Source organism: Oncorhynchus masou, unplaced genomic scaffold, assembly GCF_036934945.1.
Source record: "Oncorhynchus masou masou isolate Uvic2021 unplaced genomic scaffold, UVic_Omas_1.1 unplaced_scaffold_1437, whole genome shotgun sequence".
In the NCBI taxonomy this organism is placed as follows: Eukaryota; Metazoa; Chordata; class Actinopteri; order Salmoniformes; family Salmonidae; genus Oncorhynchus; species Oncorhynchus masou.
This window is the reverse complement of record NW_027004335.1, coordinates 2,350-146,235: the sequence shown is the minus strand read 5'-3', so window position 1 is coordinate 146,235 and position 143,886 is coordinate 2,350. Positions and strand designations below refer to the sequence as shown.

The 143,886-nt window shown below is 43.7% G+C and overlaps 5 protein-coding genes and 1 long non-coding RNA gene across 7 annotated transcripts in view; all 6 read right to left on the bottom strand.

Moving 5' to 3' along the window:
- Positions 1 to 32,457: 32,457 nt before the first annotated feature.
- LOC135530842 (zinc finger protein 883-like) lies at positions 32,458 to 40,277 on the bottom strand. Its single transcript, XM_064959016.1, has 4 exons — positions 40,173 to 40,277; positions 38,954 to 38,977; positions 37,041 to 37,258; positions 32,458 to 36,590 (listed from the first exon to the last, which is right to left on the bottom strand). Exons 3-4 carry the CDS (start codon positions 37,237 to 37,239, stop codon positions 34,984 to 34,986), a joined length of 1,806 nt encoding a protein of 601 aa, XP_064815088.1. The 5' UTR covers positions 37,240 to 37,258; positions 38,954 to 38,977; positions 40,173 to 40,277; the 3' UTR covers positions 32,458 to 34,983.
- A 7,097-nt stretch (positions 40,278 to 47,374) lies between these two features.
- Positions 47,375 to 54,760, bottom strand: LOC135530843 (gastrula zinc finger protein XlCGF26.1-like). Its single transcript, XM_064959017.1, has 3 exons — positions 54,650 to 54,760; positions 51,405 to 51,621; positions 47,375 to 49,559 (listed from the first exon to the last, which is right to left on the bottom strand). Exons 2-3 carry the CDS (start codon positions 51,601 to 51,603, stop codon positions 48,151 to 48,153), a joined length of 1,608 nt encoding a protein of 535 aa, XP_064815089.1. The 5' UTR covers positions 51,604 to 51,621; positions 54,650 to 54,760; the 3' UTR covers positions 47,375 to 48,150.
- Positions 54,761 to 58,110: 3,350 nt separating this feature from the next.
- On the bottom strand, positions 58,111 to 73,856 carry LOC135530840 (zinc finger protein 271-like). Its single transcript, XM_064959014.1, has 3 exons — positions 73,756 to 73,856; positions 63,210 to 63,424; positions 58,111 to 62,791 (listed from the first exon to the last, which is right to left on the bottom strand). The coding sequence occupies exons 2-3, from the start codon at positions 63,406 to 63,408 to the stop codon at positions 60,912 to 60,914; spliced, it is 2,079 nt and encodes a 692-aa protein (XP_064815086.1). The 5' UTR covers positions 63,409 to 63,424; positions 73,756 to 73,856; the 3' UTR covers positions 58,111 to 60,911.
- Positions 73,857 to 83,779: 9,923 nt separating this feature from the next.
- Positions 83,780 to 101,657, bottom strand: LOC135530837 (zinc finger protein 345-like). 2 transcript variants are annotated; one of them, XM_064959012.1, is made up of 4 exons: positions 101,569 to 101,657; positions 92,178 to 92,394; positions 90,239 to 91,750; positions 83,780 to 84,484 (listed from the first exon to the last, which is right to left on the bottom strand). In XM_064959012.1, the coding sequence occupies exons 2-4, from the start codon at positions 92,374 to 92,376 to the stop codon at positions 84,381 to 84,383; spliced, it is 1,815 nt and encodes a 604-aa protein (XP_064815084.1). In that variant the 5' UTR covers positions 92,377 to 92,394; positions 101,569 to 101,657; the 3' UTR covers positions 83,780 to 84,380. The 2 variants fall into 2 exon arrangements, with proteins under 2 accessions (XP_064815084.1, XP_064815083.1); XM_064959011.1 differs by having other exon boundaries at positions 84,392 to 91,750.
- A 4,486-nt stretch (positions 101,658 to 106,143) lies between these two features.
- LOC135530838 (oocyte zinc finger protein XlCOF20-like) lies at positions 106,144 to 133,020 on the bottom strand. The gene is made up of 3 exons (XM_064959013.1): positions 132,918 to 133,020; positions 110,849 to 111,059; positions 106,144 to 108,817 (listed from the first exon to the last, which is right to left on the bottom strand). Exons 2-3 carry the CDS (start codon positions 111,039 to 111,041, stop codon positions 107,964 to 107,966), a joined length of 1,047 nt encoding a protein of 348 aa, XP_064815085.1. The 5' UTR covers positions 111,042 to 111,059; positions 132,918 to 133,020; the 3' UTR covers positions 106,144 to 107,963.
- Positions 133,021 to 138,783: 5,763 nt separating this feature from the next.
- LOC135530839 (uncharacterized) overlaps positions 138,784 to 143,886 on the bottom strand; it is a 7,033-nt gene continuing 1,930 nt past the window's right edge. The window contains exons 2-3 of the long non-coding RNA XR_010453909.1: positions 139,796 to 140,004; positions 138,784 to 139,327 (exon numbers count right to left, since the gene is read on the bottom strand). This is a non-coding gene — a long non-coding RNA (uncharacterized LOC135530839). The remainder of the gene's footprint in view (positions 139,328 to 139,795; positions 140,005 to 143,886) is intronic.

Here is a 143,886-nt window from a genome sequence, read left to right as displayed (position 1 = left end):
TTGGTGTAGTGCAGCAGAGATGGTTGTCAGTTTGGCCGGGTGGCCAGCTCTAGGAAGAGTCTTGATGGTTCCAAACTTCTTCCATTTAAGAATGATGAGGCCACTGTGTTCTTGGGGACCTTCAATGCTGCAGAAATGTTTTGGTACCCTTCCCCAGATGTATGTCTCGACAGAATCCTGTCTCGGAGCTCTATGGACAATTCCTTCGACCTCATGGCTTGTTTTTTGCTCTCATGCACTTGTCAACTGTGGGACCTTATATAGACAGGTGTGTGCCTTTCCAAATCATGTCCAATCAATCAACAGGTGGACTCCATGTTGTCAAAACATCTCAAGGATTAATATGTCTGTAAATAAGCAATTTCTGTATTTTATTTTTTTAATACATTTGCAAAAATGTCTAAAAACCTATTCTCGCTTTGTCGTTATGGGGTATTGTGTGTAGATAAAGAATGCTACATCACCCAAAGGACATCCAGCCAACTTCACACAACTGTGGGAGGCATTGGAGTCAACATGGCTCCGCATCCCTATAGAATGCTTTCGACACCTTTGTAGTGTCCATTCCCCGACAAATTGAGGCTGTTCTGTGGGGCAAAACGGGGTGTAAAACTCAATATTAGGAAGGTGTTCCTAATGTTCTGTACACTCAGTGTACATACGGTGTCATTTCATGGGGCTCTGAATAATACAGTGTTGCTGGACTAATTGCTGTTGTTTTTAACATCATTTTAACATTATGTCCTATAAAGCTGCAAAAAAAGTTTATCCCCGGGACTTTTATTTTGAAATCAAATTCCGAAAACCTGAAGACTTAATGTGGATCGGATACAGCTAGTGTGTTGTTGCCATGACCCCCTAACCCTGCTGACTGGTCTGGATTAATGGAGCACTGCAATACATGTTTGTGAGTGTCATATCAGCCGTTGTAGTTGTGAGTGTCATATCAGCTGTTGTAGTTGTGTCATATCAGCTGTTGTAGTTGTGTCATATCAGCTGTTGTAGTTGTGTCATATCAGCTGTTGTAGTTGTGAGTGTCATATCAGCTGTTGTAGTTGTGAGTGTCATATCAGCTGTTGTAGTTGTGTCATATCAGCTGTTGTAGTTGCGAGTGTCATATCAGCTGTTGTAGTTGTGTCATATCAGCTGTTGTAGTTGTGTCATATCAGCTGTTGTAGTTGTGAGTGTCATATCAGCTGTTGTAGTTGTGAGTGTCATATCAGCTGTTGTAGTTGTGAGTGTCATATCAGCTGTTGTAGTTGTGTCATATCAACTGTTGTAGTTGTGTCATATCAGCTGTTGTAGTTGTGTCATATCAGCTGTTGTAGTTGTGTCATATCAGCTGTTGTAGTTGTGAGTGTCATATCAGCTGTTGTAGTTGTGAGTGTCATATCAGCTGTTGTAGTTGTGTCATATCAGCTGTTGTAGTTGTGTCATATCAGCTGTTGTAGTTGTGTCATATCAGCTGTTGTAGTTGTGAGTGTCATATCAGCTGTTGTAGTTGTGAGTGTCATATCAGCTGTTGTAGTTGTGTCATATCAACTGTTGTAGTTGTGTCATATCAGCTGTTGTAGTTGTGAGTGTCATATCAGCTGTTGTAGTTGTGAGTGTCATATCAGCTGTTGTAGTTGTGTCATATCAGCTGTTGTAGTTGCGAGTGTCATATCAGCTGTTGTAGTTGTGTCATATCAGCTGTTGTAGTTGTGTCATATCAGCTGTTGTAGTTGTGAGTGTCATATCAGCTGTTGTAGTTGTGAGTGTCATATCAGCTGTTGTAGTTGTGAGTGTCATATCAGCTGTTGTAGTTGTGTCATATCAGCTGTTGTAGTTGTGTCATATCAGCTGTTGTAGTTGTGAGTGTCATATCAGCTGTTGTAGTTGTGAGTGTCATATCAGCTGTTGTAGTTGTGTCATATCAACTGTTGTAGTTGTGTCATATCAGCTGTTGTAGTTGTGAGTGTCATATCAGCTGTTGTAGTTGTGAGTGTCATATCAGCTGTTGTAGTTGTGTCATATCAGCTGTTGTAGTTGCGAGTGTCATATCAGCTGTTGTAGTTGTGTCATATCAGCTGTTGTAGTTGTGTCATATCAGCTGTTGTAGTTGTGAGTGTCATATCAGCTGTTGTAGTTGTGAGTGTCATATCAGCTGTTGTAGTTGTGAGTGTCATATCAGCTGTTGTAGTTGTGTCATATCAACTGTTGTAGTTGTGTCATATCAGCTGTTGTAGTTGTGTCATATCAGCTGTTGTAGTTGTGTCATATCAGCTGTTGTAGTTGTGAGTGTCATATCAGCTGTTGTAGTTGTGAGTGTCATATCAGCTGTTGTAGTTGTGTCATATCAACTGTTGTAGTTGTGTCATATCAGCTGTTGTAGTTGTGTCATATCAGCTGTTGTAGTTGTGTCATATCAGCTGTTGTAGTTGTGAGTGTCATATCAGCTGTTGTAGTTGTGAGTGTCATATCAGCTGTTGTAGTTGTGTCATATCAACTGTTGTAGTTGTGTCATATCAGCTGTTGTAGTTGTGTCATATCAGCTGTTGTAGTTGTGTCATATCAGCTGTTGTAGTTGTGTCATATCAGCTGTTGTAGTTGTGAGTGTCATATCAGCTGTTGTAGTTGTGTCATATCAGCTGTTGTAGTTGTGTCATATCAGCTGTTGTAGTTGTGTCATAACAGCTGTTGTAGTTGTGAGTGTCATATCAGTTGTTGTAGTTGTGTCATATCAGCTGTTGTAGTTGTGTCATATCAGCTGTTGTAGTTGTGAGTGTCATATCAGCTGTTGTAGTTGTGTCATATCAGCTGTTGTAGTTGTGTCATATCAGCTGTTGTAGTTGTGAGTGTCATATCAGCTGTTGTAGTTGTGAGTGTCATATCAGCTGTTGTAGTTGTGTCATATCAGCTGTTGTAGTTGTGTCATATCAGCTGTTGTAGTTGTGTCATATCAGCTGTTGTAGTTGTGAGTGTCATATCAGCTGTTGTAGTTGTGAGTGTCATATCAGCTGTTGTAGTTGTGTCATATCAACTGTTGTAGTTGTGTCATATCAGCTGTTGTAGTTGTGTCATATCAGCTGTTGTAGTTGTGTCATATCAGCTGTTGTAGTTGTGTCATATCAGCTGTTGTAGTTGTGTCATATCAGCTGTTGTAGTTGTGTCATATCAGCTGTTGTAGTTGTGTCATATCAGCTGTTGTAGTTGTGTCATATCAGCTGTTGTAGTTGTGTCATATCAGCTGTTGTAGTTGTGTCATATCAGCTGTTGTAGTTGTGTCATATCAGCTGTTGTAGTTGTGTCATATCAGCTGTTGTAGTTGTGTCATATCAGCTGTTGTAGTTGTGAGTGTCATATCAGCTGTTGTAGTTGTGAGTGTCATATCAGCTGTTGTAGTTGTGTCATATCAACTGTTGTAGTTGTGTCATATCAGCTGTTGTAGTTGTGAGTGTCATATCAGCTGTTGTAGTTGTGAGTGTCATATCAGCTGTTGTAGTTGTGTCATATCAGCTGTTGTAGTTGTAGTTCATATCAGCTGTTGTAGTTGTCATATCAGCTGTTGTAGTTGTGTCATATCAGCTGTTGTAGTTGTGTCATATCAGCTGTTGTAGTTGTGAGTGTCATATCAGCTGTTGTAGTTGTGAGTGTCATATCAGCTGTTGTAGTTGTGTCATATCAGCTGTTGTAGTTGTGTCATATCAGCTGTTGTAGTTGTGTCATATCAGCTGTTGTAGTTGTGTCATATCAGCTGTTGTAGTTGTGTCATATCAGCTGTTGTAGTTGTGTCATATCAGCTGTTGTAGTTGTGTCATATCAGCTGTTGTAGTTGTGTCATATCAGCTGTTGAAGTTGTGTCATATCAGCTGTTGTAGTTGTCATATCAGCTGTTGTAGTTGTGAGTGTCATATCAGCTGTTGTAGTTGTGTCATATCAGCTGTTGTAGTTGTGTCATATCAACTGTTGTAGTTGTGAGTGTCATATCAGCTGTTGTAGTTGTGAGTGTCATATCAGCTGTTGTAGTTGTGTCATATCAGCTGTTGTAGTTGCTGTTGTGTCATATCAGCTGTTGTAGTTGTGTCATATCAGCTGTTGTTTTTGTGTGATATCAGCTGTTGTAGTTGTGTGTGTCATATGAGCTGTTGTTGTTGTGAGTGTAATTTCAGCTGTTGTAGTTGTGTCATATCAGCTGTTGTAGTTGTGTCATATCAGCTGTTGTAGTTGTGTCATATCAGCTGTTGTAGTTGTGTGTCATATCAGCTGTTGTAGTTGTGAGTGTCATATCAGCTGTTGTAGTTGTGTCATATCAACTGTTGTAGTTGTGTCATATCAGCTGTTGTAGTTGTGAGTGTCATATCAGCTGTTGTAGTTGTGAGTGTCATATCAGCTGTTGTAGTTGTGTCATATCAGCTGTTGTAGTTGCGAGTGTCATATCAGCTGTTGTAGTTGTGTCATATCAGCTGTTGTAGTTGTGTCATATCAGCTGTTGTAGTTGTGAGTGTCATATCAGCTGTTGTAGTTGTGAGTGTCATATCAGCTGTTGTAGTTGTGAGTGTCATATCAGCTGTTGTAGTTGTGTCATATCAGCTGTTGTAGTTGTGTCATATCAGCTGTTGTAGTTGTGAGTGTCATATCAGCTGTTGTAGTTGTGAGTGTCATATCAGCTGTTGTAGTTGTGTCATATCAACTGTTGTAGTTGTGTCATATCAGCTGTTGTAGTTGTGAGTGTCATATCAGCTGTTGTAGTTGTGAGTGTCATATCAGCTGTTGTAGTTGTGTCATATCAGCTGTTGTAGTTGCGAGTGTCATATCAGCTGTTGTAGTTGTGTCATATCAGCTGTTGTAGTTGTGTCATATCAGCTGTTGTAGTTGTGAGTGTCATATCAGCTGTTGTAGTTGTGAGTGTCATATCAGCTGTTGTAGTTGTGAGTGTCATATCAGCTGTTGTAGTTGTGTCATATCAACTGTTGTAGTTGTGTCATATCAGCTGTTGTAGTTGTGTCATATCAGCTGTTGTAGTTGTGTCATATCAGCTGTTGTAGTTGTGAGTGTCATATCAGCTGTTGTAGTTGTGAGTGTCATATCAGCTGTTGTAGTTGTGTCATATCAACTGTTGTAGTTGTGTCATATCAGCTGTTGTAGTTGTGTCATATCAGCTGTTGTAGTTGTGTCATATCAGCTGTTGTAGTTGTGAGTGTCATATCAGCTGTTGTAGTTGTGAGTGTCATATCAGCTGTTGTAGTTGTGTCATATCAACTGTTGTAGTTGTGTCATATCAGCTGTTGTAGTTGTGTCATATCAGCTGTTGTAGTTGTGTCATATCAGCTGTTGTAGTTGTGTCATATCAGCTGTTGTAGTTGTGAGTCTCATATCAGCTGTTGTAGTTGTGTCATATCAGCTGTTGTAGTTGTGTCATATCAGCTGTTGTAGTTGTGTCATAACAGCTGTTGTAGTTGTGAGTGTCATATCAGTTGTTGTAGTTGTGTCATATCAGCTGTTGTAGTTGTGTCATATCAGCTGTTGTAGTTGTGAGTGTCATATCAGCTGTTGTAGTTGTGTCATATCAGCTGTTGTAGTTGTGTCATATCAGCTGTTGTAGTTGTGAGTGTCATATCAGCTGTTGTAGTTGTGAGTGTCATATCAGCTGTTGTAGTTGTGTCATATCAGCTGTTGTAGTTGTGTCATATCAGCTGTTGTAGTTGTGTCATATCAGCTGTTGTAGTTGTGAGTGTCATATCAGCTGTTGTAGTTGTGAGTGTCATATCAGCTGTTGTAGTTGTGTCATATCAACTGTTGTAGTTGTGTCATATCAGCTGTTGTAGTTGTGTCATATCAGCTGTTGTAGTTGTGTCATATCAGCTGTTGTAGTTGTGTCATATCAGCTGTTGTAGTTGTGTCATATCAGCTGTTGTAGTTGTGTCATATCAGCTGTTGTAGTTGTGTCATATCAGCTGTTGTAGTTGTGTCATATCAGCTGTTGTAGTTGTGTCATATCAACTGTTGTAGTTGAGTCATATCAGCTGTTGTAGTTGTGTCATATCAGCTGTTGTAGTTGTGTCATATCAGCTGTTGTAGTTGTGTCATATCAGCTGTTGTAGTTGTGTCATATCAGCTGTTGTAGTTGTGAGTGTCATATCAGCTGTTGTAGTTGTGTCATATCAACTGTTGTAGTTGTGTCATATCAGCTGTTGTAGTTGTGAGTGTCATATCAGCTGTTGTAGTTGTGAGTGTCATATCAGCTGTTGTAGTTGTGTCATATCAGCTGTTGTAGTTGCGAGTGTCATATCAGCTGTTGTAGTTGTGTCATATCAGCTGTTGTAGTTGTGTCATATCAGCTGTTGTAGTTGTGAGTGTCATATCAGCTGTTGTAGTTGTGAGTGTCATATCAGCTGTTGTAGTTGTGAGTGTCATATCAGCTGTTGTAGTTGTGTCATATCAGCTGTTGTAGTTGTGTCATATCAGCTGTTGTAGTTGTGAGTGTCATATCAGCTGTTGTAGTTGTGTCATATCAACTGTTGTAGTTGTGTCATATCAGCTGTTGTAGTTGTGTCATATCAGCTGTTGTAGTTGTGAGTGTCATATCAGCTGTTGTAGTTGTGTCATATCAGCTGTTGTAGTTGTGTCATATCAGCTGTTGTAGTTGTGTCATATCAGCTGTTGTAGTTGTGTCATATCAGCTGTTGTAGTTGTGTCATATCAGCTGTTGTAGTTGTGAGTGTCATATCAGCTGTTGTAGTTGTGAGTGTCATATCAGCTGTTGTAGTTGTGTCAGTGTCATATCAGCTGTTGTAGTTGTGTCATATCAGCTGTTGTAGTTGTGTCATATCAGCTGTTGTAGTTGTGTCATATCAGCTGTTGTAGTTGTGTCATATCAGCTGTTGTAGTTGTGAGTGTCATATCAGCTGTTGTAGTTGTGAGTGTCATATCAGCTGTTGTAGTTGTGTCATATCAACTGTTGTAGTTGTGTCATATCAGCTGTTGTAGTTGTGTCATATCAGCTGTTGTAGTTGTGTCATATCAGCTGTTGTAGTTGTGAGTGTCATATCAGCTGTTGTAGTTGTGAGTGTCATATCAGCTGTTGTAGTTGTGTCATATCAACTGTTGTAGTTGTGTCATATCAGCTGTTGTAGTTGTGTCATATCAGCTGTTGTAGTTGTGTCATATCAGCTGTTGTAGTTGTGTCATATCAGCTGTTGTAGTTGTGAGTGTCATATCAGCTGTTGTAGTTGTGTCATATCAGCTGTTGTAGTTGTGTCATAACAGCTGTTGTAGTTGTGAGTGTCATATCAGTTGTTGTAGTTGTGTCATATCAGCTGTTGTAGTTGTGTCATATCAGCTGTTGTAGTTGTGAGTGTCATATCAGCTGTTGTAGTTGTGTCATATCAGCTGTTGTAGTTGTGTCATATCAGCTGTTGTAGTTGTGAGTGTCATATCAGCTGTTGTAGTTGTGAGTGTCATATCAGCTGTTGTAGTTGTGTCATATCAGCTGTTGTAGTTGTGTCATATCAGCTGTTGTAGTTGTGTCATATCAGCTGTTGTAGTTGTGAGTGTCATATCAGCTGTTGTAGTTGTGTCATATCAACTGTTGTAGTTGTGTCATATCAGCTGTTGTAGTTGTGTCATATCAGCTGTTGTAGTTGTGTCATATCAGCTGTTGTAGTTGTGTCATATCAGCTGTTGTAGTTGTGTCATATCAGCTGTTGTAGTTGTGTCATATCAGCTGTTGTAGTTGTGTCATATCAGCTGTTGTAGTTGTGTCATATCAGCTGTTGTAGTTGTGTCATATCAACTGTTGTAGTTGAGTCATATCAGCTGTTGTAGTTGTGTCATATCAGCTGTTGTAGTTGTGAGTGTCATATCAGCTGTTGTAGTTGTGTCATATCAGCTGTTGTAGTTGTGTCATATCAACTGTTGTAGTTGTGTCATATCAGCTGTTGTAGTTGTGTCATATCAGCTGTTGTAGTTGTGAGTGTCATATCAGCTGTTGTAGTTGTGAGTGTCATATCAGCTGTTGTAGTTGTGAGTGTCATATCAGCTGTTGTAGTTGTGTCATATCAACTGTTGTAGTTGTGTCATATCAGCTGTTGTAGTTGTGTCATATCAGCTGTTGTAGTTGTGTCATATCAGCTGTTGTAGTTGTGAGTGTCATATCAGCTGTTGTAGTTGTGAGTGTCATATCAGCTGTTGTAGTTGTGTCATATCAACTGTTGTAGTTGTGTCATATCAGCTGTTGTAGTTGTGTCATATCAGCTGTTGTAGTTGTGTCATATCAGCTGTTGTAGTTGTGAGTGTCATATCAGCTGTTGTAGTTGTGAGTGTCATATCAGCTGTTGTAGTTGTGTCATATCAACTGTTGTAGTTGTGTCATATCAGCTGTTGTAGTTGTGTCATATCAGCTGTTGTAGTTGTGTCATATCAGCTGTTGTAGTTGTGTCATATCAGCTGTTGTAGTTGTGAGTGTCATATCAGCTGTTGTAGTTGTGTCATATCAGCTGTTGTAGTTGTGTCATATCAGCTGTTGTAGTTGTGTCATAACAGCTGTTGTAGTTGTGAGTGTCATATCAGTTGTTGTAGTTGTGTCATATCAGCTGTTGTAGTTGTGTCATATCAGCTGTTGTAGTTGTGAGTGTCATATCAGCTGTTGTAGTTGTGTCATATCAGCTGTTGTAGTTGTGTCATATCAGCTGTTGTAGTTGTGAGTGTCATATCAGCTGTTGTAGTTGTGAGTGTCATATCAGCTGTTGTAGTTGTGTCATATCAGCTGTTGTAGTTGTGTCATATCAGCTGTTGTAGTTGTGTCATATCAGCTGTTGTAGTTGTGAGTGTCATATCAGCTGTTGTAGTTGTGAGTGTCATATCAGCTGTTGTAGTTGTGTCATATCAACTGTTGTAGTTGTGTCATATCAGCTGTTGTAGTTGTGTCATATCAGCTGTTGTAGTTGTGTCATATCAGCTGTTGTAGTTGTGTCATATCAGCTGTTGTAGTTGTGTCATATCAGCTGTTGTAGTTGTGTCATATCAGCTGTTGTAGTTGTGTCATATCAGCTGTTGTAGTTGTGTCATATCAGCTGTTGTAGTTGTGTCATATCAGCTGTTGTAGTTGTGTCATATCAGCTGTTGTAGTTGTGTCATATCAGCTGTTGTAGTTGTGTCATATCAGCTGTTGTAGTTGTGAGTGTCATATCAGCTGTTGTAGTTGTGAGTGTCATATCAGCTGTTGTAGTTGTGTCATATCAACTGTTGTAGTTGTGTCATATCAGCTGTTGTAGTTGTGAGTGTCATATCAGCTGTTGTAGTTGTGAGTGTCATATCAGCTGTTGTAGTTGTGTCATATCAGCTGTTGTAGTTGCGAGTGTCATATCAGCTGTTGTAGTTGTGTCATATCAGCTGTTGTAGTTGTGTCATATCAGCTGTTGTAGTTGTGAGTGTCATATCAGCTGTTGTAGTTGTGAGTGTCATATCAGCTGTTGTAGTTGTGTCATATCAGCTGTTGTAGTTGTGTCATATCAGCTGTTGTAGTTGTGTCATATCAGCTGTTGTAGTTGTGAGTGTCATATCAGCTGTTGTAGTTGTGAGTGTCATATCAGCTGTTGTAGTTGTGTCATATCAACTGTTGTAGTTGTGTCATATCAGCTGTTGTAGTTGTGAGTGTCATATCAGCTGTTGTAGTTGTGAGTGTCATATCAGCTGTTGTAGTTGTGTCATATCAGCTGTTGTAGTTGCGAGTGTCATATCAGCTGTTGTAGTTGTGTCATATCAGCTGTTGTAGTTGTGTCATATCAGCTGTTGTAGTTGTGAGTGTCATATCAGCTGTTGTAGTTGTGAGTGTCATATCAGCTGTTGTAGTTGTGAGTGTCATATCAGCTGTTGTAGTTGTGTCATATCAGCTGTTGTAGTTGTGTCATATCAGCTGTTGTAGTTGTGAGTGTCATATCAGCTGTTGTAGTTGTGAGTGTCATATCAGCTGTTGTAGTTGTGTCATATCAACTGTTGTAGTTGTGTCATATCAGCTGTTGTAGTTGTGAGTGTCATATCAGCTGTTGTAGTTGTGAGTGTCATATCAGCTGTTGTAGTTGTGTCATATCAGCTGTTGTAGTTGCGAGTGTCATATCAGCTGTTGTAGTTGTGTCATATCAGCTGTTGTAGTTGTGTCATATCAGCTGTTGTAGTTGTGAGTGTCATATCAGCTGTTGTAGTTGTGAGTGTCATATCAGCTGTTGTAGTTGTGAGTGTCATATCAGCTGTTGTAGTTGTGTCATATCAACTGTTGTAGTTGTGTCATATCAGCTGTTGTAGTTGTGTCATATCAGCTGTTGTAGTTGTGTCATATCAGCTGTTGTAGTTGTGAGTGTCATATCAGCTGTTGTAGTTGTGAGTGTCATATCAGCTGTTGTAGTTGTGTCATATCAACTGTTGTAGTTGTGTCATATCAGCTGTTGTAGTTGTGTCATATCAGCTGTTGTAGTTGTGTCATATCAGCTGTTGTAGTTGTGAGTGTCATATCAGCTGTTGTAGTTGTGAGTGTCATATCAGCTGTTGTAGTTGTGTCATATCAACTGTTGTAGTTGTGTCATATCAGCTGTTGTAGTTGTGTCATATCAGCTGTTGTAGTTGTGTCATATCAGCTGTTGTAGTTGTGTCATATCAGCTGTTGTAGTTGTGAGTGTCATATCAGCTGTTGTAGTTGTGTCATATCAGCTGTTGTAGTTGTGTCATATCAGCTGTTGTAGTTGTGTCATAACAGCTGTTGTAGTTGTGAGTGTCATATCAGTTGTTGTAGTTGTGTCATATCAGCTGTTGTAGTTGTGTCATATCAGCTGTTGTAGTTGTGAGTGTCATATCAGCTGTTGTAGTTGTGTCATATCAGCTGTTGTAGTTGTGTCATATCAGCTGTTGTAGTTGTGAGTGTCATATCAGCTGTTGTAGTTGTGAGTGTCATATCAGCTGTTGTAGTTGTGTCATATCAGCTGTTGTAGTTGTGTCATATCAGCTGTTGTAGTTGTGTCATATCAGCTGTTGTAGTTGTGAGTGTCATATCAGCTGTTGTAGTTGTGAGTGTCATATCAGCTGTTGTAGTTGTGTCATATCAACTGTTGTAGTTGTGTCATATCAGCTGTTGTAGTTGTGTCATATCAGCTGTTGTAGTTGTGTCATATCAGCTGTTGTAGTTGTGTCATATCAGCTGTTGTAGTTGTGTCATATCAGCTGTTGTAGTTGTGTCATATCAGCTGTTGTAGTTGTGTCATATCAGCTGTTGTAGTTGTGTCATATCAGCTGTTGTAGTTGTGAGTGTCATATCAGCTGTTGTAGTTGTGAGTGTCATATCAGCTGTTGTAGTTGTGTCATATCAACTGTTGTAGTTGTGTCATATCAGCTGTTGTAGTTGTGAGTGTCATATCAGCTGTTGTAGTTGTGAGTGTCATATCAGCTGTTGTAGTTGTGTCATATCAGCTGTTGTAGTTGCGAGTGTCATATCAGCTGTTGTAGTTGTGTCATATCAGCTGTTGTAGTTGTGTCATATCAGCTGTTGTAGTTGTGAGTGTCATATCAGCTGTTGTAGTTGTGAGTGTCATATCAGCTGTTGTAGTTGTGAGTGTCATATCAGCTGTTGTAGTTGTGTCATATCAGCTGTTGTAGTTGTGTCATATCAGCTGTTGTAGTTGTGAGTGTCATATCAGCTGTTGTAGTTGTGAGTGTCATATCAGCTGTTGTAGTTGTGTCATATCAGCTGTTGTAGTTGTGTCATATCAGCTGTTGTAGTTGTGTCATATCAGCTGTTGTAGTTGTGAGTGTCATATCAGCTGTTGTAGTTGTGAGTGTCATATCAGCTGTTGTAGTTGTGTCATATCAACTGTTGTAGTTGTGTCATATCAGCTGTTGTAGTTGTGAGTGTCATATCAGCTGTTGTAGTTGTGAGTGTCATATCAGCTGTTGTAGTTGTGTCATATCAGCTGTTGTAGTTGCGAGTGTCATATCAGCTGTTGTAGTTGTGTCATATCAGCTGTTGTAGTTGTGTCATATCAGCTGTTGTAGTTGTGAGTGTCATATCAGCTGTTGTAGTTGTGAGTGTCATATCAGCTGTTGTAGTTGTGAGTGTCATATCAGCTGTTGTAGTTGTGTCATATCAGCTGTTGTAGTTGTGTCATATCAGCTGTTGTAGTTGTGAGTGTCATATCAGCTGTTGTAGTTGTGAGTGTCATATCAGCTGTTGTAGTTGTGTCATATCAACTGTTGTAGTTGTGTCATATCAGCTGTTGTAGTTGTGAGTGTCATATCAGCTGTTGTAGTTGTGAGTGTCATATCAGCTGTTGTAGTTGTGTCATATCAGCTGTTGTAGTTGCGAGTGTCATATCAGCTGTTGTAGTTGTGTCATATCAGCTGTTGTAGTTGTGTCATATCAGCTGTTGTAGTTGTGAGTGTCATATCAGCTGTTGTAGTTGTGAGTGTCATATCAGCTGTTGTAGTTGTGAGTGTCATATCAGCTGTTGTAGTTGTGTCATATCAACTGTTGTAGTTGTGTCATATCAGCTGTTGTAGTTGTGTCATATCAGCTGTTGTAGTTGTGTCATATCAGCTGTTGTAGTTGTGAGTGTCATATCAGCTGTTGTAGTTGTGAGTGTCATATCAGCTGTTGTAGTTGTGTCATATCAACTGTTGTAGTTGTGTCATATCAGCTGTTGTAGTTGTGTCATATCAGCTGTTGTAGTTGTGTCATATCAGCTGTTGTAGTTGTGAGTGTCATATCAGCTGTTGTAGTTGTGAGTGTCATATCAGCTGTTGTAGTTGTGTCATATCAACTGTTGTAGTTGTGTCATATCAGCTGTTGTAGTTGTGTCATATCAGCTGTTGTAGTTGTGTCATATCAGCTGTTGTAGTTGTGTCATATCAGCTGTTGTAGTTGTGAGTCTCATATCAGCTGTTGTAGTTGTGTCATATCAGCTGTTGTAGTTGTGTCATATCAGCTGTTGTAGTTGTGTCATAACAGCTGTTGTAGTTGTGAGTGTCATATCAGTTGTTGTAGTTGTGTCATATCAGCTGTTGTAGTTGTGTCATATCAGCTGTTGTAGTTGTGAGTGTCATATCAGCTGTTGTAGTTGTGTCATATCAGCTGTTGTAGTTGTGTCATATCAGCTGTTGTAGTTGTGAGTGTCATATCAGCTGTTGTAGTTGTGAGTGTCATATCAGCTGTTGTAGTTGTGTCATATCAGCTGTTGTAGTTGTGTCATATCAGCTGTTGTAGTTGTGTCATATCAGCTGTTGTAGTTGTGAGTGTCATATCAGCTGTTGTAGTTGTGAGTGTCATATCAGCTGTTGTAGTTGTGTCATATCAACTGTTGTAGTTGTGTCATATCAGCTGTTGTAGTTGTGTCATATCAGCTGTTGTAGTTGTGTCATATCAGCTGTTGTAGTTGTGTCATATCAGCTGTTGTAGTTGTGTCATATCAGCTGTTGTAGTTGTGTCATATCAGCTGTTGTAGTTGTGTCATATCAGCTGTTGTAGTTGTGTCATATCAGCTGTTGTAGTTGTGTCATATCAACTGTTGTAGTTGAGTCATATCAGCTGTTGTAGTTGTGTCATATCAGCTGTTGTAGTTGTGTCATATCAGCTGTTGTAGTTGTGTCATATCAGCTGTTGTAGTTGTGTCATATCAGCTGTTGTAGTTGTGAGTGTCATATCAGCTGTTGTAGTTGTGTCATATCAACTGTTGTAGTTGTGTCATATCAGCTGTTGTAGTTGTGTCATATCAGCTGTTGTAGTTGTGAGTGTCATATCAGCTGTTGTAGTTGTGTCATATCAGCTGTTGTAGTTGTGAGTGTCATATCAGCTGTTGTAGTTGTGTCATATCAGCTGTTGTAGTTGTGTCATATCAGCTGTTGTAGTTGTGTCATATCAGCTGTCATATCAGCTGTTGTAGTTGTGAGTGTCATATCAGTTGTGAGTGTCTGTTGTAGTTGTGAGTGTCATATCAGCTGTTGTAGTTGTGTCATATCAGCTGTTGTAGTTGTGTCATATCAGCTGTTGTAGTTGTGAGTGTCATATCAGCTGTTGTAGTTGTGTCATATCAACTGTTGTAGTTGTGTCATATCAGCTGTTGTAGTTGTGAGTGTCATATCAGCTGTTGTAGTTGTGAGTGTCATATCAGCTGTTGTAGTTGTGTCATATCAGCTGTTGTAGTTGCGAGTGTCATATCAGCTGTTGTAGTTGTGTCATATCAGCTGTTGTAGTTGTGTCATATCAGCTGTTGTAGTTGTGAGTGTCATATCAGCTGTTGTAGTTGTGAGTGTCATATCAGCTGTTGTAGTTGTGAGTGTCATATCAGCTGTTGTAGTTGTGTCATATCAACTGTTGTAGTTGTGTCATATCAGCTGTTGTAGTTGTGTCATATCAGCTGTTGTAGTTGTGTCATATCAGCTGTTGTAGTTGTGAGTGTCATATCAGCTGTTGTAGTTGTGAGTGTCATATCAGCTGTTGTAGTTGTGTCATATCAACTGTTGTAGTTGTGTCATATCAGCTGTTGTAGTTGTGTCATATCAGCTGTTGTAGTTGTGTCATATCAGCTGTTGTAGTTGTGAGTGTCATATCAGCTGTTGTAGTTGTGAGTGTCATATCAGCTGTTGTAGTTGTGTCATATCAACTGTTGTAGTTGTGTCATATCAGCTGTTGTAGTTGTGTCATATCAGCTGTTGTAGTTGTGTCATATCAGCTGTTGTAGTTGTGTCATATCAGCTGTTGTAGTTGTGAGTGTCATATCAGCTGTTGTAGTTGTGTCATATCAGCTGTTGTAGTTGTGTCATAACAGCTGTTGTAGTTGTGAGTGTCATATCAGTTGTTGTAGTTGTGTCATATCAGCTGTTGTAGTTGTGTCATATCAGCTGTTGTAGTTGTGAGTGTCATATCAGCTGTTGTAGTTGTGTCATATCAGCTGTTGTAGTTGTGTCATATCAGCTGTTGTAGTTGTGAGTGTCATATCAGCTGTTGTAGTTGTGAGTGTCATATCAGCTGTTGTAGTTGTGTCATATCAGCTGTTGTAGTTGTGTCATATCAGCTGTTGTAGTTGTGTCATATCAGCTGTTGTAGTTGTGAGTGTCATATCAGCTGTTGTAGTTGTGTCATATCAACTGTTGTAGTTGTGTCATATCAGCTGTTGTAGTTGTGTCATATCAGCTGTTGTAGTTGTGTCATATCAGCTGTTGTAGTTGTGTCATATCAGCTGTTGTAGTTGTGTCATATCAGCTGTTGTAGTTGTGTCATATCAGCTGTTGTAGTTGTGTCATATCAGCTGTTGTAGTTGTGTCATATCAGCTGTTGTAGTTGTGTCATATCAACTGTTGTAGTTGAGTCATATCAGCTGTTGTAGTTGTGTCATATCAGCTGTTGTAGTTGTGAGTGTCATATCAGCTGTTGTAGTTGTGTCATATCAGCTGTTGTAGTTGTGTCATATCAACTGTTGTAGTTGTGTCATATCAGCTGTTGTAGTTGTGTCATATCAGCTGTTGTAGTTGTGAGTGTCATATCAGCTGTTGTAGTTGTGAGTGTCATATCAGCTGTTGTAGTTGTGAGTGTCATATCAGCTGTTGTAGTTGTGTCATATCAACTGTTGTAGTTGTGTCATATCAGCTGTTGTAGTTGTGTCATATCAGCTGTTGTAGTTGTGTCATATCAGCTGTTGTAGTTGTGAGTGTCATATCAGCTGTTGTAGTTGTGAGTGTCATATCAGCTGTTGTAGTTGTGTCATATCAACTGTTGTAGTTGTGTCATATCAGCTGTTGTAGTTGTGTCATATCAGCTGTTGTAGTTGTGTCATATCAGCTGTTGTAGTTGTGAGTGTCATATCAGCTGTTGTAGTTGTGAGTGTCATATCAGCTGTTGTAGTTGTGTCATATCAACTGTTGTAGTTGTGTCATATCAGCTGTTGTAGTTGTGTCATATCAGCTGTTGTAGTTGTGTCATATCAGCTGTTGTAGTTGTGTCATATCAGCTGTTGTAGTTGTGAGTGTCATATCAGCTGTTGTAGTTGTGTCATATCAGCTGTTGTAGTTGTGTCATATCAGCTGTTGTAGTTGTGTCATAACAGCTGTTGTAGTTGTGAGTGTCATATCAGTTGTTGTAGTTGTGTCATATCAGCTGTTGTAGTTGTGTCATATCAGCTGTTGTAGTTGTGAGTGTCATATCAGCTGTTGTAGTTGTGTCATATCAGCTGTTGTAGTTGTGTCATATCAGCTGTTGTAGTTGTGAGTGTCATATCAGCTGTTGTAGTTGTGAGTGTCATATCAGCTGTTGTAGTTGTGTCATATCAGCTGTTGTAGTTGTGTCATATCAGCTGTTGTAGTTGTGTCATATCAGCTGTTGTAGTTGTGAGTGTCATATCAGCTGTTGTAGTTGTGAGTGTCATATCAGCTGTTGTAGTTGTGTCATATCAACTGTTGTAGTTGTGTCATATCAGCTGTTGTAGTTGTGTCATATCAGCTGTTGTAGTTGTGTCATATCAGCTGTTGTAGTTGTGTCATATCAGCTGTTGTAGTTGTGTCATATCAGCTGTTGTAGTTGTGTCATATCAGCTGTTGTAGTTGTGTCATATCAGCTGTTGTAGTTGTGTCATATCAGCTGTTGTAGTTGTGTCATATCAGCTGTTGTAGTTGTGTCATATCAGCTGTTGTAGTTGTGTCATATCAGCTGTTGTAGTTGTGTCATATCAGCTGTTGTAGTTGTGAGTGTCATATCAGCTGTTGTAGTTGTGAGTGTCATATCAGCTGTTGTAGTTGTGTCATATCAACTGTTGTAGTTGTGTCATATCAGCTGTTGTAGTTGTGAGTGTCATATCAGCTGTTGTAGTTGTGAGTGTCATATCAGCTGTTGTAGTTGTGTCATATCAGCTGTTGTAGTTGTGTCATATCAGCTGTTGTAGTTGTGTCATATCAGCTGTTGTAGTTGTGTGTCATATCAGCTGTTGTAGTTGTGTCATATCAGCTGTTGTAGTTGTGTCATATCAGCTGTTGTAGTTGTGAGTGTCATATCAGCTGTTGTAGTTGTGAGTGTCATATCAGCTGTTGTAGTTGTGTCATATCAGCTGTTGTAGTTGTGTCATATCAGCTGTTGTAGTTGTGTCATATCAGCTGTTGTAGTTGTGAGTGTCATATCAGCTGTTGTAGTTGTGTCATATCAACTGTTGTCATATCAGCTGTTGTAGTTGTGAGTGTCATATCAGCTGTTGTAGTTGTGAGTGTCATATCAGCTGTTGTAGTTGTGTCATATCAGCTGTTGTAGTTGTGAGTGTCATATCAGCTGTTGTAGTTGTGTCATATCAGCTGTTGTAGTTGTGTCATATCAGCTGTTGTAGTTGTGAGTGTCATATCAGCTGTTGTAGTTGTGAGTGTCATATCAGCTGTTGTAGTTGTGAGTGTCATATCAGCTGTTGTAGTTGTGTCATATCAGCTGTTGTAGTTGTGTCATATCAGCTGTTGTAGTTGTGAGTGTCATATCAGCTGTTGTAGTTGTGAGTGTCATATCAGCTGTTGTAGTTGTGTCATATCAACTGTTGTAGTTGTGTCATATCAGCTGTTGTAGTTGTGAGTGTCATATCAGCTGTTGTAGTTGTGAGTGTCATATCAGCTGTTGTAGTTGTGTCATATCAGCTGTTGTAGTTGTGAGTGTCATATCAGCTGTTGTAGTGTCATATCAGCTGTTGTAGTTGTGTCATATCAGCTGTTGTAGTTGTGTCATATCAGCTGTTGTAGTTGTGAGTGTCATATCAGCTGTTGTAGTTGTGAGTGTCATATCAGCTGTTGTAGTTGTGAGTGTCATATCAGCTGTTGTAGTTGTGTCATATCAACTGTTGTAGTTGTGTCATATCAGCTGTTGTAGTTGTGTCATATCAGCTGTTGTAGTTGTGTCATATCAGCTGTTGTAGTTGTGAGTGTCATATCAGCTGTTGTAGTTGTGAGTGTCATATCAGCTGTTGTAGTTGTGTCATATCAACTGTTGTAGTTGTGTCATATCAGCTGTTGTAGTTGTGTCATATCAGCTGTTGTAGTTGTGTCATATCAGCTGTTGTAGTTGTGAGTGTCATATCAGCTGTTGTAGTTGTGAGTGTCATATCAGCTGTTGTAGTTGTGTCATATCAACTGTTGTAGTTGTGTCATATCAGCTGTTGTAGTTGTGTCATATCAGCTGTTGTAGTTGTGTCATATCAGCTGTTGTAGTTGTGTCATATCAGCTGTTGTAGTTGTGAGTGTCATATCAGCTGTTGTAGTTGTGTCATATCAGCTGTTGTAGTTGTGTCATATCAGCTGTTGTAGTTGTGTCATAACAGCTGTTGTAGTTGTGAGTGTCATATCAGTTGTTGTAGTTGTGTCATATCAGCTGTTGTAGTTGTGTCATATCAGCTGTTGTAGTTGTGAGTGTCATATCAGCTGTTGTAGTTGTGTCATATCAGCTGTTGTAGTTGTGTCATATCAGCTGTTGTAGTTGTGAGTGTCATATCAGCTGTTGTAGTTGTGAGTGTCATATCAGCTGTTGTAGTTGTGTCATATCAGCTGTTGTAGTTGTGTCATATCAGCTGTTGTAGTTGTGTCATATCAGCTGTTGTAGTTGTGAGTGTCATATCAGCTGTTGTAGTTGTGAGTGTCATATCAGCTGTTGTAGTTGTGTCATATCAACTGTTGTAGTTGTGTCATATCAGCTGTTGTAGTTGTGTCATATCAGCTGTTGTAGTTGTGTCATATCAGCTGTTGTAGTTGTGTCATATCAGCTGTTGTAGTTGTGTCATATCAGCTGTTGTAGTTGTGTCATATCAGCTGTTGTAGTTGTGTCATATCAGCTGTTGTAGTTGTGTCATATCAGCTGTTGTAGTTGTGAGTGTCATATCAGCTGTTGTAGTTGTGAGTGTCATATCAGCTGTTGTAGTTGTGTCATATCAACTGTTGTAGTTGTGTCATATCAGCTGTTGTAGTTGTGAGTGTCATATCAGCTGTTGTAGTTGTGAGTGTCATATCAGCTGTTGTAGTTGTGTCATATCAGCTGTTGTAGTTGCGAGTGTCATATCAGCTGTTGTAGTTGTGTCATATCAGCTGTTGTAGTTGTGTCATATCAGCTGTTGTAGTTGTGAGTGTCATATCAGCTGTTGTAGTTGTGAGTGTCATATCAGCTGTTGTAGTTGTGAGTGTCATATCAGCTGTTGTAGTTGTGTCATATCAGCTGTTGTAGTTGTGTCATATCAGCTGTTGTAGTTGTGAGTGTCATATCAGCTGTTGTAGTTGTGTCATATCAACTGTTGTAGTTGTGTCATATCAGCTGTTGTAGTTGTGAGTGTCATATCAGCTGTTGTAGTTGTGAGTGTCATATCAGCTGTTGTAGTTGTGTCATATCAGCTGTTGTAGTTGCGAGTGTCATATCAGCTGTTGTAGTTGTGTCATATCAGCTGTTGTAGTTGTGTCATATCAGCTGTTGTAGTTGTGAGTGTCATATCAGCTGTTGTAGTTGTGAGTGTCATATCAGCTGTTGTAGTTGTGAGTGTCATATCAGCTGTTGTAGTTGTGTCATATCAACTGTTGTAGTTGTGTCATATCAGCTGTTGTAGTTGTGTCATATCAGCTGTTGTAGTTGTGTCATATCAGCTGTTGTAGTTGTGAGTGTCATATCAGCTGTTGTAGTTGTGAGTGTCATATCAGCTGTTGTAGTTGTGTCATATCAACTGTTGTAGTTGTGTCATATCAGCTGTTGTAGTTGTGTCATATCAGCTGTTGTAGTTGTGTCATATCAGCTGTTGTAGTTGTGAGTGTCATATCAGCTGTTGTAGTTGTGAGTGTCATATCAGCTGTTGTAGTTGTGTCATATCAACTGTTGTAGTTGTGTCATATCAGCTGTTGTAGTTGTGTCATATCAGCTGTTGTAGTTGTGTCATATCAGCTGTTGTAGTTGTGTCATATCAGCTGTTGTAGTTGTGAGTGTCATATCAGCTGTTGTAGTTGTGTCATATCAGCTGTTGTAGTTGTGTCATAACAGCTGTTGTAGTTGTGTCATATCAGTTGTTGTAGTTGTGTCATATCAGCTGTTGTAGTTGTGTCATATCAGCTGTTGTAGTTGTGAGTGTCATATCAGCTGTTGTAGTTGTGTCATATCAGCTGTTGTAGTTGTGTCATATCAGCTGTTGTAGTTGTGAGTGTCATATCAGCTGTTGTAGTTGTGAGTGTCATATCAGCTGTTGTAGTTGTGTCATATCAGCTGTTGTAGTTGTGTCATATCAGCTGTTGTAGTTGTGTCATATCAGCTGTTGTAGTTGTGAGTGTCATATCAGCTGTTGTAGTTGTGTCATATCAACTGTTGTAGTTGTGTCATATCAGCTGTTGTAGTTGTGTCATATCAGCTGTTGTAGTTGTGTCATATCAGCTGTTGTAGTTGTGTCATATCAGCTGTTGTAGTTGTGTCATATCAGCTGTTGTAGTTGTGTCATATCAGCTGTTGTAGTTGTGTCATATCAGCTGTTGTAGTTGTGTCATATCAGCTGTTGTAGTTGTGTCATATCAACTGTTGTAGTTGAGTCATATCAGCTGTTGTAGTTGTGTCATATCAGCTGTTGTAGTTGTGAGTGTCATATCAGCTGTTGTAGTTGTGTCATATCAGCTGTTGTAGTTGTGTCATATCAACTGTTGTAGTTGTGTCATATCAGCTGTTGTAGTTGTGTCATATCAGCTGTTGTAGTTGTGAGTGTCATATCAGCTGTTGTAGTTGTGAGTGTCATATCAGCTGTTGTAGTTGTGAGTGTCATATCAGCTGTTGTAGTTGTGTCATATCAACTGTTGTAGTTGTGTCATATCAGCTGTTGTAGTTGTGTCATATCAGCTGTTGTAGTTGTGTCATATCAGCTGTTGTAGTTGTGAGTGTCATATCAGCTGTTGTAGTTGTGAGTGTCATATCAGCTGTTGTAGTTGTGTCATATCAGCTGTTGTAGTTGCGAGTGTCATATCAGCTGTTGTAGTTGTGTCATATCAGCTGTTGTAGTTGTGTCATATCAGCTGTTGTAGTTGTGAGTGTCATATCAGCTGTTGTAGTTGTGAGTGTCATATCAGCTGTTGTAGTTGTGTCATATCAGCTGTTGTAGTTGTGTCATATCAGCTGTTGTAGTTGTGTCATATCAGCTGTTGTAGTTGTGAGTGTCATATCAGCTGTTGTAGTTGTGAGTGTCATATCAGCTGTTGTAGTTGTGTCATATCAACTGTTGTAGTTGTGTCATATCAGCTGTTGTAGTTGTGAGTGTCATATCAGCTGTTGTAGTTGTGAGTGTCATATCAGCTGTTGTAGTTGTGTCATATCAGCTGTTGTAGTTGCGAGTGTCATATCAGCTGTTGTAGTTGTGTCATATCAGCTGTTGTAGTTGTGTCATATCAGCTGTTGTAGTTGTGAGTGTCATATCAGCTGTTGTAGTTGTGAGTGTCATATCAGCTGTTGTAGTTGTGAGTGTCATATCAGCTGTTGTAGTTGTGTCATATCAGCTGTTGTAGTTGTGTCATATCAGCTGTTGTAGTTGTGAGTGTCATATCAGCTGTTGTAGTTGTGAGTGTCATATCAGCTGTTGTAGTTGTGTATCAACTGTTGTATATCAACTGTTGTAGTTGTGTCATATCAGCTGTTGTAGTTGTGAGTGTCATATCAGCTGTTGTAGTTGTGAGTGTCATATCAGCTGTTGTAGTTGTGTCATATCAGCTGTTGTAGTTGTGTGTCATATCAGCTGTTGTAGTTGTGTCATATCAGCTGTTGTAGTTGTGTCATATCAGCTGTTGTAGTTGTGAGTGTCATATCAGCTGTTGTAGTTGTGAGTGTCATATCAGCTGTTGTAGTTGTGAGTGTCATATCAGCTGTTGTAGTTGTGTCATATCAACTGTTGTAGTTGTGTCATATCAGCTGTTGTAGTTGTGTCATATCAGCTGTTGTAGTTGTGTCATATCAGCTGTTGTAGTTGTGAGTGTCATATCAGCTGTTGTAGTTGTGTGTGTCATATCAGCTGTTGTAGTTGTGTCATATCAGCTGTTGTAGTTGTGTCATATCAGCTGTTGTAGTTGTGTCATATCAGCTGTTGTAGTTGTGTCATATCAGCTGTTGTAGTTGTGAGTGTCATATCAGCTGTTGTAGTTGTGAGTGTCATATCAGCTGTTGTAGTTGTGTCATATCAACTGTTGTAGTTGTGTCATATCAGCTGTTGTAGTTGTGTCATATCAGCTGTTGTAGTTGTGTCATATCAGCTGTTGTAGTTGTGTCATATCAGCTGTTGTAGTTGTGAGTGTCATATCAGCTGTTGTAGTTGTGTCATATCAGCTGTTGTAGTTGTGTCATATCAGCTGTTGTAGTTGTGTCATAACAGCTGTTGTAGTTGTGAGTGTCATATCAGTTGTTGTAGTTGTGTCATATCAGCTGTTGTAGTTGTGTCATATCAGCTGTTGTAGTTGTGAGTGTCATATCAGCTGTTGTAGTTGTGTCATATCAGCTGTTGTAGTTGTGTCATATCAGCTGTTGTAGTTGTGAGTGTCATATCAGCTGTTGTAGTTGTGAGTGTCATATCAGCTGTTGTAGTTGTGTCATATCAGCTGTTGTAGTTGTGTCATATCAGCTGTTGTAGTTGTGTCATATCAGCTGTTGTAGTTGTGAGTGTCATATCAGCTGTTGTAGTTGTGAGTGTCATATCAGCTGTTGTAGTTGTGTCATATCAACTGTTGTAGTTGTGTCATATCAGCTGTTGTAGTTGTGTCATATCAGCTGTTGTAGTTGTGTCATATCAGCTGTTGTAGTTGTGTCATATCAGCTGTTGTAGTTGTGTCATATCAGCTGTTGTAGTTGTGTCATATCAGCTGTTGTAGTTGTGTCATATCAGCTGTTGTAGTTGTGTCATATCAGCTGTTGTAGTTGTGAGTGTCATATCAGCTGTTGTAGTTGTGAGTGTCATATCAGCTGTTGTAGTTGTGTCATATCAACTGTTGTAGTTGTGTCATATCAGCTGTTGTAGTTGTGAGTGTCATATCAGCTGTTGTAGTTGTGAGTGTCATATCAGCTGTTGTAGTTGTGTCATATCAGCTGTTGTAGTTGTGTCATATCAGTTGTTGTAGTTGTGTCATATCAGCTGTTGTAGTTGTGTCATATCAGCTGTTGTAGTTGTGAGTGTCATATCAGCTGTTGTAGTTGTGAGTGTCATATCAGCTGTTGTAGTTGTGAGTGTCATATCAGCTGTTGTAGTTGTGTCATATCAGCTGTTGTAGTTGTGTCATATCAGCTGTTGTAGTTGTGAGTGTCATATCAGCTGTTGTAGTTGTGTCATATCAACTGTTGTAGTTGTGTCATATCAGCTGTTGTAGTTGTGAGTGTCATATCAGCTGTTGTAGTTGTGAGTGTCATATCAGCTGTTGTAGTTGTGTCATATCAGCTGTTGTAGTTGTGTCATATCAGCTGTTGTAGTTGTGTCATATCAGCTGTTGTAGTTGTGTCATATCAGCTGTTGTAGTTGTGAGTGTCATATCAGCTGTTGTAGTTGTGAGTGTCATATCAGCTGTTGTAGTTGTGAGTGTCATATCAGCTGTTGTAGTTGTGTCATATCAACTGTTGTAGTTGTGTCATATCAGCTGTTGTAGTTGTGTCATATCAGCTGTTGTAGTTGTGTCATATCAGCTGTTGTAGTTGTGAGTGTCATATCAGCTGTTGTAGTTGTGAGTGTCATATCAGCTGTTGTAGTTGTGTCATATCAACTGTTGTAGTTGTGTCATATCAGCTGTTGTAGTTGTGTCATATCAGCTGTTGTAGTTGTGTCATATCAGCTGTTGTAGTTGTGAGTGTCATATCAGCTGTTGTAGTTGTGTGTCATATCAGCTGTTGTAGTTGTGTCATATCAGCTGTTGTAGTTGTGTCATATCAGCTGTTGTAGTTGTCAGCTGTTGTAGTTGTGTCATATCAGCTGTTGTAGTTGTGTCATATCAGCTGTTGTAGTTGTGAGTCATATCAGCTGTTGTAGTTGTGTTGTAGTTGTGTCATATCAGCTGTTGTAGTTGTTGTAGTTGTCATATCAGCTGTTGTAGTTGTGTCATATCAGTGTTGTGTCATATCAGCTGTTGTAGTTGTGTCATATCAGCTGTTGTAGTTGTGTCATATCAGCTGTTGTAGTTGTGTCATATCAGCTGTTGTAGTTGTGAGTGTCATATCAGCTGTTGTAGTTGTGTCATATCAGCTGTTGTAGTTGTGTCATATCAGCTGTTGTAGTTGTGTCATATCAGCTGTTGTAGTTGTGAGTGTCATATCAGCTGTTGTAGTTGTGTCATATCAACTGTTGTAGTTGTGTCATATCAGCTGTTGTAGTTGTGTCATATCAGCTGTTGTAGTTGTGTCATATCAGCTGTTGTAGTTGTGTCATATCAGCTGTTGTAGTTGTGTCATATCAGCTGTTGTAGTTGTGTCATATCAGCTGTTGTAGTTGTGTCATATCAGCTGTTGTAGTTGTGTCATATCAGCTGTTGTAGTTGTGTCATATCAACTGTTGTAGTTGAGTCATATCAGCTGTTGTAGTTGTGTCATATCAGCTGTTGTAGTGTCATATCAGCTGTTGTAGTTGTGTCATATCAGCTGTTGTAGTTGTGTCATATCAGCTGTTGTAGTTGTGATATCAGCTGTTGTAGTTGTGATATCAGCTGTTGTAGTTGTGTCATATCAGCTGTTGTAGTTGTGTCATATCAGCTGTTGTAGTTGTGTCATATCAGCTGTTGTAGTTGTGTCATATCAGCTGTTGTAGTTGTGTCATATCAGCTGTTGTAGTTGTGTGTCATATCAGCTGTTGTAGTTGTGTCATATCAGCTGTTGTAGTTGTGTCATATCAGCTGTTGTAGTTGTGTCATATCAGCTGTTGTAGTTGTGTCATATCAGCTGTTGTAGTTGTCATATCAGCTGTTGTAGTATGTCATATCAGCTGTTGTAGTTGTGTCATATCAGCTGTTGTAGTTGTGTCATATCAGCTGTTGTAGTTGTGTCATATCAGCTGTTGTAGTTGTGAGTGTCATATCAGCTGTTGTAGTTGTGTCATATCAGCTGTTGTAGTTGTGTCATATCAGTTGTAGTGTCATATCAGCTGTTGTAGTTGTGTCATATCAGCTGTTGTAGTTGTGTCATATCAGCTGTTGTAGTTGTGTCATATCAGCTGTTGTAGTTGTGTCATATCAGCTGTTGTAGTTGTGTCATATCAGCTGTTGTAGTTGTGTCATATCAGCTGTTGTAGTTGTGTCATATCAGCTGTTGTAGTTGTGTCATATCAGCTGTTGTAGTTGTGTCATATCAGCTGTTGTAGTTGTGTCATATCAGCTGTTGTAGTTGTGTCATATCAGCTGTTGTAGTTGTTGTGTCATATCAGCTGTTGTAGTTGTGTCATATCAGCTGTTGTAGTTGTGTCATATCAGCTGTTGTAGTTGTGTCATATCAGCTGTTGTAGTTGTGTCATATCAGCTGTTGTAGTTGTGTGTCATATCAGCTGTTGTAGTTGTGTCATATCAGCTGTTGTAGTTGTGTCATATCAGCTGTTGTAGTTGTGTCATATCAGCTGTTGTAGTTGTGAGTGTCATATCAGCTGTTGTAGTTGTGAGTGTCATATCAGCTGTTGTAGTTGTGTCATATCAGCTGTTGTAGTTGTGTCATATCAGCTGTTGTAGTTGTGTCATATCAGCTGTTGTAGTTGTGTCATATCAGCTGTTGTAGTTGTGTGTCATATCAGCTGTTGTAGTTGTGTCATATCAGCTGTTGTAGTTGTGAGTGTCATATCAGCTGTTGTAGTTGTGAGTGTCATATCAGCTGTTGTAGTTGTGTCATATCAGCTGTTGTAGTTGTGTCATATCAGCTGTTGTAGTTGTGTCATATCAGCTGTTGTAGTTGTGTCATATCAGCTGTTGTAGTTGTGTGTCATATCAGCTGTTGTAGTTGTGAGTGTCATATCAGCTGTTGTAGTTGTGTCATATCAGCTGTTGTAGTTGTGTCATATCAGCTGTTGTAGTTGTGTCATATCAGCTGTTGTAGTTGTGAGTGTCATATCAGCTGTTGTAGTTGTGAGTGTCATATCAGCTGTTGTAGTTGTGTCATATCAACTGTTGTAGTTGTGTCATATCAGCTGTTGTAGTTGTGAGTGTCATATCAGCTGTTGTAGTTGTGAGTGTCATATCAGCTGTTGTAGTTGTGTCATCATCAGCTGTTGTAGTTGTGTCATATCAGCTGTTGTAGTTGTGTCATATCAGCTGTTGTAGTTGTGTCATATCAGCTGTTGTAGTTGTGTCATATCAGCTGTTGTAGTTGTGTGTCATATCAGCTGTTGTAGTTGTGAGTGTCATATCAGCTGTTGTAGTTGTGAGTGTCATATCAGCTGTTGTAGTTGTGTCATATCAGCTGTTGTAGTTGTGTCATATCAGCTGTTGTAGTTGTGTCATATCAGCTGTTGTAGTTGTGTCATCAGCTGTTGTAGTTGTGAGTGTCATATCAGCTGTTGTAGTTGTGTCATATCAACTGTTGTAGTTGTGTCATATCAGCTGTTGTAGTTGTGAGTGTCATATCAGCTGTTGTAGTTGTGAGTGTCATATCAGCTGTTGTAGTTGTGTCATATCAGCTGTTGTAGTTGTGTCATATCAGCTGTTGTAGTTGTGTCATTGTGAGTGTCATATCAGCTTGTAGTTGTGTCATATCAGCTGTTGTAGTTGTGTCATATCAGCTGTTGTAGTTGTGTGTCATATCAGCTGTTGTAGTTGTGAGTGTCATATCAGCTGTTGTAGTTGTGTCATATCAACTGTTGTAGTTGTGTCATATCAGCTGTTGTAGTTGTGTCATATCAGCTGTTGTAGTTGTGTCATATCAGCTGTTGTAGTTGTGTCATATCAGCTGTTGTAGTTGTGTCATATCAGCTGTTGTAGTTGTGTGTCATATCAGCTGTTGTAGTTGTGTCATATCAGCTGTTGTAGTTGTGTCATATCAGCTGTTGTAGTTGTGTCATATCAGCTGTTGTAGTTGTGTCATATCAGCTGTTGTAGTTGTGTCATATCAGCTGTTGTAGTTGTGAGTGTCATATCAGCTGTTGTAGTTGTGTCATATCAGCTGTTGTATATCAGCTGTTGTAGTTGTGTCATATCAGCTGTTGTAGTTGTGTCATATCAGCTGTTGTAGTTGTGTCATATCAGCTGTTGTAGTTGTGTCATATCAGCTGTTGTAGTTGTGTCATATCAGCTGTCATATCAGCTGTTGTAGTTGTGTCATATCAGCTGTTGTAGTTGTGTCATATCAGCTGTTGTAGTTGTGTCATATCAGCTGTTGTAGTTGTGTCATATCAGCTGTTGTAGTTGTATCAGCTGTTGTAGTTGTGTCATATCAGCTGTTGTAGTTGTGAGTGTCATATCAGCTGTTGTAGTTGTGTCATATCAGCTGTTGTAGTTGTGTCATATCAGCTGTTGTAGTTGAGTGTCATATCAGCTGTTGTAGTTGTGTCATATCAGCTGTTGTAGTTGTGTCATATCAGCTGTTGTAGTTGTGTCATATCAGCTGTTGTAGTTGTGTGTCATATCAGCTGTTGTAGTTGTGTGCTGTTGTAGTTGTGTCATATCAGCTGTTGTAGTTGTGTCATATCAGCTGTTGTAGTTGTGTCATATCAGCTGTTGTAGTTGTGTCATATCAGTGTTGTAGTTGTGTCATATCAGCTGTTGTAGTTGTGTCATATCAGCTGTTGTAGTTGTGTCATATCAGCTGTTGTAGTTGTGTCATATCAGCTGTTGTAGTTGTGTCATATCAGCTGTTGTAGTTGTGTGTCATATCAGCTGTTGTAGTTGTGAGTGTCATATCAGCTGTTGTAGTTGTGATATCAGCTGTTGTCATATCAGCTGTTGTAGTTGTGTCATATCAGTGTTGTAGTTGTGAGTGTCATATCAGCTGTTGTAGCTGTTGTAGTTGTGTCATATCAGCTGTTGTAGTGTCATATCAGCTGTTGTAGTTGTGTCATATCAGCTGTTTGTAGTTGTGTCATATCAGCTGTTGTAGTTGTGTCATATCAGCTGTTGTAGTTGTGAGTGTCATATCAGCTGTTGTAGTTGTCATATCAGCTGTTGTAGTTGTTGTAGTTGTCATATCAGCTGTTGTAGTTGTGAGTGTCATATCAGCTGTTGTAGTTGTGTCATATCAGCTGTTGTAGTTGTGTCATATCAGCTGTTGTAGTTGTGTCATATCAGCTGTTGTAGTTGTGTCATATCAGCTGTTGTAGTTGTGAGTGTCATATCAGCTGTTGTAGTTGTGAGTGTCATATCAGCTGTTGTAGTTGTGAGTGTCATATCAGCTGTTGTAGTTGTGTCATATCAACTGTTGTAGTTGTGTCATATCAGCTGTTGTAGTTGTGTCATATCAGCTGTTGTAGTTGTGTCATATCAGCTGTTGTAGTTGTGAGTGTCATATCAGCTGTTGTAGTTGTGAGTGTCATATCAGCTGTTGTAGTTGTGTCATATCAACTGTTGTGTCATATCAGCTGTTGTTGTGTCATATCAGCTGTTGTAGTTGTGTCATATCAGCTGTTGTAGTTGTGCTGTTGTAGTGTCATATCAGCTGTTGTAGTTGTGAGTGTCATATCAGCTGTTGTAGTTGTGTCATATCAACTGTTGTAGTTGTGTCATATCAGCTGTTGTAGTTGTGTCATATCAGCTGTTGTAGTTGTGTCATATCAGCTGTTGTAGTTGTGTCATATCAGCTGTTGTAGTTGTGAGTGTCATATCAGCTGTTGTAGTTGTGTCATATCAGCTGTTGTAGTTGTGTCATAACAGCTGTTGTAGTTGTGTCATATCAGCTGTTGTAGTTGTGTCATATCAGCTGTTGTAGTTGTGTCATATCAGCTGTTGTAGTTGTGTCATATCAGCTGTTGTAGTTGTGTCATATCAGCTGTTGTAGTTGTGTCATATCAGCTGTTGTAGTTGTGAGTGTCATATCAGCTGTTGTAGTTGTGAGTGTCATATCAGCTGTTGTAGTTGTGTCATATCAGCTGTTGTAGTTGTGCTGTTGTAGTTGTGTCATATCAGCTGTTGTAGTTGTGTCATATCAGCTGTTGTAGTTGTAGTTGTGTCATATCAGCTGTTGTTGTTGTAGTTGTGTCATATCAGCTGTTGTAGTTGTGTCATATCAGCTGTTGTAGTTGTGTCATATCAGCTGTTGTATTGTGTCATCAGCTGTTGTAGTTGTGTCATATCAGCTGTTGTAGTTGTGTCATATCAGCTGTTGTAGTTGTGTCATATCAGCTGTTGTAGTTGTGTCATATCAGCTGTTGTAGTTGTGTCATATCAGCTGTTGTAGTTGTGTCAGTTGTCATATCAGCTGTTGTAGTTGTGTCATATCAGCTGTTGTAGTTGTGAGTGTCATATCAGCTGTTGTAGTTGTGTTGTAGTTGTATCAACTGTTGTAGTTGTGTCATATCAGCTGTTGTAGTTGTGTCATATCAGCTGTTGTAGTTGTGAGTGTCATATCAGCTGTTGTAGTTGTGAGTGTCATATCAGCTGTTGTAGTTGTGAGTGTCATATCAGCTGTTGTAGTTGTGTCATATCAACTGTTGTAGTTGTGTCATATCAGCTGTTGTAGTTGTGTCATATCAGCTGTTGTAGTTGTGTCATATCAGCTGTTGTAGTTGTGAGTGTCATATCAGCTGTTGTAGTTGTGAGTGTCATATCAGCTGTTGTAGTTGTGCATATTTTGGCCATCTGACAGATACATCTTTTTTTTTTAGTCTGTGGCTGAAAATAGGGAGTTTTTGCCCAGTCCCAAGTATGGGTAACTACATAGTTGTGCTGTGTTCTTTTTGAAGAATCTCAAATATAAGATATATGTTGATTTGTTTAACACTTCTTTGGTTACTACATGATTCCATATGCGCTATTTCATAGTTTTGGTGTCTTCATTATTATTATAAAATGTAGAAAATAGTAAAAATAAAGAAAAACCCTGGAATGAGTAGGTGTGTCCAAACTTTTGACTGGTACTGTATGTATATATATATTTTTTTTTTTATATATTTTTTTATTGTTGGCTGTTTTGCATGTTATTTTGGCATTAATTCATGTCACATTTCAATTTGCAAACAAATAAAATAAAACATTGAGATAATAAAGCCACATACAAACTTGGTCTCTTTTTTTGCTTTCTTGAGTCAGGCAACTCCAAAATGCAGGTGTTTCAGCTCAGTGCCTTCAGTGGTGGTGGGACAGCCAGCGGAAAATACGAAGCATAGGTGTTTGGTAATGTTCTCTAGTTGCTCCGTGATTGGCTCAGTGTTCTGTCACTCATGGGGACACTACATCACCACAAAATCTACGGGTAGAGCTCGAAAATTTGATTTTGATCTAACTTTATTAAACGTTGATCTAACTGTATTAAGCGTTGATCTAACTTTATTAAACGAGCACCACTCTTTATTCATCAGTCATTCACCAGAGTAGCCTCTTCTCTGGGCAGATGAACGAGTACAGAAGAGACTGTGTGTAAAGTAGATAAACCTACACAGGCCTGCAGTGTGATGTTATATTATTCCAACAATTAATGTCTGGCATCTTTTATTCTTGTGATTTATCATCACCATGATACAATACTGACTTTTCATGGATAAAGACAATCTACCAACATCATCCACCTTCAATGAAGAAGAAGATAACAGTTTGTTAGCATTTATTATTTAATTAATGGATACTTTACATTGTTCTAAAACAGGGGTTAGGAACCAGTTCAGGGAACAGAAAAGAAAACCGGAATTTCAAGGAACAGAACAAGAACTGACAACGAAAGGGATCTATACTGTTCCGGAACAGAACCAGAACTGACAACGAAAGGGATCTATACTGTTCCGGAACAGAACCAGAACTGACAACGAAAGGGATCTATACTGTTCCGGAACAGAACCAGAACTGACAACGAAAGGGATCTATACTGTTCCAGAACAGTGATTTTGAAAAGCATGGGAACTGGTTAATAATGTTATTTTACATTCCAGGCATTTCTTTCCAGTCCCTATACACTCAGAAACATATTCCAGTGTCCGCCTGCTGAAAATCTTTGCCAGTGTGTGCAGTCTACGTTCCCCCTCCCCTCCCACTGAAGCATGCATAGTCTACTGTAGCTACGGACATTGCAGGGGTGATTCAGACATTACGGAGAGAGAGGTTTAATTAGAGAACATTGATGAACTATTTCAACGCTAGTTAAGGATACTAAGGATGCTATAGTTATCACGTTTAGGAGGCATTGTCTGTACTGTAATGGAACTGAGTGTCATGATTAAGGGATAGTTCTGGTCCAACGTTAGTTAAAGCCAACTCTCTGAAGTTCAAAGACATTCAAAGTTTCATCATAGAAGCCACTCCTCTGTAGGTATACTTCCGTGGGCAGCCGAGTGGTTAGAGCGTTGGACTAGTAACCAGAAGGTTGCAAGTTCAAACCCCCGAGCTGACAAGGTACAAATCTGTCATTCTGCCCCTGAACAGGCAATTAACCCACTGTTCCTAAATTGTTCTTAACTGACTTGCCTAGTTAAATAAAGGTAAAATAAAAATAAAATAATTCAGATAATACATGTCATAACAGATAATACATGTTATAACAGATAATACATGTCATAACAGATAATATATGTCATAACAACAAGATGCCCAGCGCGTCATGGCAACAAGATGCCCAGCGCGTCATGTCAACAAGAAGCCCAGCGCGTCATGGCAACAAGATGCCCAGCGCGTCATGGCAACAAGATGCCCAGCACGTCATGGCAACAAGATGCCCAGCGCGTCATGGCAACAAGATGCCCAGCGCGTCATGTCAACAAGAAGCCCAGCGCGTCATGGCAACAAGATGCCCAGCGCGTCATGGCAACAAGATGCCCAGCGCGTCATGGCAACAAGATGCCCAGCGCGTCATGGCAACAAGATGCCCAGCGCGTCAGGGTTCGAACCGGTTCAGAACTTTACTTTGCTGGAATGGAACAAAAAAACAACAACGGTTCTGTTCAGAACAAAATGATTAGGAATTACTTACAGGTTCCATCATGACACAACAAGAGACTTGATGTCAATAGAAACCAGCCCTTCTACTGAGTTTAATCATGTATAAAAACTATCCACTACTGGAGTCTATGGACTTATTTTGTATTCAATAGAATAGCCCATAGGGGCCATGGTCAAATGCAGTGCACCACAGAATAGGTCCCATAGTCAAAAGTAGTGCACTACAGAATAGGGCCCATGGTCGAAAGTAGTGCACTACAGGGTGAATAGCGCACCATTTGGGACATTCAGCCCACAGTATATACTACATATCGACTCAGCCCCCAGTATATACTATATATAGACTCAGCCCCAGTATATACTATATATAGATTCAGCCCCAGTATATACTATATATAGACTCAGCCCCCAGTATATACTATATATAGACTCAGCCCCCAGTATATACTATATATAGACTCAGCCCCCAGTATATACTATATATAGACTCAGCCCCCAGTATATACTATATATAGACTCAGCCCCCAGTATATACTATATATAGACTCAGCCCCCAGTATATACTATATATAGACTCAGCCCCAGTATATACTATATATAGACTCAGCCCCCAGTATATACTATATATAGACTCAGCCCCCAGTATATACTATATATAGACTCAGCCCCCAGTATATACTATATATAGACTCAGCCCCCAGTATATACTATATATAGACTCAGCCCCCAGTATATAGTATATATAGACTCAGCCCCCAGTATATAGTATATATAGACTCAGCCCCCAGTATATACTATATATAGACTCAGCCCCCAGTATATACTATATATAGACTCAGCCCCCAGTATATACTATATATAGACTCAGCCCCAGTATATACTATATGTAGAGTCAGCCCCAGTATTCAGCTCAAGTCAAATATAGATTATGCTACTGTCAACTGTTCTACATTTAAATGTTAGTCGTGTACATGGGCATACGTACCTTTAAAGGGACATTTCAAAAACATTCTACTACATATTCATAATCTCAAGCACCAACCCAACATCAGCAGATGTGAAAATGGAGCGTTTCTCTGTCTGGTAGTAGATAAAGGAAGATACGTTTGTAGTGGCAACCGATGTAGTGTGACACCTGCTCGTCCAACATCTCATTCCAAAAATCATGGTCAAATGTAGTGCACTATATCCAGGTCGTATAATTCCATCCAGGTCAGGAGGAGGTCAGGAGGAGGAGTCAACCAATGAATTATAGTCCTGAGCTAACATTCCATAACTGCAGGAAGCAGTAAATCACCAACCTTGGCTTTGTACCTGTTCAGACTGTACACACTGCAGTACATTAGGAGGTGGTATCTTGTTCAGACTGTACACACTGCAGCACATTAGGAGGTGGTATCTTGTTCAGACTGTACACACTGCAGCACATTAGGAGGTGGTATCTTGTTCAGACTGTACACACTGCAGTACATTAGGAGGTGGTATCTTGTTCAGACTGTACACACTGCAGTACATTAGGAGGTGGTATCTTGTTCAGACTGTACACACTGCAGTACATTAGGAGGTGGTATCTTGTTCAGACTGTACACACTGCAGCACATTAGGAGGTGGTATCTTGTTCAGACTGTACACACTGCAGCACATTAGGAGGTGGTATCTTGTTCAGACTGTACACACTGCAGCACATTAGGAGGTGGGATCTTGTTCAGACTGTACACACTGCAGTACATTAGGAGGTGCTATCTTGTTCAGACTGTACACACTGCAGCACATTAGGGGGAGGGATCTTGTTCAGACTGTACACACTGCAGCACATTAGGAGGTGGTATCTTGTTCAGACTGTACACACTGCAGCACATTAGGAGGTGGTATCTTGTTCAGATGATACACACTGCAGTACATTAGGGGGAGGGATCTTGTTCAGACTGTACACACTGCAGTACATTAGGAGGTGGTATCTTGTTCAGACTGTACACACTGCAGCACATTAGGAGGTGGTATCTTGTTCAGACTGTACACACTGCAGCACATTAGGAGGAGGTATCTTGTTCAGACTGTACACACTGCAGCACATTAGGAGGTGGTATCTTGTTCAGACTGTACACACTGCAGTACATTAGGAGGTGGTATCTTGTTCAGAAATAATTCATTAAATAAATAATGCTTGGGTCAAGGCCAGGAACACAGGCTTAGACCCGGACTGGCAACCTGGTTTACAATGAGACATGTATTGTTAATGTAAACCAATCAGGCTACTACAGCAACCACTATAGTTGTTAACGATCTTGTCTTGATCTCATGTAAAAGGCTTTAGGCCTGGGAATAGCACTATTACAGCAACCACTATAGTTGTTAACGATCTTGTCTCGATCTCATGTAAAGGCTTTAGGCCTGGGAATAGCACTATTACAGCAACCACTATAGTTGTTAACGATCTTGTCTCGATCTCATGTAAAAGGCTTTAGGCCTGGGAATAGCACTATTACAGCAACCACTATAGTTGTTAACGATCTTGTCTCGATCTCATGTAAAGGCTTTAGGCCTGGGAATAGCATTACTACAGCAACCACTATAGTTGTTAACGATCTTGTCTCGATCTCATGTGAAGGCTTTAGGCCTGGGAATAGCACTATTACAGCAACCACTATAGTTGTTAACGATCTTGTCTCGATCTCATGTAAAAGGCTTTAGGCCTGGGAATAGCACTACTACAGCAACCACTATAGTTGTTAACAATCTGGTCTCGATCTCATCTCAATAGGGATGATACTATTACGTTACGGAATTACCTCGACTGCTGACCTGGCTGTGACAAGACTACAGTCTGATTTTACAGTTGTGCAGGAAAACCCTTACTGATTTTTAAAACTCAAATGGTGCTGCCCATGACCATGCTGTCACAGAAGATGCAATTGCAAGGATAGGTGTGAATTTCAATAACTATAGAGTTGCTTATCTATTCTCACTTCACCTTTATTTCACGTCGCTCTCCTCTCACTCAACTTCTTTCTTTTCTTCCTCCTCCTCTTCCTCCTCCTCCTCCTCCTTGACAATCACATTGAAAGCACAGGCAGGCTTCCCTCCAATGTGTATTTTCTCATGACTTTTAAGACTTCTTAGCTGAGTGAAACCACCCCCACAATGAGAGCAGTGGTAAAGCTTCTCGCCTGTATGTACTCTCTGATGTTTCTTAAGGTTTCCTGGCTGACTGAAACTCTTACCGCAAAGAGAGCAGTGGTAAGGCTTCTCCCCTGTATGTATTCTCTGATGTTTCTTAAGGTTTCCTGGCTGACTGAAACTCTTACCACATAGAGAGCAGTGGTAAGGCTTCTCCCCTGTATGTATTCTCTGGTGTTCCTTAAGGCTTCCTGAATAATTAAAGCTCTTCTCACATTGGGTGCAGTGATAAGGCTTCTTTCCACTATGTACTTTGCCATGTCTCTTAAGATTTACCTTCTCACTGAAACCCCTCCCACATTGGGAGCAGTGGTAAGGTTTCTCTCCTGTGTGTACTCTTTGATGATTCTTTAGATTACTTGAGGAACGGAAACTCTTCCCACATTGATGGCATGGGTAACGACCACGATCAGGCAGTCTTGGTGTATCTGGGTCAACGACACTACTATTGTCTTCCTCTTCCTCAACTTCTCGCTTTTCCTCCTCTTTGATTTCCCTCTCAACCTCCTCCTCTTTGACAATCACATTTAACGCACAAACAGGCTTCCCTCCATTGTATATTCTCTGATGACTTTTAAGACGTAGTAGCTGAGTGAATCCCTCCCCACACTCAGAGCAATGGTAAGGCTTTTCTCCAGTGTGTACTTTTTGATGATTCTGTAGATTACTTGAGGAACGGAAACTCTTCCCACATTGATGGCAGGGGTAAAGACTACAACCAGGCAATGTTGATGTATCTGGGTCAACTATACCACTATTGTCCTCCTCTTCCTCAACTTCTCGCTTTTCCTCCTCTTTGATTTCCCTCTCAACCTCCTCCTCTTTGACAATCACATTTAAAACACAGACAGGCTTCCCTCCAATGTGTATCCTCTGATGACGTTTAAGACGCCTGAGCTGAGTGAATCCCTCGCCACACTGAGAACAGTGGTAAGGCTTCTCTCCACTGTGTGATCTCTGGTGACTCTTTAGGTCTCCTGCGAAACGAAAATTCTTTCCACACTGTGAGCAGTGGTAAGGTTTCTCCCCTGTATGAATTCTCTGGTGTTTCTTAAGGCTTCCTGGCTGACTGAAATGCTTCCTACAAAGAGCACAGTGGTAAGGTTTCTCCCCTGTATGTACTCTTTGGTGTTCCTTAAGGCTTCCAGAATGATTGAAGCTCTTCCCACATTGGGTGCAGTGGTAAGGCTTCTCTCCACTATGTACTCTCTCGTGTCTCTTGAGGTTTACTTTCTCACTGAAACTCTTTCCACATGCAGAGCAGTGGAAAGGTTTTTCTCCAGTGTGTACTCTTTGATGATTCTTTAGAATAGTTGAGGAACTGAAACTCTTCTCACATTGAGGGCACGAATAACTCCCATGTCCAGGTAGTCTTGATGCTGTGGAACTGGGCTTGTTGACTGAGTCTGAGTTGGGGATCTCTCCTGTAAGAATATGAACACATATATGGTCAGAAACTGACAAAGAAACAAAGGCTTTAAGCTTACCAACGCAGGATTCAACATTAATTTGGATTAACAGAGTATTGAGATAAATACTTTGCAAGGGGCTTGTTGCATTGCATCGCACATAGAAAATGGCATTGTGAAATTACAATGCATTGCCAAATGGTCGGTAGACACTCGCCTTCCCTCTTACACATACAGAAGCCTGAGGGGTATAATACAAAGCAGAATCAATGAGTTAGCCAGCTAACTTGCCTAAATATTCAGAAATATAGATTTCTTTTTAAAGATTAACTTGAAATTGGCATGCTCTAATTGACTTAACAACCAAAAACATATCTAAGATTACATTTCTTAATGAACCAGAAAATCAATGGTTATTTTGGGTTGTTTACCTCTGAACCAAAGAGGATGTTAGCCTGAATTTACCTGAGTCAACAGAGGCCCTGTCCTCCTCTCTCTCTTCCTCCTCCCCCTCATTGATTTCTCTCTCCTCCTCCTCGTCTTTGACAATCACATTGAGTTCCACTGTTTGACTGCAGTCCCCCAGCTTCACTGACAGCAACTCTGGACTCTGCTGTGAGCTTCTCTGGGCTGGAACACCACAACCAGAACCCGGTTCAGACATGGTCGGGCTAGAGGTGGATCTAAAAGAGGAGACCGAAAGAGTTCAGGATGATTTTCACAAACCTTGATCGTGGTATAGCTCCAGAAAAGACAGCAAACATGTATCTAAGCTAGCAAAACACACATCCCGTCAAGCAGAAAACCCTTTTTTTCATCAAATAAACATAGGATTGACGGCAACAGCAAGTCAGATTAGGCCATAAGTGAATAAAAACACTGGCTGTCGAGTACAAGCACATTCAGTTCAAATTCATTACTAATATATGATACATTGATACATACAGTGATTGAAATTACCACCCCGTCCTCAGTAGCCTATTCAAACATTCGCCTTTAGGCTATTAGGCAACACAAGCATTTGCTTGTGTTAGGAACTGCCCCTAATTCTAGGTAACAGAGTGATGTAGACACAGAGATGTCACTTTAAAATGTATGAAAAACCAATGAATACAAAGTTAAACAAACCCTACAACTCCATGCACAAGGACTCATTTGAACAATTTCCACAGAAAATTCTACAAAGTTTGGTAACAAGGACAGCACCAAACAGCAAAAACTGTCAATCTGCACTGTGTTTGTATAATTTTCAGTGGAAATTGTTAAAAGTTGTTTAGAATTGTTTTTTTGTGTGTATTTTACCCCCTTTCTGTCCCCAATTTCGTGATATCCAATTACGATTCAATTACGGGGAAAAGAGACGCTCCTGGGGGTGTAAACTCAGTGGACTTGGAGACTAGAAGTGTTCCTGGGGGTGTAAACTCAGTGGATTTGGAAACTAGAAGTGTTCCTGGGGGTGTAAACTCAGTGGATTTGGGGACTAGAAGTGTTCCTGGGGGTGTAAACTCAGTGGATTTGGGGACTAGAAGTATTCCTGGGGGTGTAAACTCAGTGGACTTGGAAACTAGAAGTGTTCCTGGGGGTGTAAACTCAGTGGATTTGGAAACTAGAAGTGTTCCTGGGGGTGTAAACTCAGTGGATTTGGAAACTAGAAGTGTTCCTGGGGGTGTAAACTCAGTGGATTTGGAAACTAGAAGTGTTCCTGGGGGTGTAAACTCAGTGGATTTGGAAACTAGAAGTGTTCCTGGGGGTGTAAACTCAGTGGATTTGGAAACTAGAAGTATTCCTGGGGGTGTAAACTCAGTGGACTTGGAGACTAGAAGTGTTCCTGGGGGTGTAAACTCAGTGGATTTGGAAACTAGAAGTGTTCCTGGGGGTGTAAACTCAGTGGACTTGGAGACTAGAAGTGTTCCTGGGGGTGTAAACTCAGTGGATTTGGAAACTAGAAGTGTTCCTGGGGGTGTAAACTCAGTGGATTTGGAAACTAGAAGTGTTCCTGGGGGTGTAAACTCAGTGGATTTGGAAACTAGAAGTGTTCCTGGGGGTGTAAACTCAGTGGATTTGGAAACAAGAAGTGTTCCTGGGGGTGTAAACTCAGTGGATTTGGAAACTAGAAGTGTTCCTGGGGGTGTAAACTCAGTGGACTTGGAGACTAGACGTTTTCCTGGGTAGAATGGACCTGTTACTGCAGCACAATGTACAGATAATTGTGTAAGGTGCAATAAATGATAGGAGGACACAAATTGTTGACCATTTAGACTTGAAAAAAATAACAAATAAATAACAATATTTTATAACAATATTTTAGTTATTCTTTGTATGATAACTAGTATAAAATATATTGATAATTGTGGACAATAATTAATAGGTCTACTCACAGAACACATTGTTGAGCATTTAGTCTGGAAAAAATAAACAAATAAATCACATAATATCTTACAGAAATACTTTAATTTACAAAGTATAAGCAGAGAGGAAGTGGGGGACCCAACGCGGCTGCAAATCTGTATCCCTCCAGTAGGTGGCGTTTTTCTTGTTGTTTTGCCCACCAAGCAGGGAGTTTTTGTATGGAGGTCAATGAGTGTGTCACTTTTGGTCAACAAAAAAAGTAATGGCTCATTTCCTACACAAGGTTTACTTGATCGAATAGAAATTGTGTCATCCTTAAGTCGTTACGAATGTACTGATATAAGTAGGACACGTGACATGCGTGGGGGTGGGGGGGACAAACTACCTGCCCTCCAGGGCAAGTCCCGCACCCGATGTCACAGGAAGGCCAAAAAGATCATCAAGGACAACAACCACCCAAGCCACTGCCTGTTCACCCCGCTACCATCCAGAAGGCATGTTTAATATAATATTTAATATGACACACATACATTATTTATTAATTTCGGTTGCATATCCTGACGCGAAGTTTGTTCTATATAAAGTATTTGACAGGATTTTGGTGGCTCGTGAGTTGTGTGTGCCACCGGAAGTATTTGACTCCAGGCACACAATTAAGGAAATTAGAAGGGGGGGGGGGGGGGGGATTTCGGCAGGCAAGAAAATGTAGAAGTGCGTGCGTGCGCGTTCACGCAGTAGGGGGGGGCTGAATTCTGGCAGGGGGTGATTTTCGGGGCACACCCTGTAAACGTTAGTTTAGCAACGTTTAGTCCTGCTAATTTCGCTAGCTGGTTACCTAAATAGCTAAACCAAATATTTGTTTTATTTATTTAACTAGGCAAATCAGTTAACAACAAATTCTTATTTGCAATGACGGCCTACCAAAAGGCCTGTGACTAAACAAGGAGCAGCCGGTTAGCTAATTCCTCCGTACAGTCATTGTACTGAAGATGAGTCGGCAGCTGGCTAACTATGAAATAAAAGACACACTTCAACCGTGACCCTGAAATAAAGTTAGCATGTTTGCTAGCTAGCTACACAAACGGGTCGGACGGGAGATGTGTTGCTAACTGGCTAACAGCTAACTAGCTGGGGGAACAACAAAACCAGGCCGCGGAAACCAGTGCGGTTTCATCCTGGAATGCGTTGGTTTACAGACCGTGTTACAAGCATCATTAAAACAAATAATAACAATTAGCAATAGGTTACCTGGAACGGATTTCCTGTAGCGAATTTCTTGGCTGAAAATAATTGGAAATGGTGAGGTCTCGTTGAGCAAGCGGGAAAAATGTATCCACTTTCCGAGTGAGTTTGGTCTGGATTATGAGATGCTGCAGGAAATGTTCGTGAGCGTCGTATCAGCGTAGTCATTGTGCATGTTTTACAGGCCTCCGACGGAAAGAAGTCAGGCAAAACAAACGAAAATAGATATTTCAACCAAAACAAGACAGCTGTCATTACAGTCTATCTGCAGTGTGATGTTATATTATTTCAACAGTGTACAGCATCTGTTATCCTTTATTATCCCCATGTCACTATCAAATCCATTGTACGGGTCACACATGGTTAGCAGATGTTAATGCGAGTGTAGCGAAAGGCTTGTCTTCTCGTTCCGAGATTGCAGTAATATCTAACAAGTAATCTAAAAAAATCCACAACAACTATCCAATACACACAAATCTAAAGGGATTGAATAAGAATATGTACCTATAAATATATGGATGAGATGACCGAGAGGCATATGCAATACATTGTATAAAATACAGTATATATACACACACATATGAGATGAGTAATGTAAGATATGTAAACATTAAAGTGGCATTATTTAAAGTGACTATACTGACATCAATAAAGACAATCTACCAACATAATACAGGATTTCGCGACATTCTTTTCTGATTTCTACTTCCAAAAATGCTTGATTTTGTGGAAGCTTTTCAGAAATTCTGTGATACATTTTGCAATGTTTTTTTTTTCTCACGTTAATTTCATATAAAGCGATAAAGTCATATGTGATCCGTTTTATATAGATTATAAGCAGAATACATCATACTAAAACAATTAGAGACATTTAAAGTGCTCAAATTTTCCTGAACAAATAGCTCTTTTTCTGAACAAAAAAATGGGATGGAAGCAGCTCCAACATAAGAAAAGTGCATTTCCCCATAAAAAAAGAGATTAAACTAGGACAAAAGAAACACCTGGGGTCCAATCTGCAATTAAGACATATCTCAAGTTCATCTTCCATGAAAACAATTAGATACAACTGTGCTTTTTTGAACACAAACACAGGTCTTTTTCTGAACATAATGAGAGGTGGGGGGGGAGGGGAGGGGGGGGGTGACCAAGGCCTGGTTCCTCTCTAAGTTTCTTCCTAAGTTTTGGCCTTTCTAGGGAGTTTTTCCTAGCCACCATGCTTCTACACCTGCATTGCTTGCTGTTTGGGGTTTTAGGCTGGGTTTCTGTACAGCACTTTGGATGACTTTGCACTTGTCTGCCATGATGTTCAGCTGAATCTGCAGCAACTGAACCGGCTCGTGGTCTTGTAGCATCTCGTGGAGTTTCTCTACAAACTGCGGTGCACTTTGGCCACACACCTTTGAATGACACAGAATTTTAAAAAAGAGGAACATCGGAAATATGACTATGAAATATGAAATGACATTACGGCATAATTACAATGTTATGACAATGACTTAAGCAATTGCATGTAGATTTAAATCATACCTGTATTTCCATCTGTATTTGTATTTATTTAACGAGGCAAGTCAGTTGAGAACAAATTCTTATTGACAGTGACGGCCTACCTACTTATATACAGTGACGGCCTACCTACTTATATACAGTGACGGCCTACCTACTTATATACAGTGACGGCCTACCTACTTATTGACAGTGACGGCCTACCTACTTATTTACAGTGACGGCCTACCTACTTATTGACAGTGACGGCCTACCTACTTATTGACAGTGACGGCCTACCTACTTATATACAGTGACGGCCTACCTACTTATTTACAGTGACGTCCTACCTACTTATATACAGTGACGGCCTACCTACTTATTGACAGTGACGGCCTACCTACTTATTTACAGTGACGTCCTACCTACTTATATACAGTGACGGCCTACCTACTTATATACAGTGACGGCCTACCTACTTATATACAGTGACGGCCTACCTACTTATATACAGTGACGGCCTACCTACTTATATACAGTGACGGCCTACCTACTTATTTACAGTGACGGCCTACCTACTTATTGACAGTGACGGCCTACCTACTTATATACAGTGACGGCCTACCAAAAGGCCTCCTGCGGGGACGGGGGATTAAAAATACAGGACAAACATCACGACAAGAGAGACAACACTACATGAAGAGATCTAAGACAACAGCATGGCAGCAACACATGACAACACTACATGAAGAGATCTAAGACAACAACAGCATGGCAGCAACACATGACAACACTACATGAAGAGATCTAAGACAACAACAGCATGGCAGCAACACATGACAACACTACATGAAGAGATCTAAGACAACAACAGCATGGCAGCAACACATGACAACACAGCATGGACCCATTGTAGAGGCCATACTGCTCTGAGTGGTACTGCACTGACGAGAATCATGAGTTCCAGCGTGTTGCACATGGAATGGGAGCCATAGTTGCTCTCTTCCGTCCTGCCAGTTGGTTAGCGAGGAAGGTAAGGTATTTTCTTTTGCGTGCCCCTGTCTGGTAAAATATCTGCGAAAAAAACTTAGCATGAATGTGTTCAGCTGATTAAAAGGTTTGTGGAAAGCACTGCCTATCAGATTCATGATGCGAGCCATGCATGTTATGTGCAGGGAGTTGGGGGAACAATGGCTGAAGTGCAGCTTTTTGTAGGCTTTCTTCATGTACGCAGCATTTCTCTCTCTCTCCGTGTCAAAGACAAAGACGTCATCATTGGAGATACTGTAGTCTTGTAGACATTTCACCACCGCCATGGAAACGGTTGAATGGTTTCCACTGCTCCAGAAACACTGTCTCTGCAAGGTAGCCAATCATTCTCCCCGAGGTGTCCTTTTCAAGTGGCGCCATGACGATATTTAGTACACATCTTCCTTCAACATCTGGGGTTTCATCAAAGATGATAGCCACTGACACTTCCCTGCAAGATGCTGCTCGAGGTAGCCAATCATTCTTCCCGAGGTGTCCTTTTCAAATGGCGCCATGATGTTTAGTACACATCTTCCTTCAACATCTGTGGTTTCATCAAAGATGATAGCCACTGACACTTCCCTGCCAGATGTTGCTCGAGGTAGCCAATCATTTTCCCCGAGGAATCCTTTTCAAGTGGCGCCATGCATGACGATGTTTAGTACACATCTTCCTTCAACATCTGGGGTTTCATCAAAGATGATAGCCACTGACACTTCCCTGCAAGATGCTGCTCGAGGTAGCCAATTATTCTCCCCGAGGTGTCCTTTTCAAGTGGCGCCATGATGTTTAGTACACATCTTCCTTCAACATCTGGGGTTTCATCAAAGATGATAGCCACTGACACTTCCCTGCAAGATGCTGCTCGAGGTAGCCAATCATTCTCCCCGAGGTGTCCTTTTCAAGTGGCGCCATGACGATATTTAGTACACATCTTCCTTTAACATCTGGGGTTTCATCAAAGATGATAGCCACTGACACTTCCCTGCAAGATGTTGCTCGAGTTCTTCCTTCATAGACGTCTCCCGAGTACTTTTCCTGAAGCTGTTGGTATCCAGGGACGGCACCTCCATTGATGACTTTCTCCTTCAGAAACTGCCTCATTGAGGGGTGATCAACTTTTGGAAAGGGGCATGTTGACTGCTGTGCAAGTGTGTACCCAATCTTCACAAATCTGAAAAACAACAATTGCACCAATGAATTAGATGAAATATATATCCATGTATCACAATCCACTCTCACATCTCTCCTCTCCATCAGGCTTGGGGCTTGCTATCAACACAAGATGCACCTCCCATTCCCACTCACATTCTTTCTCAAACAAAACAAATAGATTCAAAGCTCATCAATCGCTTTCAATTTGAGCATCGATTTTTGTTGTCTTAAAAATGCTTGATTGTGATTTTTTCTGAAAGGGTCGCAAGGGAGATGAAGAACAGAAAACGTTAAAAAAATAGAGTATTGTGGTTGATAAGTACTTTTAAAATGGTATTACCATTTATTTTTAAATCCAGAAAGCTTGTGCTTTCGTCATACGTGTTAAGTTGAATACGGAAAAGCTGACAAATTGCACTCAGTGCTTTGAGCAGCGCTCTCCATAGACACACTGGGGAGAGCAGAGTGCCGACCACCCTACTAAAGCCAAGAGTAGACTGGGGAGAGCAGAGTGCCGACCACCCTACTAAAGCCAAGAGTAGACTGGGGAGAGCAGAGTGCCGACCACCCTACTAAAGCCAAGAGTAGACTGGGGAGAGCAGAGTGCCGACCACCCTACTAAAGCCAAGAGTAGACTGGGGAGAGCAGAGTGCCGACCACCCTACTAAAGCCAAGAGTAGACTGGGGAGAGCAGAGTGCAGACCACCCAACTAAAGCCAAGGTTAGACTGGTAGAGCAGAGAGCCAACCACCCTACTAAAGCCACGAGTAGACTGGGGAGAGCAGAGTGCCGACCACCCTACTGAAGCCAAGAGTAGACTGGGGAGAGCAGAGTGCCGACCACCCTACTGAAGCCAAGAGTAGACTGGGGAGAGCAGAGTGCCGACCACCCTACTAAAGCCAAGAGTAGACTGGGGAGAGCAGAGTGCCGACCACCCTACTAAAGCCAAGAGTAGACTGGGGAGAGCAGAGTGCCGACCACCCTACTGAAGCCAAGAGTAGACTGGGGAGAGCAGAGTGCCGACCACCCTACTAAAGCCAAGAGTAGACTGGGGAGAGCAGAGTGCCGACCACCCTACTAAAGCCAAGGTTAGACTGGTAGAGCAGAGAGCCGACCACCCTACTAAAGCCAAGAGTAGACTGGGGAGAGCAGAGTGCCGACCACCCTACTAAAGCCAAGAGTAGACTGGGGAGAGCAGAGTGCCGACCACCCTACTAAAGCCAAGAGTAGACTGAGGAGAGCAGAGTGCCGACCACCCTACTAAAGCCAAGAGTAGACTGGGGAGAGCAGAGTGCCGACCACCCTACTAAAGCCAAGAGTAGACTGGGGAGAGCAGAGTGCAGACCACCCAACTAAAGCCAAGGTTAGACTGGTAGAGCAGAGAGCCAACCACCCTACTAAAGCCACGAGTAGACTGGGGAGAGCAGAGTGCCGACCACACTACTGAAGCCAAGAGTAGACTGGGGAGAGCAGAGTGCCGACCACCCTACTAAAGCCAAGAGTAGACTGGGGAGAGCAGAGTGCCGACCACCCTACTGAAGCCAAGAGTAGACTGGGGAGAGCAGAGTGCCGACCACCCTACTAAAGCCAAGAGTAGACTGGGGAGAGCAGAGTGCCGACCACCCTACTAAAGCCAAGAGTAGACTGGGGAGAGCAGAGTGCCGACCACCCTACTGAAGCCAAGAGTAGACTGGGGAGAGCAGAGTGCCGACCACCCTACTAAAGCCAAGGTTAGACTGGGGAGAGCAGAGTGCCGACCACCCTACTAAAGCCAAGAGTAGACTGGGGAGAGCAGAGTGCCGACCACCCTACTAAAGCCAAGGTTAGACTGGTAGAGCAGAGAGCCGACCACCCTACTAAAGCCAAGAGTAGACTGGGGAGAGCAGAGTGCCGACCACCCTACTAAAGCCAAGAGTAGACTGGGGAGAGCAGAGTGCCGACCACCCTACTAAAGCCAAGAGTAGACTGAGGAGAGCAGAGTGCCGACCACCCTACTAAAGCTAAGAGTAGACTGGGGAGAGCAGAGTGCCGACCACCCTACTAAAGCCAAGAGTAGACTGGGGAGAGCAGAGTGCCGACCACCCTACTGAAGCCAAGAGTAGACTGGGGAGAGCAGAGTGCCGACCACCCTACTAAAGCCAAGAGTAGACTGGGGAGAGCAGAGTGCCGACCACCCTACTAAAGCCAAGAGTAGACTGGGGAGAGCAGAGTGCCGACCACCCTACTAAAGCCAAGAGTAGACTGGGGAGAGCAGAGTGCCGACCACCCTACTAAAGCCAAGAGTAGACTGGGGAGAGCAGAGTGCCGACCACCCTACTAAAGCCAAGAGTAGCGGAGTAAAGGTTGGAGTAAAACGCCACTCACCTGGATTCTTTCAGCGCTTGCCACAGTCTTCCCTGCTACCACTTCAGTCATGGTGATCTGCCGCTGCTGTGGGAAGTGTTCTGACATTCTCATATACTTTGCTGATTCGAAGTGACTGTTGATTGTCGACCTTCTCTTGTGTTCCAAGCGCAATGTTACATGGAGGGCAAAACAATTTCCCAACCACTTTCGCGCACAACATGTGGAACGTGTTTCGCACAGTCTTTCAGCTGTTATTTTTGTTGGCCAATGAGATTGTTTTAAATTATTTTGTGAATGATCGCATTTTTCTCTCATGCCATGCGGTCAAAACTCAACAACGCGAGCCACTATGGGCAATAGGCAATGTGCTTTTATCGAAACAAAAGACAGGCTAGTTCTTTAACGCTTTATGCTCTAAAATTCATTCTCTGTACATCATTCACAACACTGTAGGCTACTTCAAAATAACAATGTACATAACCCAAGATCTAAGACTTGAAGAATTATATATTTTTTTAAATCATGTTGAGAAATGTAAAAAGAGGGTGAGCATAAATATAGAATACTGTCATTATGGCTGCGTTTACACAGGCTGCCCAATTGAGGTTTTTTTCTTCATTCATTGGTCTTTTGACCAATCACATGACATTTTTTTCACATCAGATCTTGGCTGTCTGTGTAAACTCAGCCTATGATCCTAAATTGAATCAGTTTTTTGATCTAACTTCATAAAACGAGCACCACTCTTTATTCATCACAAATATTCTCCGTTGTAGCCTCCTCTCTGGGAAGCTGAACAAGTAGAGCAGAGATTGTGTGTAAAGTAGATAATCCACTCTCCATTCATCAAACATTCACCAGAGTAGCCTCTTATGTTTAAGCAATAAGGCCAGAGGGGGTGTGGTATATGGCCAATATACCACTGCTAAGGGCTGTTCTTATGCACGACTGAAAGCGGACTGCCTGGATACATTGGCCATATACCACAAACCCCCGAGGTGCCTTATTGCTATTATAAACTGGTTACCAATGTAATTAGAGCAGTAAAAATGCATGTTATGTCATACTGTCTGATATACCAACGGCTGTCAGCCAATCAGCATTCAGGGCTCAAACCAGACAGTTTCTAATATTCCAACAATGCAGTGAGTGTCTGGCATCTTTTATTCTTGTGATTTATCATCACCATGATACAATACTGACTTTTCATGGATAAAGACAATCTACCAACATCATCCACCTTTAATGAAGAAGAAGATAACAGTTTGTTAGCATTTATTATTTAATTAATGGATACTTTACAATATTCTAAACCAGGGGTTGGAACCAGTTCAGGGAACAGAAAAGAAAACCAGAATTTCAAGGAACAGAACCAGAACTGACAACGAAAGGGATCTATACTGTTCCGGAACAGAACAATATTCTAAAAAACACCGGTTCCATCCAGATCATGACATAACAATACATTTTATGTCAATACAAACCAGCCCTTCTACTGAGTTTAATCAGGTATAAAAATATCCACAACGGAATTCTACTGGAGTCTATGAGAGATAGATGGAATAGTGCCCCATTTGGGACATTGAGCCCCAGTATATACTATATATAGATTCAGCCCCAGTATATGCTATATATAGACTCAGCCCCAGTATATACTATATATAGACTCAGACCCAATATATACTATAAACAGACTCAGCCCCAGTAAACAGTCCTATATAGACTCAGCCCCAGTATACAGGCCTATATAGACTCAGCCCCAGTATATACTATATATATATATATATATATATAGACTCAGCCCCAGTGTAGACAAATATAGACTCAGCCCCAGCATGGCCTATTTGTGAACTTCCAATACACTCATAGAAGTAAAAGAAGATAGCCCTAAATGGTGCAGTCCATGACACCATTGCAAGGATAGGTGTGAATATCAATACCTATAGGTAGCTTATGTATCCTCACTTCACATTTATTTCACATCACTCTCCTCTCCCTCAAATTCTTTCTCTTCTTGGACAATCACATTGAAAGCACAGGCAGGCTTCCCTCCAATGGATATTCTCTCATGACTTTTTAGACTTCTTAGCTGAGTGAATCCCTCGCCACACTGAGAGCAGTGGTAAGGCTTCTCTCCACTGTGTGATCTCTGATGATTCTTTAGGTCTCCAGCAAAACGGAAATTATTTCCGCACAGTGAGCAGTGGAAAGGTTTCTCCCCTGTGTGAATTCTCTGATGATTTGTAAGGCTTCCTGAATGATTGAAGCTCTTCCCACATGTGGTGCAGTGGTAAGGCTTCTCTCCACTATGCACTCTTTCGTGTCTCTTAAGGTTTACTTTCTCACTGAAACTCCTCCCACATTGGGAGCAGAGAAAAGGTTTCTCTCCAGTGTGTACTCTTTGATGATTCTTAAGATTACTTGAGGTACTGAAACTCTTTCCACATTGAGGACAGATGTAACGATCAGGCAGTCTTGATATATCTGGGTCAACTATACCACTGTTGTTGTTGTCCTCTTCAACTTCTCTCATTTCCTTCTCATCATTCTCCTCTTTGACAATCACATTGAAAGTACAGGCAGGTGTCTCTCCAAAATGTATTTTCTGATGGCTTTTAAGACTTTTTAGTTGAGGGAATCCCTCCCCACACTGAGAGCAGTGGTAAGGCTTCTCTCCACAGTGTGCTCTCTGATGATTCTTTAGGTTTCCAGCGAAACCAAAACTATTTCCACACAGAAAGCAACGGTAAGGCTTCTCCCCTGTATGTATTCTCTGATGTTTCCTAAGATTTCCTGGCTGACTAAAACTCTTCTGACAAAGAGAGCAGAGATAAGGCTTCTCCCCTGTATGTACTCTTTGATGTTCCTTAAGACTTCCCGAACGATTGAAGCTTTTCCCACACTGGGTGCAGTGGTAAGGCTTCTCCCCACTATGTACCTTCTCATGTCCCGTGAGGTTGAATTTTTCACGGAACCTCTTCCCACATGTGGCACATTGAAATGGTTTCTCTCGAGTGTGTACTCTTTGATGATTCTTTAGATTACCTGAGGAACGGAAACTCTTCCCACACTGATGACAGGGGAATCGACAAAGACCAGATAGTCTTGATGTATCTGGGTCAACTACACCACTAGGTTCCTGCTCTTCCTTAACTTCTCTCTTTACCGTCTCATAGATTTCCTTTTCATCCTCCTCCTCTTTGACAATCACATTGAAAGTACTGGCAGACTTCTCTCCACTGTGCGATCTCTGATGAGTCTTCAGGTCTCCTGCTCGACTGAAACACTTCCCACATTGAGGACAGGGGTAACTCCCACAACCAGGCAGTCTTGATGCTGTGGAACTGGGCTCCTTGACTGAGTCTGGGTTGGGGATCTCTCCTGTAAGAATATGAACAGATATAGGGTAAGCAACAGACAGAGGAACAACGTATTTTAGCTTAACCTCTATGAGATATGTGGGACTGGCGTCCCACCTCGCCAACAGCCAGTGAAAGTGAAGGGCTCCAAATTCAAATCAACAAAAATCTCATAATTAAAATTCCTCAAACATAGAAGTATCAAACACCATTTTAAAGATAACATTCTCGTTAATCCAGCCACAGTGACTGATTTCAAAAATGCTTTACAGCGAAAGCACCACAAACGATTATGTTAGGTCATCACCAAGTCACATAAAAATCCAGCCATGTTTCCAGCCAAAGATAGCAGTCACAAAAAGCAGAAATATAGATAAAATTAATCACTAACCTTTGATGATCTTCATCAGATGACACTCATAGGACTTCATGTTACACAATACATGTATGTTTTGTTCGCGAAAGTGCATATTTATATTAAAAAATCTCATTTTACATTGGCGCGGTACGTTCAATAGTTCTAAAACATGCATTGATTTTGCAGAGAGCCACATCAAGTTACAGAAATACTCATCATAAATGTTGACGAAAATTCAAGTGTTACATGTGAAATTAGAGATATACTTCTCCTTAATGAAACCGCTGTGTCAGATGGAAAAAGCACAATAATACGCAATAATCTGAGTACAGCGCTCAGACAACAAAACAAGCCATACAGATATCCGCCATGTTGTGGACTCAACAGAAGTCAGAAATAGCATTATAAATATTCACTTACCTTTGATGATCTTCAACAGAATGCACTCCCAGGAATCCCAATTGCACCATAAATGTTTGATTTGTTCGATAATGTCCATCATTTATGTCCAAATAGCGTCTTTTGTTGGTAAACAAATCCAAACGCGTATTCAGGTCCAGCCGAACGTCGGATGAAAAGTTCAAAAAGTTATATTACAGGTCGTAGAAACACGCCAAACTAAGTATAGAATCAATTGTTAGGATGTTTTTAACATAAATGTTCAATAATGTTCCAACTGGAGAATTCCTTTGTCTGTAGAAAAGCAATGGAAAGGGCACTCAAGGCACTCTGCCAGACCACTGACTCAAACAGCTCCTATGAGCCCCTCCTTTATAGTAGAATCCTCAAACAAGTTTCTAAATACGGTTGACATCTAGTGGAAGCCTTAGGAAGTGCAATATAACCAATATCCCACTGTTTCTACAGTAAGGACTGAGTTTTAAAAAAACTACAAGCCTCAGATTTCCCACTTCCTGGTTGGATTTTTCTCAGGTTTTCGCCTAACATGTTATATGAGTTATGTTATACTCACAGACATCATTCAAACAGTTTTAGAAACATCAGAGTGTTTTCTATCCAATACGAGTAATGATATGCATATATTAGCATCTGGGACAGAGTAGCAGGCAGTTTACTCTGGGCACCTTATTCATCCAAGCTACTCAAAACTGCCCCCATGTGTCACCAGGAAGTTAATGCAGGATTCCACATTTATTAGGATCAACAGTGGATTAAAATAAATACTTTGGAAGGGGCTTGTTGCATTGCACATAGATAATGCCTCCATTGTCAAATTACAATGCATTGCGCTATGGTCGGTAGACATTTTTTTTGGGGGGGGGGGGCACTCGCCTTCCTTCTTACACATACATCATTCAAACAGTTTTAGAAGGGTTATACTACAAAGCAGAATCAATGAGTTAGCCAGCTAACTTTCCTAAATATTCAGAATTAACATTTTATTCAACAACCAAAAACACATGTTTACATTTCTTAATGAACCAGAAAATCAATGGTTATTTTGGGTTGTTTACCTCTGAACCAAAGAGGATGTTAGCCTGAATTTACCTGAGTCAACAGAGGCCCTGTCCTCCTCTCGCTCTTCCTCCTCCCCCTCATTGATTTCTCTCTCCTCGCCCTCCTCCTTGACAATCGCATTGAGTTCCACTGTTTGACTGCAGTACCCCAGCTTCACTGACAGCAACTCTGGACCCTGCTGTGAGCTTCTCTGGGCTGGAACACCACAACCAGAACCTGGTTCAGACATGGTAGGCTAGAGGTGGATCTAAAAGAGGAGACCAAAAGAGTTCAGGGTGATTTTCACAAATCTTGATCGTGGTATAGCTCCAGAAAAGACAAACATGTATCTTAGCTAGCTAAACACACATCACGTCCAGCAGGAAACTGTTTTTGCCATAAAAAAAATATAGGATTGACGGCAACAGCCAGTCAGAAATTAGGCAATAAATGAAGAAAGACACTGGCTGTTGAGTACAAACTTAAACAAGCAATGAATACAAACCCTACAACTCCATGCACAAGGACTCATTTTAACAATTTACACAGAAAATTGGACAGCACCAAACAGCAAAAACTGTCAATCTGCACTGTGTTTGTATAATTTTCAGTGGAAATTGTTAAAAGTTGTTTAGAATTGTTTTTTTGTGTGTATTTTACCCCCTTTCTGTCCCCAATTTCGTGATATCCAATTACGATTCAATTACGGGGAAAAGAGACGCTCCTGGGGGTGTAAACTCAGTGGATTTGGAAACTAGAAGTGTCCCTGGGGGTGTAAACTCAGTGGATTTGGAAACTAGAAGTGTCCCTGGGGGTGTAAACTCAGTGGATTTGGAAACTAGAAGTGTTCCTGGGGGTGTAAACTCAGTGGATTTGGAAACTAGAAGTGTTCCTGGGGGTGTAAACTCAGTGGACTTGGAAACTAGAAGTGTTCCTGGGGGTGTAAACTCAGTGGATTTGGAAACTAGAAGTATTCCTGGGGGTGTAAACTCAGTTGACTTGGAAACTAGAAGTGTTCCTGGGGGTGTAAACTCAGTTGACTTGGAAACTAGAAGTGTTCCTGGGGGTGTAAACTCAGTTGACTTGGAAACTAGAAGTGTTCCTGGGGTGTAAACTCAGTGGACTTGGAAACTAGAAGTGTTCCTGGGGGTGTAAACTCAGTTGACTTGGAAACTAGAAGTGTTCCTGGGGGTGTAAACTCAGTTATATTGATAATTGTGGACAATAATTAATAGGTCTACTCACAGAACACATTGTTGACCATTTAGTCTGGAAAAAATAAACAAATAAATCACATAATATCTTATAGAAATACTTTTATTTACAAAGTATAACCAGAGAGGAAGAGGAAGAGAGAGGCTCAACTCGGCTGAAAATCTGTCTCCCTCCAGCAGGTGCCGTTTTCTCATTGTTTCGCCCACCAAGCAGGGAGTTTTTGTTTGGAGGTAAATGAGTTTCGATTTTGGTCAACACAAAAGTTATGGCTTATTTGCTACACAAGGTTTACTTGATCGAATAGAAGTTTTGTCATCCTTAAGTCGTTACAAGTGTACTGATATAAGTAGGACATGTGACATGCGTGACACACAACTTTTAGAAAAAACATTGGAGTCTCGAGATAACCATGCATATTCATGGCATGACGCTACGGCTCTCCAGAGGGTGGTGTGGTTGCACAAGGCATCCCCGGGGGGGGGGGCGACCTGCCCTCCAGGGCACGTCCAGCACCCGATGTCACAGGAAGGCCAAAAAGATCATCGAGGACAACAACCACCCAAGCCACTGCCTGTTCACCCCGCTACCATCCAGAAGGCGAGGTCAGTGCAGGTGCATCAAAGTTGGGACCGAGAGACTGAAAAAAATAGCTTCTATCTCAAGGCCATCAGACTGTTAAACAGCCATCGCTAGCACAGAGAGGCTGCTACCTACATACATCCATTTATCTCAAGGCCATCAGACTGTTAAACAGCCATCGCTAACTCAGAGAGGCTGCTACCGACATAGACTTTTCCATATCTTTACATGTAATGATATTCTTATTCCATTCCTTTACATAGATTTTAGATGTGTGTGTATTGGGTAGTTGTTGTGGAATTGTTAGATTACTTGTTAGATATTACCGCTCGGTCGGAACTACAAGCACAAGCATTTCGCTACACTCGCATTAACATCTGCTGACCATGTGTATGTGACCAATAACATTTGATTTGATCCATCTCTCTCCATTGAATACAGGCGGTTGGCGTCAACAACCTTCATCAAATATTTTTTTTAAAGGATTACAATAATGAGATGTATCAACCAATTCAAAGAAAGGATAGGGGGGAGCTAGACAGCCCACCGTGCAGGTTTGTGGACAACCACTCCCATTATTAGGGCGGAGAGACATGCATCTTGTCAGTATATCCATGACGGGACTCTTATTCTGAAGGATTCCAAAAGATCCTTGACCCGGAAGTACTTCCTTATTCTTGTCTGTTTCACAACTGTGTTTTATTTTCTTTGGTCGATATTCATTCTTACTTTGCTTGGAAAAGTGTTACGCCTCTATCACACCAACAGTATCGTTGTATTTTGGTGCACCAGAAGTACATTCATTCATTTCCAATGGGACACTGTGTTTGCTTTTCAGCATTGCGTTGCAGAGGCAATGCATTCGTTGAATTGATCGAACGTATGTATAAAAGTGTATGACTGGACGGCTTGACAGAAATGGTAGCTGACGGTTGAACTGTTACTACATAGCATTTTGCGCAAAATCACTGTAGATGTGTTTGAAGCATTGGGATTCGACGTTTGCATAAACTGGTAGCTGGTGTTGTGCCGAAAATCTCCCCCCTTCGCATGTACGCGCACGGATTTCGGCAGGCAAGAAAATGTAGAAGAGCGTGCGTGCGCGTTCTCGCATTAGGGGGGGCTGAATTCTGGCAGGAGTTTGATTTTCGGTTAGTTTAGTCCTGCTAATTTTGCTAGCTGGTTACCTAAGTAGCAAAACCAAATATTTGTTTTATTTATTTAACTAGGCAAATCAGTTAACAAATTCTTATTTGCAACAACAATGAAATGGAAGTCACACTTCAACAGTGACCCTGAAGTAAAGTTAGCATGTTAGCTAGCTAGCTACACAAACGGGTTTTGACGGGAGATGTGTTGCTAACTGGCTAACAGCTAACTAGCTGGGGGAACAACAAAACCAGGCCGCGGAAACCAGTGCGGTTTCATCCTGGAATGCGTTGGTTTACAGACCGTGTTACAAGCATCATTAAAACAAATAATAACAATTAGCAATAGGTTACCTGGAACGGATTTCCTGTAGCGAATTTCTTGGCTGAAAATAATTGGAAATGTTGAGGTCTCGTAGAGCAAGCGGGAAAAACGTATCCACTTTCCGAGTGAGTTTGGTCTGGATTATGAGATGCTGCAGGAAATGTTCGTGAGCGTCGTATCAGCGTAGTCATTGTGCATGTTTTACAGGCCTCCGACGGAAAGAAGTCAGGCAAAACAAACGAAAATAGATATTTCAACCAAAACAAGACAGCTGTCATTACATTCTATCTGCAGTGTGATGTTATATTATTACAACAGTGTACAGCATCTGTTATCCTTTATTATCCCCATGTCACTATCAAATCCATTGTTCGGGTCACACGTGGTTAGCAGATGTTAATGCGAGTGTAGCGAAATGCTTGTCTTCTCGTTCCGACAGTGCAGTAATATATAACAAGTAATCTAATAAAAATATGTACATATAAATATATGGATGAGATGACCGAGAGGCATAGGCACGATGCAATACATTGTATAAAATACAGTATATATACACACACATGAGATGATTAATGTAAGATTTGTAAACATTAAAGTGGCATTATTTAAAGTGACTATACTGACATCAATAAAGACAATCTACCAACATAATACAGCATTTCCCGTCATTCTTTTCTGATTTCTACTTGATTTTGTGGAAGCTTTTCGGAAATTCTGTTATACATTTTGCAATGATTTTTTTCCGTCCTGCAATGTTGACTGTTGTGCAAGTGTGTACTCAATCTTCACAAATCCCAATCTTCACAAATCTGAAAAATAACAATTGCACCAATTAATTAGATAAAATGAATCCACCCACACACCTCTCCATCAGGCGTGGGGCTTGCTATCAACACAAGATGCACCTCCCATTCCGCTCATCAATCGCTTTCAATTTGAGCATCGATTTGTCTTAAAAATGCTTGATTGTGATTTTTTCTGAAAGGGTCGCAAGGGAGATGAAGAAAAGAAAACGTAAAAAATTGAGTATTGTGGTTGATAAGTACTTTTAAAACCCAGAAAGCTTGTGCTTTCATCATACGTGTTAAGTTGAATACCGCAAAGCTGACAAATTGCACTCAGCGATTTGAGCAGCGCTCTCCATAGACACACTGGGGAGAGCAGAGTGCCGACCACCCTACTAAAGCCAAGAGTAGACTGGGGAGAGCAGAGTGCCGACCACCCTACAAAAGCCAAGAGTGGCGGAGTAAAAACGCCACTCACCTTGATTCTTTCAGCGCTTGCCACAGTCTTCCCTGCTACCACTTCAGTCATGGTGATCTGCCACTGCTGTGGGAAGTGTTCTGATTTTCATATACTTTGCTGATTCGACGTGACTTGATTGTCGACCTTCTCTTGTGTTCCAAGCGCAACGTTACATGGAGTGCAAAACAATTTCCCAACCACTCTCCATTCAATACAAACATTCACCAGAGTATTATGTTTAAGCAATAAGGCCAGAAGGGGTGTGGTATATGGCCAATATACCACTGCTAAGGGCTGTTCTTATGCACGACTGAAAGCGGACTGCCTGGATACATTGGCCATATACCACAAACCCCCGAGGTGCCTTATTGCTATTATAAACTGGTTACCAATGTAATTAGAGCAGTAAAAATACATGTTTTGTCATACTGTCTGATATAACGACGGCTGTCAGCCAATCAGCATTCAGGGCTCAAACCAGACAGTTTATAATATTCCAACAATGCAGTGAGTGTCTGGCATCTTTTATTCTTGTGATTTATCCTCACCATGATACAATACTGACTTTTCATGGATAAAGACAATCTACCAACATCATCCACCTTTAATGAAGAAGAAGATAACAGTTTGTTAGCATTTATTATTTAATTAATGGATACTTTACAATATTCTAAACCAGGGGTTGGAACCAGTTCAGGGAACAGAAAAGAAAACCGGAATTTCAAGGAACAGAACCAGAACTGACAACGAAAGGGATCTATACTGTTCCGGAACAGAACAATATTCTAAAAAACACCGGTTCCATCCAGATCATGACATAACAATACATTTTATGTCAATACAAACCAGCCCTTCTACTGAGTTTAATCAGGTATAAAAAATATCCACAACTGAATTCTACTGGAGTCTATGGACTTATTTTGTATTCAACAGAATAGCCCATAGGGCCCATGGACAAATGCAGTGCACTACAGAATAGGGCCAATGGTCGAAAGTAATGCACTACAGGGTGAATAGCGCACCATTTGGGACATTGAGCCCCAGTATATACTACATATCGACTCAGCCCCCAGTATATACTATATATAGACTCAGCCCCCAGTATATACTATATATAGACTCAGCCCCCAGTATATACTATATATAGACTCAGCCCCCAGTATATACTACATATAGACTCAGCCCCCAGTATATACTACATATAGACTCAGCCCCCAGTATATACTATATATAGACTCAGCCCACATTATATACTATATATAGACTCAGCCCCCAGTATATACTACATATAGACTCAGCCCCCAGTATATACTATATATAGACTCAGCCCCCAGTATATACTATATATAGACTCAGCCCCCAGTATATACTACATATAGACTCAGCCCCCAGTATATACTACATATAGACTCAGCCCCCAGTATATACTATATAGTATATACTATATATAGACTCAGCCCCCAGTATATACTATATATAGACTCAGCCCCAGTATATACTATATATAGAGTCAGCCCCCAGTATATACTATATAGTATATACTATATATAGAATATACTATATAGTATATACTATATATAGACTCAGCCCCCAGTATATACTATATATAGACTCAGCCCCCAGTATATACTATATATAGACTCAGCCCCCAGTATATACTATATATAGACTCAGCCCCCAGTATATACTACATATAGACTCAGCCCCCAGTATATACTACATATAGACTCAGCCCCCAGTATATACTATATAGTATATACTATATATAGACTCAGCCCCCAGTATATACTATATATAGACTCAGCCCCAGTATATACTATATATAGAGTCAGCCCCCAGTATATACTATATAGTATATACTATATATAGACTCAGCCCCCAGTATATACTATATATAGACTCAGCCCCCAGTATATACTATATATAGACTCAGCCCCCAGTATATACTATATAGTATATACTATATATAGACTCAGCCCCCAGTATATACTATATATAGACTCAGCCCCCAGTATATACTATATATAGACTCAGCCCCCAGTATATACTATATATAGACTCAGCCCCCAGTATATACTATATATAGACTCAGCCCCCAGTATATACTACATATAGACTCAGCCCCCAGTATATACTATATATAGACTCAGCCCCCAGTATATACTATATATAGACTCAGCCCCCAGTATATACTATATATAGACTCAGCCCCCAGTATATACTATATATAGACTCAGCCCCCAGTATATACTATATATAGACTCAGCCCCCAGTATATACTATATATAGACTCAGCCCCCAGTATATACTATATATAGACTCAGCCCCCAGTATATACTATATATAGACTCAGCCCCCAGTATATACTATATATAGACTCAGCCCCAGTATATACTATATATAGACTCAGCCCCCAGTATACACTATATCTATAGACTCAGCCCCCAGTATATACTATATCTATAGACTCAGCCCCCAGTATACAGGCCTCTATAGACTCAGCCCCCAGTATACAGGCCTCTATAGACTCAGCCCCCAGTATACAGGCCTCTATAGACTCAGCCCTCAGTATACAGGCCTCTATAGACTCAGCCCCCAGTATACAGGCCTCTATAGACTCAGCCCCCAGTATACAGGCCTCTATAGACTCAGCCCCCAGTATACAGGCCTCTATAGACTCAGCCCCCAGTATACAAGCCTCTATAGACTAAGCTACTGTTTTACATGTTAGTCATGTACATACGTTACTTTAACAGGAAATAATGTATTTAAAAAAAAACATACTACATATTCATCATCTCAAACACCACCCCAACATCAACATTGGTTGATGACGTCATCAACCAATTAGTAGGTCATTAGTAAACAATTCTGCCTGATAATTGGTTAAAATCACACTGATGTCATTGGAAACACACACACTCCTCTATATATTTTACCGCAAAACATAACAATGTGCCATTTTCACAAATGTTCGATGTTGGGGGTGGTGCTTGAGATTAGTCATCTATGTAATGGTGAAATGTCCCTTTAACATGATACTGTGGTAGTTCGGGTTAGATATGGTTGTTTATTGTGTCATCTGTGCATTCAAAAGAAGGACGGTAGTGCCTTAGACCGCGGTGACCCTTGGGAGGCCAGACGTTGTGTTTTTACCATCACTAGACTAATAAGGCTGGGACATCAGTTTGTCAATGTTCATGCTGTCATGATCATGCTGTTTAATTAATCAGCTTCTGGATATTACACACCTGTCAGGTGGATGGATTATCTTCACAAAAGAAAAAAATGCTCAATAACAAGGACGTAAACAAATTTGCGCACAAAATAAGCTTTTTTTGTGTGAATGGAAAACGTTTTGTTCAATATATCGATCTCATGTAAAGGCTTTAGGCCTGGGAATAGCACTATTACAGCAACCACTATAGTTGTTAACGATCTTGTCTCGATCTCATGTAAAAGGCTTTGGGCCTGGGAATAGCACTATTACAGCAACCACTATAGTTGTTAACGATCTTGTCTCGATCTCATGTAAAAGGCTTTAGGCCTGGGAATAGCACTATTACAGCAACCACTATAGTTGTTAACGATCTTGTCTCGATCTCATGTAAAGGCTTTAGGCCTGGGAATAGCACTACTACAGCAACCACTATAGTTGTTAACGATCTTGTCTCGATCTCATGTAAAGGCTTTAGGCCTGGGAATAGCACTACTACAGCAACCACTATAGTTGTTAACGATCTTGTCTCGATCTCATGTAAAAGGCTTTAGGCCTGGGAATAGCACTATTACAGCAACCACTATAGTTGAGATCGAGACAAGATCGTTAACATGTAAAAGGCTTTAGGCCTGGGAATAGCACTATTACAGCAACCACTATAGTTGTTAACGATCTTGTCTCGATCTCATGTGAAGGCTTTAGGCCTGGGAATAGCACTATTACAGCAACCACTATAGTTGTTAACGATCTTGTCTCGATCTCATGTGAAGGCTTTAGGCCTGGGAATAGCACTATTACAGCAACCACTATAGTTGTTAACGATCTGGTCTCGATCTCATCTCAATAGGGATGATACTATTACGTTACGGAATTACCTCGACTGCTGACCTGGCTGTGACAAGACTACAGTCTGATTTTACAGTTGTGCAGGAAAAACCCCTTACTGATTTTTAAAACTCAAACCCGTTCACGGGGTTAGTTAACTCTAGAGACTCCATCGGTGTCTACAGAGTTCGGTCGATCAGCATTTGGTTTCCTTGTGCCTTGCGTGTGTCGAATAATCTACAATGCACTTTAAAAAAAAAATCAGAGGAATTGGTGCCTCTAGGGCATTTCAGACAGTTGTTATGGGAACCTTGTTGCTAAAGAATGTCTGTTTTTTTATGATTGTGTTTTACTTTGTGTCATGTTGTGTATAACACCGTGTATATTGGGTTTATGAATGGGTAGTTGCATGTGTTTATTGTATATTAATGGGTAGTTGAATGTGTTTATTGTATAATAATGAGTAGTCGAATGTATTTATTGTATATTAATGGGTAGTTGAATGGGTAGTTGAATGTGTTTATTGTATATTAATGGGTAGTTGAATGTGTTTATTGTATATTAATGGGTAGTTGAATGGGTAGTTGAATGTGTTTATTGTATATTTATGGGTAGTTGAATGTGTTTATTGTATATTAATGGGTAGTTGAATGTGTTTATTGTGTATTCATGTGCATATGAATTGGTAGTTTAATGTGTATTCATGTGTATATGAATTGGCAGTTTAATGTGTATCGTGGTGCTATACAGGCCTCATCTGGAAAAGAGACCTCGGGTCTCAGTATTGACTCCCTGTCAAAATAAAGGTCAGATTTATACACTCTCTAGCACATTAGGCGGTGGTGGTATTCAAGTTGAGTTCATTTGTGAACTTCCAATACACTCATAGAAGTAAAAGAAGATGATGAAGATCGCCCTAAATGGTGCAGTCCATGACACCATTGCAAGGATAGGTGTGAATATCAATACCTATAGTTAGCTTATGTATCCTCACTTCACGTTTATTTCACATCACTCTCCACTCCCTCAACTTCTTTCTCTTCTTGGACAATCACATTGAAAGCACAGGCAGGCTTCCCTCCAATGGATATTCTCTCATGACTTCTTAGACTTCTTAGCTGACTGAATCCCTCTCCACACCGAGAACATTGGTAAGGCTTCTCACCACTGTGTGATCTCTGATGATTCTTTAGGTCTCCAGCAAAACGGAAATTATTTCCGCAAAGTGAGCAGTGGTAGGGTTTCTCCCCTGTATGAATTCTCTGATGATCTCTAAGGCTTCCTGAATGATTGAAGCTCTTCCCACACGTGGTGCAGTGGTAAGGCTTCTCTCCACTATGCACTCTTTCGTGTCTCTTAAGGTTTACTTTCTCACTGAAACTCCTCCCACATTGGGAGCAGAGGAAAGGTTTCTCTCCAGTGTGTACTCTTTGATGATTCTTAAGATTACTTGAGGAACTGAAAATCTTTCCACATTGAGGACAGGGGTAACGACCCCGATCAGGCAATCTAGATGCATCTGGGTCAACTAAACCACTGTTGTTGTTGTCCTCTTCAGCTTCTCTCACTTTCTTCTCATCAATTTTCTTCCCATCATCCTCTTCTTTGACAATCACATTGAAAGTACAGTCACGATCCTCCTCTTTGACAATCACATTGAAAGTTGAGGGAGACGACTCTCCAATATGCATTTTCTGATGGCTTTTAAGACTTTTTAATTGAGGGAATCCCTCCCCACACTGAGAGCAGCGGTAAGGCTTCTCTCCACAGTGTGATCTCTGATGATTCTTTAGGTTTCCAGCAAAACAAAAACTATTTCCACACAGAGAGCAACGGTAAGGCTTCTCCCCTGTATGTATTCTCTGATGTTTCTTAAGGTTTCCTGGCTGACTAAAACTCTTCTGACAAAGAGAGCAGTGGTAAGGCTTCTCCCCTGTATGTACTCTTTGATGTTCCTTAAGACTTCCCGAACGATTGAAGCTTTTCCCACACTGGGTGCAGTGATACGGCTTCTCCCCACTATGTACCTTCTCATGTCTCGTGAGGTTGAATTTTTCACGGAAACTCTTCCCACATGTGGCACAGTGAAATGGTTTCTCTCGAGTGTGTACTCTTTGATGATTCTTTAGTTTACCTGAGGAACGGAAACTCTTCCCACACTGATGACAGGGGAATCGACCACGACCAGATAGTCTTGATGTATCTGGGTCAACTACACCACTAGGTTCCTGCTCTTCCTTAACTTCTCTCTTTACCGTCTCATCGATTTCCTTTTCATCCTCCTCCTCTTTGACAATCACATTGAAAGTACTGGCAGACTTCTCTCCACTGTGCGATTTCTGATGAGTCTTCAGGTCTCCTGCTCGACTGAAACACTTCCCACAAAGAGAGCAGTGGTGAGGCTTCTCTCCACTGTGCGATTTCTGATGAGTCTTCAGGTCTCCTGCTCGACTGAAACCCTTTCCACATTGAGAGCAGTGGTAAGGTTTCTCTCCATTGTGAACTCTTTGATGATTCTTTAGATTACCTGAGGAACTGAAACTCTTTCCACATTGAGGACAAGGGTAACGACCACGAAGTCTTGATGTATCTGGGTCAACTATACCACTAGTTTCCTTCTCTTCCTCAACTCCTCTCTTTTCCTTCTCATCCTCCTCCTCTTTGACAATCACATTGAGAGTACAGTCACCGTCCTCCTCTTTGACAATCACATTGAGAGTACAGGTAGGCTTCTCTCCACTGTGGGATCTCTGATGAGTCTTCAGGTCTCCTGCTCGACTGAAACACTTCCCACATTGAGGACAGGGGTAACTCCCACAACCAGGCAGACTTGAAGCTGTGGAACTGGGCTCGTTGACTGAGTCTGGGTTGGGGATCTCTCCTGTAAGAATATGAACAGATATGGGGTAAGAAACGGACAGAGGAACAAAGTATTTTATCTTAATGCAGGATTTAACATTAATTAGGATTAACAGTGTATTGAAATAAATACTTTTGCAAGGGGCTTGTTGCATTACACATAAATAATGCCGCCATTGTCAAATTACAATGCATTGCGCAATGGTCGGTAGCCCTTTTTTGGAGGCACTCGCCTTCCCTCTTACACATACAGAAGCCTGAGGGTTATACTACAAAAAGCAGAGTCAATGAGTTAGCCAGCTAACTTGCCTAAATATTCTGAATTAACATTTTATTCAACACCCAAAAACACATGTTTACATTTCTTAATGAACCAGAAAATCAATGGTTATTTTGGGTTGTTTACCTCTGAACCAAAGAGGATGTTAGCCTGAATTTACCTGAGTCAAAAGAGGCCCTGTCCTCCTCTCGCTCTTCCTCCTCCCGCTCATTGATTTCTCTCTCCTCGCCCTCCTCCTTGACAATCACATTGAGTTCCACTGTTTGACTGCAGTACCCCAGCTTCACTGACAGCAACTTTGGACCCTGCTGTGAGCTTCTCTGGGCTGGAACACCACAACCAGAACCTGGTTCAGACATGGTAGGCTGGATAGATCTAAAGGAGGAGACCGAAAGGGTGATTTTCACAAACCTAGATCGTGGTATAGCTCCAGAAAAGACAACAAAAAATGTATCTAAGCGGGCCTCCCGGGTGGCGCAGTGGTTAAGGGCGCTGTACTGCAGCGCCAGCTGTGCCACCAGAGACTCTGGGTTCGCGCCCAGGCTCTGTCGTATCCGGCTACGTCCAGGAGGTTCGTGGAGCGACGCAAAATTGGCCTAGCGTCGTCCGGGTTATCCTTGTCTCATCGCGCAATAGCGACTCCTGTGGCGAACTCTAACTATGAAATAACTCATATGGAAACATGTAGTAACCAAAGAAAGTGTCAAACAAATAAAAAAATATATTTTATATTTCAGATTCTTCAAAGTAGCCACCCTTTGTCTTGATGACAGCTTTGCACGCTCTTGGCATTCTCTCAACCAGCTTCATGAGGTAGTCACCTGGAATGCATTTCAATTAACATGTGTGCCTTGTTAAAAGTTAATTTGTGGAATTTATTTCCTTCTTAATGCGTTTGAGCCAATCAGTTGTGTTGTGACAAGGTAGGGGTGGTATACAGACGATAGCCCTGTTTGGTAAAAGACCAAGTCCATATTATGGCAAGAACAGCTCAAATAAGCAAAGAGAAACGACAGTCATGAAGGTCAGTCAATACGGAAAATTTCAAGACCTGAAAGTTTCTTCAAGTGCAGTCACAAAAACCATCAGGCGCAATGATGAAACTGGCTCTCATGAGGAACGCCACAGGAAAGGAAGACCCAGAGTTTCCCCTGTTGCAGAGGACAAGTTCATTAGAGTTAACTGCACCTCAGATTGCAGCCCAAATAAATGCTTCACCGAGTTCAAGTAACAGACACATCTCAACATCAACTGTTCAGAGGAGACTGCGTGAAATCAGGCCTTCGTGGTCGAATTGTTGCAAAGAAACCACTACTAAAAGGACACCAATAAGAAGAAGAGACTTGCTTGGGCCAAGAAACATGAGCAATGGACATTAGACCGGTGGAAATCTGTCCTTTGTTCTGATGAGTCCAAATTCTTGGTTCCAACCACCGTGTCTTTGACACGCAGAGTAGGTGAACGGATGATCTCCGCATGTGTGGTTCCCACTGTGAAGCATGGAGGAGGAGGTGTGATGGTGCTTTGCTGGTGACACTGTCTGTGATTTATTTAGAATTCAACGCACATTTAACCAGCATGCAGCATTCTGCAGCGACATGCCATCCCATCTGATTTGGGCTTAGTCCCACTATCATTTGTTTTTCAACAGGACAATGACCCAACACACCTCCAGGCTGTGTAAGGGCTATTTGACCAAAAAGGAAAATGATGGAGTGCTGCATCAGATGCCCTGGCTTCCACAATCACCCAACTGGGATGGTTTGGGATGAGCTGGACTGCAGAGGGAAGGAAAAGCAGCCAACAAGTGCTCAGCATATGTGGGAACTCCTTGAAGACCATTGGAAAAGCATTTGTTGAACACTTTTTGAGTTACTACATGATTCCATGTGCCATTTTATAGTTTTGATGTCTTAGGCGTAGGTCTGTGTCAACCTTTGAAGGAGGAGGTCTGTGTAAACCGTTGAAGGAGTAGGCCTGTGTAAACCGTTGAAGGAGTAGGTCAGTGTAAACCGTTGAAGGAGTAGGTCTGTGTAAACCGTTGAAGGAGTAGGTCTGTGTCAACCGTTGAAGGAGTAGGTCTGTGTCAACCGTTGAAGGAGTAGGTCTGTGTAAACCGTTGAAGCAGTAGGTCTGTGTCAACCGTTGAAGGAGTAGGTCTGTGTAAACCGTTGAAGCAGTAGGTCTGTGTAAACCGTTAAAGGAGTAGGTCTGTGTCAACCGTTGAAGGAGTAGGTCTGTGTAAACCGTTGAAGGAGTAGGTCTGTGTAAACCGTTGAAGGAGGAGGTCTGTGTAAACCGTTGAAGGAGTAGGTCTGTGTCAACCGTTGAAGGAGTAGGTCTGTGTAAACCGTTGAAGGAGTAGGTCTGTGCAAACCGTTGAAGCAGTAGGTCTGTGTAAACCGTTGAAGGAGTAGGTCTGTGTCAACCGTTGAAGGAGTAGGTCTGTGTAAACCGTTGAAGGAGTAGGTCTGTGTAAACCGTTGAAGGAGTAGGTCTGTGTCAACCGTTGAAGGAGTAGGTCTGTGTCAACCGTTGAAGGAGTAGGTCTGTGTCAACCGTTGAAGGAGTAGGTCTGTGTCAACCGTTGAAGGAGTAGGTCTGTGTAAACCGTTGAAGCAGTAGGTCTGTGTCAACCGTTGAAGGAGTAGGTCTGTGTAAACCGTTGAAGCAGTAGGTCTGTGTAAACCGTTAAAGGAGTAGGTCTGTGTCAACCGTTGAAGGAGTAGGTCTGTGTAAACCGTTGAAGGAGTAGGTCTGTGTAAACCGTTGAAGGAGTAGGTCTGTGTAAACCGTTGAAGGAGTAGGTCTGTGTAAACCGTTGAAGGAGTAGGTCTGTGTAAACCGTTGAAGGAGTAGGTCTGTGTCAACCGTTGAAGGAGTAGGTCTGTGTAAACCGTTGAAGGAGTAGGTCTGTGCAAACCGTTGAAGCAGTAGGTCTGTGTAAACCGTTGAAGGAGTAGGTCTGTGTAAACCGTTGAAGGAGTAGGTCTGTGTAAACCGTTGAAGGAGTAGGTCTGTGTAAACCGTTGAAGGAGTAGGTCTGTGTCAACCGTTGAAGGAGTAGGTCTGTGTCAACCGTTGAAGGAGTAGGTCTGTGTCAACCGTTGAAGGAGTAGGTCTGTGTCAACCGTTGAAGGAGTAGGTCTGTGTCAACCGTTGAAGGAGTAGGTCTGTGTCAACCGTTGAAGGAGTAGGTCTGTGTAAACCGTTGAAGGAGTAGGTCTGTGTCAACCGTTGAAGGAGTAGGTCTGTGTCAACCGTTGAAGGAGTAGGTCTGTGTCAACCGTTGAAGGAGTAGGTCTGTGTAAACCGTTGAAGGAGTAGGTCTGTGTAAACCGTTGAAGGAGTAGGTCTGTGTCAACCGTTGAAGGAGTAGGTCTGTGTCAACCGTTGAAGGAGTAGGTCTGTGTCAACCGTTGAAGGAGTAGGTCTGTGTCAACCGTTGAAGGAGTAGGTCTGTGTAAACCGTTGAAGGAGTAGGTCTGTGTCAACCGTTAAAGGAGTAGGTCTGTGGCAACCGTTGAAGGAGTAGGTCTGTGGCAACCGTTGAAGGAGTAGGTCTGTGTAAACCGTTGAAGGAGGAGGTCTGTGTAAACCGTTGAAGGAGGAGGTCTGTGTAAACCGTTGAAGGAGGAGGTCTGTGTCAACCGTTGAAGGAGGAGGTCTGTGTCAACCGTTGAAGGAGGAGGTCTGTGTAAACCGTTGAAGGAGGAGGCCTGTGTAAACTTTTGACTGGTTCTGTATACTGCTGTTCCTCTTTATTATCTATCCTGATTGCCTCGTCACTTGTATCCCTAACTACATGCATATATTACCTCGACTACCTCAATATTAATCTAATTATGGCATATTATCCAATAGTCATGTAAACACCTTACTCTGCTTATCTTAAAAATCGGTATACGGTCAAAAATGAAAGCATGCATCAACGCCGATTAAAACAAGGTTTTCTGAGCAACCTTTCAGACTATAGGACATGTAGCATAAAATCTGAATTCCAGCAGATTGTATTTGAAATCGAAATTCCAGCTAATTGTATTTGAAATTGAAATTCCAGCTAATTGTATTTGAAATTGAAATTCCAGCTAATTGTATTTGAAATCGAAATTCCCGCTAATTGTATTTGAAATTGAAATTCCAGCTAATTGTATTTGAAATTGAAATTCCAGCTAATTGTATTTGATCTGCACATGTGCTGGCAACAGCCTCCCTGTTAAGTGCAAAGTGAAGTGAGTTCAGAACAACTGAATGTACTACTATCTTATAACATTTTGTTTGTGAAAACTATTTCTATGTCCGAACTCGGAATCAAATGTGCTTTAAAAAAAATAAAAAAAATAACATGATCTCTGTGGTAGAACATTTATTTTGAGTAGTAATCTTCTGCATTTATCAGAGAGCCATCGGGTAGCCGGATTTCAGATTTTTCCATGGAAACTGGATTATTATTAGAGAAACCGTTCTTCTTGCAAAGCACGTTTTAATCAGACTATTATATTAATGTGACTATCCATGTAACCATGTAACCTCACACAGACAGACTTGGTAACGCTACGCCTTGTATTTTATTGCTTAACTATTCTCATTTTCCTTTTTAACTCTGCATTGTTGGGAAAGGGCTCGTCAGTCAGCATTTCACTGTAAAGTCTACACCTGTGACAAAACAGGGGGAAAGGGCTCGTCAGTCAGCATTTCACTGTAAAGTCTACACCTGTGACAAAACAGGGGGAAAGGGCTCGTCAGTCAGCATGTCAATGTAAAGTCTACACCTGTGACAAAACAGGGGGAAAGGGCTCGTCAGTCAGCATTTCAATGTAAAGTCTACACCTGTGACAAAACAGGGGGAAAGGGCTCGTCAGTCAGCATTTCAATGTAAAGTCTACACCTGTGACAAAACAAGGAGAAAGGGCTCGTCAGTCACCATTTCACCCTAAAGTCTACACCTGTGACAAAACAGGGAAACGGGGGATAGTCAGTTGTCCAACTGAATGCCTTCAACTGAAATGTGTCTTCAGCATTTAACCCCTGTGAATCAGAGAGGTGGGCGGGGCTGTATTTAACCCCTGTGAATCAGAGAGGTGGGCGGGGCTGTATTTAACCCCTGTGAATCAGAGAGGTGGGCTGGGCTGTATTTAACCCCTGTGAATCAGAGAGTTGGGCGGGGCTGTATTTAACCCCTGTGAATCAGAGAGGTGGGCGGGGCTGTATCTAACCCCTGTGAATCAGAGAGGTGTGGGCTGGGCTGTATTTAACCCCTGTGAATCAGAGAGGTGTGGGCTGGGCTGTATTTAACCCCTGTGAATCAGAGAGGTGTGGGCTGGGCTGTATTTAACCCCTGTGAATCAGAGAGGTGTGGGCTGGGCTGTATTTAACCCCTGTGAATCAGAGAGGTGTGGGCTGGGCTGTATTTAACCCCTGTGAATACAGCCCAGAACAGAGCTCCGGGCAGCCGAGCGGAAATGGAGGAAAACTCGCCTCCCTGCGGACCTGGCATCCTTTCACTCCCTCCTCTCTACATTTTCCTCCTCTGTCTCTGCTGCTAAAGCCACTTTCTACCACTCTAAATTCCAAGCATCTGCCTCTAACCCTAGGAAGCTCTTTGCCACCTTCTCCTCCCTCCTGAATCCTCCTCCCCCTCCCCCCCCTCCTCCCTCTCTGCAGATGACTTCGTCAACCATTTTGAAAAGAAGGTCGACGACATCCGATCCTCGTTTGCTAAGTCAAACGACACCGCTGGTTCTGCTCACACTGCCCTACCCTGTGCTCTGACCTCTTTCTCCCCTCTCTCTCCTGATGAAATCTCGCTTCTTGTGACGGCCGGCCGCCCAACAACCTGCCCGCTTGACCCTATCCCCTCCTCTCTTCTCCAGACCATTTCCGGAGACCTTCTCCCTTACCTCACCTCGCTCATCAACTCATCCCTGACCGCTGGCTACGTCCCTTCCGTCTTCAAGAGAGCGAGAGTTGCACCCCTTCTGAAAAAACCTACACTCGATCCCTCCGATGTCAACAACTACAGACCAGTATCCCTTCTTTCTTTTCTCTCCAAAACTCTTGAACGTGCCGTCCTTGGCCAGCTCTCCCGCTATCTCTCTCAGAATGACCTTCTTGATCCAAATCAGTCAGGTTTCAAGACTAGTCATTCAACTGAGACTGCTCTTCTCTGTATCACGGAGGCGCTCCTCACTGCTAAAGCTAACTCTCTCTCCTCTGCTCTCATCCTTCTAGACCTATCGGCTGCCTTCGATACTGTGAACCACCAGATCCTCCTCTCCACCCTCTCCGAGTTGGGCATCTCCGGCGCGGCCCACGCTTGGATTGCGTCCTACCTGACAGGTCGCTCCTACCAGGTGGCGTGGCGAGAATCTGTCTCCTCACCACGCGCTCTCACCACTGGTGTCCCCCAGGGCTCTGTTCTAGGCCCTCTCCTATTCTCGCTATACACCAAGTCACTTGGCTCTGTCATAACCTCACATGGTCTCTCCTATCATTGCTATGCAGACGACACACAATTAATCTTCTCCTTTCCCCCTTCTGATGACCAGGTGGCGAATCGCATCTCTGCATGTCTGGCAGACATATCAGTGTGGATGACGGATCACCACCTCAAGCTGAACCTCGGCAAGACGGAGCTGCTCTTCCTCCCGGGGAAGGACTGCCCGTTCCATGATCTCGCCATCACGGTTGACAACTCCATTGTGTCCTCCTCCCAGAGCGCTAAGAACCTTGGCGTGATCCTGGACAACACCCTGTCGTTCTCAACCAACATCATGGCGGTGGCCCGTTCCTGTAGGTTCATGCTCTACAACATCCGCAGAGTACGACCCTGCCTCACACAGGAAGCGGCGCAGGTCCTAATCCAGGCACTTGTCATCTCCCGTCTGGATTACTGCAACTCGCTGTTGGCTGGGCTCCCTGCCTGTGCCATTAAACCCCTACAACTCATCCAGAACGCCGCAGCCCGTCTGGTGTTCAACCTTCCCAAGTTCTCTCACGTCACCCCGCTCCTCCGCTCTCTCCACTGGCTTCCAGTTGAAGCTCTCATCCGCTACAAGACCATGGTGCTTGCCTACGGAGCTGTGAGGGGAACGGCACCGCAGTACCTCCAGGCTCTGATCAGGCCCTACACCCAAACAAGGGCACTGCGTTCATCCACCTCTGGCCTGCTCGCCTCCCTACCACTGAGGAAGTACAGTTCCCGCTCAGCCCAGTCAAAACTGTTCGCTGCTCTGGCCCCCCAATGGTGGAACAAACTCCCTCACGACGCCAGGACAGCAGAATCAATCACCACCTTCCGGAGACACCTGAAACCCCACCTCTTCAAGGAATACCTAGGATAGGATAAGTAATCCTTCTCCCCCCTTAAATGATTTAGATGCACTATTGTAAGTGGCTGTTCCACTGGATGTCAGAAGGTGAATTCACCAATTTGTAAGTCGCTCTGGATAAGAGCGTCTGCTAAATGACTTAAATGTAATGTAAATGTAAAATCAGAGAGGTGTGGGCTGGGCTGTATTTAACCCCTGTGAATCAGAGAGGTGTGGGCGGGGCTGTATTTAACCAATGTGAATCAGAGAGGTGTGGGCTGGGCTGTATTTAACCCCTGTGAATCAGAGAGGTGTGGGCGGGGCTGTATTTAACCCCTGTGAATCAGAGAGGTGTGGGCGGGGCCATAATCGACATCCACGTCTTCGGCGCCCGGTAGAACAGTGGGTTAAATTGCCTTGTTCATGGGGCAGAACGACCGATTTTTACATTATCAGCTCGGGGATTCGATCCAGCAACTTGGGCTCGTAAGTAATTATCACACTGTAAAAGTCTACACCGGTGACAAAACATCTGATTTGATATAAAATTGTCAATAGAAGAAAATAGTTATTTTTTTCCCCCCTCCCAATTCTAAATAAAATCAGCGACTCAGGCGACATCCAGGTCTTCAATGACTTTCAGTTCTCTTCGCGGAACGTCTTTATTCCATGAAGAGAACAATGATATTTTCTTTTAGAGTCACTGTGAAACAATCATTCGTACCCTTCTCTCGTATCCGTTATCAAACTAATGATCTTCAGCCGGAACAAGTCAGTAATCTGCTTCCATAGGCAGAGATAGCGATATATTCCAGCTCATGAATTTCCAGAATAGGTGTATTTGCATTAGCGACGCTATCTGCTACTCCCGGGCTACTTCTTATCGTTGCCAACTTCACAACGTCACTGTCCGTTCACACTGTCACTGAGTTCACACCCAGAGAAGTGTGGCTGTTCATTTTGCAGCCCTTAAAGAGTAGCCAATCCAAGTAGATGCTTCATTTTGCAGCCCTTAAAGAGTAGCCAATCCAAGTAGATGCTTCATTTTGCAGCCCTTAAAGAGTAGCCAATCCAAGTAGATGTTTCATATAGGACATGTACATTCTGTTTTGTATGCTATGGACTTTAGTGAGTAGGCTGGACCCTGGTGTTATTAGACACAATCGATTATGTATGGTGCAGTATTTATGTCCATTATGACAACCAAGTAGATTAAAGCTGATTGGCCACTCTTTAAGGGCCGCAAAATGAGCAGCGATGCTCCTGGGGGTGTAAACTCAGTGGACTTGGAGACTAGAAGTGTTCCTGGGGGTGTAAACTCAGTGGAATTGGAGACTAGAAGTATTCCTGGGGGTGTAAACTCAGTGGAATTGGAAACTAGAAGTGCTCCTGGGGGTGTAAACTCAGTGGAATTGGAGACTAGAAGTGCTCCTGGGGGTGTAAACTCAGTGGACTTGGAGACTAGAAGTGTTCCTGGGGGTGTAAACTCAGTGGACTTGGAGACTAGAAGTGTTCCTGGGGGTGTAAACTCAGTGGATTTGGAAACTAGAAGTGTCCCTGGGGGTGTAAACTCAGTGGACTTGGAGACTAGAAGTATTCCTGGGGGTGTAAACTCAGTGGATTTGGAAACAAGAAGTGTTCCGGACCTTTTACTGCAGCACAACGTACACAAGATAAGAGTACACACACAAACAACCAACATTGTTGACCATTTAGGATTGAAATAAACAAATACATCCCACAATATCTTATAGAAATACTTGTTATCAAACAAAGAATAATTACAAGGATAAAATACATGGATAATTCTGCACTAATTAGTAATTTACAAAGTATTCACACAGAGAGGAAGTGGAAGAGAGGCCCAGCTAGGGTGCAAATCTGTATTCGTCCAGCAGGTGGTGTTTTCCCCCCAGTTGTTTGGCTAAGTAACCGGTTTTTGTATGAAGTCAATGAGAGTGTGTCGAATTCGGTCAACAACAACAAAAAAATGACTATTTGCGACACAAGGTTAATTTGATCTAATAGAAGTTTCGTAATGTTTAAGTCGTTACGAGTGTACTGATATAAGTAGGACACTATACTGGAGTTGTCCCAAGATGGTAGTAAATGGTAGTAGCATACAATCTCTCCATTGAAAAACAGGCGGTTGACATCAACAACCCTCATCAAATACTTTCTTAAAGGATTACAATAATGAGATGAATCCACCAATTCAAAGAAATGATAGGGGGGGAGCTCGACAGCCCACCGTGCCGCTTTGTGGACAACCACTCCCATTACTAGAGCGGAAAGACATGCATCTTGTCAGTTTATCCATAATAACGGGACTCTTATTCTGGAGGATTCCAAAAGATCCATGCACCCAGAAGTACTTCGTTATTCTTGCCTGCGTCACAGCTGTATCATTATGATGGAAAGCCAAATTTTGCTTCTTCGGTCGACATTCCTTCTTAATTTGCTTGAAAATATTGTGGAAAAAGGGTTATGCCTTGATCACACCAACAGAATTATTGCACAAAAAGGTACACAGCATCATCTGGATATGTGCAACATTCACATTCTGCTACCATTTCTGTCAAGACGTCTATGCATACAGTTTGACGCGTATGTTCAATAAATGCAACACAATCACCAAACAGAACGCACTGCCTCTGCAAATCAATGCTGCAAGGCAAACGCCGGACCAGTTGGATAGGAAATTACTTTAATTTTACCTTTAACGAGGCAAGCCAGTTAAGAACAAATTATTATATTTACAATGAAGGCCTACCCTGGCCAAACACTAACGATGCTGGGCCAATTGTGCGCCACCCTATGGGACTCCCGATCACGGCCGGTTGTGATACAGCCTGGAATCGAACCAGGGTCTGTAGTGACGTCTTTAGCACTGAGATGCAGTGCCTTAGATCTCTGCGCCACTCGGGAGTACCAAAACGCAATAATACTGTCGGTATGATCGAGGCGTTAGCTGTTTGCATAAACCTGTAGCCGGTTAGTTTAGCGACGGTTAGTCCAGCTAATTTGGCTAGCTACCTAGATAGCTAAACCAAATCTTTTGTAACCAACCTATCTATCTGTGGCTAAACAAGGAGCAGCCGGTTAGCTAATTCCTCACAACAGTCATTTTACTCACAATGAGTCGACAGCTGGCTAACTACGAAATGAAAGCCACACTTCAACCGTGAACCTGGAATAAAGTTAGCATGTTAGCTAGCTAGCTACACAAACGGGTCGGACGGGAGATGTGTTGCTAACTGGCTAACAGCTAACTAGCTGGGGGAACAACAAAACCAGGCCGCGGAAACCAGTGCGGTTTCATCCTGGAATGCGTTGGTTTACAGACCGTGTTACAAGCATCATTAAAACAAATAATAACAATTAGCAATAGGTTACCTGGAACTGATTTCCTGTAGCGAATTTCTTGGCTGAAAATAATTGGAAATGTTGAGGTCTCGTAGAGCAGCGGGAAAAACGTATCCACTTTCCGAGTGAGTTTGGTCTGGATTATGAGATGACGCAGGAAATGTTCGTGAGTGTCATATCAGCGTAGTCATTGTGCATGTTTTACAGGCCTCTCTTGTTCAATCTCATATTTAGGTTATTATTCTGAATTAACTCAACCAGACTTGAAGGTAAACTTCAACATGTCTTTACTCCGTCACTGTCCGTGAAATAAACCCCACATTCCCGTGGTGACGTCATATGTCAGCACGTCACATCAATACACGACATTCCCCCTTTACTTGGACATGAACTTTAACGTCAACCTGACATTTTTTTAATGTATTTTATTTAAATAGGCAAGTCAGTTAAGGACAAATTCTTATTTATAATGATGGCCTAACCCGGGCCAAACACTAACCCGGGCCAAACCCTAACCCGGATGATGCTGGGCCTCTCTGACATGCAGTCGTGGCCAAAAGTTTTGAGAATAACACAAATATCAATTTCCACAAAGTCTGCTGCCTCAGTTTGTATGATGGCAATTTGCATATACTCCAGAATGTTCTGAAGAGTGATCAGATAAACTGAAATTAATTGCAAAGTCCCTCTTTGCCATGCAAATGACCTGAACCCTCCAAAAAACATTTCCACTGCATTTCAGCCCTGCCACAAAAGGACCAGCTGACATCACGTCAGTGATTCTCTCGTTAACACAGGTGTGAGTGTTGACGAGGACAAGGCTGGAGATCACTCTGTCATGCTGATGGAGTTTGAATAACAGACTGGAAGCTTCAAAAGTAGGGTGGTGCTTGGAAACATTGTTCTTCCTCTGTCAGCCGTGGTTACCTGCAAGGAAACAAATGCCGTTATCATTGCTTTGCACAAAAAGGGCTTCACAGGCAAGAACATCAAGGAGAGTGGTTCAATTGTTGTGAAGAAGCCTTCAGGGCGCCCAAGAACGTCCAGCAAGCGCCAAGACCATCTCCTAAAGTTGATTCAGCTGCTGGATCGGGGCACCACCAGTACAGAGCTTGCTCAGGAATGGCAGCAGGCAAGTGTGATTGCATCTGCACGCACAGTGAGGCGAAGACTTTTGGAGGTTGGCCTGGTGTCAAGAAGGGCAGCAAAGAATCCACTTCTCTCCAGGAAAAACATCAGGGACAGACTGATATTCTGCAAAAGGTACAGGGATTGGACTGCTGAGGACAAGGGTAAAGTCATTTTCTGATGAATCCCTTTTAAGATTGTTTGTGGCATCCGGAAAAAAAGCTTGTCTGGAGAAGACAAGGTGAGCGCGACCATCAGTCCTGTGTCATGCCAACAGTAAAGCATCCTGAGACCATTCATGTGTGGGGTTGCTTCTCAGCCAAGGGAGTGGGCTCACTCACAATTTTGCCTAAGAACACAGCCATGAATAAAGAATGGTACCAGCACATCCTTCGAGAGCAACTCCTCCCAACCATCCAGGAACAGTTTGGTGATGAACAATACCGTGTCAGCATGATGGAGCACCTTGCCATAAAGCAAAAGTGTTAACTAAGTGGCAAGGGGAACAAAACATCGATATTTTGGGTCCATGGCCAGGAAACTCCCCAGACCTTAATCCCATTGAGAACTTGCGGTCAATCCTCAAGTGGCAGGTAGACAAACAAAACCCCACAAATTCTGACAAACTCCAAGCATTGATTATGCAAGAATGGACTGCCATCAGTCAGGATGTGGCACAGAAGTTAATTGACAGCATGCCAGGGCAGATTGCAGGTCTTGAAAAAGAAGAGTCAACTCTGCAAATATTGACTCTTTCCATCTACTTCATGTAATTGTCAATAAAAGCCTTTGACACTTATGAAATGCTTGTAATTATACTTCACTATTCCATAGTAACATCTGACAGAAATATCTAAAGACACTGAAGCAGCAAACTTTGTGGAAATTAATATTTGTGTCATTCTCAAAACTTTTGGCCACGACTGTACACTGTAGCAGTGACAGATCCATACAGCTACGGAGCCTCCATCCGACCAAACTACACTTCCACTACTCTTCCCGAGTTACACTTACACACAGGTGTCCGGAGCATGCTACACTACTCTTCCCGAGTTACACTTACACACATGTGTCCGGAGCATGCTACACTACTCTTCCCGAGTTACACTTACACACAGGTGTCCGGAGCATGCTACACTACTCTTCCAGAGTTACACTTACACACAGGTGTCCGGAGCATGCCAGACAGCTAATTGGCCTCTTGTATTCCATCTGTTTTCCATAAACAAGCGCTGTAACTTGAAGATGTCATAAGGTGAATTCACCAATTTGTAAGTCGCTCTGGATAAGAGCGTCTGCCAAATGACTTAAATGTAAATGTAAATGTAAGATATGGCCGTATGGGAACAATAACCAAGGTGTGTATCAATTTAACCTTTTGTTTTTTTGTTTTTTTGAAAATTATAACGACTGTACACGACAACTTTCATTCTTTACCTGTATAGCAACAGTTGTGTTACCAATAAACAACTGAAATCTGTTCAATGTCTTATTTCTGTTCTCCTAATGGATTTTCCTTTTTAAGTCTACTTCTAAGGAAAACAAAACACTATTATTATTATTATTCTTTTCTTACTGTAACAAAACATTTTTGCACCTTTTTCACAACATAATTCAAACATTCAGTCTTCATATTAGTCCTTTGTTCTTGTCATTTTTCCAGTTTATGCTTGTTTTCTTTACCCCTTACAGTACAGGATAATTACTTAAATGATTATTATTTAAATGATTATTTAAATTTAAGTCCGTTAACTTCTGTGGCAGTTTAATTCGTCTGTGAGGCCTGACTAGCTTGGGTGTCCGTGGTCTTTGTGGTGATCCCTCACATATGGTCTCTGGTTTGGACTCTATGTAATGTCTCAGAGTAGGACTCTGTTCCACAGTCTCTGTCAGTCTCTGGTTTAGACTCTATGTAATGTTTCAGAGTAGGACTCTGTTTCCACAGTCTCTGTCAGTCTCTGGTTTGGACTCTATGTAATGTCTCAGAGTAGGACGCTGTTTCCACAGTCTCTGTCAGTCTCTGGTTTGGACTCTATCTAATGTCTCAGAGTAGGACTCTGTTCCACAGTCTCTGTCAGTCTCTGGTTTGGACTCTATCTAATGTCTCAGAGTAGGACTCTGTTTCCGCAGTGTCTGTCAGTCTCTCTGGTTTGGACTCTATGTAATGTCTCAGAGTAGGAGTCTGTTTCCACAGTCTCTGTCAGTCTCTGGTTTGGACTCTATGTAATGTCTCAGAGTAGGACTCTGTTTCCATAGTCTCTGTCAGTCTCTGGTTTAGACTCTATGTAATGTCTCAGAGTAGGACTCTGTTCCACAGTCTCTGTCAGTCTCTGGTTTGGACTCTATGTAATGTCTCAGAGTAGGACTCTGTTCCACAGTCTCTGGTTTGGACTCTATGTAATGTCTCAGAGTAGGACTCTGTTCCACAGTCTCTGTCAGTCTCTGGTTTGGACTCTATGTAATGTCTCAGAGTAGGACTCTGTTTCCATAGTCTCTGTCAGTCTCTGGTTTAGACTCTATGTAATGTCTCAGAGTAGGACTCTGTTCCACAGTCTCTGTCAGTCTCTGGTTTGGACTCTATGTAATGTCTCAGAGTAGGACTCTGTTTCCACAGTCTCTGTCAGTCTCTCTGGTTTGGACTCTATGTAATGTCTCAGAGTAGGACTCTGTTTCCACAGTCTCTGTCAGTCTCTGTCCTTTGGTTGTGGATTTGGCTCCTCAATTCTATAGCTCTTCATGAATGTTGTATTGCTGGAATACCTGGCTCCAGTTGGAGATGGAACAACCACATTGTTTCCCTCTATATTGACCACAGTGTTGAAGGTTGTTGTGAACTTGTCTGTTTTTGTCCTGTTTTAGGAGAACCTGGTCTCCGATGTCCGTGTCAGAGTGTTCAACTCTGCGACGGTTGTCTGCATAGATCTTGGATTTCCCGTTCTGCTCAGCATCATTTTTCCGGCAGAAGTTCTGGAACTGGGATGACAGGCACTGTGGGCCACAATCAGATGGGATTGTTCGTGGGTGACCACGACGACTGAAAATAGTCTCCAGACTATCAATCATCTTTTTTTTCTGTGGTAGTAGATTGCAGGATATCACATTCATAATATCTGCTGCAATAGTCTACAACGACTAGTGCTGAGTGTCCTGTTGGTAGTGGACCCAATAGGTCCGTTGGTGACGTCCCTTCAGGTAGCTCTGTGGGTCTCAGAGGTTCTGGCACGTCTGGTCGTGCTACAATCTGACAACCATGGCAGGACTTGACGTGTCTCTCTGCAGCCTTGTACAATGTCCGGCCTTCGTGTTTATCCATGACATGTAGTTTTGTGACTACAATGTCCGGCCATCGTGCTTTACTCATGACATGTAGTTTTGTGACTACAATCTCTGGCCATCGTGCTTATCCATGACATGTAGTTTTGTGACTACAATCTCTGGCCATCGTGCTTTACTCATGACATGTAGTTTTGTGACTACAATGCACCGCCATTGTGCTTACTCATGACATGTAGTTTTGTGACTACAATGTCCGGCCATCGTGCTTATCCATGACATGTAGTTTTGTGACTACAATGCCTGGCCATCGTGCTTTACTCATGACATGTAGTTTTGTGACTACAATCTCTGGCCATCGTGCTTATCCATGACATGTAGTTTTGTGACTACAATGTCTGGCCATCGTGCTTTACTCATGACATGTAGTTTTGTGACTACAATGTCCGGCCATCGTGCTTATCCATGACATGTAGTTTTGTGACTACAATACCCCGCCATCGTGCCTATCCATGACATGTAGTTTTGTGACTACAATGTCTGGCCATCGTGCTTTACTCATGACATGTAGTTTTGTGACTACAATGTCTGGCCATCGTGCTTTACCCATGACATGTAGTTTTGTGACTACAATACCCACATGTCCCTGGTGATCTAAGGCTACAGCCGTCACACAAAGCCCACGTGACAAAACAATGCCTGTTCCCCTTAGGACTTAATTTTCAACTGGCATGTCTCATGACACCCACTCTGCAGAGCATTTCTCAGCTCTCTTGGCTCTTTGTCTGTAGCTCCACTTCCCGTGTGGTCATTGCATTTGGAGATGGTTTCACAGCCACAAATCTCATGCTCTCCTCTGCTCCGCGTGTGTGTGTGTGTGTGTGTGTGTGTGTGTGTGTGTGTGTGTGTGTGTGTGTGTGTGTGTGTGTGTGTGTGTGTGTGTGTGTGTGTGTGCGTGCGTGCGTGCGTGCGTGAGGACAGTCTGCCTATTGAGGACAGTCAACCTATTGAGGACAGTCAGCCTATTGAGGACAGTCAACCTATTGAGGACAGTCAACCTATTGAGGACAGTCAACCTACTGAGGACAGTCAGCCTATTGAGGACAGTCAACCTACTGAGGACAGTCAGCCTATTGAGGACAGTCAACCTATTGAGGACAGTCAGCCTATTGAGGACAGTCAGCCTATTGAGGACAGTCAACCTATTGAGGACAGTCAGCCTATTGAGGACAGTCAGCCTATTGAGGACAGTCAACCTACTGAGGACAGTCAACCTACTGAGGACAGTCAACCTATCGAGGACAGTCAACCTATCGAGGACAGTCAACCTATCGAGGACAGTCAACCTATTGAGGACAGTCAACCTATCGAGGACAGTCAACCTATCGAGGACAGTCAACCTATCGAGGACAGTCAACCTAGAGGACAGTCAGCCTATTGAGGACAGTCAACCTATCGAGGACAGTCAGCCTATTGAGGACAGTCAACCTATCGAGGACAGTCAACCTATCGAGGACAGTCAACCTATTGAGGACAGTCAACCTATCGAGGACAGTCAACCTATTGAGGACAGTCAACCTATTGAGGACAGTCAGCCTACTGAGGACAGTCAGCCTACTGAGGACAGTCAGCCTATTGAGGACAGTCAACCTATTGAGGACAGTCAGCCTATTGAGGACAGTCAGCCTATTGAGGACAGTCAACCTATTGAGGACAGTCAGCCTATTGAGGACAGTCAGCCTACTGAGGACAGTCAGCCTACTGAGGACAGTCAACCTATTGAGGACAGTCAGCCTATTGAGGACAGTCAGCCTATTGAGGACAGTCAACCTACTGAGGACAGTCAGCCTATTGAGGACAGTCAACCTACTGAGGACAGTCAGCCTATTGAGGACAGTCAACCTACTGAGGACAGTCAGCCTATCGAGGACAGTCAACCTACTGAGGACAGTCAGCCTATCGAGGACAGTCAACCTACTGAGGACAGTCAGCCTATTGAAGACAGTCAGCCTATTGAGGACAGTCAGCCTATTGAGGACAGTCAACCTATTGAGGACAGTCAGCCTATTGAGGACAGTCAGCCTACTGAGGACAGTCAGCCTATTGAGGACAGTCAACCTACTGAGGACAGTCAGCCTATTGAGGACAGTCAACCTACTGAGGACAGCATTTTAGCCCCGCTGGTCACGGCCCTCCTTCGTCTGCGACGCGGACGATGATGTCATCCGATATGTTCTCCGAACCCCTCGGTGCCAGTTGCTGTCGCGACGTCGCGTTGATACGTTCTCGCTCTCCGATGCAACTCCAAAGCCTTTTATATCTCCATGTCCCATTATGCACTGCAAACGTCGTTGTGTCTGGGGTTCGCTCCAGTTGATGATTTCAGGCCCCATTTAAGATCCAGTTTACTCGATGTGACAGTAGACCCATTCACTCCTTGCTAAAGTTCATCCACTGTAAGGATCGGGTGTCTGCCACGTATGACTGCTGTGTTCTCTCGTCTCATGTCCAGACACAGTCTTATATCGCCGTCCGGTTTCGGCACTAAAACTACCAGATTCACCATATTGGCACTGACACTACCAGATTCACTCAGGGTGTGGACACCATCCACTCTCTCCATTAAATCCATGTTTTGTTGTTCCTTATCCTAAAGGTCTGTGCTATTGGTCCACAGCTTCTCTCAGACCTACAGGTCTGTGCTATTGGTCCCCAGCTTCTCTCAGGTGGAACGGAACACGCCTAAAGGTCTGTGCTACTAGTGTAGCTTCAACATGTAGGTTGATCTCACCCTTCAACGTGTAGGTTGATCTCCCCCTTCAACATGTAGGTTGATCTCCACCCCTTCAACATGTAGGTTGATCTCCACCCCTTCAACATGTAGGTTGATCTCCCCCTTCAACATGTAGGTTGATCTCCCCCTTCAACATGTAGGTTGATCTCCACCCCTTCAACATGTAGGTTGATCTCCCCCTTCAACATGTAGGTTGATCTCCCCCCTTCAACATGTAGGTTGATCTCCACCCCTTCAACATGTAGGTTGATCTCCACCCCTTCAACGTGTAGGTTGATCTCCACCCCTTCAACATGTAGGTTGATCTCCCACCCCTTCAACATGTAGGTTGATCTCCCACCCCTTCAACATGTAGGTTGATCTCCCCCTTCAACATGTAGGTTGATCTCACCCTTCAACGTGTAGGTTGATCTCCCCCTTCAACATGTAGGTTGATCTCCCCCCCTTCAACATGTAGGTTGATCTCCCCCTTCAACATGTAGGTTGATCTCCACCCCTTCAACATGTAGGTTGATCTCAACCCCTTCAACACGTAGGTTGATCTCCCCTTCAACATGTAGGTTGATCTCCCCTTCAACATGTAGGTTGATCTCCACCCCTTCAACATGTAGGTTGATCTCCCCTTCAACATGTAGGTTGATCTCCCGCCTTCAATATGTAGGTTGATCTCCCACCCCTTCAACATGTAGGTTGATCTCCCCCTTCAACGTGTAGGTTGATCTCCCCCTTCAACATGTAGGTGGATCTCCCAACCCTTCAACATGTAGGTTGATCTCCCCCTTCAACATGTAGGTTGATCTCCCCCTTCAACATGTAGGTTGATCTCACCCTTCAACGTGTAGGTTGATCTCCCCCTTCAACATGTAGGTTGATCTCCCCCCCTTCAACATGTAGGTTGATCTCCCCCTTCAACATGTAGGTTGATCTCCACCCCTTCAACATGTAGGTTGATCTCAACCCCTTCAACACGTAGGTTGATCTCCCCCTTCAACATGTAGGTTGATCTCCCCCTTCAACATGTAGGTTGATCTCCACCCCTTCAACATGTAGGTTGATCTCCCCCTTCAACATGTAGGTTGATCTCCCGCCTTCAATATGTAGGTTGATCTCCCACCCCTTCAACATGTAGGTTGATCTCCCCCCTTCAACGTGTAGGTTGATCTCCTTCTTTCAACATGTAGGTTGATCTCCCAACCCTTCAACATGTAGGTTGATCTCCTTCCTTCAACATGTAGGTTGATCTCCACCCCTTCAACGTGTAGGTTGATCTCCCCCTTCAACATGTAAGTTGATCTCCCACCCCTTCAACAAGTAGGTTGATCTCCCGCCTTCAATATGTAGGTTGATCTCCCACCCCTTCAACATGTAGGTTGATCTCCCCCCTTCAACGTGTAGGTTGATCTCCCCCTTCAACATGTAGGTTGATCTCCTTCCTTCAACATGTAGGTTGATCTCCACCCATTCAACGTGTAGGTTGATCTCCCCCTTCAACATGTAAGTTGATCTCCCACCCCTTCAACATGTAGGTTGATCTCCCCCTTCAACATGTAGGTTGATCTCCCCCCTTCAACATGTAGGTTGATCTCCCCCCCCCCCTTCAACATGTAGGTTGATCTCCCCCCTTCAACATGTAGGTTGATCCCCCCCTTCAACATGTAGGTTGATCTCCCATCCCTTCAGCGTGTAGGTTGATCTCTCACCCCTTCAACGTGTAGGTTGATCTCCCACCCCTTCAACGTGTAGGTTGATCTCCCACCCCTTCAAACAACCTGGGTTACTGCTGTTTTTTCTGCGTTTTGACATCTGTCACTGCTGCTATGTCAACACCCCAATTTAATGTCAGTCTCTTTACGTAGCAACAGCTCTCCACGTCCACATTTGTGAACTCAGCCTGCGCTTGCCTAGCTTTATTTGGCATGTGAGAAAAAACCTTTTACTGGTGATGCCTCACGTGATGAGTATGCATACAGCTGTTCATCAGTCAGTGACGAACGGCACCCGATTATCTTGGCTTTCAACATTTCCCATGTGCTCTCATCTATGTTTTCTCGTGATTTCCCATGTGCTCTCATCTATGTTTTCTCGTGATTTCCCATGTGCTCTCATCAATGTTACTCATGATTTCCCATGTGCTCTCATCTGTTTCTTGTGATTTCCCATGTGTTCTCATCTACAATGTTACTCGTGATTTCCCATGTGCTCTCATCTACAATGTTACTCGTGATTTCCCATGTGCTCTCATCTACAATGTTTCTCGTGATTTCCCATGTGCTCTCAACTACAATGTTACTCGTGATTTCCAATGTGTTCTCATCTACAATGTTTCTCGTGATTTCCCATGTGCTCTCATCTACAATGTTACTCGTGATTTCCCATGTGTTCTCATCTACAATGTTACTCGTAATTTCCCATGTGCTCTCATCTACAATGTTACTCGTGATTTCCCATGTGCTCTCAACTACAATGTTACTCGTGATTTCCCATGTGCTCTCAACTACAATGTTACTCATGATTTCCCATGTGCTCTCATCTACAATGTTACTCGTGATTTCCCATGTGCTCTCAACTACAATGTTACTCGTGATTTCCCATGTGCTCTCATCTACAATGTTACTCGTGATTTCCCATGTGCTCTCATCTACTATGTTACTCGTGGCCCCGGAGTGAATTAACATGAATAAACTGACTGACCCACTGAAAAGGTGATCCTGTCTGAGTTACAGTTCTCACCTACAGAGACTTCAGAAGGTACTTAATTACACATTTTGTTGTGTTACAGCCTGAAATTAAAATGTGAATATTTTTTTTCCTCATCTACACACCAATACCCCATAATGACAAAGTGAAAACGTGTTTATAGAAATGTTTTGCGATTTATTTATTTCTATTGAAAATTAAGTTACAGAAATAACTCATTTACATAAGTGTTCACATCCTTGAGTCAATAACACCATTGAGTAAATACTTTTGTAGAAGCACCTTTGGCTGTGATTACAGCTTTGAGTCATCTTGGGTATGTCTGTATCAGCTTTGAGTCATCTTGGGTATGTCTGTATCAGCTTTGAGTCATCTTGGGTATGTCTGTATCAGCTTTGAGTCATCTTGGGTATGTCTGTATCAGCTTTGAGTCATCTTGGGTATATCTGTATCAGCTTTGAGTCATCTTGGGTATATCTGTATCAGCTTTGAGTCATCTTGGGTATGTCTGTATCAGCTTTGAGTCATCTTGGGTATGTCTGTATCAGCTTTGTACATCTGGATTTGGGGATCTTCTCCCATTCTTTCTTGCAGCTTTTTTCAAGCTCTGTTGAGTTAGTTGGGGAGCAGTAGTGAACAGCAATCTTCAAGACTTTCCACAGATTTTCAATGGGATTCAAGTCTGGGCTTTAGCTGGACCACTCAAGGACGTTCATATTCTTGTTCTGAAGTCATTCCAGCGTTGCTTTGGCTGTATGCTTGGTCATTGTCCTGTTGGAAAGTCATCTTCACCCCAGTCTAAGGTCGTTTGCACTCTGAAGCATGTTCTCATCAAGGATTTGCCTTTATTTGGCTTAGAGCTTTTCCCTACAAAAAAAATGTACAATTTGGTCGACCGAGAGTTGTCTGTTTTTTTTTGACCAATCGATTGGTCGAAATGTTTAAACGTGTATTTTTCCATGTGTTTGAATAACATCAACTATATGCACGAGCTTGTCTGATGCTTAAGCACACCATTTGATGAAAGAAATAAGACAAACAAATGACTGAAGAGGGAGCCCGATGGCCACACTGTGTTAAAAATAAATTAAAGCGAGTGCCTGTGTGACAGGCGCACGTTGTCTCTCTCTCCTCCCTACTGCAGTGAACAGGCCCCACACCACAGTGTTTATCTCTGTTGTCTCTCTCCTCCCTACTGCAGTGAACAGGCCCCACACCACAGTATTTATCTCTGTCTCTCTCTCCTCCCTACTGCAGTGAACAGGCCCCACACCACAGTATTTATCTCTGTCTCTCTCTCCTCTCTACTGCAGTGAACAGGCCCCACACCACAGTATTTATCTCTGTTGTCTCTCTCTCCTCCCTACTGCAGTGAACAGGCCCCACACCACAGTATTTATCTCTGTTGTCTCTCTCTTCCCTACTGCAGTGAACAGGCCCCACACCAGTGTTCATCTCTGTTGTCTCTCTCTTCCCTACTGCAGTGAACAGGCCCCACACCAGTGTTCATCTCTGTTGTCTCTCTCTCCTCCCTACTGCAGTGAACAGGCCCCACACCACAGTGTTTATCTCTGTTGTCTCTCTCTTCCCTACTGCAGTGAACAGGCCCCACACCAGTGTTCATCTCTGTTGTCTCTCTCTCCTCCCTACTGCAGTGAACAGGCCCCACACCAGTGTTCATCTCTGTTGTCTCTCTCTCCTCCCTACTGCAGTGAACAGGCCCCACACCACAGTATTTATCTGTCTCTCTCCTCCCTACTGCAGTGAACAGGCCCCACACCACAGTATTTATCTCTGTCTCCTCTCTACTGCAGTGAACAGGCCCCACACCACAGTATTTATCTCTGTTGTCTCTCTCTCCTCCCTACTGCAGTGAACAGGCCCCACACCACAGTATTTATCTCTATTGTCTCTCTCCTCCCTACTGCAGTGAACAGGCCCCACACCACAGTGTTCATCTCTGTCTCTCTCTCCTCCCTACTACAGTGAACAGGCCCCACACCACAGTGTTTATCTCTGTCTCTCTCTCCTCCCTACTGCAGTGAACAGGCCCCACACCACAGTGTTCATCTCTGTCTCTCTCCTCCCTACTGCAGTGAACAGGCCCCACACCACAGTATTTATCTCTGTCTCTCTCTCCTCCCTACTACAGTGAACAGGCCCCACACCACAGTGTTTATCTCTGTCTCTCTCTCCTCCCTACTACAGTGAACAGGCCCCACACCACAGTATTCATCTCTGTCTCTCTCCTCCCTACTGCAGTGAACAGGCCCCACACCACAGTATTCATCTCTGTCTCTCTCCTCCCTACTACAGTGAACAGGCCCCACACCACAGTGTTTATCTCTGTCTCTCTCTCCTCCCTACTGCAGTGAACAGGCCCCACACCACAGTATTCATCTCTGTCTCTCTCCTCCCTACTGCAGTGAACAGGCCCCACACCACAGTGTTTATCTCTGTCTCTCTCCTCCCTACTGCAGTGAACAGGCCCCACACCACAGTGTTCATCTCTGTTGTCTCTCTCTCTCCTCCCTACTGCAGTGAACAGGCCCCACACCACAGTGTTCATCTCTGTTGTCTCTTTCTCCTCCCTACTGCAGTGAACAGGCCCCACACCACAGTATTTATCTCTGTTGTCTCTCTCTCCTCCCTACTGCAGTGAACAGGCCCCACACCACAGTGTTTATCTCTGTCTCTCTCCTCCCTACTACAGTGAACAGGCCCCACACCACAGTGTTTATCTCTGTCTCTCTCTCCTCCCTACTGCAGTGAACAGGCCCCACACCACAGTATTTATCTCTGTCTCTTTCCTCCCTACTACAGTGAACAGGCCCCACACCACAGTGTTCATCTCTGTTGTCTCTCTCTCCTCCCTACTGCAGTGAACAGGCCCCACACCACAGTATTTATCTCTGTCTCTCTCTTCCCTACTGCAGTGAACAGGCCCCACACCACAGTGTTTATCTCTGTTGTCTCTCTCTCCTCCCTACTGCAGTGAACAGGCCCCACACCACAGTATTTATCTCTGTCTCTCTCTTCCCTACTGCAGTGAACAGGCCCCACACCACAGTGTTTATCTCTGCTGTCCGTGCTGAAGCTGCACCATAATTACACCAGTTGTGTTTCTTACTTGTTTCTCTGACCCAAAACACCTCATTTGTTTAGGAAAAACATCCCCTGCTCCCTCAACCATTGAAACATGTTTGGAACACCGTAAACAACACTACATTCATTTCTTTTGTAAAAGAAAAAATATATATAAATCCTTTATTTACAGCAAAGAGTAAAACAGTTGCATGGATTTGTGAATTGCGGTTTATTTATTTATTGTTCAGGCCGGTTTATTTATTGTTTTGGCTAATTACCCAAAACTCCCTTTGTTCTTTTGATGTTAAAACTAAAACGCTTGATTGCATGAATGACTCGCGTGCTGTGCGATGACACGAAACGAAAACGAACAAACGATTGATTGACACAGTCGAGCGACGTTACAGTATTAAGACTAAAACAGGACGCGCTCTTAAGCCTACAGCCCGATGGTGGTTATCGACGAGTACTATGATAAAGAAGCCTACGAATGACAATGACGTTATTATAATGACGATCGCGACAATGACAACAGAGATGCACGAGATCAAGAGAAAGAAGGAGGGTATAGGAGCCAGAGCTGCGTGCATATTATGCGTGACAAACAGAGGCTGTTTTAAGATTACAATATTATTCTTCTGCCTGTTGGGAATAGTGTAAACAACACCAATACGAGGGTTAACTTTGCTGTTATGCACATAGCAACATGGTCTAGGAAATGGCGCCAAATTCAACAGCGCACTGAACATTATGTTTTAGCACCGTGACAATATATATACATATATATACACATAAATATATATTTGTGACTGCACACCTAAAGAAATCTCGGTTGACCAACAACCTATCGACCAAACAATCGACCAGTATACTAAAAATGGGGTCAGCCCTAATTTGGTTTCATTCATTGTTCCCTATATCCTTATCAGTCTTCCCAGTACCTGCCACTGTAAAGCAGTACGCTGCCACCACCATGCTTCCCAGTATCTGCCACTGAAAAGCATCACGCTGCCACCACCATGCTTCATGGTAGGGATAGTGTTTGACGGATGATGAACTGTTCCTGTTTCTTTCCCCTTCAGACATAGAGCTTTGCATTCAGGCCAAATAGTTAAATGTTTGTCTCGTCAGACCACAGAATATTTTTGCCTTATGCTCTCGTGAGTCTTTTTAACGTGCCTTTTTGCAAACTCCAGGCCTGCTGTCATGTGCCTTTTTCTTAGGAGTGGCTTCCGTCTGGCCACTCTCCCATAAAGTCCAGATAAAGTGCTCTGTAGAGACGGTTGTCCTTCTGGCAGGTTCTCCCATCTCAGCCCAGGAACACTGGAATTCCGTCAGTGGTCATTGGGTTCTTGGTCACCTGCCTGAACAAGGTCCTTCTTGCCCGGTTGCTCTGTTTGGTCAGATGGCCAGCTCCAGGCCAATTCTGGGTAGTTCCATATTTTTTCCATAACCCAATGATGGAGATCACTGTGCTTTTTGGAAACCTTCAGCAGTTTAGACATGTTAAACTCTTCCATAACCCAATGATGGAGACCACTGTGCTTTTTGGAAACCTTCAGCAGTTTAGACATGTTAAACCCTTCCCTAAACCCTTCCCTAAAAACCCTGTAGTTTGGTCACTTATTTTGAGCAGTAAAAAAAACAAATGTATATAAAACAATGGGGAAAGAAGAACCTTGCTGGATATAAAATAGGTTAAAGCGTTCACAATGAACTGGCAGGAAGTGTGAATGACGAGAGCTTCTGTGATGTCATCCCATTTTAAAGCGTTCACAATGAACTGGCAGGAAGTGTGAATGACGAGAGCTTCTGTGATGTCATCCCATTTTAAAGCGTTCACAATGAACTGGCAGGAAGTTTGAATGACGAGAGCTTCTGTGATGTCATCCCATTGGCTGTTGGTAAAAAATCCTCTGTTCTCACCATCCGATGTTTATGTTTACAATGAAATGTATGACGTCACAATGGTCAACACTAGAAAGATGAGCTTTTTTTTTTTTTTTTTTACAAAAACAGATCTAGTCTCTCTCCAGTCAGCAGGAAACAGATTTGGCAGTCAACCTGTCCTCAATTATGGTGATACAATTTATAAAAGAGCAGCTGCCTCAAACCCGTTCACAGGTTTGGTTAAAAAACTCTACGGGATTGGTGTCCCTATAACCGGGACGGTTGTGCTAACGTGCGCTAATTTGATTAGCATGACTATTGTAAGTAACGACATAGACATGTCTTATATGGGCAGAAAGCTTAAATTTCTGTTAATCTTACTACACTGTTCAATTTACAGTAGCTATTATAGAGGAAAAATACCATGCTATTTGAGGAGAATGCATAACAACAACAAAAACTTACCACAGCCAGAGAAAAAATGGAGCATAGTTTTATTTGATACATTAAATTGTTATTGTTCTATTTAAATATAGAAACTGGATTCTCCAGTTTGAACCCCTGCTGTCTCTGGCTCCACACCCAACCTGCCCGGCCATCTAGATGTGTGAAAGTTAATGTATAAGTTAATGATCCATCATTCCTGCGAGTATCAAGAATATCCATATCCTTGCTTCAGGTCCTGAGCTACATGCAGTTAGATTTGGGTCATTTTAGGTGAAAATTGGAGGGGAAAAAAAAGGGGTCCAATCCATAAGAGGATTTATTAACTTTAGAGACTCCTTTGGTGTCTAGAGATTTAAGTAGATCAGCCTCCTTTGGTGTCTAGAGATTTAAGTAGATCAGCCTCCTTTGGTGTCTAGAGATTTAAGTAGATCAGCCTTTCGTTACCTTGCGCCTTGTGGGTGGAATGATCTGCAATGCAGGAATTAGTGCCTTCAGACGGTTGTTATGAGACCTTGTTACCGAATATGTTTGTTTTGGTTTTCGTGTATTGTTGTGTACAATAACATGTAGTTTAACGTGCATACGAATGTGTAGTTGCATGTGTTTATTGTGTATTCATGTGTATATGAATTGGTAGTTTAATGTGTATCGTGGTGCTATACAGGCCTCATCTGGAAAAGAGACCTCGGTCTCAGTATTGACTCCATGTCAAAATAAAGGTCAGATTTATACACTCTCTAGCACATTAGGTGGTGGTGGTATTCAAGTTGAGTTAATTTGTGAACTTCCAATACACTCATAGAAGTATAAGAAGATGAAGATAGCCCTAAATGGTGCTGTTCATGACCATGTTGGCACAGAAGATGCCATTGCAAGGAAAGGTGTGAATTTCAATAGCTATTGAGTTAGCTTAAGTTTCCTCACTTCACCTTTATTTCAAGTTACTCTCCTCTCCCTCAACTTCTCTCTCTCCTCCCTCCTCTTCCTCCTCTTGGACAATCACATTGAAAGCACAGGCAGGCTTCGCTCCAATGGACATTCTCTCATGCCTTTTTAGACTTCTTAGCTGAGTGAATCTCTCTCCACACTGAGTGCAGTGGTAAGGCTTCTCCCCACTGTGTGATCTCTGATGATTCTTTAGGTCTCCCGCAAAACGAAAATTATTTCCGCACAGTGAGCAGTGGTAAGGTTTCTCACCTGTATGAATTCTCTGATGTTCTTTAAGGCTTCCTGAATGATTGAAACTCTTCCCACATGTGGTGCAGTGGTAAGGCTTCTCTCCACTATGTACTCTTTCATGTCTCTTAAGGTTTACTTTCTCACTGAAACACCTCCCACATTGGGAGCAGTGGAAAGGTTTCTCTCCGGTGTGTACTCTTTGATGATTTTTTAGATTACTTGAGGAACGGAAACTCTTCTCACATTGAGGGCAGGGGTAACGACCACGGCCAAGTAGTCTTGATATATCTGGGTCAACTACACCACTATTGTCTTCCTCTTCCTCAACATCTCTCTTTTCCTCCACATTGATTTCCCTCTCACTCTCCTCCTCCTGGAGAAATACATTGAAAGCACAGACAGGCGTCTCTCCAATATGTATCCTCTGATGACTTTTAAGAATTCTTAGCTGAGTGAATCCCTTCCCACACAGAGAGCACTGGTAAGGCTTCTCTCCACTGTGTGATCTCTGATGATTCTTTAGGTCTCCTGCGAAACGAAAATTCTTTCCGCACAGAGAGCAGTGGTAAGGCTTCTCCCCTGTATGTATTCTCTGGTGTTTCTTAAGATTTCCTGGCTGACTGAAACTCTTCCAACAAAGAGAGCAGTGGTAAGGCTTCTCCCCTGTGTGTACTCTTTGATGTTCCTTAAGGCTTCCAGAATGATTGAAACTCTTCCCGCATTGGGTGCAGTGGTAAGGCTTCTCTCCACTATGTACCCTCTCGTGTCTCGTGAGGTTGACTTTTTCACTGAAACTCTTCCCACATGTGGCACAGTGGAACGGTTTCTCTCCAGTATGTACTCTCTCATGATTTTTTAGATTACCCGAAGAACTGAAACTCTTTCCACATTGAGGACAGGGGTAACTCCCACGACCAGGAAGTCTTGATGTACCGAGGTCAATTACACGGCTAGTTTCTTCCTCAACATCTCTCTTTTCCTTCTCATCGATTTCCTTCTCATCCTCCTCCTCTTTGACAATCAAATTTAAAGCACAGGCAGGCTTCTCTCCAATGTGTATTCGCTGATGACTTTTTAGGTTTCCTGGCTGATTGAAACTCTTCCCACAAAGAGAGCAGTGGTAAGGCTTCTCTTCACTGTGGGATCTCTGGTGAGTCTTCAGGTCTCCTGCCCGACTGAAACTCTTCCCGCAAAGAGAGCAGTGGTAAGGTTTCTCCCCTGTATGTATTCGCAGATGTTGCTTAAGGCTTCCTGAATGATTGAAGTTCTTCCCACATGTGGTACAGTGGTAAGGCTTTTCTCCACTATGCACTCTCTCATGTCTCTTAAGGTTTACTTTCTCACTGAAACTCTTCCCACATGTTGAGCAGTCGAAAGGTTTCTCTCCAGTGTGTACTCTTTGATGATTCTTTAGGTTAGTTGAGGAACTGAAACTCTTCTCACATTGAGGGCATGGGTAACTCCCACGCAAAGGTAGTCTTGATGCTGTGGAACTGGGCTCGTTGTCTGGGCCGGGGTTGGGGCCCTCTCCTGTAAGAATATAAACAGATACAGACAGAGAAAGTATTTAAGCTTAACAATGCAGGATTCAACAGTCATTAGGATTAACAGAGTATTGAAATAAATACTTTACAAGGGGCTTGTTGCATCACACATAAATTACAATGCACTACACATTGATCTGTAGCCATTTTTGTTTTGACACTCGCCTTCCCTCTTACACACACAGAAGCCTGAGGGGTATAATACAAAGCAGAATCAATGAGTTAGTCAGCTAACTTGCCTAAATATTCAGAAATATATATTTCTTTTGAAAGATTAACTTGAAATTGGCATGCTCTAATTGACTTAACAACCAAAAACATATCTAAGATTACATTTCTTAATGAACCAGAAAATCAATGGTTATTTTGGGTTGTTTACCTCTGAACCAAAGAGGATTTTAGCCTGAATTTACCTGAGTCAACAGAGTTCCTGTCCTCCTCTCTCTCTTCCTCCTCCCCCTCATTGATTTCTCTCTCCTCGCCCTCCTCCTTGACAATCACATTGAATTCCACTGTTTGACTGCAGTTATCCAGCATCACTGACAGCATCTCTGGACCAGGCTGTGAGCTTCTCTGGGCTGGAACACCACAACCAGAACCCGGTTCAGACATGGTAGGCTAGAGGTGGATCTAAAAGAGGAGACCAAAAGAGTTCAGGGTGATTTTCACAAAGCTAGATCGTGGTATAGCTCCAGAAAAGACAAACATCTAAGCTAGCTATCCAAACATCCTGTCCATCAGGAATCACTTTTCCCTAAAAAAAATAGATTTTTAGGCAACACAAGCACTTTGTGTTAGAATAAGGGACAATTCCAAAGTAACAGAGTGATGCTGAGTTAAACCACACAACTTCAATTTTGTGGTATCTCAATTGGTAGCTACAGTCTTGTCCCATTGCTGCAAATACCATATGGGACTCGGGAGAGGCGAAGGTCGAGAGCCGTGCGTCCTCCGAAACACGACCCAGCCAAGCCGCACTGCTTCTTGACACAAATGCCAGCTTAACCTGGAAGTCAGCCGCACCAATGGAAACACCGTACACCTGGCTACCGTGTCAGCGTGCATACGCCCGGCCCGCCACAGGAGTCGCTAGAGCGGGATGGAACAAGGAAATCTCAGCCTTCCAAACCTTCTAACCCGGATGATGCTGGGTCTCCCAGTCATGACCAGCTGTGACACAGCCTGGGATCGAACCCGTGTCTGTAGTGACACCTCAAGCACTGCAATGCAGGGCCTTAGACTGCTGCGCCACTCGGGAGTTCCCCTCAAATTGATTTTAACAAACAATTGGTCCCCCCAAAAATGTGACCCTCCGTTGAATTTCAAAATCCCGATGTGGCCCTTGAGCCAAACAGTTTGCCCACCCCTTCTATAGACTCTAGTGAGTAGGCTGGACCATGGTTTTATAAACACACAATAGATTATGTACGGTGCAGTATTTATGTCCAATATATCAATCACCACCTTCCGGAGACACCTGAAACCCCACCTCTTCAAGGAATACCTAGGATAGGATAAAGCAATCCTTCTCACCCCCCCCCCTTAAATGATTTAGATGCACTATTGTAAAGTGGCTGTTCCACTGATGTCAGAAGGTGAATTCACCAATTTGTAAGTCGCTCTGGATAAGAGCGTCTGCTAAATGACTTAAATGTAAATGTAATGACAAACAAGTGGATTAAAGCTGATTGGCCACTCTTTAAAGGGCCGCAAAATGAGCAGCGACGCTCCTGGGGGTGTAAACTCAGTGGACTTGGAAACTAGAAGTGTTCCTAGGGGTGTAAACTCAGTGGACTTGGAAACTAGAAGTGTTCCTGGGGTTGTAAACTCAGTGGATTTGGAGACGAGAAGTGTTCCTGAGACTAGAAGCTCCAACGAAGGCCTCGAGACCCGTACGTAAAGCTCTGACGAAGGCCTCAAAGCCCATGCGTAAAGCTTATTAAAGAGCAGTGATACTATCAATAGCAGTGTGCGGGTTTCTTCTTTTTTCTCATTTTATTCAACTGCTCCCACGCACCTGCAAATAAAGATAGCTCAGATGTGCGAGTGCCTTTTGAACTATGATAACGAGTATAAAATATATAGATAATTCTGCACATTTTCGCACTAATTATTAATTTACAAAGTACGGTTGTGACCACAAGTTCTCAATGGGATTAAGGTCTGGGGAGTTTCCTGGCCATGGACCCAAAATATCGATGTTTTGTTCCACGAGCCAATTAGTTGAGCCACTTACTTATCACGTTTGCCTTATGGCAAGGTGCTCCATCATGCTGGAAAAGGCATTGTTCGTCACCAAACTGTTCCTGGATGGTTGGGAGAAGTTGCTCTCGGAGGATGTGTTGGTACCATTCTTATTCATGGCTGTGTTCTTAGGCAAAATTGTTAGTGAGCCCACTCCCTTGGCTGAGAAGCAACACCACACATGAATGGTCTCAGGATGCTTTACTGTTGGCAGGACACAGGACTGATTCTTCAATATCAATATGTCCCTGATGTTTCTCCTGGAGAGAAGTGGCTTCTTTGCTGCCCTTCCTGACACCAGGCCATCCTCCAAAAGTCTTCGCCTCACTGTGCGTGCAGATGCACTCACACCTGCCTGCTGCCATTCCTGAGCAAGCTCTGTACTGGTGGTGCCCCGATCCCGCAGCTGAATCAACTTTAGGAGACGGTCCTGGCGCTTGCTGGACTTTCTTGGACGCCCTGAAGCCTTCTTCACAACAATTGAACCGCTCTCCTTGAAGTTCTTGATGATCCGATAAATGGTTGATTTAGGTGCAATCTTACTGGCAGCTATATCCTTGCCAGTGAAGCCCTTTTTGTGCAAAGCAATGATGATGGCACGTGTTTCCGTGCAGGTAACCATGGTTGACAGAGGAAGAACAATGATTCCAAGCACCACCCTACTTTTGAAGCTTCCAGTCTGTTATTCGAACTCATTCAGCATGACAGAGTGATCTCCAGCCTTGTCCTCGTCAACACTCACACCTGTGTTAATTTCTTATGGCTTAGATCCTGCTAACGGGATCGATATGACAACAGCCAGTGAAAGTGCAGTGCGCCAAATTCAAAACAACAGAAATCTCATAATTAAAATTCCTCAAACATAGAAGTATTTTACACCATTTTAAAAGATAATCTAGTTGTTAATCCCACCACAGTGTCTCAAAAAAAGGCTTTACGACGAAAGCACACCAAACGATTATGTTAGGTCTGCACCTAGTCACAAAAAACACAGCCATTTTTCCAGCCAAAGAGAGGAGTCACAAAAAGCAGAAATAGAGATAAAAGTAATCTCTAACCTTTGATTATCTTCATCAGATGATACTCATAGGACTTCATGTTACACAATACATGTATGTTTTGTTCATTAAAGTTCATATTTATATGCAAAAATCTGAGTTTACATTTGTGCGTTACGTTCAGTAGTTCCAAAACATCTGGTGATTTTGCAGAGAGCCACATTAAGTTACAGAAATACTCAGCATAAATGTTGACGAAAATACAACTTTAGATAAACCTCTCCTTAACTTGTTATGGCTGCAATCCCCCTATTGGGATAAGTGTCATCAACAACCGCTGAATAGCATAGCGCAACATTCAATGAGTATTACTACAAATATTTATATTCATGAAATCACAAGTGCAATATTGGAAAACACAGCTTAGTCTTTTGTTAATCCACCTGTCGTGTCAGATTTTGTAATTATGCTTTACGGCGAAAGCAATCCAAGCGTTTGTGTAAGTTTATCGATCTCACGACAAAGCATTAAGTTCACTTAGCATCAGGAAGCTTGGTCACGAAAATCAGAAAAGCAATCAAATACCTGTCCAAACTCTGTTGCGCGAGCAAAACTCATGTGACCACTTGACGCGATGTTATCGTTCTGGCTAATTTTTCAAAATAAAAGCCTGAAACTATGTCTGAAGACTGTTGACACCTTGAGGAAGCAATAGGATAAGGAATCTGGTTCATAACCCTTTAAATCCAGCAAAGGGAGCTATGGAACATGGAGTTTTCAAAATATTTTGATTTTCCTCAGGGTTTTGCCTGCAATATCTGTTCTGTTATACTCACAGACAATATTTTTCTATCCAATACTACTAATAGTAATATGCATATATTAGCAACTGAGACTGAGGAGCTGGCCATTTACAATGGGCACCTTTTCATTCAAGCTACTCAATACTGCCCCTGCAGCCATAAAAAGTTAATGCAACCACTGTGTCAGAGCTCAAAAAAGCTTTACCAAAAAAAATCACACACTGTAATAATCTGAGTACAGAGCTCAGACAACAAAACAAGCTATACAGATATCCGGCATGTTGTGGAGTCAACAGAAGTCAGAAATAGCGTTATAAATATTCACTTACCTTTGATGATTTTCATCAGAATGCACTCCCAGGAATCCCAGTTCCACAATAAATGTTTGATTTGTTCAACAAAGTCCATCATTTATGTTCAAATACCTCCTTTTGTTAACGCGTTTAGCCCAGTAATCCAAATTCATGAGGCACGAGCAGACAAAGTCAAAAAGTTCCGTTACAGTCCGTAGAAACATGTCAAACGATGTATAGAATCAAGTTTTAGGATGTTTTAATCATAAATCTGCAATAATGTTCCAACAGGACAACTTCTTTGTCTGTAGAAATGCAATGGAACGCAAGCGAACTCACGTGAACGCGCGTGGTCAGCTCATGGCACTCTGGCAGACCTCTGACTCATTCAGCTCCCATTCCCCCCCTCCTTCACAGTAGAAGCATTAAACAAGGTTCTAACGACTGTTGACATCTAGTGGAAGCCTTAGAAAGTGCAATATGACCCCATAGACACTGTATATTCAATAGGCAATGACTTGAAAAACTACAAACCTCACATTTCACACTTCCGGGTTGGATTTATTCTCAAGTTTTTGCTTGCCATATGAGTTCTATTATACTCACAGACATCATTCAAACAGTTTTAGAAACTTCAGTGTGTTTTCTATCCAAAAGTACTAATAATATGCATATATTAGGAACTGGGCATGAGTAGCAGGCAGTTTACTCTGGGCACCTTATTCATCTAAGCTACTCAATACTGACCCCAGTCATAAGAAGTTAACGAGAGAATCACTGACATGATCTCAGCTGGTCCTTTTGTGGCAGGGCTGAAATGCAATGGAAATGTTTTTGGGGGATTCAGTTCATTTGCATGGCAAAGAGGGACTTCACAATTAATTTCAGTTTATCTGACCACTCTTTAGAACATTCTGGAGTATATGCAAATTGCCATCAGACAAACTGAGTCAGCAGACTTTATGAAAATTAATATTTGTGTCATTCTCAAAACTTTTGGCCAAGACTGTATACACAGACAGGAAGATATGCCCAACTTGGCTGCAAATCTGTCTCCCTCCAGCAGGTGGCGTTTTCTCGTTGCCCACCAAGCAAGGAGTTTTTGTATGGAGGTCAATGAGAGTGAGTCGAATTTGGTCAACAACAAAAAAACAATGGCTTATTTGCTATACACGGTTTATTTGATCGAATAGAGTTTTCGTAATGTTCAAGTAGTTTTCGAGCACACTGATATGAGTAGGACACTATTTTGGAGTTGTCTCGAGATGGCTATGCAAATTCATGGCATGAGGCTAGTAGCATAAATCAAATCAAATGTTATTGGTCACACATGCACATACACATGGTCAGCAGATGTTATTACGAGTGTAGCAAAATTCTTATGCTTCTAGTTCCGACAGTGCAGCAATATCTAACAAGTAATCTAACAATTCCACAACAACTACCTAATACACACAAATCTAAGTAAAGAGATGAAATATATACATATAAATATATGGATGAGCAATGACCGAGCAGCATAGGCAAGATGCAATAGATGGTATAAAATACAGTATATTGATTACAGTGGATTGATGGCAGCATTCGTGTGAAACTGAAAGCACGAACCACTGCTTTTAATCAGGGCAAGGTGACCGGAAACATGACCGAATACAAACAGTGCAGCTATTCCCTCCACAAGGCAATCAAACAAGCTAAGCGTCAGTACAGAGACAAAGTAGAATCTCAATTCAACGGCTCAGACACAAGAGGTATGTGGCAGGGTCTACAGTCAATCACGGATTACAAAAAGAAAACCAGCCCCGTCACGGACCAGGATGTCTTGCTCCCAGGCAGACTAAATAACTTTTTTGTCCGCTTTGAGAACATTACAGTACCACTGACACGGCCTGCAACGAAAACATGCTGACTCTCCTTCACTGCAGCCGAGGTGAGTAAAACATTTAAACGTGTTAACCCTTGCAAGGCTGCAGGCCCAGACGGCATCCCCAGCCGCGCCCTCAGAGCATGCGCAGACCAGCTGGTTGGTGTGTTTACGGACATATTCAATCAATCCCTATCCCAGTCTGCTGTTCCCACATGCTTCAAGAGGGCCACCATTGTTCCTGTTCCCAAGAAAGCTAAGGTTACTGAGCTAAACGACTACCGCCCCGTAGCACTCACTTCCGTCATCATGAAGTGCTTTGAGAGACTAGTCAAGGACCATATCACCTCCACCCTACCTGACACCCTAGACCCACTCCAATTTGCTTACTGCCCAAATAGGTCCACAGACGATGCAATCTCAACCACACTGCACACTGCCCTAACACATCTGGAAAAGAGGAATACCTATGTGAGAATGCTGTTCATTGACTACAGCTCGGCATTTAACACCATAGTACCCTCCAAGCTCGTCATCAAGCTCGAGACCCTGGGTCTCGACCCCGCACTGTGCAACTGGGTACTGGACTTCCTGATGGGCCGCCCCCAGGTGGTGAGGGTAGGCAACAACATCTCCACCCCGCTGATCCTCAACACTGGGGCCCCACAAGGGTGCGTTCTGAGCCCTCTCCTGTACTCCCTGTTCACCTACGACTGCGTGGCCACGCACGCCTCCAACTCAATCATCAAGTTTGCGGACGACACAACAGTGGTTGCCATGATTACCAACAACGACAAGACGGCCTACAGGGAGGAGGTGAGGGCCCTCGGAGTGTGGTGTCAGGAAAATAACCTCACACTCAACGTCAATAAAACTAAGGAGATGATTGTGGACTTCAGGAAACAGCAGAGGGAACACCCCCCCTATCCACATCGATGGAACAGTAGTGGAGAGGGTAGTAAGTTTTAAGTTCCTCGGCATACACATCACAGACAAACTGAATTGGTCCACCCACACAGACAGCATTGTGAAGAAGGTGCAGCAGCGCCTCTTCAACCTCAGGAGGCTGAAATTCGGCTTGTCACCAAAAGCACTCACAAACTTCTACAGATGCACAATCGAGAGCACCCTGGCGGGCTGTATCACCGCCTGGTACGGCAACTGCTCCGCCCACAACCGTAAGGCTCTCCAGAGGGTAGTGAGGTCTGCACAACGCATCACCGGGGGCAAACTACCTGCCCTCCAGGACACCTACACCATCCTGTTACAGAAAGGCCATAAAGATCATCAAGGACAATAACCACCCGAGCCACTGCCTGTTCACCCCGCTATCATCCAGAAGGCGAGGTCAGTACAGGTGCATCAAAGCTGGGACCGAGAGACTGAAAAACAGCTTTTATCTCAAGGCCATCAGGCTGTTAAACAGCCACCACTAACATTGAGTGGCTGCTGCCAACACACAATAATGGGAATTGATGGGAAATTATGTAAAATATATCACTAGCCACTTTAAAACAATGCTACCTAATATAATGTTTACATACCCTACATTATTCATCTCATATGTATACATATATACTGTACTCTACATCATCTACTGCATCTTTATGTAATACATGTATCACCAGCCACTTTAACTATGCCACTTTGCTTACATACTCATCTCATATGTATATACTGTACTCGATACCATCTACTGTATCTTGCCTATGCTGCTCTGTACCATCACTCATTCATATATCTTTATGTACATATTCTTTATCCCCTTACACTTGTGTGTATAAGACAGTAGTTTCGGAATTGTTAGTTAGATTACTTGTTGGTTATTACTGCATTGTCGGAACTAGAAGCACAAGCATTTCGCTACACTCGCATTAACATCTGCTAACCATGTGTATGTGACAAATAAAATTAGATTTGATTTGATTACATATGAGATGAGTAATGCAAGATATGTAAACATTATTAAAGTGGCATTATTAAAGTGACAAAGCATCTCGAATCCATTGAATACAGGCGGTTGACGTCAACAACCCTCATCAAGTATTCAAAAAAGGATTACAATAATGAGATGTATCGACCAATTCAAAGAAAGGATAGGGGGGAGCTAGACAGCCCACCGTGCCGCTTTGTGGACAACCACTCCCGTTATTAGGGCGGAGAGACATGCATCATCTCAGTATATACATCATGTTTGGTATACAAAAAATAAATATACAATGTTTGCATGAAAAAATAAATAAGAAATACCCACATTATTTATTTTTAGGATCCTGATTATCCACCCCACAGTAGGTGGCGGAATGCACATCCAATTGTTGAGAACGCCATTATACCATAGAAGAAGAAGATATGTGACCCCGAAATACTGAGTTACTTTTCCCTGCTTCACTGCTGCATTATTTTTGATGGAAACCCAAATTTTGCTTCTTATGACGACATTCCTTATTAATTTGCTTGAATAATTCATGGGAAACGGACCATGCATTGATCATCACAATATTTATATTGTAATGAAACAGGATGGGAGCAGGACTCGAACCCTCGACCTTCTAGCCCCGAAGTCCAGCGCGCTATCGACTGTGCCGCAAAAGCATTCTCAAGCGGCAGAGACGATATCCGCGTTTATAAACACAGGGTCGTTACAATATTTATATTTTTGAGAACTTTTACTTCACTACATTTCTAAAGAAAAGTAGGTACTACTTACTCCACAGTTTCCCTGACACCCATAAGTACTCATTACATGTTCAATGCTGAGCAGGACATGAAAATTGTCAATTTCACACACTTATCAAGAGAACATCCCTGGTCATCCCTTCTACCTAATCTGGCGGATTCACTAAAGACAAATGCTTCGTTTTTAAATTATGTCTGAGTGTTGGGGTGTGTCCCTAGCATTACGTTTACTTTTGATAAAACCAAATACTTTTAGACGTTCACTCAAGTAGTATTTTACTGGGTGACTTTTATCTGAGTCATTTTCTATTAATTAAGATATCTTTACTTTTACTCAAGTATGACAACCACTTTTTTTCCATCACTGCGTCGAATTTACCGAACGTGCTTGCGTAGGTGTATACGTGGACGGCTTGGCAGAAATTGTAGCTGAAGGTTGAATTTTTGTTGCACAAATATCCAGATAATGCTGCGTACCACTTTGCGCAATGACACTGTAGGTTTGTTCAAGGAATTAACTGTTTGCATAAACCGCAGGCCGGGGAGTCATAATTTTGCGACCTAGCTCCCTTGACAGGTTAGTTATACAACATATTTAATTAATCTGTGGCTAAACAATGAGCAGCCTGTTAGCCTATTCCTTGGTACAGTCATTTTACTCACGATGAGTCGACAGCTGGCTAACTATGAAATGGAAGTCACACTTCAACAGTGACCCTGAAATAAAGTTAGCATGTTAGCTAGCTAGCTACACAAACGGGTTTTGACGGGAGATGTGTTGCTAACTGGCTAACAGCTAACTAGCTGGGGGAACAACAAAACCAGGCCGCGGAAACCAGTGCGGTTTCATCCTGGAATGTTTGGTTTACAGACCGTGTTACAAGCATCATTAAAACAAATAATAACAATTAGCAATAGGTTACCTGGAACTGATTTCCTGTAGCGAATTTCTTGGCTGAAAATAATTGGAAATGTTGAGGTTTCGTAGAGCAAGCGGGAAAAACGTATCCACTTTCCGAGTGAGTTTGGTCTGGATTACGAGATGCTGCAGGAAATGTTCGTGAGCGTCGTATCAGCGTAGTCATTGTGCATGTTTTGTTAGCCTCTTTGACAGACAGAAGTCCGGTCAAACAAATACAAATATATATATACAAAATAAATATATATATATATATATATATATACACAAAATAATTTACAACGAAGGCATCCCCCAAACTGCCTTGTTTAGGGGCAGAACGACAGATTTGTACCTTTTCAACTCAGGGATTCGAACCAGCAACCTTCCGGTTACTAGTCTAACGCTCTAACCACCCTGTCGCCCTAAAACAACCAAAACAAGACAGCTATCATTACATTATATTTCTATCTGCAGTGTGATGTTATATTATTACAACAGTCAGTGTGTATAGCATTTATTATCACCATGTTACTATACTGACTTATCATCAATAAAGACAATCTACCAACATAATACACTTTCAGTGATGAAGAGGAGCCACACAGACAGTTGGAACTGTTTGTATTTATAATTCAGTTGAAGGATAGTTGACAACATTTCACAGTTTACAAGCAGATCATGACATAACACACATATTGTTTACTTTGGATGTCAATTAGAGGTCTTCAAGGTCCGGGTGGACCCAATATAGCCGAGACCCGGGCCATTCTGGTCTGAAATTCTAACTTGTCCCTTGGGTCCTGTTTGATTGTCATCGGATCTCAGGTCTATGTAACTACAGCTGATAGATCCGAATGGACCACAGGCTCTGCATAGTCTATATTTATTTTACGCTAATACAGTGAAATGATTGATTTATAGAAGGTCTAGCCAACATACACTGAACAAAAATATAAATGCAACGTGTAAAGTGTTGGTCCCATGATTCATTGGCTGGAATAAAAGATCCCAGAAATGTTCCATAAGCACTAAAAGCTTATTTCTTTCAAAATGTTGTGCACAAATTTGTTTACATCCCTGTTCGTGAAGTAGCTACAGTAGTACTGTATGTAGTAGTACTACTCTCTGTTAATGTTAAGGAAGTAGCTACTGTAGTACTGCCTGTTAATGTTAAGTAGCTACAGTAGTACTGCCTGTTAATGTTAAGGAAGTAGCTACAGTAGTACTGCCTGTTAATGTTAAGGAAGTAGCTACAGTAGTACTGCCTGTTAATGTTAAGGAAGTAGCTACAGTAGTACTGCCTGTTAATGTTAAGGAAGTAGCTTCAGTAGCTGGATGATATTTTAAAAAATCTCTTTAGAATCGAACCCTTTTTGAATTTTTTTCCTAAAATTACATACCCAAATCTAACGTGTAGCTCAGGACCTAAAGCAAGGATATACATATTCTTGATACCATTTGAAAGGAAACACTTTGAAGTTTGTGGAAATGTGAAATGAATGTAGGAGAATATAACAAATTAGATCTGGTAAAAGATAATACACAGAAAAAAACATTTATATTATTTTTTTGTACCATCATCTTTGAAATGCAAAAGAAAGGCCATAGTGTATTATTCCAGCCCAGGCACAATTTAGCTTTTGGACACTAGATGGCAGCAGTGTAGGTGCAACGTTTTAGACTGATCCAATGAACCATTGCATTTATGATACTGATGTATTCCTGTCTTGTCATTTCATAATACCATTGCAGATCTATGTAAAAGACCAAAATAGACAGCTCTGGTGTCGCTCTTTATTTCCAGTTTTTTCTTCTGTGGTACATATAAAGACCGCTACATGTACACAATTCCAGGAAACTGAAAATGTCTCAGTTCTTCCATGGCCTGCAATTCTCACGAGACATGTCACCCATTGAGCATGTTTGGGATGCTCGACTTATACGACAGCATCTTCCAGTTCCCAGTCATGTGAAATCCATAGATTAGGGCCAAAGGAATTTATTTCAATTGACTGATTTTCCTTATATGAACTGTAACTCAATAAAATCTTAGAAATAGTTGCATGTTGCGTTAATATCCCCCCCCCCCAGTATAAATACAAAATGCAAGCAGAAATAAACATTCATCAGTTATAAGGTCCTCAATCAGCTTTCTGAATGACCCCTTCGCAGCATCAAAACATCACATTTAACATTTTGAAGACTGTTCCACAAATAAGGTGCAAGAAGACTAAAGGCTAATGTACCGAACTCAGTAGGGACCAAAGGAGTTTCCAGAGTTAACCATCCCTGAGACCGGGTGTGGTAAACAGGTTAGGTATGGTGAGGCTTTTTGTAAAAGGGCTTTATAAATGAAAACATAGCCATTTATTTACCTACGTAACAGCGGGGCAACCAACTTGCTGGTAGAGAATGCAGTGATGACATCACAGAGGGCCAACCAACTTGCTGGTAGAGAATGCAGTGATGACATCACAGAGGGCCAACCAACTTGCTGGTAGAGAATGCAGCGATGACATCACAGAGGGCCAACCAACTTGCTGGTAGAGAATGCAGTGATGAGCACTAAAACTGTCTCCCGTAATAAAGAGCAGTGCGCTACGATAAACTGCATCTAACTGCATTGTTACATTACAGCCTTGTTCTAAAATGGATAAATAAAACAATTCCTAACAATTTAGACACAATAATACACAATAATGATAAAACGAAAACAGGTTTTTAGAAACCTTTGCAAATGGATAAAATAAAAAAATGGAAATACCTTATTTACATAAGTATTCAGACCCCTTCCTATGGGACTTGAAATTGAGCTCAGGTGCCTCCTGTTTCCATTGATCATCCTTGAGATGTTTCTACAACTTGATTGATTGGACATGAGTTGGAAAGGCACACACCTGTCTATATACAGTGCATTTGGAAAGTATTCAGACAACTTTTTAAACATTTTGTTACATTACAGCCTTATTCTAAAATTTATTAAATTGTACCCCCCCCCCCTCATCAATCTACACACAATACTCTAATTCATAATTACAAAACAAGAATAGTTTTGACATTTTTGCTAATTTATTACAAATAAAAAACTGAAATATCACATTTACATAAGTATTCAGACCTTTAACTCAGTACTTTGTTGAAGCACCTTTGACAGAGATTACAGCCTCAAATCTTCTTGGGTATGACGCCACACGCTTGACACACCTGTATTTACAGAGTTTCTCCCATTCTTCTCAGCAGATCCTCTCAAGCTCTGTCAGGTTGGATGGGGAGCGTCGCTGTACAGCTATTTTCAGGTCTCCCCAGAGATGTTTGATCGGGTTCATGTCCGGTCTTTTGGCTGGGCCACTCAAGGACATTCAGAGACATGTCCCGAAGCCACTCCTGCATTCTCTTGGCTGTGTGCTTCGGGTTGTTGTTTTGTTGGAAGGTGAACCTTCACCCCAGTTTGAGATCCTGAGCGCTCTGCAGCAGGTTTTCATCAAGGATCTCTCTATATGTTGCGCCATTCATCTTCCCTCGATCCTGACTAGTCTCCCAGTCCCTCCCACTGAAAAACATACCCACAGCATCATGCTGCCACCACCATGCTTCACCATATGGATGGTATTGGCCATGTGATGAGCGGTGCCTGGTTTCCTTTCATCAGACTAGAGAATCTGGTTTCTCATGGTCTGAGAGTCCTTTAGGTGCATTTTGGCAAACTCCAAGTGAGGCTCTCATGTGCGTTTTACTGAGGAGTGGCTTCGTCTGGCCATTCTACCATAAAAGGCCTGAATGCTGCAGAGATGGTTGTCCTTCTGGAAGGTTCTCCCATCTCCACAGAGTAAGTCTGGAGCTCTGTCAGAGTAGGGCTGTGGTGGTCATGACATTTTGTCAGCCGGTGATTGTCAAGCAAATAACTGCCGGTCTCACGGTAATTGATCGTTAATTAATAACAAACACATTTCGCATCTCCTGGCTTCCACACGCAGCCTACAAGCCACTGATGTAGACCTTTGGAACTTCTACATGTTTACAAAAAGTCTAATACATCCATTTAACCTAGTCTACATCACAATAAATCCATTATTTATTTTAGACAGGTCTAAAGAAACACGATATGAATAAAATGTAGTCTATTTCAGAAGAACAGAATACCATACTCTGTAAAAATTGTCCTTACGTTAGGTCCTGATATGGCTGTGGGCTACACTAGTTCATTTAGCAGACAAGATTTGCTTAGAATTCCGTGGCATTATTTTTTAAAATTATTTTATAGTACGACGAATACAGCTTAATAAGATAGAAAGGATATTTTCTACAAACAATTTAAAAGGAAGTGCGCACATGTGGCTACTCTGTGTTGAGCGGTTAACACAGGATCCTGTCCTACTATATGCTTCATGTAGAGTTACTTATGCAACTTTAGTTGTGATACAAACGTTGGGATATATGTTCTGATTTTTCAATACATTCTAAGCCTGCATGATGGGACTCTAAGGACGATTTGAAAAATAGTCGCAAGCTGCACACACTTCATCAGTCTCTCATTCAAAATGTTGACAAGCACTTGATAATATTCTCATCAGGCCTCGAATTTCCCGGGCGACCCCCCCCTTGTGTGGACGTAAATGCATCACGGTGCGTTTGGGCTGAATATAACAATTATAATTCCCTTCTCCCAGCTGCCGTTCGCCGAAGCACTTCACTCACATGGCTCTCTCAGATATCTACATTCCTATCAGCCAACGCCCGTCACGTGATCTGGTCCTTCTCGTGAGAATTTCAGCTGAGAACTAGGCTACAAGTGAAGACAGATACATTGGGGGGGATGGGTAGCCTAGTGGTTAGAGCGTTGGACTAGTAACCGGAAGGCTGCAAGTTCAAACCCCCGAGCTGACAAGGTACAAATCTGTCGTTCTGACCCTGAACAGGCAGTTAACCCACAGTTCCTAGGCCGTCATTGAAAATAAGAAGTTGTTCTTAACTGACTTCCCTGGTTAAATAAAGGTAAAATAAAACTGCGCAAGCCCCTCTTTTTCGAATTCCATGGCGCATATTGAAGAAGTTAGAACGGTCCACATTTAGCCTACTTTACGTCAACCAACAAGATGAGGAGGCCTAACAAACAGCAAAATCACTTGCCTATGTCAATCTACTATCCCCCATAGTACAAAAGTTTACCTATTCTATTGGTCAATTTGTCCTTCTGTGCAAGAAATAAATATGCCAAACATACTCTGGGACAGTTGTGGGATGCGATAGATCCCAAATTAATACAACCACTTGAGGCTGATGCAACAGCTCGGAACATTTAGCTTAAAATGATAATAAACTATCAGGCTATTTCACCACATTATGAGCGTAGGAATGCACAAACCTCAGTAGGCTATAAGAGCCGATGTTACAAAAATGAAATCAATTAGCGGGATAACACTTCTCGAAAGCATAAAAAAATGTGGGCAGCCAATGTATGCCAGTTAGGCTCTACGCCAGTTATAAAGCGGATTAATGTGCTTAATTATAAGAAGTGATTTGGCCACTTTAGTTGTGATACAAACCTTATCAGAACATATAGGCCTGTGGGCTTGGCTTCATGAGGTGTGCGACTATGATTTGAAAAAGTCACAAATAAAAAAGGCATACACTGTTTCTTGCCTTACTGCACGAGCTGGGCATCATCCACAAGTGGAAACACATCATCCACAAGTGGAAACACATCATCCACAAGTGGAAACACATCATCATCCACAAGTGGAAACACATCATCATCCACAAGTGACAACACATCATCATCCACAAGTGACAATACATCATCATCCACAAGTGACAACACATCATCATCCACAAGTGACAACACATCATCATCCACAAGTGACAACACATCATCATCCACAAGTGACAACACATCATCATCCACAAGTGACAACACATCATCATCCACAAGTGACAACACATCATCCACAAGTGACAACACATCATCACCACAAGTGACAACACATCATCACCACAAGTGACAACACATCATCCACAAGTGACAACACATCATCCACAAGTGACAACACATCATCCACAAGTGACAACACATCATCCACAAGTGACAATACATCATCCACAAGCTGACATTGTCACCTATCAGACTATTCTTGATATTAAAGTTGTCTTTACATTTACAAAATAATGTGTGAAATTAGTTTAGTTTTGATTTAGAATGGACCATTATCATGAAGTGTTTGATTAGATGTTGGAATACATTTGCATTGATCCCAGAGTGATTAGAGGGACAACAGAGTGCTGAGTACCAGGCAGTTAAGAAAGTTTGGTGGCTAGTAATGACCATCAGCTGCATCAAAGCTCGGAGAAGCCTAATTACTGTGACTAAACCGCCATCATGAACCCCAGTGTGGCGGTAATACGGTTACCGTAACGTTCTGGTCACCTCCCTGACCAAGGCCCTTCTCCCCGATTGCTCAGTTTTGCCGGGCGGCCAGCTCTAGGAAGAGTCTTGGTGGTTCCAAACTTCTTCCATTTAAGAATGATGGAGGCCACTGTGTTCTTGGGGACCTTCAATGCTGCAGAAATTTTTTGGTACCCTTCCCCAGATCTGTGCCTCGACACAATCCTGTCACGGAGCTCTACGGACAATTCCTTCGACCTCATGGTTTGGTTTTTGCTTTGACATGCACTGTTTACTACACCACTTTTGTCCTCCTCTCCCTCAACTTCTCTCTTTTCCTCCACATCGATGCCCCTCTCACCCTCCTCCTCTTGTACAATTACATTGAAAGGACAGGCAGGCTTCCCTCCAATGGGTATTCTCTCATGATTTTTAAGACTTCTTAGCTGAGTGAATCCCTCCCCACACTGAGTGCAGTGGTAAGGCTTCTCTCCACTGTGTGATCTCTGATGATTCTTTAGGCCTCCTGCGACACGAAAATTCTTTCCACACAGAGAGCAGTGGTAAGGCTTCTCCCCTGTATGTATTCTCTCATGTTCCTTAAGGCTTCCAGAATGATTGAAGCTCTTCCCACATTGGGTGCAGTGGTAAGGCTTCTCTCCACTATGTACTCTCTCATGTCTCTTAAGGTTTACTTTCTCACTGAAACTCTTCCCACATGCTGAGCAGTCAAAAGGTTTTTCTCCAGTGTGTACTCTTTGATGATTCTTTAGGTTAGTTGAGGAACTGAAACTCTTCTCACATTGAGGACAGGGGTAACTCCCACAACCAGGTGGTAGTATTGATTCTGTGGAACTGGGCTCGTTGACTGAGTCTGGTTTGGGGATCCCTCCTGTAAGAATATGAACAGATATAGGGTAAGAAACAGACAGAGGAACAAAGGCTTTAAGTTTAACAATGTAGGATTCAACAGTCATTAGGAATAACAGAGTATTGAAATAAATATTTTGCAAGGGGCTTGTTGCATTGCATCGCACATAGATAATGCCATTGTGAAATTACAATGTCAAATTACAATGCATTTTTTTATTTCACCTTTATTTAACCAGGTAGGCTAGTTGAGAACAAGTTCTCATTTACAACTGCGACCTGGCCAAGATAAAGCAAAGCAGTGCGACACAAACAGCAACACAGAGTTACACATGGAATAAACAAGTGTACAGTCAATAACACAATAGAAAAAAAAGAAAGTCTACATACAGTGTGTGCAAATGGCGTGAGGAGGTAAGGCAATACATAGGCCACAGTAGCTAAGTAATTACAATTTAGCAGATTAACACTGGAGTGATAGATGAGCAGATGATTATGTGCAAGTAGTGATACTGGTGTGCAAAAGAGCAGAAAAGTAAATAAAAACAATATGAGGATGAGGTAGGTAGATTCGGTGGGCTATTTACAGATGGACTATGTACAGCTGCAGCGATCGGTTAGCTGCTCAGATAGCTGATGTTTAAAGTTAGTGAGGGAAATGTAAGTCTCCAGCTTCAGCAATTTTTTGCATTTCGTTCCAGTCACTGGCAGCAGAAAACTGGAAGGAAAGGCGGCCAAAGGAGGTGCTGGCTTGGGGGATGAACAGTGAGATATACCTGCTGGAGCGCGTGCTACGGTTGGGTGTTGTTATCGTGACCAGTGAACTGAGGTAAGGTGGAGCTTTACCTAGCATAGATTTATAGATGACCTGGAGACAGTGGGTCTGGCGACGAATATGTTGCGAGGGCCAGCCGACGAGAGCATACAGGTCGCAATGGTGGGTGGTATATGGGGCTTTGGTAACAAAACGGATGGCACTGTGATATACTGCATCCAGTTTGCTGAGTAGAGTATTGGAAGCTATTTTCTAGATGACATCGCCGAAGTTGAGGATCGGTAGGATAGTCAGTTTTACTAGGGTGAGTTTGGCGGCGTGAGTGAAGGAGGATTTGTTGCGAAATAGAAAGCCGATTCTAGATTTGATTTTGGATTGGAGATGTTTGATATGAGTCTGGAAGGAGAGTTTACAGTCTAGCCAGACACCTAGGTATTTGTAGTTGTTAACATATTTTAGGTCAGAACCGTCCAGAGTAGTAATGCTAGTCGGGCAGGCAGGTACAGGCAGCGAACGGTTGAAAAGCATGCATTTGGTTTTACTAGCATTTAAGAGAAGTTGGAGGCCACGGAAGGAGTGTTGAATGGCATTGAAGGTTAGTTAACAGTGTCCAAAGAAGGGCCAGATGTATACAAAATGGTGTCCTTTGCGTAGAGGTGGATCAGGGAATCATCCGCAGCAAGAGCGACATCGTTGATATATACAGCGAAAAGAGTCGGCCCAAGAATTGAACCCTGTGGTACCCCCATAGAGAGTACCAGAGGTCCGGATAACAGGCCCTCCGATTGAACACACTGAACTCTATCAGAGAAGTAGTTGGTAAACCAGGCGAGGCAATCATTTGAGAAACCAGGGCAGTCGAGTCTGCCAATAAGAATACGGTGATTGACAGAGTCGAAAACCTTGGTCAGATCGATGAAGATGGCTGCACAGTACTGTCTTTTATCGGTGGCGGTTATGATATTGTCTAGGACCTTGAGCGTGGCTGAGGTGCACCCATGACCAGCTCTGAAACCAATTGTCAAATTACAATGCATTGCATATTGGTTGGTAGCCATTTTTGGGGGGCACTCGCCTCACCTCTTACACATACAGAAGTCTGAGGGTTATACTACAAAGCAGAGTCAATGAGTTTGCCAGCTAACTTGCCTAAATATTCAGAATTAACATTTTATTCAACAACCAAAAACACATGTTTACATTTCTTAATGAACCAGAAAATCAATGCTTATTTTGGGTTGTTTACCTCTGAACCAAAGGATTTTAGCCTGAATTTACCTGAGTCAACAGAGGCCCTGTCCTCCTCTCGCTCTTCCTCCTCCCCCTCATTGATTTCTCTCTCCTCCTCCTCGTCTTTGACAATCACATTGAGTTCGACTGTTTGACTACAGTCCCCCAGCTTCACTGACAGCAACTCTGGACTCTGCTGTGAGCTTCTCTGGGCTGGAACACCACAACCTGGTTCAGACATGGTAGGCTAGAGGTGGATCTAAAAGAAGAGAAGACCGAAAGAGTTCAGGGTGATTTTCACAAATCTTGATTGTGGTATAGCTCCAGAAAAGACAAACATGTATCTAAGCTAGCTAAACACACATCCCGTCCAGCCGAAACCCCTTTTCCATAAAATAAATATAGGATTTACGGCAACAGCCAGTCAGATTAGGCCATAAGTGAAGAAAAACACTGGCTGTTGAGTACAAACATATTCAGTTCAAATTCATTACTAATATCTGATACACTCAGTGATTGACATTACCACCCCATCCTCAGTAGCCGATTCAAACATCACCCTATAAGCAACACAAGCATTTTCTTACCTCAAAATCGCCTGGCTATTCATGTTGAATAGATTAGGGGCAATTCCAAGGTAACAGAGTGATGCTGACACACAGAGTTGTCACTTTAAAAATGTATGAAAAACCAATGAATGCAAAGTTAAACAATCCATACAACTCCATGGAGCACAAGCACTGTTTCCACTGAACATTCTACAACGTTAAACAAACCATACAACTCTATGCACAAGGCCTACTTCTAACCATTTCCACACAGAACGACACAAACCCGTCATTCTGTTAACAAACTTTGTATCCGCATCGTTCTTCAAGTCAACGTGTTTTTGTATCATTTTCAGTCTCTTAATGGTTAAAAGTAGTTTAGAATCGTTTGGTTTAATTCCATTATGAAGTGTAAGAATTATAGAATGTTCATCCACTAGGACCAGTGGAATTAGTGTTGAGAGTCTTGATTGTCAACACAACAAAACAAGAGCAACGGTATGGTGTCTTTTAGCTTCACACTGGTAACACTCAAAACAATAAAGAGCAGTGGACTGTTTTCTCAAACCATCAGCATTAAAACACTCAGTAATAAAACAGGAGCTTTCCCCAAAACCACATTCAAAATTCAGCAAGGTGAAACAAAGTATTTCTCACTCCGTAACCCCTCAATAACCAATAACATAACACAAGCTGGTGAAATATTAAAAACAGGTCATTCAACCATAACCTTGTAGATAATCAACCTTAGATTGTCAGAGAAATGGGCGGCCCGTCAGGAAGTCCAGGATCCAGTTGTAGAGGGAGGTGTTCAGTCCCAGGGTCCTTAGCTAAGTGATGAGCTTGGAGGGCACTATGGTGTTGAACGCTGAGCTGTAGTCAACGAACAGCATTCTCACGTGTTCCTGTTGTCCAGGTGGGAAAGGGCAGTGTGGAGTGCAATAGAGATTGGGTCATTTGTGGAACTGTTGAGGCGGTATGTGAATTGGAGTGAGACCTGGGAGTCTGGGGGTGATGGTGTTGATGTGAGCCATGACCAGCAGTGAGACCTGGGAGTCTGGGGGTGATGGTGTTGATGTGAGCCATGACCAGCAGTGAGACCTGGGAGTCTGGGGGTGATGGTGTTGATGTGAGCCATGACCAGCAGTGAGACCTGGGAGTCTGGGGGTGATGGTGTTGATGTGAGCCATGACCAGCAGTGAGACCTGGGAGTCTGGGGGTGATGGTGTTGATGTGAGCCATGACCAGCAGTGAGACCTGGGAGTCTGGGGGTGATGGTGTTGATGTGAGCCATGAGCAGCAGTGAGACCTGGGAGTCTGAGGTGATGGTGTTGATGTGAGCCATGACCAGCAGTGAGACCTGGGAGTCTGGGGGTGATGGTGTTGATGTGAGCCATGAGCAGCAGTGAGACCTGGGAGTCTGGGGGCGATGGTGTTGATGTGAGCCATGAGCAGCAGTGAGACCTGGGAGTCTGAGGTGATGGTGTTGATGTGAGCCATGAGCAGCAGTGAGACCTGGGAGTCTGGGGGTGATGGTGTTGATGTGAGCCATGACCAGCAGTGAGACCTGGGTGTCTGAGGTGATGGTGTTGATGTGAGCCATGAGCAGCAGTGAGACCTGGGAGTCTGGGGGTGATGGTGTTGATGTGAGCCATGAGCAGCAGTGAGACCTGGGAGTCTGGAGGTGATGGTGTTGATGTGAGCCATGAGCAGCAGTGAGACCTGGGAGTCTGAGGTGATGGTGTTGATGTGAGCCATGACCAGCAGTGAGACCTGGGAGTCTGGGGGTGATGGTGTTGATGTGAGCCATGACCAGCAGTGAGACCTGGAAGTCTGGGGGTGATGGTGTTGATGTGAGCCATGACCAGCAGTGAGACCTGGGAGTCTGGGGGTGATGGTGTTGATGTGAGCCATGACCAGCAGTGAGACCTGGGAGTCTGAGGTGATGGTGTTGATGTGAGCCATGACCAGCAGTGAGACCTGGGAGTCTGGGGGTGATGGTGTTGATGTGAGCCATGACCAGCAGTGAGACCTGGGAGTCTGGGGGTGATGGTGTTGATGTGAGCCATGAGCCAGCAGTGAGACCTGGGAGTCTGGGGGTGATGGTGTTGATGTGAGCCATGAGCAGCAGTGAGACCTGGGAGTCTGGGGTGATGGTGTTGATGTGAGCCATGAGCAGCAGTGAGACCTGGGAGTCTGAGGGTGATGGTGTTGATGTGAGCCATGAGCAGCAGTGAGACCTGGGAGTCTGAGGGTGATGGTGTTGATGTGAGCCATGAGCAGCAGTGAGACCTGGGAGTCTAGGGTGATGGTGTTGATGTGAGCCATGAGCAGCAGTGAGACCTGGGAGTCTGAGGGTGATGGTGTTGATGTGAGCCATGAGCAGCAGTGAGACCTGGTGTCTGGGGGTGATGGTGTTGATGTGAGCTGGGGCAGCAGTGAGACCTGGGAGTCTGGGGGTGATGGGTGTTGATGAGCCATGACCAGCAGTGAGACCTGGGAGTCTGAGGGTGATGGTGTTGATGTGAGCCATGACCTCAGCAGTGAGACTGGGAGTCTGGGGGTGATGGTGTTGATGTGAGCCATGACCAGCAGTGAGACCTGGGTGTCTGAGGTGATGGTGTTGATGTGAGCCTGACCAGAGTCTGGGAGTCTGAGGTGATGGTGCTGATGTGAGCCATGACCAGCAGTGAGACCTGGGAGTCTGAGGGTGATGGTGTTGATGTGAGCCATGACCAGCAGTGAGACCTGGGTGTCTGAGGTGATGGTGTTGATGTGAGCCAAGACCAGTGAGTGAGACCTGGGAGTCTGAGGTGATGGTGTTGATGTGAGCCATGACCAGCAGTGAGACCTGGGAGTCTGGGGGTGATGGTGTTGATGTGAGCCATGACCAGCAGTGAGACCTGGGAGTCTGAGGTGATGAAGATGATGAAGCCATGAGCAGAGACCTGGGAGTCTGGGGGTGATGGTGTTGATGTGAGCCATGAGCAGCAGTGAGACCTGGGAGTCTGGGGGTGATGGTGTTGATGTGAGCCATGAGCAGCAGTGAGACCTGGGAGTCTGAGGTGATGGTGTTGATGTGAGCCATGACCAGCAGTGAGACCTGGGAGTCTGAGGGTGATGGTGTTGATGTGAGCCATGACCAGCAGTGAGACCTGGGAGTCTGAGGTGATGGTGTTGATGGAGCCTGAGGAGTCTGAGTCTGTGATGGTGTTGATGTGAGCCATGAGCAGCATGAGACCTGGGTGTCTGAGGTGATGGTGTTGATGTGAGCCTGAGTGTCTGGGGGTGATGGTGTTGATGTGAGCCATGAGCAGCAGTGAGACCTGGGAGTCTGAGGTGATGTGGTGTTGATGTGAGCCATGACCAGCAGTGAGACCAGGTGATGGTGTTGATGTGAGCCATGACCAGCAGTCTGGGGGTGATGGTGTTGATGTGAGCCAAGAGACCAGCAGTGAGACCTGGGAGTCTGAGGGTGATGGTGTTGATGTGAGCCATGAGCAGCCTGGGAGTCTGGGGGTGATGGTGTTGATGTGAGCCTGACCAGCAGTGAGACCTGGGGTCTCGATGGTGTGTAGATGGGTGTTGATGTGTGGAGCATGACAGCAGTGAGACCTTGGGAGTCTGAGGTGTGATGGTGTTGATGAGCCATGACCAGCAGTGAGACCTGGGAGTCTGGGTGATGGTGTTGATGTGAGCCATGACCAGCAGTGAGACCTGGGAGTCTGAGGTGATGGTGTTGATGTGAGCCATGACCAGCAGTGAGACCTGGGAGTCTGAGGGTGATGGTGTTGATGTGAGCCATGACCAGCAGTGAGACCTGGGAGTCTGAGGTGATGGTGTTGATGTGAGCCATGAGCAGCAGTGAGACCTGGGTGTCTGGGGGTGATGGTGTTGATGTGAGCCATGACCAGCAGTGAGACCTGGAGTCTGGGGGTGATGGTGTTGATGTGAGCCATGACCAGCAGTGAGACCTGGGAGTCTGGGGGTGATGGTGTTGATGTGAGCCATGACCAGCAGTGAGACCTGGGAGTCTGAGGGTGATGGTGTTGATGTGAGCCATGACCAGCAGTGAGAGACCTGGGAGTCTGAGGTGATGGTGAGCCATGAGCAGCAGTGAGACCTGGGTGTCTGGGGTGATGGTGTTGATGTGAGCCATGAGCAGTGAGACCATGGGAGTCTGGGGGTGATGGTGTTGATGTGAGCCATGACCAGCAGTGAGACCTGGGAGTCTGAGGTGATGGTGTTGATGTGAGCTTCAGCAGTGAGATCTGAGCAGCAGCAGTGAGACCTGGGAGTCTGAGGTGATGGTGTTGATGTGAGCCATGAGCAGCAGTGAGACCTGGGAGTCTGGGGGTGATGGTGTTGATGTGAGCCATGACCAGCAGTGAGACCTGGGAGTCTGGGGGTGATGGTGTTGATGTGAGCCATGACCAGCAGTGAGACCTGCGGTCTGAGGTGGGATTGGTGTGATGTGAGCCATGACCAGCAGTGAGACCTGGGAGTCTGAGGTGATGGTGTTGATGTGAGCCATGAGCAGCAGTGAGACCTGGGAGTCTGGGGGGTGATGGTGTTGATGTGAGCCATGACCAGCAGTGAGACCTGGGAGTCTGAGGTGATGGTGTTGAGTGAGCCATGACCAGCAGTGAGACCTGGGAGTCTGGGGGTGATGGTGTTGATGTGAGCCATGACCAGCAGTGAGACCTGGGAGTCTGAGGTGATGATGGTGTTGATGTGAGCCATGACCAGCAGTGAGACCTGGGAGGTCTGAGCAGCAGTGGTGAGTCTGGGGTGATGGTGTTGATGTGAGCCATGACCAGCAGTGAGACCTGGGAGTCTGAGGTGATGGTGTTGATGTGAGCCATGAGCAGCAGTGAGACCTGGGAGTCTGGGGGTGATGGTGTTGATGTGAGCCATGAGCAGCAGTGAGACCTGGGAGTCTGGGGGTGATGGTGTTGATGTGAGCCATGAGCAGCAGTGAGACCTGGGAGTCTGAGGTGATGGTGTTGATGTGAGCCATGACCAGCAGTGAGACCTGGGAGTCTGGGGGTGATGGTGTTGATGTGAGCCATGAGCAGCAGTGAGACCTGGGAGCAGTGATGAGCCTGACCAGCAGTGAGACTGGGAGTCTGTGATGGTGTTGATGTGAGCCATGAGCAGCAGTGAGACCTGGGAGTCTGGGGGTGATGGTGTTGATGTGAGCCATGACCAGCAGTGAGACCTGGGAGTCTGAGGTGATGGTGTTGATGTGAGCCATGAGCAGCAGTGAGACCTGGGAGTCTGGGGGTGATGGTGTTGATGTGAGCCATGACCAGCAGTGAGACCTGGGAGTCTGGGGGGTGATGGTGTTGATGTGAGCCATGACCAGCAGTGAGACCTGGGAGTCTGGGGTGATGGTGTTGATGTGAGCCATGAGCAGCAGTGAGACCTGGGAGTCTGAGGTGATGGTGTTGATGTGAGCCATGAGCAGCAGTGAGACCTGGGAGTCTGAGGGTGATGGTGTTGATGTGAGCCATGACAGCAGTGAGACCTGGGAGTCTGGGGGTGATGGTGTTGATGTGAGCCATGAGCAGCAGTGAGACCTGGGTGTCTGGGGTGATGGTGTTGATGTGAGCCATGAGCAGCAGTGAGACCTGGGAGTCTGAGGGTGATGGTGTTGATGTGAGCCATGAGCAGCAGTGAGACAGTGAGACCTGGGGGTGATGGTGTTGATGTGAGCCATGGCAGTGAGACCTGGGTGTCTGAGTGATGGTGTTGATGTGAGCCATGAGCAGCAGTGAGACCTGGGAGTCTGAGGTGATGGTGTTGATGTGAGCCATGAGCAGCAGTGAGACCTGGGAGTCTGGGGGTGATGGTGTTGATGTGAGCCACACCCAGCAGTGAGACCTGGGAGTCTGAGGTGATGGTGTTGATGAGCCATGACCAGCAGTGAGACCTGGGAGTCTGAGGTGATGGTGTTGATGTGAGCCATGACCAGCAGTGAGACCTGGAGTCTGGGGGTGATGGTGCATGTGAGCCATGAGCAGCAGTGAGACCTGGGAGTCTGGGGTGATGGTGTTGATGTGAGCCATGAGCAGCAGTGAGACCTGGGAGTCTGAGGTGATGGTGTTGATGTGAGCCATGACCAGCAGTGAGACCTGGGAGTCTGGGGGTGATGGTGTTGATGTGAGCCATGACCAGCAGTGAGACCTGGGAGTCTGAGGTGATGGTGTTGATGTGAGCCATGAGCAGCAGTGAGACCCTGGGTGTCTGGGGGTGATGGTGTTGATGTGAGCCATGAGCAGCAGTGAGACCTGGGAGTCTGAGGTGATGGTGTTGATGTGAGCCATGACCAGCAGGAGACCTGGGAGTCTGGGGGTGATGGTGTTGATGTGAGCCATGACCAGCAGTGGGAGACCTGGGAGTCTGAGGGTGATGGGTTGATGAGCCATGACCAGCAGTGAGCCTGGGAGTCAGTGATGGTGTTGATGTGAGCCATGGGAGTCTGGGGGTGATGGTGTTGATGTGAGCCATGACCAGCAGTGAGACCTGGGAGTCTGAGGTGATGGTGTTGATGTGAGCCATGACCAGCAGTGAGACCTGGGAGTCTGGGGGTGATGGTGTTGATGTGAGCCATGAGCAGCAGTGAGACCTGGGAGTCTGGGGGTGATGGTGTTGATGTGAGCCATGACCAGCAGTGAGACCTGGGAGTCTGAGGTGATGGTGTTGATGTGAGCCATGACCAGCAGTGAGACCTGGGAGTCTGGGGGTGATGGTGTTGATGTGAGCCATGAGCAGGCAGTGAGACCTGGGAGTCTGAGGTGATGGTGTTGATGTGAGCCATGAGCAGCAGTGAGACCTGGGAGTCTGGGGGTGATGGTGTTGATGTGAGCCATGAGCAGCAGTGAGACCTGGGAGTCTGGGGGTGATGGTGTTGATGTGAGCCATGAGCAGCAGTGAGACCTGGGAGTCTGGGGGTGATGGTGTTGATGTGAGCCATGACCAGCAGTGAGACCTGGGAGTCTGAGGTGATGGTGTGCTGATGTGAGCCATGACCAGCAGTGAGACCTGGGGTCTGGGGGTGATGGTGTTGATGTGAGCCATGACCAGCAGTGAGACCTGGGTGTCTGAGGTGATGGTGTTGATGTGAGCCATGAGCAGCAGTGAGACCTGGGAGTCTGGAGGTGATGGTGTTGATGTGAGCCATGACCAGCAGTGAGACCTGGGAGTCTGGGGGGTGATGGTGTTGATGTGAGCCATGACCAGCAGTGAGACCTGGGAGTCTGAGGTGATGGTGTTGATGTGAGCCATGAGCAGCAGTGAGACCTGGGAGTCTGAGGTGATGGTGTTGATGTGAGCCATGAGCAGCAGTGAGACCTGGGAGTCTGGGGGTGATGGTGTTGATGTGAGCCATGACCAGCAGTGAGACCTGGGTGTCTGGGGGTGATGGTGTTGATGTGAGCCATGAGCAGCAGTGAGACCTGGGAGTCTGAGGTGATGGTGTTGATGTGAGCCATGAGCAGCAGTGAGACCTGGGAGTCTGGGGTGATGGTGTTGATGTGAGCCATGAGCAGCAGTGAGACCTGGGAGTCTGGGGGTGATGGTGTTGATGTGAGCCATGAGCAGCAGTGAGACCTGGGAGTCTGGGGGTGATGGTGTTGATGTGAGCCATGAGCAGCAGTGAGACCTGGGAGTCTGAGGGTGATGGTGTTGATGTGAGCCATGAGCAGCAGTGAGACCTGGGAGTCTGGGGGTGATGGTGTTGATGTGAGCCATGACCAGCAGTGAGACCTGGGAGTCTGAGGCAGTGAGACCTGGGAGTCTGAGGGTGAGCCATGACCAGCAGTGAGACCTGGGAGTCTGAGGGTGATGGTGTTGATGTGAGCCATGACCAGCAGTGAGACCTGGGAGTCTGAGGTGATGGTGTTGATGTGAGCCATGACCAGCAGTGAGACCTGGGAGTCTGAGGTGATGGTGTTGATGTGAGCCATGACCAGCAGTGAGACCTGGGAGTCTGAGGTGATGGTGTTGATGTGAGCCATGACCAGCAGTGAGACCTGGGAGTCTGGGGGTGATGGTGTTGATGTGAGCCATGAGCAGCAGTGAGACCTGGGAGTCTGAGGTGATGGTGTTGATGTGAGCCATGAGCAGCAGTGATGGTGTTGATGTGAGCCATGACCTGGGTGTCTGGGGTGATGGTGTTGATGTGAGCCATGAGCAGCAGTGAGACCTGGGAGTCTGGGGTGATGGTGTTGATGTGAGCCATGACCAGCAGTGAGACCTGGGAGTCTGGGGGTGATGGTGTTGATGTGAGCCATGACCAGCAGTGAGACCTGGGAGTCTGGGGGTGATGGTGTTGATGTGAGCCATGAGCAGCAGTGAGACCTGGGTCTGGGGGTGATGGTGTTGATGTGAGCCATGACCAGCAGTGAGACCTGGGAGTCTGAGGTGATGGTGTTGATGTGAGCCATGACCAGCAGTGAGACCTGGGAGTCTGGGGGTGATGGGTGATGGTGTTGATGTGAGCCATGACCAGCAGTGAGACCTGGGAGTCTGGGGGTGATGGTGTTGATGTGAGCCATGACCAGCAGTGAGACCTGGGAGTCTGGGGGTGATGGTGTTGATGTGAGCCATGACCAGCAGAGCAGCAGTGAGACCTGGGAGTCTGAGGTGATGGTGTTGATGTGAGCCATGACCAGCAGTGAGACCTGGGAGTCTGGGGTGATGGTGTTGATGTGAGCCATGAGCAGCAGTGAGACCTGGGAGTCTGGGGGTGATGGTGTTGATGTGAGCCATGAGCAGCAGTGAGACCTGGGAGTCTGGGGGTGATGGTGTTGATGTGAGCCATGAGCAGCAGTGAGACCTGGGAGTCTGAGGTGATGGTGTTGATGTGAGCCATGACCAGCAGTGAGACCTGGGAGTCTGGGGGTGATGGTGTTGATGTGAGCCATGACCAGCAGTGAGACCTGGGAGTCTGAGGTGATGGTGTTGATGTGAGCCATGAGCAGCAGTGAGACCTGGGAGTCTGAGGTGATGGTGTTGATGTGAGCCATGAGCCAGCAGTGACCTGGGAGTCTGGGGGTGATGGTGTTGATGTGAGCCATGAGCAGCAGTGAGACCTGGTGTCTGGGGTGATGGTGTTGATGTGAGCCATGAGCAGCAGTGAGACCTGGGAGTCTGAGGTGATGGTGTTGATGTGAGCCATGACCAGCAGTGAGACCTGGGAGTCTGGGGGTGATGGTGTTGATGTGAGCCATGACCAGCAGTGAGACCTGGGAGTCTGAGGGTGATGGTGTTGATGTGAGCCATGAGCAGCAGTGAGACCTGGGAGTCTGAGGTGATGGTGTTGATGTGAGCCATGACCAGCAGTGAGACCTGGGAGTCTGGGGTGATGGTGTTGATGTGAGCCATGACCAGCAGTGAGACCTGGAGTCTGGGGGTGATGGTGTTGATGTGAGCCATGAGCAGCAGTGAGACCTGGAGTCTGAGGTGATGGTGTTGATGTGAGCCATGGGCAGTGAGACCTGGGAGTCTGGGGTGATGGTGTTGATGTGACCATGACCAGCAGTGAGACCTGGGAGTCTGGGGGTGATGGTGTTGATGTGAGCCATGACCAGCAGTGAGACCTGGGAGTCTGAGGTGATGGTGTTGATGTGAGCCATGACCAGCAGTGAGACCTGGGAGTCTGGGGGTGATGGTGTTGATGTGAGCCATGAGCAGCAGTGAGACCTGGGAGTCTGGGGGTGATGGTGTTGATGTGAGCCATGAGCCAGCAGTGAGACCTGGGAGTCTGAGGTGATGGTGTTGATGTGAGCCATGAGCAGTGAGACCTGGGAGTCTGGGGGTGATGGTGTTGATGTGAGCCATGAGCAGTGAGACCTGGGAGTCTGAGGGTGATGGTGGTGAGCCATGAGCAGTGAGACCCTGGAGTCTGAGGTGATGGTGTTGATGTGAGCCATGAGCAGCAGTGAGACCTGGGAGTCTGGGGGTGATGGTGTTGATGTGAGCCATGAGCAGCAGTGAGACCTGGGAGTCTGAGGTGATGGTGTTGATGTGAGCCATGAGCAGCAGTGAGACCTGGGAGTCTGGGGGTGATGGTGTTGATGTGAGCCATGATGAGACCTGGAGTCTGGGGTGATGGTGTTGATGTGAGCCATGAGCAGCAGTGAGACCTGGGAGTCTGAGGTGATGGTGTTGATGTGAGCCATGACCAGCAGTGAGACCTGGGTGTCTAGGGTGATGGTGTTGATGTGAGCCATGAGCAGCAGTGAGACCTGGGAGTCTGGGGGTGATGGTGTTGATGTGAGCCATGACCAGCAGTGAGACCTGGGAGTCTGGGGGTGATGGTGTTGATGTGAGCCATGACCAGCAGTGAGACCTGGGAGTCTGGGGGTGATGGTGTTGATGTGAGCCATGACCAGCAGTGAGACCTGGGAGTCTGAGGGTGATGGTGATGGTGAGCCATGAGCAGTGATGTGATGGTGTTGATGTGAGCCATGACCAGCAGTGAGACCTGGGAGTCTGGGGGTGATGGTGTTGATGTGAGCCATGACAGTGAGACCTGGGGAGTCTGAGGTGATGGTGTTGATGTGAGCCATGACCAGCAGTGAGACCTGGAGTCTGAGGTGATGGTGTTGATGTGAGCCATGAGCAGCAGTGAGACCTGGGAGTCTGGGGGTGATGGTGTTGATGTGAGCCATGACCAGCAGTGAGACCTGGGAGTCTGGGGTGATGGTGTTGATGTGAGCCATGAGCAGCAGTGAGACCTGGAGGTGAGGTGTTGATGGAGCCATGAGTGCAGTGAGACCTGGGAGTCTGGGGGTGATGGTGTTGATGTGAGCCATGACCAGCAGTGAGACCTGGGAGTCTGGGGGTGATGGTGTTGATGTGAGCCATGAGCAGCAGTGAGACCTGGGAGTCTGAGGTGATGGTGTTGATGTGAGCCATGAGCAGCAGTGAGACCTGGGAGTCTGGGGGTGATGGTGTGTGAGCCATGTGAGCCATGAGCAGCAGTGAGACCTGGGAGTCTGAGGTGATGGTGTTGATGTGAGCTGAGCAGCAGTGGAGACCTGGGAGTCTGAGGTGATGGTGTTGATGTGAGCCATGAGCAGCAGTGAGACCTGGGAGTCTGAGGTGATGGTGTTGATGTGAGCCATGAGCAGCAGTGAGACCTGGGTGTCTGGGGGTGATGGTGTTGATGTGAGCCATGAGCAGCAGTGAGACCTGGGAGTCTGGGGGTGATGGTGTTGATGTGAGCCATGAGCAGCAGTGAGACCTGGGAGTCTGGGGGTGATGGTGTTGATGTGAGCCATGACCAGCAGTGAGACCTGGGAGTCTGGGGGTGATGGTGTTGATGTGAGCCATGAGCAGCAGTGAGACCTGGGAGTCTGGGGGTGATGGTGTTGATGTGAGCCATGACCAGCAGTGAGACCTGGGAGTCTGAGGTGATGGTGTTGATGTGAGCCATGACCAGCAGTGAGACCTGGGAGTCTGAGGGTGATGGTGTTGATGTGAGCCATGACCAGCAGTGAGACCTGGGAGTCTGGGGGTGATGGTGTTGATGTGAGCCATGAGCAGCAGTGAGACCTGGGAGTCTGGGGGTGATGGTGTTGATGTGAGCCATGAGCAGCAGTGAGACCTGGGAGTCTGGGGGTGATGGTGTTGATGTGAGCCATGAGCAGCAGTGAGACCTGGGAGTCTGAGGGTGATGGTGTTGATGTGAGCCATGAGCAGCAGTGAGTGAGACCTGGGAGTCTGAGGTGATGGTGTTGATGTGAGCCATGAGCAGCAGTGAGACCTGGGAGTCTGGGGGTGATGGTGTTGATGTGAGCCATGACCAGCAGTGAGACCTGGGAGTCTGAGGTGATGGTGTTGATGTGAGCCATGACCAGCAGTGAGACCTGGGAGTCTGGGGGTGATGGTGTTGATGTGAGCCATGACCAGCAGTGAGACCTGGGAGTCTGGGGGTGATGGTGTTGATGTGAGCCATGACCAGCAGTGAGACCTGGGAGTCTGGGGGTGATGGTGTTGATGTGAGCCATGAGCAGCAGTGAGACCTGGGAGTCTGGGGGTGATGGTGCTGATGTGAGCCATGACCAGCAGTGAGACCTGGGAGTCTGGGGTGATGGTGTTGATGTGAGCCATGACCAGCAGTGAGACCTGGGAGTCTGGGGTGATGGTGTTGATGTGAGCCATGAGCAGCAGTGAGACCTGGGAGTCTGAGGTGATGGTGTTGATGTGAGCCATGACCAGCAGTGAGACCTGGGTGTCTGAGGTGATGGTGTTGATGTGAGCCATGAGCAGCATGAGACAGTCTGGGGGTGATGGTGAGACCTGACCAGCAGTGGAGTCTGGGGGTGATGGTGTTGATGTGAGCCATGACCAGCAGTGAGACCTGGGAGTCTGGGGGTGATGGTGTTGATGTGAGCCATGACCAGCAGTGAGACCTGGGAGTCTGGGTGATGGTGTTGATGTGAGCCATGAGCAGCAGTGAGACCTGGGTGTCTGGGGGTGATGGTGTTTGATGTGAGCCATGAGCAGCAGTGAGACCTGGGAGTCTGGGGGTGATGGTGTTGATGTGAGCCATGAGCAGCAGTGAGACCTGGGAGTCTGGGTGATGGTGTTGATGTGAGCCATGACCAGTGAGACCTGGGAGTCCTGGGGGGTGATGGTGTTGATGTGAGCCATGAGCAGCAGTGAGACCTGGGAGTCTGGGGGTGATGGTTGATGTGAGCCATGACCAGCAGTGAGACCTGGGAGTCTGGGGGTGATGGTGTTGATGTGAGCCATGAGCAGCAGTGAGACCTGGGAGTCTGGGGTGATGGTGTTGATGTGAGCCATGAGCAGCAGTGAGACCTGGGAGTCTGGGGGTGATGGTGTTGATGTGAGCCATGACCAGCAGTGAGACCTGGGAGTCTGGGGGTGATGGTGTTGATGTGAGCCATGACCAGCAGTGAGACCTGGGAGTCTGGGGGTGATGGTGTTGATGTGAGCCATGACCAGCAGTGAGACCTGGGAGTCTGGGGGTGATGGTGATGACCAGCAGTGAGACCTGGGAGTCTGGGGGTGATGGTGTTGATGTGAGCCATGACCAGCAGTGAGACCTGGGAGTCTGGGGGTGATGGTGTTGATGTGAGCCATGACCAGCAGTGAGACCTGGGAGTCTGAGGTGATGGTGTTGATGTGAGCCATGACCAGCAGTGAGACCTGGGAGTCTGGGGGTGATGGTGTTGATGTGAGTGAGACCAGTCTGATGGTGTTGATGTGAGCCAGAGCAGTGAGACCTGGGAGTCTGGGGGTGATGGTGTTGATGTGAGCCATGAGCAGCAGTGAGACCTGGGAGTCTGGGGGTGATGGTGTTGATGTGAGCCATGACCAGCAGTGAGACCTGGGAGTCTGGGAGTCTGAGGTGATGGTGTTGATGTGAGCCATGAGCAGCAGTGAGACCTGGGAGTCTGGGGGTGATGGTGTTGATGTGAGCCATGAGCAGCAGTGAGACCTGGGAGTCTGAGGTGATGGTGTTGATGTGAGCCATGAGCAGCAGTGAGACCTGGGAGTCTGGGGGTGATGGTGTTGATGTGAGCCATGACCAGCAGTGAGACCTGGGAGTCTGGGGTGATGGTGTTGATGTGAGCCATGAGCAGCAGTGAGACCTGGGAGTCTGAGGTGATGGTGTTGATGTGAGCCATGACCAGCAGTGAGACCTGGGAGTCTGGGGGTGATGGTGTTGATGTGAGCCATGAGCAGCAGTGAGACCTGGGAGTCTGGGGGTGATGGTGTTGATGTGAGCCATGACCAGCAGTGAGACCTGGGAGTCTGGGGGTGATGGTGTTGATGTGAGCCATGACCAGCAGTGAGACCTGGGAGTCTGAGGGGTGATGGTGTTGATGTGGGAGCTGGGGGTGATGGTGTTGATGTGAGCCATGACCAGCAGTGAGACCTGGGAGTCTGGGGGTGATGGTGTTGATGTGAGCCATGACCAGCAGTGAGACCTGGGAGTCTGGGGGTGATGGTGTTGATGTGAGCCATGACCAGCAGTGAGACCTGGGAGTCTGGGGGTGATGGTGTTGATGTGAGCCATGAGCAGCAGTGAGACCTGGGAGTCTGGGGGTGATGGTGTTGATGTGAGCCATGAGCAGCAGTGAGACCTGGGAGTCTAGGGTGATGGTGTTGATGTGAGCCATGAGCAGCAGTGAGACCATGGGAGTCTGAGGGGTGATGGTGTTGATGTGAGCCATGAGCAGCAGTGAGACCTGGGAGTCTAGGGTGATGGTGTTGATGTGAGCCATGAGCAGCAGTGAGACCTGGGAGTCTGAGGGTGATGGTGTTGATGTGAGCCATGAGCAGCAGTGAGACCTGGGTGTCTGGGGGTGATGGTGTTGATGTGAGCCATGACCAGCCTAGAGATGTGAGTCCTACGTGGTGGCAGTCATTTAGACAGGTTACCATGGCGTTCTTGGGCACAAGGACTATGGTAGTCTGCTTGAAACATGTAGGTATTACAGACTGGGTCTGGGAGAAAATGTCTTGCCAGCTGGTCAGCTCTGCGTATGCGTCCTAGTAATCTGGCTGGCCCTGCGGCCTTGTGAATGTTAACTTATTTAAAAGGTCTTACTCACATCCGCTATGGAGAGCGTGATCACATAGTTGTCCGGAAAGGCTGATGCTTTCATGCATGGTTCAGTGTTGCTTGCCTCGAAGTGAGCATAGAAGGCATTTAGCTCTTCTGGTACGTCTGTGTCACTGGGCAGCTCGTGGCTGGGTTTCGCTTTGTAATCTGTGATAGTTTGCAAGCGCTGCCACATCCAACGAGCGACAGACCCGGTGTAGTAGGATTCAAACTTGATCCTGTATTAAACGCTTTGCCTGTTTTATGGTTTGTCAGAGGGCATAGCGGGGTTTCTTATAAGTGTACAGATTAGTGTCCCGCTCCTTGAAAGCGGAAGCTCTAGCCTTTAGCTCAGTGCAGATGTTGCCTGTGATCCATGGCTTCTGGTTTGGATATGTATGTACAGTCACTGTGGTGACAAAATCGTTGATGCACTTATTAATGAAGCCGGTGACTGATGTGGACCACTTCGTCGGACCACTTCTGTATTGAGCGAGTCACTGGTACTTCCTGTTTGAGTTTTTGCTTGTAAGCAGGAATCGGGAGGATGATTTGCCAAACAGCGAGCGAGGCAGAGCTTCGTATCTGTCTCTGTGTGTGTAGTAAAAGGTGATTTAGAGTTTTGCACAGGTGCATGCTGGTAGAAATGAGGTAAAACTGGCCACTAGGTGTGCGGTCTCTGGATGAGCATTTTCTTGTTTGCTTATGGCCCTATACAGCTAGGTGAGTCACCATTAAGTGTTGCCGACAACACACAGCGTGGTGCCAGGACAACAACCTCTCCCTCAACAAGACAAAGGCACAGGAAACGAACTACAGGAAACGAAGGGCCGAGCACGCCACCATTCACATTGACGGGTCTGTAGGGGAGGGGTCGAGAGCTTCAAGTTCCTTTATGTTCACATCACTAAAGAACTATCATGGTCCAAACTAGAGGTCGACCGATTAAATTGGAATGGCCGATTAATTAGGGCCGATTTCAAGTTTTCATAACAATCGGAAATCGGTATTTTTGGGCGCCGATTTGCCAATTTTTTGTTTTTACATTTTGTTTTTATACCTTTATTTAACTCGGCAAGTCAGTTAAGAACACATTCTTATTTTCAATAACGGCCTAGGAACGGTGGGCTAGCTTTCTCGTTCAGGGGCAGAACGACAGATTTTCAACTTGTCGGCTCGGGGGATCCAATCTTGCAATCTTACAGTTAACTAGTCCAAAGCAATAACGACCTGCCTCTCTCTCGTTGCACTCCACAAGGAGACTGCCTGTTATGCGAATGCAGTAAGCCAAGGTAAGTTGCTAGCTAGCATTAAACTTATAAAAAACAATCAATCCTAATCACTAGTTAACTACACATGGTTGATGATATTATCTAGCGTGTCCTGCGTTGCATATAATCTGACTGAGCATACAAGCATACAAGTATCTGACTGAGCGGTGGTAGGCAGAAGCAGGCGCAGCGCGTAAACATTAATTCAAACAGCACTTTTGTGCGTTTTGCCAGCAGCGCTTCGTTGTGCGTCAAGCATTGCGCTGTTTATGACTTCAAGCCTATCAACTCCCGAAATGAGGCTGGTGTAACCGAAGTGAAATGGCTAGCTAGTAATAACTACAACCTAAAACTTCTTACCTGGGAATATTGAAGACTCATGTTAAAATGAACCACCAGGTTTCATATGTTCTCATGTTCTGAGCAAGGAACTGAAACGTTAGCTTTCTTACATAGCACATATTGCACTTTTACTTTCTTCTCCAACATTTTGCATTATTTAAACCAAATTGAACATGTTTCATTATTTACTTGAGGCCAAATTGATTTCATTGATAATCGGCATTGGCTTTTTTTTGGTCCTCCAATAATCGGTATCGGCGTTGAAAAATCATAATCGGTCGACCACTAGTCCAAACACACCAACAAAGTCGTGACGAGTTCACGACCATTGCCTCTCCCCTCAGGAGGCTGAAAAGATTTGGCATGGGGCCCTCAGATCCTCAAAAGTTATACAGCTGCACCAGAGGGCATCTTGACTGGCTGCATCACCGCTTGGTATGGCAACTGCTTGGTATGGCAACTGCTTGGCATCCGACCGCAAGGCACTACAAAGGGTAGTGCGTACGGCCCAGTATATCACTGGGGCCGAGCTCCCGGCCATCCAGGACCTCTATACCAGGCGGTGTCAGAGGAAGGCCCTAAAAATTGTCGAAGACTCCAGCCAACCAAGTCATGGGTGGCTGGAGTCTTGGGTGGCTGGAGTCTTTGAACTCAGTGGACTTGGAGACTAGAAGTGTTCCTGGGGGTGTAAACTCAGTGGACTTGGAGTGGACTTGGACTTGGAGACTAGAAGTGTTCCTGAGTAGAATGGACCTTTTACTGCAGCACAACGTACACAAGAGTACACACACAAACAACATTGTTGACCATTTAGGATTCAAATAAACAAATAAATCACATATCTTATATAAAATATGTAATTATTCTTTGTATGATAACAAGTATAAAATGTATTGATAATTCAGCACTAATTATTAATTTATAAAGTATACCCAGAGAGGAAGAGAGGCCCAACTCGGCTGCAAATCTGTCTCCCTCCAGCAGGGGGCGTTTTCTTGTTTCACCCACCAAGCAGGCAGTTTTGTATGGAGGTCAATGAGAGGGAGTCGAATTTGGTCAACAACAAAAGCAATGACTTAATTGCTACTCTAGATGAATTTGATCAAATAAAAGTTTCGTAATGCTTAAGTCGTTACGACTGTACTGATATAAAACTAGGACACGTGATTCGGGACACGCTACTTTTAGGAGAAAAAAACGCTCGAGATGGCTTTGCATATTCATGGCATGAGGCTCGTAGCGTATATCAAATAGTAAACAAGTAGTAAATGGTAGTAGCATAGCATATCTCTCCATTGAATACAGGCAGTTGATGTCAACAACCCTCATCAAATATTCAAAAACGGATTACAATAATGAGATGAGGCCACCAGTTCAGAGAGCAAGACAGACGCTTTGTGGACAACCGCTCCCATTATTAAGGTGGAGAGACATGCATCCTCTTCAGTTTATCCATAATGTTTGGTAAACTTGACGGGACTCTTATTCTGGAGGATTCCATAATGTTTGGTAAACATGACGGGACTCTTATTCTGGAGGATTCCATAATGTTTGGTAAACATGACGGGACTCTTATTCTGGAGGATTCCATAATGTTTGGTAAACATGACGGGACTCTTATTCTGAAGGATTCCATAATGTTTGGTAAACATGACGGGACTCTTATTCTGAAGGATTCCAAAAGATCCAATGACAACAACCGGTTCCAAGAAGCGAGTAAGACGGAAAAGGCGACTGTGCTTGAATCTGAAAGTGGGGCGAGTGAAGTGTGTGATAACGAATGGAAACTAGTGAAATCAAAGAATGGAAACTAGTGAAATCAAAGAATGGAAACCAAAACTGGCCAAAGTTGTAGTAGAAGACAAGGACCGGTCCAATAACGCATTTCTTAATGGACGGCATTGTTTTGGACAAGGAGGTTCATTTGGGAGATCCATTTGTAATACTGAGGACTGTGAAGAACGCAGTGGGAAAGGTGAACCTACGTCAGAAGTAACCCGTATTGATCGTCGGAGCCTGCCAAAGGAGGATATAGCTGACGAGTCCAAGGATTGGTCAGTGCACGTCACCTGACCTGTATGGTGAATGGAAGGAAGGAGAAAAGCCTGTCGATATTATTGTTGTTTGAGGAGACTCTACCTGAACAAGTGAAGCTGAGATATGCAGTGAGAGCATTTATGTCCAAACCATTACAGTCGGGGGGAATTGTAAAGGATTTGATCAATTGTTTGCAGATGGGAGAAGTATGATATTGAAGAATCTGTGAATGGAAAATGTTGCAACTGTGGTGGGGTTCATACTTCCTTGAGTGCCCTGTTAGCGAGGTCGAGGTGTCAAGAAATCATGGCTGTGCAGCAGATCTCCTATGTGGAGGCAGTGAAGAGAGTCGAAGGGGGAAGAGGCAACAGTGTTGAAGATATGGCAGGGGGAGGCATTGCGACCAGTTGCTAGTGTTTTAAGTTGATTTATCTGGATACACTCATAGTAAAGAAGGTGAAGGTGGATTGTGTGGCATTTATAGCCACAGTGATTAATTGTACAGCACAAGTGTCTTACAAGCCCAAGAAGCTGGATATCATTATATCTGCAGCAGATGTGTTTTGGGGTCTCTAAGACTTCACGGCAGAAGCACTGCAATGACTATTGTTGCTAGGAAATGTCCCGTCCTCACAGGAACATCGGTCTTCAAGTCAATGAACCTGTTCAGAAGTTTAGGGACCTTTTTTCTTCTTCTTTATTATCACTTTATTTTGATTTATTTCTATTTTTATTTACAGGAAAGTAGGTTGATTTTGTTTAGCAAATTTCTTTTTTTGATAGTTTGTAAAAAAAAATTACAAACAATATTATAATAATACCCAGATCCTGATTATCCACCCCACAGTAGGTGGCGGAATGCACATCCAATTGTTGCAAACGCCATTATACCATAGAAGAAGAAGATCCGTGACCTGGAAATACTTAGTTACTCTTGCCTGCTTCACAGCTGTAATCACAGAAAGAACAATGAGACAGATATTTCACTGGATGTATAAATATGAAGCATCTGCTTGGTGGTTCAACAGTGGATTAAGTTTAGTTGACTTTAGCCTTTGCCAAAGTATTTTTTTTAAATGTAGGAGTGCAAAGTTGAATTGAGTTATTGCACACGGCTCATTTATTTCACAGAGTAGGCATTCCCTAACGGAAATATGCAGATGTATGAACGGGCCAATAGGATCTCGCTAGCTCACGCTCATTCTGCCCACTATAGTCAATTCCCATTGGAAACGACAGGCTGTGGTTTCTTAGTTTAGTTATAAAAATCTTTGGCCTTATTATTTTGATTGACATTCCTTCTTAATTTGCTTGAAAACATTATGGAAAAATGGTTAGGCCTTGATCACACCACCACGATCATTGCATTTTGGTGCACCAGAAGTACATTCATTAATTCAAATCAAATCTTATTGGTCACATACACACGGTTAGCAGATGTTATTGGTCACATACACACGGTTAGCAGATGTTATTGGTCACATACACCACGGTTAGCAGATGTTATTGGTCACATACACACGGTTAGCAGATGTTATTGGTCACATACACACGGTTAGCAGATGTTATTGGTCACATACACACGGTTAGCAGATGTTATTGGTCACATACACACAAGGTTAGCAGATGTTATTGGTCACATACACACGGTTAGCAGATGTTATTGGTCACATACACACGGTTAGCAGATGTTATTAGTCACATACACATAGGATTAATGGTTAGTAGATGTTATTAGTCATACATTTAGATGTTAATGGTCACATGGTTAGCAGATGTTAATGTGAGTGTAGTAATGCTTGTGCTTCTAGTTCCGACCATGCAGTAATATCCAACGATTAATCTAACCTAACAAATTTCACAACTACCTTTTCCACACAAGTGTAAAGGAATGAATACGAATATGTACATATACAGATAGACACAGGCAAGATGCAGTAGATGGTACAGAGTACAGTATATACATATGAGATGAGTAATGTAGGGTATGTAAACATTATATAAAGTGACTAGTGATACATTTATTTCATCCAATCATTTATTAAAGTGGCTAAAGATGCGAGTCAGTATGTTGGCAGCAGCCACTCAGTGATGGATGGCCTTAAAATTGAAAAACGCATAAAGCAACTTTTTCTGTCTTACAATCTCTCCACCAGGTGTAGCACTTCTCTCATTGTTTAGAAACAAGAAATTGACAGTGGGGGGGGGGGGTACCTAGTCATTTTTTTCATCACCATTGCATGCGATCATCATTCTCAAAGCCGCTGTTTACTTCTAAGATCACTTTAGCACCGCCCTAAAAACCCAATTCAAATTCGACACAAACCTTCAAATAGGTAACGACACATTATATAAACTCTTTATAGTGTTTCATTTACATTTTAGAGGCGATAAGTTGGACAGATCGAGTGAAAAAAAATCTATTTTCCCACAAGACACCATCACGCATTAGTTTAGCTTCCCCACCCGCCTTTTAAAAAAAGACCAGACGGGGCTCATTGCCTGCTTGAATTATGCAGAAACGGGCAGCGTTTAGGTCATGTAATTGATGTTGTTGGAAAGGGGAGGAATTGTAATTTCATTGTAAAGCACATTTGATCTGGAAGTATTAAGGTTTTGGGAAGCTAAAATAAAGGGCAATTGTACAGACCAAGGCGATGTAGGAGTTTACGTTACTGACCTCGCCTTCTTGATGATAGCGGGATGAACAGGCAGTGGAACAATGCGCTTGCCTTGCGTCGCAGTGCGTTCTGTGTGGTGCATAAGTTGAATTTATCGAACGTGCATGCGTAAATGCATGAGTGGACGGCTTGGCAGAAATTGTAGCTGAAGGTTGAACTTTTGTTCCACAAATATCCAGATGATGCTGCGTACCATTTTGCGCAACGACAATGTAGGTTTGTTCAAGGGATTGGGAACTGTTTGCATAATCGGGAAGCCGGGAAGTTTAGCAACGGTTAGTCATAATATTGCGAGTTATCTACCTAGATAGGTTAGTTATACAAATATTTGGTTTGGCTAAACAAATGAGCAGACGGTTAGCTAATTCCTCGCTACAGCCATTTTACTCACGATGAGTAGACAGCTGGCTAACTATTAAATAAAAGTCACACTTCAACCGTGACCCTGAAATGAAGTTAGCATGTTAGCTAGCTAGCTACACAAACGGGTCGGACGGGAGATGTGTTGCTAACTGGCTAACAGCTAACTAGCTGGGGGAACAACAAAACCAGGCCGCAGAAACCAGTGCGGTTTCATCCTGGAATGCGTTGGTTTACAGACCGTGTTACAAGCACCATTAAAACAAATAATAATCATTAGCAATAGGTTACCTGGAACTTATTTCCTGTTTAGCTGAAAATAATTGGAAATGGTGAGGTCTCGTTGAGCAAGCGGGAAAAATGTATCCACTTTCCGAGTGAGTTTGGTCTGGATTATGAGATGCTGCAGGAAATGTTCGTGAGTTTCGTATCAGCGTAGTCATTGTGCATGTTTTACCGGCCTCCGACGGAAAGAAGTCAGGCAAAACAAACGAAAATATATATTTCAACCAAAACAAGACAGCTGTCATTACCTTCTATCTGCAGTGTGATGCTATATTATTCCAATAGTGTACAGCATATGTTATCCTTTATTATCATCATGTTACTATACTGACTTGTCATCGATAAATACAATCTACCAACGAAGAAGAGGCATTACAGACAGTAGCCATGAAGTGCCATTTAGTGCTTTGAAAGGCTGGATACCGTAGACCAGGTATTAAACATGTGATTCACATTAATAAACAGTCCATTTATATTTTCCAACGGGGCTATACATTTTGGGTGAGGGTTTTTTTCTAGCCTGAATAGCCTCGTTTCACTGCCAAAAATAAAATTAAACCATCTAGTGTTCAGTGAAATAACAAAATTGTCAAATACAAAATGTTAAATAATTAACATCCAATCACATTAACCGCGGCTCTCTCGTGGGAATTCCCCTAGCGGTCCGTATGTAGCCAAACGTAGCTGCTGCTCATGTTGGTATCCGTACTGATGGCACACAACAGCCATGACAGGGAGACATAGTGGAGTGGTAACGCACGTGCAAGCAGTTGCTCCCGACCCCACTTGGGTTTACTGCAGCATCCACCGCAGCTTGAAAGACGTTTGACACTACAGTGAAAATGGTTAACTTAAAGCAAGGCCCCTGAACTCGTATTTTCTACACTACGTTAATGATATGAGCAGCGACCATGTAACGCTTTTACAACATACAGAAGTGCGCTGGTTATCAACGGGCAAAGTGTTGACACGTTTATTAATTAATTGATTGCTTAAAGTTTTTACTGACCATAATCACTTGTCTGACCTTTTGCATGATGAGTTTCTCACATGACTGGCCTGTCTGGGAGATGGTTTTTCTCACCTTAATGATCTGAATCTAGGATTAGACGGACTCTCCGCAACTATATTCAACGTGCGGGACAAAATCAAGGCTATGATTAAGAAGTTGGAGCTCTTCTCTGTCTGCATTAACAAGGACAACACAGGTCTTTCGATCATTGTATGATTTTGTGTGCAAACTCAAGCTTACGGACAATGTCAAATGTGATATAGGGAAGCACCGGAGTAAATTGGCCATGTTCTGTTATAATCTCCACCCGGCACAGCCAGAAGAGGACTGGCCACCCCACATAGCCTGGTTCCTCTCTAGGTTTCTTCCTAGGTTTTGGCCTTTCTATGGAGTTTTTCCTAGCCACCGTGCTTCTACACCTGCATTGCTTGCTGTTTGGGGTTTTAGGCTGGGTTTCTGTACAGCACTTTGAGATATCAGCTGATGTACGACGGGCTATATAAATAAATTTGATTTAAGTTGGGTGCACAATTATGCAGGTACTTTCCCGAAACGGATGACGCAAACAACTGGATTCGTTATCCCTTTCATGCCCTGCCTACAGTCTACTTACCGATATCTGAACAAGAGAGCCTCATCGAAATTGCAACAAGCGGTTCTGTGAAAATGTAATTTAAATCAGAAGACACTGCCAGATTTCCTGCGCTCCGAGTATCCTGCCTAGGCAAATCGTACTGTTAAGACACTGATGCCCTTTGCAACCACGTACCAATGTGAGAGTGGATTCTCGGCCCTCACGAGCATGAAAAACTAAATACAGGCACAGACTGTGTGTGGGAAATTATTTTAAGACTGTGACTCTCTCCAATACAACCCAACATTGCAGAGTTATGTGCATCCTTTCAAGCACACCCTTCTCATTAATTATGTGGTGAGTTACTCACAATTTTCGATGAACAAATAAAGTTTTCTATGTGAGATGGCTAAATAAAGTACAACATTATTGATTATTATTATTTGTGCCCTGGTACTATAACAGCTCTTTGTCACTTCCCACGAGCTGGGTTGCGACAAACTCATTCTTATGTTTAATACATGTATTGTATAGTGTGTGTGTGGCAGGCTTACAATGATTTGAGAGTTTGAAAAAACATTTGAGACTGCGCTGACCCCGGTGCTAAGAGGAGGATTCGCAGCTAGAGGTCAAATGTTTTGAAAGGGGTACGAGACTATAAAACATTTAGGAACCACTGATGTAGAGGTTTCTTTCAAGTCTCTCTGTTTAACCAAATATTCTATTTGTCTTCAGCAGGTGAAAGACCAGACTCTCTCAGAGGTGAGTTATACAAATAAGGTAAACGTATAGGTATATGTAAGAAAGTTAAATAAAGAGTCAAATGATTGATTATTATTGGTACCCTGGTCCTATAAGACCTCTTTGTCACTTCCCACAAGCCGGGTTGTGAAAAAAAACACTCATTATGTTTAATAAATGTGTCGTATAGTGTGTGTGGCAGGCATACAATGATGGCAAAAAACTACACTTGATTGGGCTGACCCTGGTGCTAGCGGGGGTACACGCAGCTGGAGGTTGAATGTCTGAAGGGACCACTGCCCACTGACCCATTCTAATTTGCATACCGCCCCAACAGATCCACAGATTACGCAATCCCAATCACACTCCACACTGCCCTTCCCACCTGGACAAAAGGAACACCTATGTGAGAATGCTATTCATTGACTTCAGCTCAGCGTTCAACACCATAGTGCCCACGAAGCTCATCACTAAGCTAAGGACCCTGGGACTAAACACCTCCCTCTGCAACTGGACTTCCGGACGGGCCGACCCCTGGTGGTAAGGGCAGGCAACAACACGTCTGCCATGCTGATCCTCAACACTGGGGACCCTCATGGGGTGTGTAATTAGTTCCCTCCTGTACTCCCTTGTTCACCCGCGACTGCGTGGCCAAACACGACTCCAACACCATCATTAAGTTTGCTGACGACACAACAGTGGTAGGCCTGATCACGACGATAGCCTATAGTGAGGTGGTCAGAGATCTGTCAGTGTGGTGCCAAGAAAACAACCTCTCCCTCGATGTGAGCAAGACAAAGGAGCTGATGGTGGACTACAGGAAAAGGGCCCAACAGGCCCCCATTAACATCAATGGGGCTGTAGTGGAGCGGGTCGAGAGTTTCAAATTCCTTGGCGTCAACATGACCAACCAACTATCAGTGTCCAAACACACCAAGACAGTCGTGAAAGGCACAACCAAATCGTTTCCCCCTCAGGAGACTGGAAAAGATTTGGCATGGGTGCCCTGATCCTCAAAAAGTTCTACAGCTGTACCATGGAGAGCATCCTGACTGACTGCATCTCCGCCTGGTACGGCAACTGCTCGGCGCTACAGAGGGTAGTGTGTACGGCCCAGTACATCACTGGGGCCAAGCTTCCTGCAATCCAGGACCTATGTACTAGGTGTGTCAGAGGAAAGCCCATAAAATTGTCAGAGACTTCGTCACCCAGGTCATAAACTGTTTTCTCTGCTTCCGCACGGCAAGCAGTACCGGAGCGCCAAGTCCAGGACAAAAGGCTCCTGAACAGCTTCTAACCCCGAGCCATAAGACCACTCATCAAATGGCCACCAGACTATTACATTGTTCAGGTAGAATTGGCCTAATGAATTTATTTCAATTTTTTTTTAACCGATTTCCTTATATGAACGGTAACTCAATAAAATCTTAGAAATAGTTGCATGTTGCGTTAATATTCCCCCCAGTATAAATACAAAATGCAAGCAGAAATAAACATTCATCAGTTATAAGGTCGTCAATCAGCTTTCTGAATGACCCCTTCGCAGCATCAAAACATCACATTTAACATTTTGAAGACTGTTCCACAAATAAGGTGCAAGAAGACTAAAAGCTGATGTACCGAACTCAGTAGGGACTAAAGGAGTTTCCAGAGTTAACCATCCCTGAGACCGGGTGTGGTAAACAGGTTAGGTATGGTGAGACTTTTGTAAAAGGGCTTTATAAATTAAAACATAGCAATTTATTTACCTATGTGACAGAGGGCCAACCAACTTTCTGGTAGAGAATGCAGTGGTGACATCACAGAGGACCAACCAACTTTCTGGTAGAGAATGCAGTGGTGAGTTCTAAAACTGTCTCCCATAATAAAGAGCGTTGCGCTATGATAAACTGCATCTAACTGCTTTAATGAAGCTGCGTTCATATACAGCCCATTCGGAGGATCCAGACCCCTTCACTTTCTACACATTTTGTTACATTAGTCCTATTCTAAAAATGGATAAAATAGTTTATCGTCACTTTTATATCCCATAATGACAAAGCAAAAACAGGGTTTTAGAAATTTTGGCAAATTTATTTAAAATAACACATTTACATAAGTATTCAGACCCTTAACTCAGTACTTTGTTGAAGCACCTTTGGCAGCGATTACAGCCTCAAGTCTTCTTGGGTATGACGCTACAAGCTTGGCACACCTGTATTTGGAGAATTTCTCCCATTCTTCTCTGCAGATCCTCTCAAGCTCCGTCAGGTTGGATGGGTAGCGTCGCTGCACAGCTATTTTCAGGTCTCTCCAAAGATTTTCGATCGGGTTCAAGTCCGGGCTCTGGCTGGGCCACTCAAGGACATTCAGAGACTTTTCACGAAGCCACTCCTGGGTTGTCTTTGCTGTGTGCTTAGGGTCGTTGTCCTGTTGGAAGGTGAACCTTTGACCCAGTCTAAGGTCCTGAGCACTCTGGAGCAGGTTTTCATCAAGGATCTCTCTGTATTTTTCTCCGTTCATCTCTCCCTCGATCCTGACTAGTCTCCCAGTCCCGGCAGCTGAAAAACATCCCCACAGCATGATGCTGCCACCACCATGCTTCACCATGGGGATGGTGATGTGACGCTTGGCATTCAGGCCAAAGAGTTCAATCTTGTTTTCACCAGACCAGAGAATCTTGTTTCTCATGGTCTGAGAGTCCTTTAGGTGCCTTTTGGCAAACTCCAAGCGGGCTGTCATGTTCCTTTTACTGAGGAGTGGTTTCCGTCTGGCCACTCTCCCATAAAGGCCTGATTGGTAGAGTGCTGCAGAGATGGGAGAACCTCCCAGAAGGACAACCATCTCCACAGAGGAACTCTGGAGCTTTGTCAGAGTGACCATCGGGTTCTTGGTCACCTCCTGACCAAGGCCCTTCTCCCCAAATTGCTCAGTTTGGTCGGGCGGCCAGCTCTAGGAAGAGTCTTGGTGGTTCCAAACTTCTTCCATTTAATAATGATGGAGGCCACTGTGTTCTTGGGGACCTTCAATGCTGCAGAAATCTTTGGTACCCTTCCCCAGATTTGTGCCTCGACACAATCCTGTCTCGGAGCTCTACGGACAATTCCTTCGACCTCGTGCCTCGTTTTTGCTCCGACATGCACTGTCTACTACACCACTATTGTCCTCCTTATCCTCAACTTCTTTCTTTTCTCCCTCCTCCTCTTGGACAATCACATTGAAAGCACAGGCAGGCTTCCTCCAATGGATATTCTCTCATGACTTTTAAGACTTCTTAGCTGAGTGAATCCCTCCCCACACAGAGAGCAGTGGTAAGGCTTCTCCCCTGTATGTACTCTTTTATGTGTAAGGCTTCCAGAATGATTGATGAAGCTCTTCCCACATTTGGTGCAGTGGTACGGCTTCTCTCCACTATGTACCATCTCATGCCTCGTGAGGTTGACTTTTACACTGAAACTCTTCCCACATGTGGCACTGTGGAATGGTTTCTCTCGAGTGTGTACACTCTGATGATTCTTTAGATTACCTGAGGAACTGAAACTCTTCCCACATTGAGGACAGGGTAATGACCACAACCAGATAATCTTGATGTATCTGGGTCAACTACACCACTAGGTTCCTGCTCTTCCCTCTTTTCCTTATCGATTTCCTTCTCCTCATCCTCCTCCTCCTCCTCTTTGACAATCACATTGAAAGTACAGGTAGGCTTCTTTCCACTGTGTGATTTCTTATGAGTTTTCAGGTCTCCTACTCGATTGAAACACTTCCCACAAAGAGAGCAGTGGTAAGGTTTCTCCCATGTATGTAGTCGCTGGTGTTCCTTAAGGCTTCCTGAGTGATTGAAGCTCTTCCGACACGTGGTGCCGTGGTAAGGCTTCTCTCCACTATGTACTCTCTCATGTCTCTTAAGGTTTACTTTCTCACTGAAACTCTTCCCACATGCCGAGCAGTCAAAAGGTCTCTCTCCAGTGTGTACTCTTTGATGATTCTTTAGATGAGTTGAGGAACTGAAACACTTTCCACATTGAGGACAGGGGTAACTCCCACAACCAGGCAGTATTGATGCTGTGGAACTGGGCTTGTTGACTGAGTCTGGGTTGGGGATCTCTCCTGTAAGAATATGAACAGATATAGGATAAGAAACAGACAGAGAGAAACAAAGTATTTAAGTTTAATAATGCAGGATTCAGTCATTAGAATTAACAGAGTATTGAAATAAATACTTTGCAATGGGCTTGTTGCATCACACATAAATTGCAATGCATTGCCCATTGGTCTGTAGACATTCTTGTTGACATCAGCCTTCCCTCTTACACACAGAAGCCTGAGGGGTATACTACAAAAAGCAGAATCAATGAGTTAGCCAGCTAAGTTGCCTAAATATTCATAAATAACTTTTTTTTTTTTAAAGACATTGTCATGGTCTAATTAACTCAACAACCAAAAACCTTAAGTTTACATTTCTTAATGACCCAGAAAACCAATAGCTATTTTGAGTTGTTTATCAAAGTTAGCTAACCAACTCATTGCTTTGCAGTTTACCTCTTTGAACCAAAGAGGATGTTAGGCTGAATTTACCCGAGTCAACAGAGGCCCTGTCCTCCTCTCGCTCTTCCTCCTCCCCCTCATTGATTTCTCTCTCCTCCTCCTCCTCCTTGACAATCACATTGAATTCCACTGTTTGATTGCAGTCCCCCAGCTTCACTAATAGCAACTCTGGAGCCCGCTGTGAGCTTCTCTGGGCTGGAACACCCCATCCAGAACCAGACATGGTAAGTTGGGTAGATCTAAAAAAAAAAAAAAAGAGGAGACAGAAAGAGTTCAGTGTGAGACTTTCAAACCTTGATCGCGGTATAGCTCTGGAAAAGACAAACATGTATCTAAGCGAGTTAAATGATGGAAAATGATTTAATCCGGCTTCAGGCACACTAGATCACAATAGATAGATATGTTTGCTCGGAAGAGGTGGTTTTAAGTTTTTAAAAAAGGACCCCTCCAGAGGAAGTTGCCACCACTATTTTGATATAATTCCAGTGAAAAAAAATACCCAACAGCATGATGCTGTCACCACACTTCCCCGTAGGGATGGTACGGGCCAGGTGATGAGCGGTGGCTGGTTTCCTCCCGACATGACGCTTTGGCATTCAGGCCAAATAGTTTCATTTCATCAGACCAGACAATCTGGTTTGGTCAGAGTCCTTCAGGTGCCTTTGAAAACTCCATGTGCCTTTTACCAGGAGTGGCTTTCATCTGGCCACTCTACCGGAAAGGCTTGATTGGTGGAGTGCTGCAGAGACGGGAGAACCTTCCAGAAGGACAACCATCTCCACAGAGGAACTCTGGAGTACTGTCAGAGTGCCCATCGGGTTCTTGGTCACATGGACGGGGGGCCAGCTCTTGGAAGAGTCTTGGTGGTTCCAATCTTCTTCCATTTAAGGATGATGGAGGCCACTGTGTTCTCGGGAACCTTCAATGCTGCAGAAATGTTTTGGTACCCTTCCTCAGATCTGTGACTCGACACAATCCTGTCTAGGAGCTCTACGGATAATTCCTTCAACCTCATGGCTAGGTTTTTGCTCTGACATGCACTGTCCACTGTGGGACCGTATATAGACAGGTGTGTGCTTTTCCAAATCATGTCCAATCAATTGAATTTACCACAGGTGGACAACAATCAAGTTGTAGAAACATCTCAAGCGCGATCAATGGAATCAGGATGCACCTGGGCTCAATATCGAGTCTCATAGCAAAGGGTCTGAATACTTAAGTAAATAAGGTATGCTTTATTTTTAATAAATGGGGGGGGAGTATTTAATCCATTTTAGAATGAGACTGTAACATAACAAAATATGGAAAAAGTCAGGGGGTCTGAATACTTTCTGAATGCACTGTATCATGGTGTACAAGACTGATTCGCACCTGTCTGAGTGGACAAATGGTGTGGATGGTACAGTCCCATCAGTCGAAGACAGTGGTTCCCAAACTTTTTATAGTCCCGTACACCTTCAAACATTCAACCTCCAGCTGCGTACCAGCTGCGTACCCCCTCGAGCACCAGGGTCAGCGCACTCTCAAATGCTTTTTGCCATCATTGTAAGCCTGCCACACACACACACACACACACACACACACACACATTTTTTAAACATAAGAATGAGTGCGTTTTTGTCACAACCTTGCTCGTGGGAAGTGACAAAGAGCTCTTATAGGACCAGGGCACAAATAATAATAATAATCAAATAATTTTGCTCTTTATTTAACCATCTTACAAATAAACCTTATTTGTTAATGACAAGGTGTGCTTAAAATGATACACATAACTCTGCAATGTTGGGTTGTATTGGAGAGAGTTCTCAGTCTTAAATAACTTTCCACACAGTCTGTGCCTGTATTTAGTTTTTCATGCTCGTGAGGGCCGAGAATCCACTCTCACATAGGTACGTGGTTGCAAAGGGCATCAGTGTCTTAACAGTGCAATTTGCCAAGAGCCCCATAAACCTAACAGACGTGCCAGGAGCTGTGCCAGGCCCGCCACCTCCGTTGACTCATCCAGCTGTAACGCATAGAATTCACTGGCTTGTATGCCAAGCAGTATTGCTTGAAAACATCTCCTGCCGCGTCACTGATGGGTCGTGAAACAGTGTTTGATGGAGGCATTGTCTGTATAGTTTTTTAGGCCTTTTCCTCCAGCATTGTCCCAGCAGCAGGAAGAATGAAGTCCTTCACAATAGTATGGGGCTTGTCTGTCCTATCCACTCAGTAGCTCACCATATAAAGACGCTTCTAGCCCCTTCTTATTAAAAATGGTATCTGTTGCTTTTATACATGTCTTACTACTCGAAAACTGTCTTAATTCTCGCTCAAAAAACTCCTGTGGCTTATTTTCAAATTGTCATGTTTCATTTTTAAATGTCTGCGCAAGAGTGAAGGTTTCCCGCTAGAGAGTAATGGTTAATGTGATTGGATGAGTTTTCTGTGCTGTAATAAAAGCTTGACAAACAAAACAAACAAACATTACGGGTCTCTATGGTACGTTTAATGTATTGTGTTAACATCGTTCCAAACGGTCAGAAAAACTGTATTTTAATTGTCGTCACCTTCTGGCATGACATAATACACGCAGCTCTTTACCTTTTCTTGATCTCCAGTATTTACAAACAACTAGTCACAGGTAGCCAACTCCACCCCCTGCGGTTGGAGCCACTCCCAAAACACACTGAATTGGATGCACACGCCACCTCATTATTTCAGTCCTACTTGGAAAACTAAATGTGCGTTCGAGCGGACTGACACGAGCTTGATCATGCCTATTTGCTCATCTATCCCATAAAAAAGGCCTAGGTGATGTGTAGAACTGGAATATTTCACTGATATATCTGCCGTGCGCAGCCTCGACGGATCCCAAGAGATGAATCTAATCCCAGCCCCGTCGCAGGAGGCCTTTTGGTAGGCCGTCGTTGTAAATAACAATTTGTTCTTAAGCTCATAACTGTGCATGGTATTCTTTCACTGTAATAGCTACTGAAAATTGGACAGTGCGGTTAGATTAACAATAATTTAAGCTTTCTGCCATATCAGATGTGTCTATGTCCTGGGGAATTGTCTTGTTACTTCCAACCTCATGCTGATTGCATTAGCCTACATCAGCTCAACCGTCCTGCGGGGGACCCACCGATCCTGTAGAGCTGACTTGCTTAGTTAAATAAACTCTACGCCGATAAGATGATTATTTTCTATGTTCACAGCCCTGACAGGTACTAGAGACCCTATCCTATTCACACAGGATTAAACTGACCCTATTCACACAGGTACTAGAGACGAGGGTTCTCTAATTAGTATCCCAGAGGACTATTCACACGGGATTAAACTGACCCTATTCTGACAGGTACTAGAGACGAGGGTTCTCTAATTAGGATCCCAGAGGACTATTCACACGGGATTAAACTGACCCTATTCTGACAGGTACTAGAGACGAGGGTTCTCTAATTAGAATCCCAGAGGACTATTCACACGGGATTAAACGGACCCTATTCTGACAGGTATTACTAGAGACGAGGGTTCTCTAATTAGTATCCCAGAGGACTATTCACACGGGATTAAACTGACCCTATTCTGACAGGTATTACTAGAGACGAGGGTTCTCTAATTAGGATCCCAGCAGGTGCGTTATTCCAGAGGTCTATTCACACGGGATTAAACTGACCCTATTCTGACAGGTACTAGAGACGAGGGTTCTCTAATTAGTATCCCAGAGGACTATTCACACGGGATTAAACTGACCCTATTCTGACAGGTATTACTGGAGACGAGGGTTCTCTAATTAGTATCCCAGAGGGCTATTCACGGGAGGACTATTTCTCTACACGGATTAAACTGACCCTATTCTGACAGGTACTAGAGACGAGGTTCTCTAATTAGGATCCCAGAGGACTATTCACACGGGATTAAACTGACCCTATTCTGACAGGTACTAGAGACGAGGGTTCTCTAATTAGGATCCCAGAGGACTATTCACACGGGATTAAACTGACCCTATTCTGACAGGTACTAGAGACGATGGTTCTCTAATTAGTATCCCAGAGGACTATTCACACGGGATTAAACTGACCCTATTCTGACAGGTACTAGAGACGAGGGTTCTCTAATTAGGATCCCAGAGGACTATTCAC

Coding starts and splice junctions, on each gene's coding strand:
- LOC135530842 (XM_064959016.1), bottom strand. CDS start 37,239: ATGTCTGAACCGGGTTCTGGTTGTGGTGTTCCAGCCCAGAGAAGCTCA. Junction 36,591..37,040: donor CAGGGCCTCTGTTGACTCAG/GTAAATTCAGGC, acceptor ATATTCTTACAG/GAGAGATCCCCAACTCAGAC.
- LOC135530843 (XM_064959017.1), bottom strand. CDS start 51,603: ATGTCTGAACCAGGTTCTGGTTGTGGTGTTCCAGCCCAGAGAAGCTCA. Junction 49,560..51,404: donor CAGGGCCTCTGTTGACTCAG/GTAAATTCAGGC, acceptor ATATTCTTACAG/GAGAGATCCCCAACCCAGAC.
- LOC135530840 (XM_064959014.1), bottom strand. CDS start 63,408: ATGTCTGAACCAGGTTCTGGTTGTGGTGTTCCAGCCCAGAGAAGCTCA. Junction 62,792..63,209: donor CAGGGCCTCTTTTGACTCAG/GTAAATTCAGGC, acceptor ATATTCTTACAG/GAGAGATCCCCAACCCAGAC.
- LOC135530837 (XM_064959011.1), bottom strand. CDS start 92,376: ATGTCTGAACCGGGTTCTGGTTGTGGTGTTCCAGCCCAGAGAAGCTCA. Junction 91,751..92,177: donor CAGGAACTCTGTTGACTCAG/GTAAATTCAGGC, acceptor ATATTCTTACAG/GAGAGGGCCCCAACCCCGGC.
- LOC135530838 (XM_064959013.1), bottom strand. CDS start 111,041: ATGTCTGAACCAGGTTGTGGTGTTCCAGCCCAGAGAAGCTCACAGCAG. Junction 108,818..110,848: donor CAGGGCCTCTGTTGACTCAG/GTAAATTCAGGC, acceptor ATATTCTTACAG/GAGGGATCCCCAAACCAGAC.